This window comes from Narcine bancroftii, chromosome 4, assembly GCF_036971445.1.
Source record: "Narcine bancroftii isolate sNarBan1 chromosome 4, sNarBan1.hap1, whole genome shotgun sequence".
NCBI lineage: Eukaryota > Metazoa > Chordata > Chondrichthyes > Torpediniformes > Narcinidae > Narcine > Narcine bancroftii.
Genome location: NC_091472.1, coordinates 78,566,101 through 78,687,996, shown reverse-complemented (window position 1 = coordinate 78,687,996; position 121,896 = coordinate 78,566,101). Strand labels below are relative to the sequence as shown.

The window sequence follows — 121,896 nt, the reverse complement described above, 5'->3', positions numbered from 1 at the left end:
ATTCCAAAGCTGTTCAATTTCAATAATGGCACAGAGATATGCATGGGTTACATTTGACCCAGACTTCAATTACAGCTCCATCACACAGCAATCTGCCTGAAATCTCCAGCCTGCAGGGAATTGCTTAAGACACTAGGCACTAGAAATCCCTTAAAAATTTTATTTGTATTCTAGGAATGATTTGTGATTTAGAAACTCTTCCAAGGATGATGATAGCCCTTCTAAGCTGCGCCTTTCGATTACAGGTAGACCCCGACTTACGACGTTCCAACTTGCAATATTTCAAAGATATGATAATTAGAATCAGATACCTTCAGTTTCAAGTTATAATATGCAGCACAGCTTGGTAATGTTTTTTTTTCCCCAGTTTAATTTGTTATAATAAAAGATTTCAGCATTTAAATAAAATTTAAATTAAAACAAAACAGTTGTATGGCAGTAATTTTTTTCCAGTTTAAATTGTGTTGTAAAAAAGGTTTTCAGCATTTAAATTAAATGTTAAAAACGGTAGAGGGCGATATTGTTTCAACTTACGATAGTTTCAATTTACAATGCAAGTCCTGGGATGGAACTCTATTGTAAGAAGGGGTTTTACTGTATTGTGAGTTTCCTCATTCCATTTTGTTTTCACCCTGCTTCACTCCAGGCCTCGAAATGTGGAAGGATTCAGGAGAAACTGTTGGTAAGATGTGCACTGTTAAAAGGGTTGAGAGCATTTATTAGTGTCCCTAATAGCATAGAGCCATGCATGCACGGAGTCAAGGGGTGGTAGGCATTGCATTAACTTTTCCCTTGGTTGTTTGTGTGTGTATGCAGTTTATTCCAACATTCGTTATTAGTTGCTTGCATATGTTTAATCACTTACTGACTTTTTACCATGATCGCTAATAAACTGTACGCATTGACTATTCTTTTCCCACAGCTGCTGTAAATTGTGTGTGTGCATGTGTGTGTGGTGGTGGGGGGGGGGGGGGGGGGGAGTGTTATATCTGTTACCATTTCCTACACTTGCCTTCTGTAAATAAAATCCTTCCCTACCAAAACGGTGTCCAGAATCCTTGCCTTTGATACCTACCAAACCTGTTTCCTCACTCACACCACAGGTTCACTCTGTCCTACTACATTTCTCAATGCCCTAATATACATCCTTTCTTGGTTTGTCCTTCCAAAATACAACACCTGACACTTGTCTGCATTAAATTCCATTTGCAATTTTTCATCCCATTTTGTTTAGATGGTCCAAATCCCTCTGCAAGCTTTGAAAACCTTCTTCATTGTCCACAATGCCTTCAATCTTAATTTCAGCTTCAAACTTGCTGATCCAATTTACCACATTGTCATCCAGATCATTGATATAGACAACAAACAATAATGTTCCGAGCTTCAATTCCTGAGGCACACCAGTAGACACAGGCCTCCAGTCTAAGAAGCAATCATCCACCACTACTCTCTGGGTTCTCCTATCCTGCCATTGTTGAATCCAGTTCACTTCTTCACCATGCATACCTAGCGTCTGAACCTTCCTGACTAACCTCCCATGTGCAGGGGTGAATGTGATAGTACAGATTCTATCACCAATGTGTATATGTACAGATTGTAGTGTAGGATGACTGTGATTGGCTGAGAGTGTAGCCACGCCTACTGGCAGGTCTTAAAGGATTGATCCTAGCCAGACCAGGTCATTCTGGACTGGTTGACCTACAAGTGATATGCTCCAGTCTTTTAGTTAATAAAAGCCTTGGTTTGGATCAACAAGTCTTTGGTTCTTTCAACGCGCTCTACAGTAACCTCCTCAAAAAACTCTATAAGATTAGTTAAACATGACCTAGCACACACAAAGCCATGTTGACTATCCCTAATCAGTTCTTGGCTATCCAAATAATTGTATATCCAATCTCTTAGAACACTTTCCAATAATTTACCTACTACTGACATCAGGCATGCTGGCCTATAATTTCCAGGGTTACTTTTGGAGTCTTTTTTAAACAACAGAACAATGTGAGCTACCCTCCAATCCTCTGGCACCATATCTGTGACTAAGAACATTTTAAATATTTCTCTCAGAGCCCCTGCAATTTCTACACTAGCCTCCCTCAAGGTTCAAAGGAATATCTTGTCAGGTCCTGGGGATTTATCCACCATTATTTGCTTTAAGACAGCAAGCACTTCCTCCTCTTTAATCTGTACAAGTTCCATGATCTCACTGTTTGTTTTCCTTACTTCCCACAACTCTGTGCCTGTTTCCTGAGTGAATACTGATGAAAAAAAATTAAGATATCCCCATCTCTTTTGGTTCCATACAAAGCTGACCATTCTGATCTTCAAGAGTACCAATTTTGTCCCTTACTATCCTTTTCCTCTTAATATACCTGTAGAAACACTTCAGATTGTCTGCCAAAGCAACCTCATGTCATCTTTTAGTCTTCCTGATTTCTTGCATTTGTTATACATCTCACATACCTCATTTGCTCCACATTGCCTATACCTGTTATACACCTCACTCTTCTTCAGAACCAAATCCCTAATGTCCCTTGAAGACCAAGGTTCCCTATGCCTGCTAACTTTGCCTTTAATCTTGACAGGAACATACAAGCTCTTGTACTCTCAAAATTTCACCTTTGAAGGACCTCCACTTATCTCGCACATCCTTGACAGAAAACAACTTATCCCAATCCACGCATTCTAGATCCTTTCTCATTTCCTCAAAATTGGCCTTTCTCCAATTTAGAACCTCAACCAGAGGCCCAATTAACTTGAAACAAATGGCATTATGACCACTGGACCCAAAATGTTCCCCGAGACATACTTCTGTCACATATCCTGCTCATTTCATAATAGGAGATCCAGTGTTGCACTCCCTTTAGTTGGTACCTCTATATATTGATTTAGAAAATGTTCCTGAACATGTTTGACAAACTCCAAGCCATCTAGTCCTTTTAATGGGAGTCTCAATTAATATGAGGAAAGTTAAGATTTCCTATGATCACAACCTTGCTTCTTGCAGCTGTCTCTACAGATTTGCTCCTCCAATTTTTGTTGACTATTGGGCAGTCTACAATACAGCCCCATGAGAGTGGTCATACTTTTCCCATTCCTCAGCATCTCAATTGACGAACCATCTGGTCCAACCGTGAGGAGCAATGCCACTCCTCCCCTTTTCATTACCCACCTGTTCTATCATGTCTTGAGGTGTATGGTAAGATGGGCCAAAGTCAGCATGGCTAGTATAAGGGAAAAATCTTGCCTCACAAACCTACTTTTTTTAGAGGAAACCACAAGCAGGCTAGACAAAGGAAAGGCAGTAGATCTTTTTATTTGGACTTTCAAAATGCCCGACAAGGTACACATGAGGCTGCTTCACAAAATGAGAGCCCATGGACCTGTAGGAAAGATACTTGCATGGATAGAGCATTGGCTGATCAGCCAGAAACAGAGTGAAAATAAAGGGATCCTATTCTGGTTGGCTACTGGTTGCCAGTGGTGTTCCGCAGGGCTCAGAGATGGTGCTACTTTTTACGTTGTATGTCAATTATTTGGATTGGGGAATAAGTGGCTTTGTAGCTAAATTTGCAGATGATACAAAGATGGATAAGGGGTGGGTAGTGACGAGGAAACAGATGTTGCAAGAAGGCTTTGGTCAGGAAAATGGGCAACGAAGTGGCAAATGAAATACAATGTTGAAAGTGTACAGTCATACACTTTTGGTAGCAGACTATTACAGTATTTGGATATGGAGAAAATACAAAATTTTGAGGTGCAAAAGGGACTTGGGAGTCCTCATACAGGATACCCTTAAGGTTAACCTCCAAGTTTGGTCAGCGGTGAAGTCGACAAATGCAATGTTGGAATTCATATCTATAGGAATATGATGTTAAGGCTTTACAAGATTCTTGTGAGGTCTCATTTGAAGGACGGGGTACAGTTTTGGCCTCCTTATTTAAGGAAGAATGTGCTGGCATTGGGGACAGTTCAGAGATTTACAAGAATGATTCCAGGATCAGCATATTAGGAACCTATGATGGCTCTTGAACTGTACTCCTTGGAGTTCAGAAAAGTGAGGGGGGACTTCATAGGAATATTTTGAATGCTGAAAGGCCTGAACAGAGTCGATTTGGCAAAGCTGTTTCTTGTGATCGAAGAGTCAAGGACAAGAGAGCACAAATACAGCATTGAAGGGCGCCCTTTAAAACAGAGATGTAGAGGAATTTCTTGAGCCAGAAAGTGGTGAAAGTGTAGGTTAATAGCTCCTTGAGGGAATTGTATTTGCCTTGCTCCAAGGCTGCTGTAGAAGGTCGACGACCCTTGCTGCTGACTCCTGGTCGAGTGAGCTCACCACGTAGTAATAACGTGTCATCAGCATTGATCTGCCGAAGGTGGAACTACATTCCAGAAGAGTCTCTTCTGCTCTGGGCAGAGGAGAGAAACAAAGAGAGTATGTTATTCAAGCAAAATTCAGGTATCAAGTGACACAAGGACAAGTGACCAACAGACTTGCCACATGGTTGAAAAAAAACATGGAAACAAGTTCAGGGATTCCAGAGCTTACACCCAAGGTGAAGTCACAGCCATGAGTGTCAGACAAATGAGAATCAAAAAGGCCCAAGTGGGCAATAAACAAAGAACAGCAGATATCCAAGAGTTTGTAGGTCCAGAGGAAACTAGAGGGTCAAGCAGGGGTTTGATAATGATGCATAGGCAAAGATCAATCAACTATGGAGCAATTTAGAAGAAATTTCTAATCTATATGAATACACCAAAACTTTTAGAATCTCAACCAGACCTATCCTTCTCCATAATTAACCTGAAACTAATGGCATTATTATCACTGGACAAAAACTGTTCCCCTACACATACTTCTGTCATCTGCCGTCTCATTCCCTAACAGGAGATCCAGTATTGCATTCTCTGTGTTACATCTATATATTGATTTAGAAAACTTTCCTGAACACATTTTATAAACTCCAAGCCATCCAGTCCTCTTACAGTATGGGAATTCCAGTCAATTTGTGGAAAATAGATTTTTTTTGTTTGTGGTAACATGTAAGAGCAGAATTAATTCATTACATTTAGTAATGTTACAACTTAGTCCTCTCATTATGCAGGAGTAACAAATTTTGCTTCTTTGATTAATACTTTCCCAAAAGCTACATTATTTCAATCCATCTTCAAGGACAAATAGTGAAACTGCCAGAACCAGCGCAAACCAGTTAAAATAATTCAAAAGCAGCTATTCTGGCTTTGCACACACGTATCTCTGATAAGATATATTCACATACAATGACAAATGATTGCATCTTTCAAAGGCCTTTGACGAGGTCATAAACGTTAAAAATGCAAGGGATACAAGTCAAGTTAGCAAATTGGATCTGAAAGTGGCTTGGCAATGGGGCCAGGGTGTGACCCTTTCTGTTGTGCACGTTCTGGGTGTAAATGTATGGGAAGTAATGAGTAAATTTGTAGAAGATTTGGAATGAAAATTTTTTTTAAAAAAATTTTTAAGTGTTTATTTCCACACTCAAAATATGCAAATTGTGTACATATTTCCACTTTAAGACTTTTGAAGGAAAAAAAAGTACAATCATGTTGTAACTATTCAAATGTTTGAGCAACTGTTTTTTTTTTATTTTTTATTTTTCACACCATAAACCACATTAACCATGATACACACTTTTTCCTTTTCAAACATATACAGTGCCATTTTCTCCCCCCCCCCCTCCTCTCATCCCACCCTCCCTACCTCCCCCCTCCCGTCCATTTAAAGTACAAAATCTAGGATACATTAAACCAGTCAAACAATGTTGTCATTCAATAAAAATACACAAGAAATTCCACTGAGTCAATTCTTTTCATTTCCCTCTCCTTCTGTTAATTTAGGTAGTGAATGTCCCCGGTAGGTTTTCGCTATTGTGTTTCATGTAAGGCTCCCATATTTGTTCAAATATTTCAATATTATTTCTTAAACTATATGTTATTTTTTCTAATGGAATACATTTATTCATTTCTATATACCATTGTTGTATTTTCAAATTATCTTCCAATTTCCAGGTTGACATAATACATTTTTTTGCTACGGCTAGAGCTATCTTAACAAATCTTTTTTGTGCATCCTCCAAATCAATTCCAAATTCTTTGTTTTTTATGTTACTTAGGAGGAAGATCTCTGGATTCTTTGGTATATTGTTTTCTGTAATTTTATTTAATATCTGATTGAGATCTTCCCAAAATTTTTCTACTTTCTCACATGTCCAGATTCCATGAATTGTTGTTCCCCTTTCTTTTTTACATCGAAAACATCTATCAGATACTGTTGGGTCCCATTTATTTAACTTTTGAGGTGTAATGTATAGCCTGTGTATCCAGTTATATTGTATCATACGTAACCTCGTATTTATTGTATTTCTCATCGTTCCAGAACATAACTTCTCCCATGTTCCCATTTTTGTTTAGTTTTACCATTTGTTTCCTCATTCTCCTTTTCTTGCAGTTTAATATACATATTTGTTATAAATCTTTTGATTATCATTGTATCTGTAATCACATATTCAAAGTTACTTCCCTCTGGCAAACTCAGACTGCTTCCTAATTTGCCCTTCAAGTAGGATCTCAATTGGTAATATGCCAGCGCTGTATCTTGAGTTATATTGTATTTATCTTTCATTTGTTCAAAGGATAATAATCTATTTCCTGAAAAACAATTTTCTATTCTTTTAATCCCTTTTTTCTCCCATTCTCTAAAGGAAAGGTTATCTATTGTAAAAGGGAGTAACTTGTTTTGTGTCAATATTAGTTTTGGTAGAAGATTTGGAATGAAAATTGATGGTTTTGTTGAAAGTGAAGCGAGTAGTCTTCCAATACACAAAGATTGGGTTGGTAAGATTGGAGAGTAATGTCACTTGGAATTTAATTCTGAAAATAATAAGGCTAGGATATGCTTAATAAATGGTTGGGTCCCCAAAGAAGTGCAGGGGAAAAGTGGGACATAAAATATCATTGACCATAAGATGGAGGAACAGAATGATGCTATTCAGCCCATTGAGTTCACAAGAACATTAGAAATAGGAACAGAAGGCTCCTCCATCATTCAATAAGATAATGGATGATCTGTTGATAGGCTCATCTCCACCTACCTGCCTTCCCCCCATATCCCTTAATTCCTACAATGTAAAAAATCTATCCAACCTTGTGTTAAGTATATTTACTGAGGTCACCCCCACTGCTTCAATAGGCAGAGAATTCCACAGATTCACTACCCACTGGGAAATGCATTTCCTCTTCATCTGTCCTAAATCTACTACCATGAATCTTAATGTTATATCCCCTAGTTCTAGTCTCAACTACCAGTGGAAACATCTTATCTACCTTTATTTTATTGATGCCTTTAATAATTTTGTTTCTATAAGAGCCCCTCTCATTCTTCTGAATTCCAGTGAGTCCAGTTCCAGATGACACAATCTCTCTTCCTAGGCTACCCCCCCCCCCCCCATCTCTGCAATGAACCTGGTGAACCTCCTCTGCATCGCCTCCAAAGCCAATATATCCCTCCTCAAGTAAGGAGCCCAGAACTGCATGCAATACTCTAGATGCAGCCTCTTCACCAATACCCTGTACAGTTGGAGCATAACCTCCCTGCTCCTAAATACAATCCCTCTAGCAATGAAGGCTAACATTCCATTTGCCTTCTTGATAGCCTGCTGCACCTGCAAACCAACCTTTTGCAATTCATGCACATCACTCCCAAGTTCTTCAGCACGGCAGCAAACTGCAATTGTTTTGCATTTAAGTAATAATCTGATCTTGCATTTTTCCTTCCAAAGTAGATAAACTCACATTTACCAACATTATACTCCATCTTCCAGACCCTTGCCCACTCACTTAACCTACCTATATCTCTCTGCAGACTCTTTGATTCCTTTGCACGATTTTCTTTTCCACTCAATTTAGTGTCATCAGCAAACTTAGATACACTATATTCTGTCCCCTCTTCCAGACTGTTAATATATATCATGAACAGTTACAGGTCTAGCATCATCCCCTGTGGCACACAGATCAGAACTGATTGCCATCAGAAAAACACCCATTATTCCAACTCTCTGCTTTCTATTGGTTAACCAATCGTCCATCCATGCTGATACATCATCCCCATCTCTATGCATCCTTATCTTCTATACAAGTCTTTTTGGGCACCTTATTCAATGCCTTCTGGAAATCCAAGTAAACAACGTCCATCTGTACCCATTTATCTACTGCGCTTGTTATTTCCTCAAAGAACACCAGTAAGTTTATAAAACAAGACTTGCCTTCACAAAATCCATGCTGCATCTGCCTGATAAATCCACTTTGCTTCAGATGCTTTGCTATTTCTTCTTTAATGATAGCTTCAAGCATTTTACCAAGTACAGATGTTAAACTAACTGGCCTATAGGTCCCTGCATTTTGCCTAAATCCTTTTTTGAATAGTGACATGACATTCATCATCTACCAATCCACCGGGATCTGTCCAGAGTCCAGAGATTTTTGGTAACCAAAAGCCTCTACTATAACTTCTGCCATTTCTTTCAGTACCCTGGGATGCATTCCATCAGGACCAGGGCACAGCCATCTTTAGCCTCACTGGTTTGCTCAGTACTACCTCTTCAGTAAAAGCTATTGTATCCAGATCCTCATCTCCCATTGTCTGTGCCACTGTGCCTATAGGCAACACCCACCAGTGATTTTTTTTTTCCCATTACTATTCCTAATATCTACCCAGATGGATTCAACATTTTGCTCCTTAGATCATCTCTCACTATTGCCCTGTCCTTGACTAAGAGCTCTACCCCACCTCCCTTACCTTCCTGCTTGTCCTTCCTAATTACCTGATATTCTTGGATATTTAACTCCCAATCATCTCTACCCTGCACATTTCTGTAATTGCCACTAAATCATACCACTTTGAACTGAGTTCAAAGTTCACTGACCTTGTTTTGAATACTACGGGCATTCAGATAAAGTGCCCTTATAATCATTATGCTTTTAAAATCTGGTCATCTTTGCTTCCTTTGCATTCAACTTTTATACGCTCTACTCTTACTTTTCTCTTTTTTTAACTTTTTCTTTTACTTTATTCATACTCTTCTCTTCTTCTTGGTTCATCCTTCTCCAATCTATTGAATCCACCCCCATACTATTTAGATTAAAACCCTATCCACAGTCCCAAGATCCAGATCTCATCACTGTTTAGATGGAGCCTATCCACTTTGAACAGTGCTTCGTTCCCCAATACTGGTACCAGTTTCCCATGAATTGAAACCCACTTCTCCCACACCAATCCTTGAGCCACACATTTAACATGTGCCAATTTGCACATGGCTAAGATAGTAATCCAGAGATTTCTAACTTTTTGGTTCTGCTTTTTAATTTAGTCCCTCGTTCCTCAAATTCTCTCAGCAGAACCTCTTTCTTGGTTCTACCTACATTGTTGGTACCCATATGGACCACGACAACCAGATCTTTCTCCTCCCACTGAAATTTCCTCTGTAGGTCAGATAAGATGTCCCAATCCCAAACACCAGGCAGGCAACACTGCCTTCGGCATGCTCTATCCCTGCGACAGAACCTTGTCTATTTCTTTAAGTATGCTATACATGATTACCACCCTGGGAGTAAGAATCTTGGACCTGTCAGATAAGATCAAGGACTGAAGCTCCTCTGGCACTGTCTCTTGCATCTCACTACCTGCCTCACTCGCAGTCACACCTGATTGTCCCTGACCACAGACTGAATTTGAAGCAGCTCTTCCAATGGGTGTGACTACTTCCTGAAACAAAGTGTCCAGGTAATTCTTCCCCTCCTTGGTGTGTCACAGTGTTTGAAACTCAGATTCCAGGTCATTTATTTTGAGCCCGAGTACTTCGAGCAACCAACACTTGCTGCAGATGTGGTCACAAGGAACCACAATAGGGTCCACCAGCTGCCACATCATGCAGCTACAACACATCAACTGATCCTGCATGCCTACTTTATTTAATTAGCTGTGTGTGAGATGATGCATTTGGAAGGTCCAACTTGAAGGCAGAGTACGTGGCTAATTTAGGATACTTCATAGTGTGGAAGAACAGAGGGACCCTGGGGTCCAAATCTATAGCTCTCTCAAGGATGCCACATATGTTGTTGGGATAGTTAAGAAGTCCAATGGTATGCTGAGTTTCATCAGTCAGGGGATCCCGTTCAGAAGACATGAGGTGATATTGCAGCTCTATAAAACCCTGGTTAGACCACGCTTAGAAAATTGTGTTCAGTTCTGGTCACCTCACTATAGGAAAGTTGTGGAAGTTATGGAAAGAGTGCAGAGGAGATTTACCTGGATGCTGCCTAGATTGGAAAATATGTCATGAGGCAAGGTTAGCAGAGCTAGGGCTTCCACCTCTCATCCTCTTCGGAACAAAGAAGGATGAGAGGTGACTTAATAGAGGACTTCAAGATTATGAGAGGCAAAGATAAGGTAGACAGCCAGTGCTCTTTTCCCAGGGCGGGAGTAGCAAATATCAAAAGGACATTTGTACAGAGTGAAGGGAGGAAGGTGTAGGGGAGACATCAGGGGTAAGTTTGTATTTTTAAAAAATAAACAAAGAGAGTTATAGGTGCCTGGAATGCATTGTCAGAGTGGTGGTTGAGGCTGGAATAGGGACATTTAAGAGAATCTTTAAGAGTCATCCAGCCAGACTCCTCTGACCTTCTCATTAGCTCACTGCCACATGGGTGATCCTGACACTCTCTCTTTCCCCATAACATAACATAACATAACATAACAATTACAGCACGGAAACAGGCCATTAGGCCCTTCTAGTCCGCACCGAACTAAACACCCCTTTCTAGTCCCACCTCCCTGCACAATGCCCATAACCCTTCATCTTCTTCTCATCCATATACCTGTCCAACCTTTTCTTAAATAATACAATTGACTCTGCCGCCACTATTTCTCCCGGAAGATCATTCCACACGGCTACCACTCTCTGAGTAAAGAAGTTCCCCCTCATGTTACCTCTAAACCTCTGCCCCTTAATTCTTAACTCATGTCCTCTTGTTTTAATCTTTCCACCTCTTAACGGAAATAGTCTATCCACATTCACTCTGTCTATCCCTTTCATAATCTTAAATACTTCTATCAAATCCCCTCTCAACCTTCTACGCTCCAAAGAATAAAGACCTAATCTGTCCAATCTCTCCCTATACTCTAGATGCTTAAACCCAGGTAACATTCTGGTAAACCTTCTCCACTCTGTTTATATCCTTCCTATAATTAGGCGACCAGAACTGCACACAGAACTCCAAATTAGGCCGCACCAACGTCTTATACAATCTCAACATCACCTCCCAACTCCTATATTCCATGCAATGATTGATAAAGGCCAGCATACTAAAAGCCTTCTTCACCACCCTATTCACGTGAGTTTCTACCTTCAGGGAACGATGTACCGTTACTCCTAAATCTTTCTGCTCTTTTGTATTCCTCAATGCTCTCCCATTTACCACGTATGTCCTATTCTGATTCTTCTTACCAAAATGAAGCACCTCACACTTATCAGCATTAAATTCCATCTGCCATTTTTCAGCCCACTTTTCTAAGCAGCCCAAATCCCTCTGCAATCCTTGAAAACCTTCTTCATTATCCACTATTCCACCTATCTTAGTATCGTCTGCATATTTACTAATCCAATTCACCACCCCATCATTTAGATCATTAATGTATATAACGAACAACAATGGGCCCAATACAGATCCTTGAGGCACACCACTGGTCACCGGCCTCCAACCTGACAGACAATTATCCACTACCACTCTCTGGCCTCTCCCTTTCAGCCAATGTTCAATCCATTTGACTATCTTAAAATTTATACCTAAAGACTGCATCTTCCTACCTAACCTTCCATGTGGTACCTTATCGAAGGCCTAACTGAAGTCCATATAGACAACATCCTCTGCGCTACCCTCATCCACATTCCTAGTCACCTCTTCAAAAAATTCAATCAGATTGTTCAAACATGACCTTCCTCCCACAAATCCATGTTGAGTGCGCCTGATCAGACCCTGTCTATCCAGATGTTTATAAGTACTATCTCTAAGAATTTTCTCCATTAATTTACCTACCACAGACGTCAAACTTACAGGCCGATAGTTGCCAGGCTTCCTCCTTGAACCCTTTTTAAATAACGGAACCACATGTGCAATGCGCCAATCCTCCGGCACTATCCCCATATCTAATGACATTTGGAAAATTACCGCCAGAGCCTCTGCTATTTCCTCCCTCACTTCTCTCAATGTCCTGGGGAAGATCCCGTCTGGTCCCGGAGACTTATCCACCTTTATATTCTTCAAAAGCCTTAAAACTACACCTTTTGTAATCTCTATATTCCCCATATTTACCCAATTTGCTTTTTTTATCTCACATCTCCCAATATCCTTCTCCTTAGAGAATACCGAAGAAAAGAAATTGTTCAATATCTCCCCCATTTCTCTAGGCTCCACACACAGTTTTCCGCTCTGATTTTCTAAGGGACCAATTTTGTCTCTAGCTTTCCTCTTACCATTAACATATTTCTAGAACTCTTTTGGATTAGTTTTCACCCTGCTTGCCATAGTTTTCCCGTACCTTCTTTTAGCTTTCCTAATTCCTCTCTTAAGATTCCTCTTACATTCAATGTATCTTTCAAACATCTCCTTAACTCCATGCTTCTTATATCTAATGTACGCCTCCCTTTTTCTTCGAACCAAGTTTCCAATATTCCTTGAAAACCACGGCTGTCTCAAACCTTTTGCCCCTCCTTTTAACCTAACAGGAACATAAAGCTTTTGCATTCTCAAAATCTGATCTTTAAAAGACTTCCATCTCTCTACTACATCCTGCCCATAAAACAAATTGTCCCAATGCACACCCTGCAAGTCCTTTCGCATCTCCTCAAATCTAGCTTTTCCCCAATCAAAAACCTCAATCCTTGGCCCTGATTTCTCTCTTTCCATAATGACATTGAAGCTGATGGCATTATGATCACTGGACCCGAAGTGCTCGCCAACACTAACCTCCGTCACTTGACCCATCCCATTTGCCAACAGTAGATCTAACACTGCTCCTTCTCTGGTTGGCACCTCTACATATTGTTGTAAAAAACTATCTTGCACACATTTCACAAACTCTAACCCATCCAGTCCTTTCACAGAATGTGTTTCCCAATCTATATGTGGAAAATTAAAATCTCCCATAATTACAACCCTGTGCTTATCACAAATATCTACTATCTCCCTACAGATTTGCTCCTCTAGGTCTCGGTCCCCTCCAGGTGGTCTATAATACACCCCTACAAGTGTAACCTCTCCTTTCCTACTCCTCAGTTCCACCCAAATAGCCTCCGTGGATGTGCCCTCTAATCTATCCTTCCTAGGCACCACTGTAATATTCTCCCTGACAAGCAATGCAACCCCACCTCCTCTTGCCCCTCCGACTTTATCACACCTAAAACAACGAAACCCAGGGATATTCAGTTGCCAATCACATCCCTCCTGCAACCATGTCTCACTAATCGCTACCACATCATACTTCCAAGTATCAATCCACACCTTCAGCTCATCCACCTTTTTTACAATACTCCTGGCATTAAAATATATGAATTTCAGAGATTTCCCAATTTTTAATCCCTGTTTTCCCTCATCTTTAATAACAACATTATTTACTTTTCCTGCCAATTGCCCTTCATCTTCTTCCAGAGCATTTCCCTTCTCTATCACCTGCCCATCCATATTCAAATACTTACTACAAACTTTCTTTGTTTGCATTCTAACCTTCTCCTGACTGCTCTGTACTATTTTGTTCCCTCCCCCCAACCATTCTAGTTTAAAGGATCCTGAGTAGCCCTAGCAAATACCTCTGCCAGGATTCTGGTCCCCCTGGGATTTAAGTGTAACCCGTCCTTACTGTACAGGTCACATCTCCCCCAAAAAAGGTCCCAGTTATCCAGAAACTTAAAACCCTGCCCCTTACTCCACCCCTTCAGCCACGTGTTAATCCTCCACCTCATCCTATTTCTATTCACACTGTCACGTGGCACAGGGAGTAATCCAGAGATTACCCCCTTTGCGGTCCTTCTTTTTAACTCCCTACCTAACTGCCTGTACTCACTTTGAGATCTATCACCCGGATACTGACTCTTAACACACCTGTGCCTGTGTACTATTACTCCCTCATGTCACTTGCATCTTCAGCGGCAACCAGCACCACTCCCGACTAAGGTAATATGTGACCATGACAGATGTAGGGAGGAAATAATTACAACATTTAAAAGACATTTGGACAGGCACATGGATATGGAAAGTTTAAAGCAAGAAATGGAATTAGCTCAGATTCTCAAAGTTGACATTGGGAAGAAGGGCCAGTTTCTGTGCTGTAACACTATCTAACTCTTATAACTCTATAATATGGAATATATCTGTCTGAGGGGTGACAGAGGAAGCTACTAAGACGATGTTCAAGAACTATTTACTTCTTTCTTTGGCTTGGCATCGCGGACGAAGATTTATGGAGGGGAAATGTCAGCTGCAGCCTCGTTTGTGGCTGAGAAGTCCGATGTGGGACAGGCAGACACGGTTGCAGCAGTTGCAGGGGAAAATTGGTTGGTTGGGGTTGGGTGTTGGGTTTTTCCTCCTTTGTCTTTTGTCAGTGAGGTGGGCTCTGCGGTCTTCTTCAAAGGAGGTTGCTGCCCGCCAAACTGTGAGGTGCCAAGATGCACGGTTTGAGGCAATATCAGCCCACTGGCGGTGGTCAATGTGGCAGGCACCAAGAGCTTTCTTTAGGCAGTCCTTGTACCTCTTCTTTGGTGCACCTCTGTCTCGGTGGCCAGTGGCGAGCTCACCATATAACACGATCTTGGGAAGGCAATGGTCCTCCATTCTGGAGATGTGACCTACCCAGCGCAGTTTGATCTTCAGCAGTGTGGATTCGATGCTGTCGACCTCTGCCATTTCGAGTACTTCGATGTTGGAGATGAAGTCACTCCAATGAATGTTGAGGATGGAGCGGAGACAACACTGGTGGAAGCATTCTAGGAGCCGTAGGTGATGCCGGTAAAAGACCCATGATTCGGAGCCGAACAGGAGTGTGGGTATGACAACGGCTCTGTATACGCTAATCTTTGTGAGGTTTTTCAGTTGGTTGTTTTTCCAGACTCTTTTGTGAAGTCTTCCAAAGGCGCTATTTGCCTTGGCGAGTCTGTTGTCTATCTCGTTGTCGATCCTTGCATCCGATGAAATGGTGCAGCCGAGATAGGTAAACTGGTTGACCGTTTTGAGTTTTGTGTGCCCGTTGGAGATGTGGGGGGGGGGGGCTGGTAGTCATGGTGGGGAGCTGGCTGATGGAGGACCTCAGTTTTCTTCAGGCTGACTTCCAGGCCAAACATTTTGGTAGTTTCCGCAAAACAGGACGTCAACGCTGAAGAGCTGGCTCTGAATGGGCAACTAAAGCGGCATCGTCTGCAAAGAGTAGTTCACGGACAAGTTGCTCTTGTGTCTTGGTGTGAGCTTGCAGGCGCCTCAGATTGAAGAGACTGCCATCCGTGTGGTACCGGATGTAAACAGCGTCTTCATTGTTGAGGTCTTTCATGGCTTGGTTCAGCATCATGCTGAAGAAGATTGAAAAGAGGGTTGATGCGAGAACACAGCCTTGCTTCACGCCATTGTTAATGGAGAAGGGTTCAGAGAGCTCATTGCTGTATCTGACCCGACCTTGTTGGTTTTCGTGCAGTTGGATAACCATGTTGAGGAACTTATATGAGCACTTAAAATGCCATGGCTGTAATGATAGGGTGCCAGTGATAATCATGACCACTAGATGGAGTAGGAGATTAGTTGTTGCAACTAGGGGTAGATTCAAAATGAATGCCAATTCACCAGGATTGAGAATCAGTTGATAGCAGTAGAAAATATGGAGAGTGTAAAGGATCCTGAGACTGTAAATTTGACTGGAAATGTCAACCATGAATGGAGGTTGTTCAAACAACAATTTATGCTGTACCTGCAAGTCATTGGACTCAATGGCAAACCTGATGCATGAAGGTTGCACTGCTACTTACAGTGGCAGGACCTCAAGCACTAGAGGTTTTCTTTCTTTTTAAAACATTTTTATTGAGTTTAATATACAAGTTTGCATACAAAATTCAATATGATATATGAGATACTGGTTAGTCAAGAATAATATTACAGTGTTAGCCAATTGCCTATTCATATGAAAAACAAAGTTATTAACATATTCTTAGTGTACATAATTAAACACATTTACCAAATAATTTGGGTAAAAAAAAAGAAAAAAAGAAAACCCATAAAACTAAAACTAATCTACCCCCTCCTTCTAATCAAGATTACTGTTAGTTATACAAAAGGAATAGCGATCTCCAGGCATCATAGAGTGAACTCTCGGACTCTTTAGAGTTCTTAATTCTTCCAATCATAATAGTAGTCCAAGAATGGGCTCCACATCTTTACAAAATGAAATTTTCCATCTTTAATATTGTGTCTAATTTTCTCCATGCTTAGGTAAGACAGTGCAGCATGTAACCACTGTGCATGGGTAGATGAAGAATCATCCTTCCATTTCGGTAAAATTTCTCATCTGGCCATCAGGGTATTAAAAGGTAAAACTTTTTTCTGAGTTGCAGATAGAGCTATATCTGGCTCACACAAAAAATCAAGCAGAGCAATTAAAAGACAAGTCTCTATTTTGATTTTAAAAATCATGGATAAAGTTTGGAAAATGTCTTTCCAAAAATTCTCAAAGTTTGGGCAGTCCCAAAACATGTGGATGAGTGAAGCTTCATAAATTTTGCATTTCACATATTTTGAATCAATATCTACAATAAAAACAAGATCATTTAAGTTCAGACGTACCTCTGTTCTTTCACACTGTTAAGTATTCAACCATTAACCAAATCATCAAGAAGCTTAGGGCCACTGAGACAACATGACACAGTGACGCTCCAAGATTCCAACACTTGGAACTAAAAGGCTACTGTTCTAGAGGAAGTAAATCCAAGATCCTACACTGTCAGAACAGAGGATGGTCAAATACTGAGAAGGAATCAAAAGAGCCTGCTGAAAACATAAGAGACACTGCAGGAACAGATAAATGCAGAGGATTCAGCCTGCACAGCAACAGATGAAACACTACCAGTGCTAGACAGTAGTGGACTCAGCAGAGCCGACACAAGTACCCGTGTAAGAAGATCCACAATGCACCTGACAGACTGAATCTCTAAAAGAAAGAGAAATGCACACATAAAAATTTGTATTGCTGATGTTTATGTTTACATTTGTGTTGAACTTTAAATTGAAATGAATACTGTACCAGTGTGTCATGTTGTTAAACATCTCAAGGAAAGGGGATGTAAATGATAGAGTATTAGTGATAATCCTGACCACTAGTAGCCTTCTCAACTCTCCTATCAACCTATGTGATGTATGGATTTGAAACCCAAGGTTCCCCTGTTCTTTTACACTGTTAATTATCCAACCATTAACCTGTACTCAGCATTCCAAAAATCATAACTTCACACTTATCCAGATTGAATTCCATATTCCACTTTTCTGCCCAACTTTGCATTCTGCCTATATCCTTCTGTAACCTATGATAACATTCAATACAATCCACAACTCCTCCAAATTTCATATCATTTGCAAACTTACCAACCCATCCTTCCATTTCTTATAAAAATCACAAAGGGCAGAAGTCCCAGAACAGATCTCAGCAGAACTCCACCAGTCACAGACATCCAGGCAGAATACTTTCCATCCACTATACTCTGTGATTTCTACAGGCAAGCAAATTCTGAATCTGTACAGCCAAGGTTCCATGGATCCCATGCCTTAGGACTCCCATGGGGACTTTATCAAATATCTTACTAAAATCCACCCTACCATTGTCAATTTCTGTTGTTATCGCCTCAAAAAACTCAATGAGGTTCGTGAGGCATGACCTTCCCCTCATAAAGCCATGCTGAGAAGATTTCTCCAAATGCTCATAAATTCTGTCCTTAAGAATTCTCTCCAATAGTTTGCAAACCACTGATGTAAGACTCACGGCTCCATAAATTGCAGGATTCTCCTTGTGACATTTTTCTTAAAATAGGGGGACCACATTTTCCATTCTCTAAACCTCCAGCATCTACCCTGTGGCCAAGGAGGATGTAAATATCATTGCCAATGCCCTCACTATCTCTTTCCTTCATTCCAACAGCAACCTGGAGTACATCTCGTCTGGCCCTGTGGACTCAATCTTAATGTTTTTTCAGAAGATCGAGTACTTCATCTTTCCTAATCTCAACATGGTCCAGCACACAAGTTAGTTCTATTCTGTCCTCCCTTTGACCAAGGTCCTTCTCTTTGGTGAAATAATGAAACAAAGTATTCATTTAGGGCCTCCCCTACCTCCTTCGCCTCCAAGCACTTGGTGTCTTTATCCTTAAGCGCCCCTTCCTTCACTCTCAGTATCCTTGCATAGAATGCCTTGGATTTCCCATTAATCCTATTGGCTAAGGCTTTCTCAAGCCCCCTTTGAGCTCTAAGTCCTTTCTTAAGATCCTTCCTGGCTCCTATACAATTTTCATGAGCCCTTCCTGTTTTTTGCTTCCTAAATCTATAATATATGCTTCCTTCTTTCTCTTAACTTGTTGTCTCGCCTGTTTTCTTTCAACCATGGTTCCCTTTTCTTACCATTTTTTTCCTGTCTCAGTGGGACAAACCTATCCCTAAATATCCTCCACATTTGGTTTTCCCAGAGAACATCTGTTCCCAATTTACTCACGCTAGTTCCTGCTTCATCCCATCATAATTAGACATTCCCCAATTAAAACTCCCATTTGCCTGCTTTTATCCCTGTCCATAGCCAAGTTAAAGCTCAGGGAGTTGTGGTCATGATCAATATAATGTTCCACCACTGAGAGATCCATCATCTGACCAAGTTCTTTACTCAGTACTAGATCCAGTATGGCTTCTCCTCTAGCCCAGCTGGTCCACATTACTATGTCAGGAATCCTTCTTGGTCACATCTGACAAATTCTGCCCCATTTATCCCTCTTGCCATCAGGAGGTGCCAGTTAATATTTAGGAAGTTGAAGTCTCCCTTAACAACAATCCTGTCATTTCTGCTCCATTCCAAAATCTGCCTACTTATCAGTATCCCGAGGGGTATTTAGGAGCCTATGGACTACTCCCACTACAGTGATTACTCCCTTCCTATTTCTGTCACCCTCACTGATTCAGTGGACACTCCTTCCACAGTGTCCTTTCTTTCTACAGCCGATTCTATTCCAGACCAATAATGCTTCTCCTCACCCCCTTTTACCTCCCATCCTATCCCTTTTAAAACACCTGAACCCCAGTACCTGCATCAGCCAAGACCCTGTAACAGCCACATCACAATTCCATGTACTGATCAATGCTCTAGGTTCACCTTCTTTATTCCTAATACACCTTGCATTGGAATAGACACATTTCAAACCCTTCAACTGACTACATTTATGTTTTGTCCCCTGTCTGCCCTTCCTCACAAATTCAGAGCACATACCATCATCCTTTTCCCCTTCAATCAGGAACATCCCTGACCCTGGAACCTGGGAGGCAACATACTATCCAGGAGCCTCGATCTCGATCACAGAACTTCCTATGTTTGTCTAACTATTGAATCCCCAATTACCATCGCTCTCCTTTCCTTCTGCTTTCCCTTCTTACTGAGGGCCAAGCTCTGTGCCAGAGACCTAACCATTACAACTTGTCCCCAGTCGATCGTCCCCCAACATTACCAAAAACTCCATTAATGACCTATTCCACTTCCCTCACCCAACAGTCACCCAGCTACCTAAATTTTAAATTTAAATTTATACATACAGCACGGTGAGAGGCCATTTTGCACCCCCTCCCCACCTGCACCCCGAGCCTGAGCTGCCCAATTTACACCCAATTAACCTACACCCCTGGTATGTTTCAAAAGGCAGGAGGAAATCAAAGCCCCTGGAGAAAATCCACGCAGGCACAAAGAGAACAAACAAACTTTTTACAGACATCGTGGGATTTGAACCCCTGTCCCGCTGTAAAGGAGTTGAGCTAACCGCTATGTCAACTGTGCCGCAACCTCTTGTATCTTGGGTGTGACTATCTCCCTATAACTTCTGTCTATCACAAATGATCCGGACATTTTGACATTATAGTTACTAAAAAGAGTTATATCTCTTTAACTGCTTTCCACACATGTATAGCGCCAGATATTTGGCCACTCACTTTCTCACATTCCCTATGAAAAATGCACAATTTAAATTGGGAGTGATTTGAGATGTTCTCTGGTCTGTCATGCACAGTAGACGTTGATACAGCAGAGGGTGGCACAGTTAGTTTAGCAGTTAGCAAATCGCTATTAGAGCGTCATCGACCCGGGTAAGAATCTGCCCCTGTACGTTCTCCACGTGTCTGTGTGGGCGTCCTCCCACCCTTATAAACGTATAGGGGTTGCAGGTTAATTGGTGTATTTTGAAGGGTACGGGCTCTTGGGCCGGAAAGGTCTGTTACCATGTTGTGTGTCTATATTTAGAGATTTAACTTTAAATTTAAAATAGGCACCAGTATTCAGACTTTTGTTGCTGCATTTCCATCAAGTTAGGAGAGATGGCGCCAGAGGTTTCCTGCAGCTGAATGTTTCTGTCAGAGACCAATTTCCCTGATCATGTTGTATTTTGCACAGAAACGTAAATAAGTACATTTTGAGAAGTTCACGAGTGACCACACCAAGAATCCTTGCTCAATTTGGGCCATCCCTGATACTCCTCATAGCCTATCTCATCAAGATCGAAGTAAGTGGGATAGCGTATTCCAAGAATGATGGAAGAAATATAGAAATGTATAGGTCAGCGAGCCAGGACTGCAAATTTTCATAATTCTATATTTACGGACTTCTTGATCAATCAACAATATTCATTATGTAGGGGAAAGTGGAAATCGTTACATAAGAGCGTCCACTGGTGCGAAGTAGGTGACACTCGCATTGAATGTGATGGAACGTATTTTTTTTGAATGGGGTAGGAGAGCAGTGTATGAAGGGGGCTTGGGGTGAACAGGGGAGGGCTGCTGAATGAGGTGGAGGGGAAACAGAGCAGAGTGTGAATAGGATGGCCTGTGAATGGAGAAATGCTTGTGATATGACTAAGGGTGTGCATAGGGCTTGCAGTGAAGTGTGTAAATTTCGGCCCATGAGCCCATGCTGGCCAATTACACTGAATTAACTTAGAACCCCCAGTACATTTTGAACTGTGGGAGGAAGCCAGATCATCCATGGAAACCCCACGCAGACACGGGTAGAACATACAGACTCCTTATGGACAGTACAAGATTCAAACCCCAGTCCCGACAGCTGGCGCAGTAAAGGCGTTGTGCTAACCGCAACATTGACTGTGCCACTAACACTCTAGAAAGTAAGTGGGGCACATGTGAAAATGGCCAGGGGTGAATAGGGCAATTTATGAATATGTTTGATTTTTAGCCCCTTGAGAACTGCATGGTTCCTATTCTGATTAATAAAAAAATCTTTCTCCAGTTTTAAAATATTCCAGCTTCAGCCTCCACAGCTTCCTTGTTCAAGAAATTCAGACTCGCAAATAACTATATAACCATATAACCACTTACAGCACAGAACAGGCCAGTTCGGCCCTACTAGTCCATGCCGTAACAAATTCCCATCCTCCTAGTCCCACTGAGCAGCACCCGGTCCATACCCCTCCAGTCCTCTCCTCTCCATGTAACTATCCAGTCTATCCTTAAATGTAACCAATGATCCCGCCTCGACCACGTCTGCTGGAAGCTCATTCCACATCCCCACCACCCTTTGCGTAAAGAAATTTCCCCTCATGTTCCCCTTATAATTTTCCCCCTTCAATCTTAAACCATGCCCTCTAGTTTGAATCTCCCCCACTCTTAATTGAAAAAGCCTATCCACATTTACTCTGTCTGTCCCTTTTAAAATCTTAAACACCTCTATCAAATCCCCCCTCAATCTTCTACGATCCAGAGAAACAAAGCCCTAGTCTGCACAAACTTTCCCTGTAACTCAAACCTTGAAATCCTGTCAACATTCTTGTGAACCTTCTCTGCACTCTCTCTATTTTGTTTATATCTTTCCTATAATTTGGTGACCAAAACTGTACGCAGTACTCCAAATTTGGCCTCACCAATGCCTTGTACAATTTCATCATAACCTCCCTACTCTTGAATTCAATACTCCGATTTATGAAGGCCTACATTCCAAACGCCTTCTTCACCACACCATCTACCTGAGTATCAGCCTTGAGGGTACTATTTACCATCAGTCCTAAATCCCTTTGTTGCTCTGCACATCTCAATAGCCTACCATTTAATGAATATGACCTATTTAGATTTGCCTTTCCAAAATTTAACACCTCACATTTATCTGTATTAAATTCCATCAGCCATTTCTCGGCCCACACCTCCAGCCTTCCTAAATCACCTTTTAATCTATGGTAATCTTCCTCACTGTCCACAACACCACCAATCTTTGTATCATCTGCAAACTTGCTTATCCAATTCTTCACCCCTACTTCCAGATCATTAATATATATAACAAACAATAGTGGACCCAGGACCGATCCCTGTGGAACTCCACTAGTCATCGGCCTCCAATTGGACAAACAATTTTCTACCACTACTCTCTGACACCTCCCATCCAACCATTGCTGAATCCATTTCACTACCTCCTTATTTATACCTAATGCCTCCACTTTTTTTCCTAACCTCCTGTGGGGAACTTTGTCAAAAGCTTTACTAAAGTCTAAATAGACAACATCCACAGCTTTCCCTTCATCAACCTTTTTTGTAACCCCCTCGAAAAACTCAATCAGGTTTGTCAAGCATGATCTACCCCTGACAAAACCATGCTGATTACTCCCTATCAATCCCTGTACCTCCAAATATTTGTAAATACCATCCCTCAGAACACTTTCCATCAACTTACCCACCACAGACGTCAGACTCACGGGCCTATAATTCCCAGGTTTACATTTGGACCCTTTCTTAAACAGCGGAACCACATGTACCACCCTCCAATCCTTTGGCACTACCCCCATGACCAGTGACATCCTAAATATCTCTGTTAATGGCCCCACTATCTGTCCGCAAGCCTCCCTGAGTGTCCTTGGGAATATTTTGTCCGGTCCTGGAGATTTATCTACCTTTATCTTTTTCAACACAGCCATCACTACCTCCTGGGTTATCCTTATATGCTTCATGACCTCCCCACTATTTTTCTTTACTTCAACTGGTTCAATATTTTTTTCCTAGTGAATACCGAGGCAAAGAAATCATTCAAAATTTCCCCTATTTCCTCTGACTTCTCACTCAGCCTACCTTCGCTATCTACAAGGGGTCCAATTTTATCCCTCACTAATCTTTTACTTTTAATGTACCTATAGAAACCTTTTGGATTTATTTTTACTCTGTCTGCCAAAGCCTCTTCGTGCTTTTTTTTGGCCTTTCTAATTTCTTTCTTAAGATTCCTTCTACACTCCTTGTAGTCCTCCTTCAAACTCTCAGCTCCCTCTCTTTATACCTCTTGTACACCTCCCTTTTTCTCCTAACCAAATTTCCAATATTCCTCGAAAACCAAGCCTCCCTATGACTTCCAGACTTTCCTTTGATCCTCACTGGGACATATCTACTCTGTACCCGCAAAATTACTTTTTTGAATATCCTCCATTTTTCATTTACATCCTTACCTGAAAATATCCTGTCCCACTCAATACTCCCCAAATCCCTTCTTATTCCTTCGAAATTTGCTCTTCTCCAATCCAGAACCTCAACTTTAGGCCCCTCCTTGCTCTTCCCTAAAACTACTGGAAAACTAACAGAGTTATGATCACTAGACCCAATTTGTTCTCCAACATTTTTTTTTTTTTTCCTGTTTCAAATTTGTTTATTGTCACGTATCAAGGCACGTGAGAGTGTTTCTTTTGCAAGCAGTACAGCTGGTCAAACCATACATATTTTTTCTGCCTCTCCATCCCATAGGACAATGATGGTTCCTTTCAGTCAGTTTGTGGGTTTTTTTGTTGTTTTTTTTTTGATATTCACTTTTTCATTTTCACACATATACAGTGACTTTTTCTCCCCCCCCCTCCCTCCTCCCAAGCCACCCCCCCACCCCCCCCCTCTCATCCATTTTAGGTATACAATCTAGGTTGCATTAAGTCAGTCAGACAATGTTGTCATTCAACAAAAATACACCAGAAATTCTACTGAATCCATTCTTTTCTTTTCTTCTCCTTCCATCAACTTAGGTAATGTTTGTTCCCGGTAGGTTTTCGCTATTGTATTTAATGTAAGGCTCCCATACTTGTTCGAATATTTCAATATTATTTCTTAAACTATATGTTATTTTTTCTAATGGAATACATTTATTCATTTCTATATACCATTGTTGTATTTTCAAATTATGTTCCAATTTCCAGGTTGACATAATACATTTTTTTGCTACGGCTAGGGCTATCTTAACAAATCTTTTTTGTGCATCTTCCAAGTCAATTCCAAATTCTTTATTTTTTATGTTACTTAGGAGAAAGATCTCTGGATTCTTTGGTATATTGTTTTCTGTTATTTTATTTAATATCTGATTGAGATCATCCCAAAATTTTTCTACTCTCTCACATGTCCAGATTGCATGAATTGTTGTTCCCCTTTCTTTTTTACATCGAAAACATCTATCAGATACTGTTGGGTCCCATTTATTTAACTTTTGCGGTGTAATGTATAGTCTGTGTAACCAATTATATTGTATCAAACGCAGCCTCGTATTTATTGTATTTCTCATCGTTCCAGAACATAATTTCTCCCATGTTTCCTTTTTTATCTTTATATTTAAATCTTGTTCCCATTTTTGTTTAGTTTTACCATTTGTTTTCTCATTCTCCTTTTCTTGCAGTTTAATATACATATTTGTTATAAATCTTTTGATTAACATTGTATCTGTAATCACATATTCAAGGTTACTTCCCTCTGGTAAACTCAAATTGCTTCCTAATTTATCTTTCAAGTAGGATCTCAGTTGGTAATATGCCAGCGCTGTATCTCCAGTTATATTGTACTTATCTCTCATTTGTTCAAAGGATAAGAATCTACTTCCTGAAAAACAATTTTCTATTCTTTTAATCCCTTTTTTTTCCCATTTTCTAAAGGAAAGGTTGTCTATTGTAAAAGGGAGTAGCTTATTTTGCGTCAATATTAGTTTTGGTAATTGATAATTTGTTTTATTTCTTTCTACATGAATCTTCTTCCATATATTGAGGAGATGGTGTAATACTGGAGAAGTTCTATGTTGTACCAATTTTTCGTCCCATTTATATAATATGTGTTCAGGTATCTTTTCCCCTATTTTATCTAATTCTAATCTCGTCCAGTCTGGTTTTTCCCTTGTTTGATAAAAATCTGATAGGTACCTTAATTGTGCGGCTCTATAATAATTTTTGAAGTTTGGCAATTGTAAGCCTCCTTGTTTATACCATTCTGTTAATTTATCTAGTGCTATCCTCGGTTTCCCCCCTCTCCATAAAAATTTCCTTATTATTTTCTTTAACTCTTTGAAGAATTTTTCTGTCAGTTGTATTGGCAATGCCTGAAATAAGTATAGTATCCTTGGAAAAATGTTCATTTTAATACAGTTTATCCTTCCTATCAGTGTTAGTGGTAGCTCTTTCCAATGCTCTAAATCGTCCTGTAATTTTTTCATTAGTGGATTGTAATTGAGTTTATATAATTGGCCTAGATTTTTGTTTATTTGTACACCTAGGTATCTTATTGCCTGCATTTGCCATCTGAATGGGGATTCCTTCTTAAATTTTGAGAAATCGGCGTTATTCATAGGCATTGCTTCACTTTTATTTACGTTTATCTTGTATCCCGACACTTCTCCATATTCCTTCAATTTCTTATATAGTTCTTTTATTGATAGTTCTGGTTCTGTTAAGTACACTATCACATCATCCGCAAATAGACTGATTTTATATTCCCTGTCTTTTATTTTTATTCCTTTTATATTATTATCTATTCTTATTGATTCTGCTAGTGGTTCTATAGCTAGCGCAAACAATAATGGTGATAGTGGGCATCCCTGCCGCGTTGACCTGCTTAAGTTAAATTGCTTTGATACATGTCCATTTACTGTCACTTTCGCTGACGGTCCCTTATATAATGCTTTAATCCAATTAATATACTTCTCCGGTAAACTGAATTTTTGCAATACTTTGAACAAGTAATTCCATTCTACTCTGTCGAAGGCCTTCTCTGTGTCTAAAGCAACTGCTACTGCAGGTGCTTTATTTCCTTCTACTGCATGAATTAAGTTAATAAATTTACAAATATTGTCTGTTGTGCGTCTTTTTTTGATAAATCCAGTTTGGTCTAGATTTACCATTTTCGGTACCTGTTCTGCTAATCTGTTTGCTAATAGTTTAGCTATTATCTTATAATCTGTGTTTAGCAGAGATATTGGTCTAAATGACGCTGGTGAGAGTGGATCTTTCCCTTGTTTTAGTATCACTGTAATTATTGCTGTTTTACATGAATCTGGTAAGTTTTGTGTCTCATCAATCTGGTTGATTACATCCAGGAGGGGCGGTATTAATAAGTCTTTAAATGTTTTGTAGAATTCTATTGGGAGTCCATCCTCTCCTGGTGTCTTATTATTTGGTAATTTTTTTTATTATCTCTTGTATTTCTACTGTTCCAAATGGTTCTGTTAATTTATTTTGTTCCTCTATTTGTAGTTTTGGTAGTTCAATTTTAGTCAAAAATTCATCTATTTTCCCTTCTTTCCCTTCGTTTTCAGTTCGGTATAATTGTTCATAGAATTCTCTGAAGTTTTCCTTAATTTCTTTTGGATTATATGTAATTTGTTTGTCTTTTTTCCTTGTTGCCAATACCATTTTCTTAGTTTGCTCTGTCTTAAGCTGCCATGCTAAGATTTTGTGTGTTTTTTCACCTAGTTCATAATATTTCTGTTTTGTCTTCATTATATTCTTCTCCACCTTATATGTTTGTAATGTTTCATATTTTATTTTTTTATCCGCCAATTCTCTTCTTTTGGTTGTATCTTCCTTTATTGCTAATTTTTTTTCTATGTTTACTATTTCCCTTTCCAACTGCTCTGTTTCCTGATTATAGTCCTTCTTCATCTTGGTTGCATAACTTATTATTTGTCCTCTAATGAATGCTTTCATTGCGTCCCATAGTATAAACTTATCTTCCACTGATTCCGTATTTACTTCAAAGTACATTTTTAATTGTTTTTCAATAAATTCTCTAAAATCCTGTCTTTTAAGTAGCATGGGGTTTAATCTCCATCTATACATTCTTGGAGGGATGTCCTCTAGCTTTACTGTCAGTATTAAGGATGAATGGTCCGATAGCATTCTCGCTTTATATTCTGTTTTTCTTACTCTATCCTGCATACTAGCTGATAACAAAAATAGGTCTATTCTTGAGTATGTTTTATGTCTAGTCGAGTAGTATGAGTATTCCTTTTCTTTTTGGTTTTGTTTCCTCCATATGTCCACAAGTTTCATTTCTTGCATTGATTTAATTATAAATTTGGTTACTTTGTTCTTCCTGTTAATTTTTTTCCCCGTTTTATCCATATTTGGATCCAAATTCAGATTGAAATCCCCTCCTATTAGTATGTTCCCTTGCGTATTAGCTACCTTCAAAAAGATATCTTGCATAAACTTTTGATCTTCTTCGTTAGGTGAATATATATTAAGTAGATTCCAAAGCTCCGAATATATCTGACATTTTATCATAACATATCTCCCTGCTGGATCTATTATTTCCTCTTCTATTTTAAATGGCACATTTTTGCTAATTAATATAGCCACTCCTCTTGCTTTTGAATTATACGATGCTGCTGTTACATGTCCTACCCAATCTCTCTTTAATTTCTTGTGCTCCAATTCAGTTAAGTGTGTTTCTTGGACAAATGCTATATCTATTTTTTCCTTTTTCAGTAAATTTAGTAGTTTCTTCCTTTTAATTTGGTTATGTATTCCATTAATATTTAAAGTCATATAGTTCAGCGTAGCCATTTTATATTTTGTTTATCTTCTCTTTCCGTTTTTCCATCATTACCTTTCCTCCTTTTCCATTTCTGTTTTCTTATTTTCAACTCTTTACCAGACAACATTCCTACAACATCCAACATTTTCCTTATTCTCCTATTTCTATCTTCTTTATCCCCAATCTCCCCTTCCCCTCCTGAGTTGTCCTTTATCCCTTGTCGGACAACCACATCTCCCCTCTCCATTTGGATTTGCGAATTCACTCGCAAGCGTCAACTGACTTTGCAGTGACCGCTCTTTTCCCCCACCCAGCCCCCCCCAGAAAAGATTTCACTTTTCATATGTCACAAAGATCACTCTTTTAATTCCCTCCTTATTCTCTCTATTCCATTACCTTCCCTTATTAATTCTTGTCTATACTATCTATGTTTTCCTCTAATTACAGATACTTTCACGTATGCCCATTGTCTCTATTCACTCTTATACCTCTTTACCCGCATACATATCAATCGTTGTCATTTTTACCCTCATTACCCGTCTTCATCCCTCAGTCTATTTTTGTCTTTACCCACATGCATATCAATCGTGATCATTTTTACTCTCATTACCCGTCTTCATCCCTCAGTCTATTTTTGTAATTGTTCTGCAAATTTTCGTGCTTCTTCTGGATCCGAGAACAGTCTGTTTTGTTGTCCTGGAATAAATATTTTCAATACCGCAGGATGCTTCAGTGTAAATTTATACCTTTTCTTCCATAAAATCGCCTTTGCTGTATTGAACTCTTTTCTCTTCTTTAGGAGTTCAAAACTTATATCTGGATAAATGAAGATTTTTTGCCCTTTATACTCCAGTGGTTTGTTGCCCTCTCTTACTTTTTCCATTGTCTTCTCCAGTACCTTTTCTCTTGTAGTATATCTTAGGAATTTTACTACAATAGATCTTGGTTTTTGTTGTGGTTGTGGTTTAGAGGCCAATGCTCTATGTGCCCTTTCTATTTCCATTTCTTGCTGTAGTTCTGGACATCCTAGGGTCTTAGGGATCCACTCTTTTATAAACTCCCTCATATTCTTGCCTTCTTCATCTTCCTTAAGGCCCACTATCTTTATGTTATTTCTTCTGTTATAATTTTCCATTATATCTATTTTTTGAGCTAGTAGTTCTTGTGTCTCTTTAGTTTTTTTATTAGATTCCTCCAATTTCTTTTTTAAGTCTTCTACCCCCATTTCTGCTGCTACTGCCCGTTCTTCCATCTTGTCCATTTTTTTCCCCATTTCTGTTAAGGTCATATCTATTTTATTCACTTTCTCTTCTGTGTTGTTTATTCTTCTTCTTAAATCATTGAATTCCTGTGTTTGCCATTCTTTAAATGACTCCATGTATCCTCTAACAAGAGCAAGTATATCCTTTACCTTGCCTTTCCCTTTATCTATTTCACTGTATTCTTCCTCTTCTTCTTCCTCTGGGTTGGCCATCTGTTGTTTCTTTGGTGCCCTTTCCTCCTCTTCTTTCTTGTTTCTATTGTCTTCTGTGGTCTCTTCTTGCTGCAGGTGTTCTGCAGCTGTCGTTGTCGGCTGTGGAGATCGACTCCCCAGCTGGTCCCCCCTCCCGTCGTTGTGTTTTTTTTCATGCGCATCACGCATGCGCGAGGAGTCGCACATGCGCGGTTGCGCACTTTGTTCTCCAACATTAATGTCCGATACCTGACCTAGCTCATTCCCTAACAGGAGATCTAGTATTACACCGTCCCGAGTTGGTTCTTCTACTAATTGATTTAGAAAACAATCTTGAACACATTTAACGAACTCTAGCCCATCCAGCCCTCTAACTGTATGGGTATCCCAATTAATGTGAGGGAAGTTAAAATCTCCCATGATCACTACCTTATGATTCTCACACATATACATTATCTCCCTACAAATTTGTTCCTCTAATTTTCTTGGCCCATTTGGTGGTCTGTAATACACCCCTATTAGCACCCTCATGCCTCCTTCACCTCTCAATTCCACCCAAACAGCCTCACTGGACGATCCCTCCAGACCATCCTGCCACCTAACGGCAATAATGTCCTCCTTAACAAGCAGAGCAACTCCTCCCCCTTTTTTTACCCCCTGCTCTATGACATCTAAAACAAATGTATCCTGGAATATTAAGTTGCAGTCCTGCCCCTCCTGTAGCCAGGTCTCACTAATTGCCACAATATCATGACCCCAAGTATCTGTCCATGCTCTAAGCTCATCTACCTTGTTCACTATGCTTCTTGCATTGAAATATATGCATTTCAGAGAATGACCCTCACCTATATTCTCTTTTACCCTAATCTTCATCCTACCTTTGTTATCGTTATTATTCTTATCTAGGTGGCCATGCTCCCTTGACACTGCACTCACACTCTGTTCCCCACCCCCCTGCCAAACTAGTTTAAACCTTCCCGCACAGCTCTAGCAAATCTGCTTGCCAGCACATTGGTCCCCCTCCAGTTCAAGTGGAGTCCGTCCCTTTTGTACAGGTCCGACCTTCCCCAGAAGAGATCCCAATGATCCAGAAATCTTATCCCTTGCCCCCTGCACCATCTCTTTAGCCACGCATTCATCCTCCACATCCTCCTATTTCTACCCTCACTAGCGCGTGGCACGGGCAGCAATCCAGAGATTACTACCTTGGAGGTCCTATTTTTTAACTTTCTACCTAATTCCCCATAATCCTGTTTCAGGACCTCATCCCCACTTCTAACTAAGTCATTGGTCCCCACATGGACCACGACTTCTGGCTGTTCTCCTTCCCCTTGCAGAATGCTATGAACTCGATCAGAGATATCCCTGACCCTGGCACCAGGGAGGCAACAGACCAACCTGGATCCCCGATCTCGTCCCACAAACCTTCTATCTGTCCCTCTGACTAATGAGTCTCCCACTACAGGTATCCTGTTCTTATCCCTCCTTCTCTTCTGAACCTCAGAGGCAGCCCCTGTGCCAGAGACCTGACCCCCACGACTCATCCCCGATAGTCTATTCCCCCCAGCAGTATCCAATGCAGAATACATGTTGCTGAGTGGCACTTCCACAGGGGTACTCTGCACAGGCACTCTCCCTCCTTTCCTCACAGTCACCCAATTCCCTGACTCCTGCCTTCTAGGGGTGACTGTCTCCCTGTAACTCTTCTCTATCACTGCCTCTGCTTCCCTATGATCCTCAGTTCATCCAATTGCAGCTCAAGCTCCCTAACGCGGTCACTCATTATATGCAATTGGATGCACCTTTTGCAGGTGTAGTCATCAGAAACAGCTGTGGTGTCTCTGATTTCCCACATCCCCCAACTGGAGCACTTAACTACCCCAACTGACTCCATTTCCTCCTTTCTTACTATAAATATGTTATTTCAAAGATACCTTTCCACACAAGAAGCTCCTTCTTAGCCCCTGCTCACCGAAGTCCCTCGAGCCAAAGTCCCAAGTCCCCACTCCTTCACTTGGCCAATCACTCACTGCACCAATCCTCGCTGGCCACTCCCTCCCTTTCTACACCTTTTATTAGCCCTTACCAATTAACCCCAATTAACTCCTCTCACACGACACCAGACGCTGACTCACTGCCTCCTCCGACCCCGAATCCGACCTTTCTAAGACCGAGCCCCGGTAAGTCCAGCTATTTATGCTACTCGCCTCTCTGATGCTGTCTCCTGGCTCCTCCTCCTCTCACACGACACCAGACGCTGACTCACTGCTTCCTCCGACCCCGAGTCCGACCTGTCTAATCTCAGTTCTAAATCTCCCGTACAGGGAAACATCTTCCCATATTTACCCTGACAAAACCCTCAGAATTATTTTATATTCCAACAGTATCATCTCTCACTCTTCTGAATACAACTGACTAAAGATCCAACCTGTAAGGGATACTGGATAAGGGATACTGGAATGTGAGGAGTCAAGCAAGTGGTAATTAAGGATGAAGTATTATGGGTTAACTTAAGGATAAGTGATACTGGAATGTGAGGAGTCAAGCAAGTGCTCATTAGAAATGAAGTATTATGGGTTAAATCAGGGTGAAGGGATGCTGGAATGGGAGGAAGGGTTAGGAAGGGTTATAAAAGTATAATAAGATAAGGATCTTCAAAACAGGATAGCAAGTAAATAGCTTTAGCAAGTCTTGGGGATTGATTAATGAGTAAAGAACAAAGACATGATATTTCCTGGCTAACAGGTTTGCAGGAAGGCACATGAACTGATAAGTTAGAATCCACGTGGGCGGAATTACCTAATGCTAAACCAATCCAGGAGGCAGAAGAATGTTGGGGGGAAGGTATCTCTGTACTGAAATGAAATGTATAAAAGTTGGGTCAGCCCCAGTATCTGTGTGTATTCCCAGGGTAAGGGGAAGCACCCAACTTTGCATTGTTGTAATAGTATAATAAAGTTCTTTGTTCTCAATTTTTGTCTCAAGCAAATTCTGTGAAGGCACCTCTGTTTCTCACAAACCTACTCAACCTTTTCCCAGTCAGTCCCCCAGTTTCCAGGATCATCACAGCAAACCTTCTCCAAACTGCCTCTAATGACCGTTTATCATCAAAATGAACAGATTTCTGGATGAAAATAGAGAAAAAAATTTTGCAGCTGTTCAAAACCTCTGCTAGTGTAGCACATTTAGCACAATGTTAGTGCACCACCAGTGACACGGGTTCAAATCCCGCGCTGTCTGTAAGGAGTTTGGACGTTCTCCCTGTGATTGCGTGGGGTTCCTCCAGGTGCCCCGGTTTCCTTCCACATTCCAAAGACACTCAGGGTTAGGTTAATTGGCCACATTGGTATATTTGGGCAGTGAGAGCTCATTGGCCAGAAGGGCCTGTTACCATGCTGTTTCTCTAAGGTTAAACATTTTAAAATTTGAAACAAGAACTGAAATTGATGGAAACACTAATCAGATTAGGCAGCCCCTCTGCAAAGAGAAATAATGTCTCAAGCCAGTACTGGGAAAGAGATAAACAAGTAGCATTCATTAACAGAGAAGTTGGGGTAGGGAGGACAGATAGAATAAAGGAATATTTCTGATAGAGAGTACACAGTCCGTACATGGTTATATGGTTATAGGGTTTAATGGCCACAGTTACAAACACATTATGCTTTTTTCGTCTGTGCATTATATTGCTAATAGCGAAGTCTGCCTATAAGGACAGCATAAAAAAACCAAGCCAAACTGATGACAAAAATAGACCTTTCAATCATTTTCATCAATTAAAATAACAATAGAGTTGCATCAAAATCTAACATGCAAATTTATGTGGTGCTTTTAATATCGTAAAACAGGCTTCAGTGAAAGCTGCTAGTGACTACCTGTAAAGGGGGCTTTGACAGAAGGCTGAGCTTGCAGATACGACACTGTGTGGTGGCAGATCCATTTGCAATGTACTCTGGTCACATGGGCAGCCAGTACAAGGGCTGCCTTTCAACCAGCTGGAGGGAACCTTGACATTCATTGAAAAGGTACTTCCAAATATCCCTGACATCCTGATTAAATAAAATTATATCACCCATAAACATTTAAAATTCAGAAACATTAAATCACACACAACTAATTAAAAGGTGCCCAATTTACCTCACCCTTCCTGTTTGGGTGGTTCATTAGATGATAAACCTCACAAAGATAAGCGTATACAGAGCCGTTGTCATACCCACACTCCTGTTCGGCTCCGAATCATGGGTCCTCTACCGGCACCACCTACGGCTCCTAGAACGATCCACCAGCGTTGTCTCCGCTCCATCCTCAACATCCATTGGAGCGCTTACATCCCTAACGTCGAAGTACTCGAGATGGCAGAGGTCGACAGCATCGAGTCCACGCTGCTGAAGATCCAGCTACGCTGGATGGGTCACGTCTCCAGAATGGAGGACCATCGCCTTCCCAAGATCGTGTTATATGGCGAGCTCTCCACTGGCCACCGTGACAGAGGTGCACCAAAGAAAAGGTACAAGGACTGCCTAAAGAAATCTCTTGGTGCCTGCCACATTGACCACCGCCAGTGGGCTGATAACGCCTCAAACCGTGCATCTTGGCGCCTCACAGTTTGGCGGGCAGCAACCTCCTTTGAAGAAGACCGCAGAGCCCACCTCACTGACAAAAGGCAAAGGAGGAAAAACCCAACACCCAACCCCAACCAACCAATTTTCCCCTGCAACCGCTGCAATCGTGTCTGCCTGTCCCGCATCGGACTTGTCAGCCACAAACGAGCCTGCAGCTGACGTGGACTTTTTACCCCCTCCATAAATCTTCGTCCGCGAAGCCACCAATTTTCCCCTGCAACCGCTGCAATCGTGTCTGCCTGTCCCGCATCGGACTTGTCAGCCACAAACGAGCCTGCAGCTGACGTGGACTTTTTACCCCCTCCATAAATCTTCGTCCGCGAAGCCAAGCCAAAGAATGAACTTGAACTTTTGTACCATCTCCTTTACACAGTAAGGCACAGGCTCTGCAGGCGCAAATCCTGGGGAATCCCACCGAATAACCAGTGGCGCAGCAAAACTGGGCTGTTGGTGGAAGAGGTCAGATGGCAAGCTTGCACGGGAGGCCAGAACTCACTGGCACTTGCAAACAGGCAATAGCTTGGACTTTGGAGCATTTCAAGCACATTCAAACCCTACAAACCCAGAAAGGAATTTGGGAAAATCCCCCTTTTGCAGAGAGTGCTGAGAATGTGAAGCTTTCTGCAACATGAAGATGATTCATGTGAATACTTTTAAAAGGATTGATGGGGTGAGAAGAAGCATTTGTTGGGTATAAACATATGGTTCAGGTCATGATTGCAACCATGCTGCAAGCCCTTCTCTCTAACCAACAAATGAGCTGCATGCCTGATACATTGGTTCTTTGAAGTCAGTGTGTTATCAAGGCCATGAGCCTTGGTCAGAAATACATTAATCCCATGTAATTTTGCATTTTATCCATGAGTGAAGTTATGTATTCAAGGAGGAGTTAAATTCACCAAATTCTAATGTTTTGATCCATTTGGGAGCCAATTAGTTTCTATACAGATATTTACAATTAATATGAAGTGGCAAGGGAATCATTCGACTAGTCGTCCATGATTAAAGGCAGAATGATACATGGAATGAGCTCTCTCATTCAAAACAGAGGCATCTCAGTCACACCTAAAGTTAATATTCAAGGAGGATAAACCAGCATTAGTTGCTTGAACATGTGGTTTTAGTACAATACCTTGTTTGTAGACAAACAATCAACCTAAGATCGGTTTTGATGAACAGTTCTTGCTCGTAAGGACAACCATTCTTTTCCTCCTACTGATGCGACTCGACCCATCGAGTTCCTCCAGCAGAATGTGTTTAGCTTCAGACTCCTACATCTGCAATTCCCTGTATGTCTCCAGCCCCTTTTTACACTGAAAAGCCACATTATTCCCATATACTCAACCCATCTCTGAAAGCAGCTTGCTTGTTCACACAGAAGGAATGCTGGATTGGTGAGTATTTTACACATAGAGCCAGTTTCCCAGAGCAAAGAGGCAGGGCGTGTAGCTCAGCAGCGTCTGCATCTAGTGTGATGTAAAGGATAAGCACTGGGCAGTGACTTTGCTCAGTACACAATAATGGCGCATTTTGTTTTAATGGAACACTCGAGTTACTTTGAAGCATAATAGGAGAATAGAGTTGTCCACAATGCTGAACATCCTGGGGTTCTGAAACTTCTAATTAAACTATAGGTATATGGTAAATTCTCGATGCTGGATGTTACTGAAACGAGGACTAGTGGTAGCCGGCTGTCCACTTACATATGAATATGTGAGATATTCAGATATTGGTGAGATATTACAGCTCCCTTGTACAGTTCAATGTGTTTTTATTAATATAGCTTTTCATTCTTAAAACCTTTACTCAAAAGCATTTATACTGAGAAAAAGCATTACTGCAAAGAACATGCTTGAAAGCAGACTGGGCTTGAAGAATGAAGCACAGAACCAAAATTAGTCGCTGGGTGCTGAGGATGATGGAGATGCTAAAGGGACAGCCTGGACGGGTGGTGTGACAGAGTATATAGATATGTTTTTGAGAGATAAATTGGGGCAGGTTTGTTAGAGTAGGTCACATACAAACACTTTAAAACATCTTATTTAAAATACTGGAGCTCTGCCCCATGGTAGATGATGTTTACAAAAAAAGGCAACAGATGAAAGAGCATGACGGAGCCACTATGCCTGGAAGAGAACTTGCTGTTCTGAGAGGGTCATGTAGTTTTGCAAACAGAGAGAGTCAAACAGGTTTTCTCTCAGAGAGGGAGAGGGAGACAGACAGACACAGAGATCACTTGTACAGTGTTACAGTTGGCAAAAGGTGCTGGGTCTGGAACAGGACAAGCTGGCACACCCGTTTGGAAGATGACCTGGTCAAAGCCCTTGTGGTTCATGCAAGAGTAGAGGACTGGCTGTCTAATGTTTCACTTGGAATAAGGGAAACAAAAAGGAGCTCTGTGATGACCTGAAAGAAAGAGGTTGTCATCTGGAAAACCCTGAGGGGGAAAATTTCATCAGCAAGACACTGGATTGGCTGATGCAAATACATCAGTTGTGGATGTCTTTGAACAACACATCTCTCTCTCTGAAAACTGACAAGAACCTTCCATTTATGAGTACCAAAGCCTGGTGAACTTTATAAATGTTAAATTCTGTGCACAGTATAAGAATTGCTAGCAACCAGTGAACTTGGAGGAATGAGAAGTGAGATTGGACTGTGAACCAAATAACTTTTCTGAACTTACATGTGCGCTTAGAATTAGAAGGGGGTTAAGGTAGATTAAGTAAGTTAATAGAGATAAGTTAAAGTTTGATTGTGCTTTCATGTTTAAAGATAATTAAAAGCAGCTTCTGTTTAAGTAACCATTTGTCTTGGTGAATATCTATTGCTGCTGGATTTATGGATCCTCTGGGCTCGTAACAGTGGCCAGCTGGGGTGTTGGACCTCAGAAAGGAAGGCAGTCGGAGTGTCAAGAGCTCGTCACTGCCCATACAGTCGATACCAATACTGAAACCCTTTTGGTCCATGAACACCTGCTCTAGTCTCTCTTCAACCTCTCCTACCTGAACTTCTGCTGTCTGGGCTTCGTGGCCACATCTATCTGGTCAAAGTGAGTGCGGGGAGCCTGGGGATGGAGGTGGGGTGGGGGGGGGGGGCGCAATGTGGTGGTAATAGAAGAGGGACCCAATGGTATCCTTGGGAATATATTCATTTTAATGCAATTTACCCTTCCTATCAGTGTTAGTTGTAAATCTTTCCAATGTTCTAACTCATCTTGTAATTTCTTCATTAATGGCTGATAATAATCTAGGCCATCTATACAAAATAAATTATCTAGTCTAATACCTAGGTACCGGATTGCTTGTGTTTGCCATTTAAATGGTGATTCTTTCTTAAACTTTGTGAAATCCGCATTCTTCATTGGCATCGCTTCACTTTTTTTGTATTGATCTTGTACCCTGATACTTCTCCATATTCCTTCAATTTCTTATAATTCTTTTATTGATAGTTCTGTTAAGCATACTATGACATCATCTGTAAATAGACTGATTTTATATTCCTTTTATTTTTGTTGCTTTTATTTTCTATTCTTATCAGTTCTGCCAAGGGTTCTATAGCTAAAGCAAACAGTGAGGGAGATAGTGGACATCCCTGCCAAGTTGACCTTGGTTCGATTATATATCCATTTACTGTCACCTTCACCAATGGTCCCTTATATAATGCTTTAATCCAATTAATTTATTTTTCTGGTAGGTTGAACCGCTGTAGTACTTTAAATAATTCCATTCTACCCTATCAACGGCTTTCTCTGCGTCAAAAGCAACCGCCACTGTTGGAGTCTTCTTTCCTTGTACTGCATGGATTAAGTTAATGAACTTAGAGACATTGTCCATTGTTTGTCTTTTCTTAATAAATCCAGTTTCGTCAAGTTTTACTATTTTTGGTACACAGACAGCCAATCTGTTTGCTCATAGTTTTGCTATTATCTGATTCCACTTGCATTGAATTCGCCCATCGTTATTGAATGAAGATCTACTGGGACCAATGCCTGAAGAGGGCTCACAAAATCAGTGAACCGGTGTGGACTCGAAAGGCCAACATGGCTTGTTTCCGCTCTGTAAATGGTTATATGGAAGTGAATGGAAATGGGAAACTGGGGTGGGATGGAAGCGAAGTGGGGCAGGAGATGGGTTGGATAGAAGGTGAGTTGGGTCGGGGGGTGGATGGGGGAGTTGAGGATAGTGGTGTAAGGGTGAGCTGGGGTGGGGGTGGAAAGGGGAGTAGGGGATACATAGATTGAGTTTTTGCATTTTCTATGCCTGGGACTATGGATTTATGTCGCACACACAATACGTCATCTTTCCTTCCAATTCTAGACTTTGCCTCTGACTCTACCTAATTTGGCGGATAAAAGCCAGATCAGTTCAGACCCCCCAATTCACCTTCGACGTGTTCATACAGAGTAGGCAAAGCATTTGAAAGGAGGATAATGCCCAGGTTGATTCCTTTTACACTGACATTGAAAGACAGTAGTTAACCGCCTTTTAACTGCTTCACTTACCTGTGTGAACACAACAAACGCGGGATGGGGGTTCATATTCATCCCGGTATTTACCCAGCAAGTTAGGTAGTATCACAGCCGAATGTGTTTAACATCAGCTTCTGACCCGGCTTTTCTTGGTTCAGTGTGAACGACCCGACCTGGTAAGGTTATTCTTACACCAATTAAGTGGGATCTCGGTGTAAAAGGGGTATGTGAAAAAATGGGTAACAGAAACACTTTCTCCTCACTCACTATTAAAAATCTTTATAATTTTCAATGAGTATCAAATCTCCTCTTTGCCTTCCGTACTTGAGGGAGAACCACCTCTTTTTCACCTAAATGAATCCATCCCCTTGGTAATGATCTAGTTAATTTCCCCAGCATATTTTTGAAGGGATTGTCACTTTTCATTAACAAAGAAAATATTGGCATCTATATGGCAGACTTCAATTCTAAGGACACCTCCCTCTAATTAAGTATCTCTTAAATGTAGTTACTAGGCCTTTTTACTGCAAAGCTGCAGTATCTCTGTAGTCATGACATTTTGGGAAGTCAGCTGGCGTGTTCACACTGAGCACAAAAAAGCTTGCTCTGTGAGATATTTCACACTGCAAGCCGGCTTCCCAAATCAAGGGAGACGGGGCGTTAATCACATCAATGTTGGCATCAACGCGCCCGGAAGTGTCACTGCTGTGCACTCAAAATGAATTTGAATTTCCCGCATTTTTGGCGCGGGCTGAAGACATCGTCATGACATTGTCAGTCCTTCCCATTTCAACCCAGCAAGATGAATGTACCATTTTAGATTGGTCACGGAGTGCTTCGCTCCACCACTATCAGTACCCCCCACCATGATTTTTTTTTACATACATTGATCTCAAAGGTGGGAGAAAATCCAGCTTTCGAGCTCTTCGTAAATGGGTCTAGTTTTGTCGTTAAAAAGGGTAGCAGTAGAGATAGGAACCTCCTGGATCCCATTCTGACTGGTGAAATTATCAAAGAAATTACATTTATTTTGTTTTCACTCATTCTGTTATTAGAAATCACACACAAAGGTGCAGACCTTTGGAGGATGTTAGATGGAAAATTGCACAACAGAGCTTATTGACATATTGATGTTTATTCACTGCAGAGAACAGCATAATTACACAATTAATACAAAGTAGTAAATCCAGTGCTTTAAATTCATAGCTGTAGTCCACAATACAAATTATGCTATTAGATAACAAACTGTTGGAGATAAATTCAATCTCAAAAAAAATTAAACATATTTTAACAAGCAATCCGTCATCTACAGTAACCAAGTGAATTAATGTAAACTGTTTTCCTGTCCTTTGTTGAACAATACTGTTACATGTATTTATATTATTGATAACAAAGATAAGTTTAACTAATTACTAAATAAACATTTTTAAAGTGATTATTTAATCATGTGACCTTTCTCCTCCTGCACAATATGGTTGCCAAGCAAAAATCTGGACGACTCCTCCCCCCCCCCCCACCCTTCATTCAGCCACTCTCTGAGTTTACGTTAGAGGAAAGGCCTCGTACACGTGGTGAAATACTGGACGAGTGTGTGTCGGAACCAAGAAGGGCACTATCAGTGTGTTTCCCAACTTGCATCTTGTTTGAACTACATCTCACTTGATGCAAGTCAACAATTTAGATACAAATCTTACTGGATTACCATATTCCAAATGAATTAAGGAACCAATCAACAGATGAAACCATAGCAGCTGGAGTAACACAACTATGATAGCAACTTGTATTTTATATAGCATCTTTAAGCAGAAGTGGCCTGTTACTGTGCTCTATGTCTAAATTTAACACAACAAAAGATCAGGGCTTCTTGTAGGAACACAGAGAAACATAATCTAACACTACAAGTCAAAGAAGCAATTTTTAAGGATCATCCACATCTCAGTGTTCAATTATTTCCTTTCCCAGCCCACTGCACACCCTGATTTCCTTCACTATTCCTTCACTAGATCAATGTTGGCCATGCTCTTCAGATACCTCTGCTACCAAGTTCTGGAATCACCTCCTTAAATCTCACAGTGTCTCTCTCAGATAACAAGAGGTTTACTGAGAGAATTCCAGAGCTCAGGACACAAGCATCGGAAGGAGCAGCCAGCAGTGGTACAACAAAGGATGCCAGGGATTTGTAACAGGTAGAAAATGAAATCATAGAAGTTTACAAAGCTGGAGGCGATGGGGAGGAGCGAGGCTACAGGGAATTCAGAACAAAGTCAATACACAAAAGTGTTGGAGAAACTCATCAAGTTCTACAGTGTCTATTGGAGGCAAAGATATATAACCATTGTTTTGGGCCTGAGCCCTTTGTCAAGGCATGATCAAAAAGCAGGCAGGAACCTAAATATAAAATGCAGAGGGAAGCAGGGGAAGGGGGAGGAGAACAGGCCAACTGTCAAGAGGTCATAGGAGGACATGGATAGGAGGGCAGGAGAGAAAGGCTGAGAAATGATTGGGGGAGGAGGGTAGCTCTGTGAATGCAGAGCTGAAGGAAAGCAGACATAGGGATAGGGGAAGAAGAGAAAGACAGAACTAGAAGGAGACATAGGGATAAGGAAAGGGAGAGACAGGGGGTATGGACTAACAAAAACCAGAGAAGTTGAAGCTAAAGACATATGTCTGGAGGGTCCTCAGATGGAATATGAGGTGCTGTTCCTCCAGTTTGTGTGAGGTCTCAGTTCGACAGTGCATGAGACCATGGACAGACATGTCGTGATGGGAACGAGGCATAGAATTGAAATGGTTGGCCACTGGGAGATTCCCACTATTGCAGCAGACAGAGCAATGGTCCTCAATGAAGCAATCTACCAGTCTGCATCCAGTTCCTGTAGAGAAGACCACCGCAGGAACACTGGATGCAGTAGATGATCACTGAAGATTCACATGTTGCTTCACTTGGATGGACTGTTTGGGGCCCTGAACGGTGGTGTTGATGCAAATGTGGTATTTTCTGCGGTCGCTGGGGTACCAAGGGGGAAATTGGTGGGAAGGGAGGAGTGGAGGGAGTGGTCCCTGCAGAAGGCAAAGATGGGAGGAAAGGGAATGATGTATCTGATAGTGGGATCATGGTCTAAGTGGATTCAGAAGTTGGTCCGGTAGAAGGTGAGAACAAGGGGAATCCTCAGGCCCAAAATGTTGGTTACATATCTTTGCCACCTATGGGCGCTGTGTGATCTGCTGAGTTTCTCCAGCACATTTGTGTATTATCTAAAATCACAGTATCTGCAGACTTTCCTGTTTCATTCTATGAACTTTCAGAACAGGTTTCCATTTGTCCAGTTGAAGCATAAGATTGTATCAAAGAACTCATACAATGAATGGAAATACTGTCAGTAAAAAAGTAAAATCAGAAGGTGCTCATAACGGATATCAATTCATCACAAGGAAAGATTTCCATAATACACGTTCTCTTTGTTTTTGATACCCAGTTAAATTTGAAGTAATGTAATTTGACCCATTATGGTCTGCACTCACAATGAAACGTTTGCAGCCAAAGCAGTATTCTACTGAAGAGCACATTATAAGGACTTCACCACAAAACAGAAAAAACACTCCTGGCAATGGTCTCAGGCTAAAAAAAACCCATCGTGTCAGAAAAAAAAGACATACTTAAAAACTCTTCTAAATAGACGCGTCTTTTTGTCTCTGCATTACATCTTTGAAGTAGCTTTTATTTTTAATAAAAGGAGTAAAATTGTGAGCAAGCTACAGATAGTTGGAGAGAGAAACTTATTGCACCGGGATTGATTTCTGTTTAGTTTTGAAGCCCAGGGAAAAAAAATGACAACACTCTAAAACCTGAACAGGAATTAAGAAGCATGGAGAGGGGTTAAGCCCTCAGATATTGAAAAGCTAAGAAGTAAAACATGAAAGTCTGCAGACACCATGGTTTAAGTTAAAAAAAAAACAATGCTGAAGAAACTCAGCAGGTCATTGATGAAGGGCTCAAGCTGGAAATGTCGGTTATGTATTTTTTATCTTTGTTATATAAAGGACACTGTTTGACCAGATAGTAAAAGCATGGAGCTGGAGAAACCTTTCATTAAAAAGCTACGATTGGATTGCTTCTACAAAACTTCACTCCCCATTTTTTGAGAACCTCCTTGGCTGACTTATATCCAGTAATTTTAGCTTTGTTTCTGAGCTTTTCATTGTGCATGAGTTTTTACAAAAAGAATCCGTGTTAATTATAGTCAGAAAAAAAATATTTGAAAGAGTAAATCTTCATTAATTCAGGCCTAAAACGGTTCATTAAAAAAGCCACAAATAAATCCGAGGCTTTTGCCTTACCTTCTTTACATGCACAGCTTCTAGCACTTGATTGTTCCACATCCCCTCAAAAAGGCTGTCGCATCTGTCTCTGTGCTTCTCAGGCCTCAGGAGATACAAAGAGAGACCAAGCTGAGGAGACTTATCCTATTCAAAGTGTTACTAGGGGATACCAAAAGCACGTAACAGCAACTCGACATTGCTGCATATTAAATCATTTCCAAGACAAGAAAGGATTCTTTGCTTTTGTTAACCATTTTCATTTGGTAGAATTCTATTTGGGTTGTGGGATTTCTCATTTCCATTTTTCTTCTTGGAAGCAGAATCAAGATTAAGGCAGTCAAGTCAGGACTAGTTTGAAGAGAAGCCAGAATAGGGAAAGTACACTTTAAGGCACAAGACGTATTAACAGGGTAAAGCAATACTCCATACATTGGAAACATTTTTTTCATCTGTAAAAATGCTTTTGGCAGCAACAGTTGGCACACTCATACATAATGCTCCACAAATATCAATGTACTACTTCATGCCTGTGAAAGCACAATACTTGGCAAGAAGAACATTTTGAGCCCCCACTTGTAACAGGAAAAGGTTCAATGCCTTAGTACCTTTAAGAAGAGAAATATTTTAAAAGCTAACAGTTTGATTATCACAAGCAACTGCTAAACCTAAATGAAGTTCTTAAACATTTAAAATTGGTTGAGAAAACTGATGACTGATCTCCAATCCTGTCAGCCATTTGTTCTGTCGTGCCATCGATGTGTTGGTCAGGGAAATATTCACTGGGGCCTGTTTTGGCATGATTGATATTTAACTTTTATCTGGTATGTTATGAAGTAGCTAATGCAGGGATTGATGATGAAATGATACTGATCTTGGGGTAAACTTGCATATTAAATAAAATTAGAAATAAACAAACACAGCAGACTTTTCTCATATAAACATGATTTTAAAAAAAAGATTCGTACACTGCAAAGGTTTGCATTCAATATTTTGTGCCCTCACAGTTGGGATTCTTTTGCTTCTGGATCGGCGTGACTGAAGGGAGAAGGGGTCTTTTCAGTGTAGGAGACTAGTGGGCATGCTTCATTCTCTGAACTGGGGTTAGCCACAGCTTCCACCTTCAATTCCATTGGATCTGTTTTCTCTGTGTCCAGTTCCTTTAGGCTGGTGTAGTGAAGGATTCCTGCTCCTAGAGCATCTCCTTCAACGTTAACCACAGTACAGGTCCGGTCCCTGATTGAAAAGCAAAATAATTCAGTATTCAGTAAAATATTTCTGCCTACTCCTCCATTTACCCCCTTCCCTGTCTCTGTGATTTGGTGGAGTGCCTACTCTCTGATATGATGTTTCAACTTGCTCTTCACAGAAGGCTTGATAGATTCACACGAGTCAAACACCAACGAGAGTCTATGTATGCAGAACTTCCAGCTGTGATCATGCAGGAGCAGAATGAGGCTATTCAGCCCATTGAGTCTACTCTGCCATTCAAATCATGGCTGATGTATTTTTCCATTCAACCTCATTCTCTTGCCTTCTCCCTGTAACATTTAGCACCTTTACTAATCAAGAATCTATCAAACTCCACCAAAAAAACCCAATGACATGGCCTCGACAGCTGTCAGTAGCAATAAATTCCACAGATTCACCACACTCTGTCTGAAGAAATTTCTCCTAATAGAAGGACATCCTTTTATTCTGAAGCTGTGCCCTATGCACCTAGACTCTCCCACAAATGGAAAGATCTTCTCTAGTTTCACTCTATCTTGCCATTTCAATACTTTAATTAATTTATTTAAATTTAGACATTCGACACAATAACAGACCCTTGCAACCCCTGAGCTGTGCCTCCCAAATACACCAATTAACCCACAAACCCTACAAGTTTTTGAAGGTTGAAAGGAAAGCAAAGCACCTGGAGGAAACCTACAGAGACACAGGGAGAACATACAAACTTCTTAGACAGGCCAGATTCAAAATTAGGACACTAGCTCTGTAATAGGTCAGGTTATTCGTCTGAGTGGTACTGGTACCATGTAACCCAGAACTACCTGTCGCATTGTCAGGTGGTCAGTGACTAAACCGGCTCCCCCGCCAGGCTTGCTTGGTGCAGAGGGTGGCACCCCGTAGGATAAAAAACACAAGACCTGTCAAAGGGCAGACAAACCCTCTTGTAGGGTCAACGGCCATCGAGCAAACACGTGCCATGGGGCGTGGAAAGGGCATATCTTGCTTCGAAGCTTGGTCTGGCCATTCACCGCAACAGCTTCCCCCAGCTGTCTTGGACCTCACCATGACGCTGGATCTGGGAGGGGATGTCTAGAGGATGGATCTGGACCTGTGGAACACCTACTCCCCTAAATCCATTCACCACAAGCTGTTCCTTTCTGAGGAGTGGGGTATCTTCATATCAAGCCTCACAAACTGACTGAAAGGAATGATCATCAGGAGGGGCGTGGCCATGCTAATGAGCTGAGCAAGTGTTTTGAAAGAGCTCTCCACAAAAAGAATTAAAAAGACAGTTTAAAAGCTGAAAAAACAGAATTTTATCATCAAAAATGGATAAAGCAAGTACTCAATGACTGAGGCAACCGAAAACAAAAACTGAAGTGACAGTTCAGCCAGGAATATCAAGTGGAAGCCTGATGAGGAGTGACTCAGCAGGGGCCTTGGGACTGACTGAAGCCAGCAGAGCTGGGGAGTCAGCCCAAGATGTAGCCTCCATCCTGAACATAATGGAAACTTTATGCAGTTGTTTAACGAGTATGGAATGAGAGATGTATCAGAGAAGTCATGGAAATTAAAGAAGTTGTGGAAGGCTCAAATGAACTTGACTAATTCAGAGGCTGAACTGGTCAGAACAAGTGGGAAGATTTGTTATACAATATTTGAGTGAAAACGGTGTAGATAAAACATTAACATTTATTAATCTTAATATTAATGAGTTAAACAGAATGGTGAAGAGGAAGAGGATCTTGGCATACTGAAATAAATTAAAAGTGGATATAATCTTTTTGCAGGAAACACATCTTACCAAATTGGAACATGATAAATTAAAAAGCGAATTGATAGGAAAAATAATATTGGCTTCCTTTGGTTCAAAGTCAAGAGGGGTGGCTTTTCTAATTAATAAAAATACACCAGTATTAATAGAAGATGCATTGATTGTCCAAGCTAGAAGATATATAATGACACGCTGTAAAATTTATGGAGAAGCATGGACATTTATGCCCTGAATTAAGACGATGAAGCCTTTATGAAGGATATCTTCTTAAAAACAGCAAAGGGAAGACAAAATATATTAATTGGAGGAGACTTTAATTTCTGCTTGGACCCAATACTAGATAAATCAGCAAGAACAACAACAAGGTCGAAAGCAGCAAAAACCACAATTTCATACATGAAAGATCCAAATCTTATTGATGTATGGATGCATGCAATTAAATCCCAGAGAGAGAGAGACTATTCTTTTTACTCAAAGGTGCATGACTCACATACAAGGAACGATTTTTAATGTCTGCCCAATTAAAAAATAGAGTGATAATAACAGACTATCTAGCAAGCTTTCTCCATTAATATTAACTATAGTAACAATGCAAAAGCAAGTGAATGTATACAGATGGTGTCTCAATACTACATTGCTTAAAAGAACAGACTTCTGTGAATTTATGAAGAGACAGATAGAAACAAATCTGCTCTCTACTTATAATAGTTTTCTCATAAGGGACAAATTATATCCTATGTGAAGAATCTTAAGAGAAAACATATGGCAGAAGTAAACAGTTTGGAGAAGGATATTAAAAAATTAGAAAAAAATCAAAGAGGAATACAGATTATTGGAGAATAAAAAGCTAAGATATAATACAATGCAAACATATAGGACAGAAAAGGCTATATTAAAAACGAAACAACAATACCATGAGTGGGGTGAATAGCACACAAAGTCTTAGCTTGGCAGATTAAAATAAAATGATAAATGCTATAAAAACAGAAACTGACACTCTAGTATATAAGCAAAAATAAATTAACAACACTTTTAGACAATATTACTTGAAAATATACAAATCAGAATTACGAGGATGAAATGGAAGAATTTTATTGCTGAATGTCAAACTTCCAAGGCTGGAAGAGAGAGAAATCATAAAATTAGATATTCCATTCACAAGGGAAGAAAAGAAACTGAAAAAGCCCTGGGCATCCTAAAGGCTCATAAATCACTGGAAGAGGATGGATTTCCACCTGAGTTTATAGACAATTCAAAGAATTATTAATGTCCCTTTCAATGAATATCCTGGACCAAGCTGTGGAAACACAGACCTTTCCGGAGTCATTCTCAACCACGATTATTACAGTTTAACCAAAAAAGAATAGGGACCCACAAAAAACCTCATCAAATAGACCAATATCCCTGTTAAATGCTGATTATAAGATACTAGCAAAAACATTGGCTAATAGGTTTGCACAATACTTACCAAAACTGATACATATGGACAAAGCAGGATTTGTTAAAGGAAGGCATTCCTCAAATAGTCTAGGAATATTATTTAATATAAGACACATGGCTAAATCTGAACAAAATCCAAGTATTACAGTTACTTTAGATGCAAAAAAACATTCGCCTATTTGGAATGGCTCTTTTTATTTAAAACACTGTAAAAATTTGGCATAGGCAGAACATTTATAAATTGGATAAAAACTTTATACCATAAACCACAAGCTAAAATAATAACAAACAATCAGATGTCAGTGGTGTTCCCTTTGAGCAGATTGAGTAGGCAAGGATGCCCCCTGTCCCCAGAGCTTTTTATTTCAGTGATTGAAACACTGATGGAGATAATAAGAGGGGATCGGATATAAGGGGCTTCAAAGCTGGGAAAGAAGAACATAAGATCAGTCTATTTGCCAATGATGTGCTATTATACCTACCAGAACCGGCTAAATCTTTGAAAAAATTACAAGGAACACTAGAAAAATATGCAAGAATGTCAGGCTACAAAATAAATATAAATAAAAGTGAGATAATACCATTAATAATTTTTGAATATGAAAGATACCAAAAAGGAAGTAAATTTAAATGGAAGGTGGATGGAAAAAAAATCTGACAATAACTTGCAAAATCTGTAGAAACAAAATCATGTTTCTCTTCTTGGGATAAGATAGAAGGAGACCTACAGAAATGGAGAGACTTACCAATTACTTTTGTGGGATGGGTTAATTGCATCAAAATGAAAGCGATGCCGAGACTGCAATACCTTTTTCAATCACTGCCTATTCCATTACCTAAAAACTATTTAAAGCTGCTAAACAACCATATTAGACAGTTCCTATGGATAATAAGATACCAAGAATTGCATTGAAAAATCTGACATGGAACTATGGGCTGGGAGGACTTCGACTTCCAGATTTCAAAAAAATATTACCTAGCTGCACAAGCTAGATTTCTTGCATGTACTCAATGAAGGAGGGGGAAGCAAAGGATTATATCTATAAATGGAATGGTCAAATTGTTTAAGAAAATGATAGATGACCCCATTCTAATACATATAATTAGAACGTGGCAATAATGTATAGGAATGCATAGGAAAAAAAGTAGGGATATCAATAAAAGCCCCATTGTGTAAAAATGTGTTATTGATTATGAACATGGGCAACAGAATATTAGATTCATGGTATAACAAAGGTACAAGATATATTAAGAACTGTTACACAGAAGGAACTATTGTGTCCTTTGAACAATTAAAACACAAATATGGAGTGGCCAATGGGACCTTCTGTTTTCTCCAGCTTAGATCATTCTTAAGAGGAAGATGGATATCAATGCTGACCCCACCTGAAATTAGTGAAATTGAACGAACAATCTGGATCCAAATTTATAACAAAAATGTACTATGCTCTCCAGAGTGGAAGTGCAAAACCAGGGTTGCAGATGTCAAGGGAAAGATGGGAGTCGGACTTGGGTGTGATGATTTCAGAAAGAAGCTGGTGTAAGGACAGCATGGCATCAATTATAAATGCAAGATATGGACTGGTTCAGGATAATTTTTTTTTTTACACCAATTATATCTTACTCCACAAAAGTTACACAGATCAAAAGCAAACCTTTCAGAGATGTGTTTCAGATGTGGGACTAAGACAGGTACTTTTTTACATGCCACATGGTCGTGTGTGAAAGTGACGCCATTTTGGCAAGAAATCGCAGAAAAATTAACCAGGATAACAGGAGTGGCCTTCATGGGCAACCAGGATCTGTATCTATTAGGTAATTCCATGGAAATAAGCAACAAATTGACCAAATATCAAAAATAGCCCTGGCAATAGTGAAAAAATGTATCGTGATCACTTTAAAGTCCAACTCCCCTCTAGGATGGACTGTGGAAATGAACAGCTGTGTATCTATGGAAAAAAAATTACTTACAACTTAAAGAATAAATATGACCCTTTTGTAAAGGTCTGGGAGCCATACCTGGACCACATAGGGGTTCAGATACAGTAATAAAAATGAACAAAAAGGGTATAAAAGTAACTACTTTATATGTATAGTTTCCTCAATTGTACTCTATATACTTAAAATATATGCAAGTTCTAATGGTGAATGGATCTGTATGTATGGGAGGAGGGAGGGAGGGTTTTTTTTGTTGTGTTTGTAAGAAAAAGTTTAATATTGTATAACTAAAATGTCACTATGTATAATTTTTGAAAAATAAATACAAATATTCAAAGTAAAGGAATGATCCTCATCCAATGGGATGGATAGCCAGAAGAATAGCACTGCATTAACTACTAATGTTCAATGAGATCCTCCCTCATCCTTCTAAATGCCAGCGAGTACAAGCCCAGAGCTATCAAATACTCCTCATACACTTACCCTTACATTTGCGGGATCATTCTCATAAATCTCCACAGGACCCTCTCCTACATCATCACATCCTTCCTCTGATATGGGGCCCAAAACTGATCACAATATTCCAAATGTGGTCTGTCCAATGTCTTGAATTGTAGAGCCTCTGCATTACAGATGGGCTTTTATATTACAGAAGGATGTTTTGGGACCACTTGTGGGGGTTCTAGATAGGTTTGTTCCAAGAGAACCATGGTTGACAAAACAGGTGAGGCAGCTAGTTAAGAGGAAGAAGGAAGCACACATTAGGCATAGGAAGCAAAAAGCTGGAAGGCTGATGGGAATTTATATGATTAAAAAAAGTTAAAACACACAATGCGTGGGAGACACTCAGCAGGTCAAGCAGAGCCCATTATATAGCAAAGATGAAAATACATTTTGGGCTTGAGCTCTTCATCAAGGTACATGATGTGGTAGCCAGGAAGGAACTTAAGAAAGAACTTAGGAGAGCTTGAAGGTGGCATGAGAAGGCCTTGGCAAGTAAGAGTAAGAAAATCTCCAAGGCATTCTATGGATGTGAAGAACAGAAGAATCTTGAGAGTGAAGGTGGGGCTGCTTTGGAATAAAAGAGACAGCATGTGCCTGGAAGTGGATGAGGTCCTAAGTAAATAGAAAACGACCTTGGTGAAGGTGATGTCAGAATAGAACAAGCTTATGCGCTGGACCATGCTGAGAGTAAGAGGAAGTGCGGGATCTTAAAAACATTAGAATTTATAAATCCCCAGGACCAGATGAGATATATAACAAGATCAGAGCTTCTGGCACTGAGAGTAAAAGATTAGCATGGGAAGAAGTTTGTCAACAGTCAGAAAGCTAACATTTTGGATAAACAAATGGGTCATTTTGAATGAACAAGATTGAACAAAAGGAATTCCACGGGAAATCATGTTGGGGTCTCAATTTTTTTTCCATCTTGCTTCAATGGTTTAGACAGAGAGCAAATGCAAATAATTTATACAAAGAGAGTGGGAAGGTAAGCGCAAAGAGAACACCACGTCTTCAAAGGGAGAGAGAAAGGAGAAAGAGGTGGGTAAAAAGATTGGTCAATGGAGTGTAGCACAGAGAGATAGCTAATAATTTGGAACAGATAATTAATAAAGCACAATGATTAACTTGAGACTATTAAATATTAGTGTCCCAAGAGATCTGGATGTGCTTATATATGATTTTAACAATATTTTCTTTGCATTTGTTTAATTTATATATTTTTTCCCTTTTTTTAATTAGGGTACAGGAGGGAGGGGAGAGAGGCAGGGGATAAAATAGGTTCTGTATGATACAACTTACTGTTGGGAAAAATTTGCATTTATATGAGTCTTTGGAAATGAAAAATAAAATATTAAAAAGAAACATGATTTCTCTTTCATGAAATTACCCTATATAACATGAAAGTGAGGACCTAGGAAAACAAAATCTTGTAACACTATCCACAATGAGCACAATGTACTTTCACACATTGTAATCACCATCTTGTTCTCAAACCATTAATTCCACTCCATTCAATCCTTCTCAAGCTCTTCCCTTCCTGTTGTGTTTGATGGAAGGAACAATGTCTGTTGTGGTGAAAGGCTTTTCTTTTCCTCCTCATACATCATGTAGTGCAGGATTGGCACAAACTAAACTGTCCTCACAATATGGTTCCAGTATCTCAATGGTACTGGTGGCTTTAGTCACTCTTGCCAATTACTTACGTCAAGGTAACAACCTACAATGAACAACTTCTCACTCAGATGTTGGAATCATCACTGCTATTCAGACCAGTTCTGCCTGTTTTTTGCAGACATTCATCCCTTTTGCCTTCCTTTTCCTGGTTTTTCCTTTGCCAACACTGGCTCCCAAGAGCTTCGGCAGATCCTGGAGACCCTGTCACTGAATGTATGTGGTCCTTCTGGCATCCTCTCCTCCACTTTCCCAGTCACCCAACCCTTTAGACTGCTGCAACCAGCCCAATATTCCCCATTTTATGTTAGATAGAGGATTTCTGCTCTGTTTAGTCCCCACCGTAACGTCTGCTCCATAATCTTTCACCCTGACAAATGTCTGGAAGACATAGATTTAAAAAATGGGTGAAAAATGCCTGTTACCGATATCAACCATATTCCAATTGCAGGCACAGAAAACAAGAAAGATATTCTTCCAATTATTACCAAAGATGGTGTACTGGTCAATCTTGATGAACAGGTCCTCCGTGAGTTTTGAACTCCTGACGCATGGACAGTTTGTACATATGAATAAGCATTCGGAAGACTAGTGGGATGGATTTGTTGGTGGCTGTGGGGCTGCCAGTAACTTCTGATGGTGGGAATGGGGCGTTTCTCTGTGCTTTCTCTCTCCACAACACACCGAGCTGCAACACTCACGAGTTAGTGAAGCCAACTGGCAGCTGTTCTGCCCAAGCCTGCTTACTCCCCCGCCACAGCTGTTTCTGTGATCCTCTCCTATATACCATCTTTGGTCGTTTCAACTTATGAACAGTTCTCAGAAATGGAACCCGTTATACCCTGGGGACTTGTCACGTTTCACACACTTCCTCCTCACTCTGCTTGAGAATAGGCAGCAGATTAGCCCTCATTTACACTTTATTAATTCCCTGATCACCACAGTCACTTATGGTTTTTTACTGCAGGCACGTAACAGCACAATCAAGGAATTTTGCCGCTACACGGGCAGTTTAAAAAGAATGTCAATTACTGCACTGCATTTTATCCTGCAGGACCCCTACCACTTTTTGGAGGAAGCCTGCGGTGTAAATCATACCAGGAAAATTCGCTGACGGTCATCTACTCTACTGCACATCCAACCACTGGGACTGTTGCACTCAGGTACTTACAGTCTAAAAGAGGTGCCCAGTGTGAATGACCAGACGGGCAGTAGTTATGTTAATTTTTTCAGCTATTTTCCTGACATTGTAGTCTAAAAACAAACAGTTCACAAATTACATCAAATGGTCATTTACCTACCAATAGATTTGTAATGAACTAATTCATTCTACCCTCATTTTCATGAATTAAATAGTTTGTCATTAATGAAAACTTAATTTAATGATAAAATGCTGAAGGACAGTAAAACCTTACATTCTGCCTGATTTGAAATTCCTTTGAAGACCATGGAAATGAAAATTGATGTGGTTCACTGTCTTTAGTCCAGAGACACAAGTACAAAAAGTATCCATGCTGACATTTGAGGGAGTCCCACGTTGTTGGAAGATCCCTCTTCCTGATGAGCCATTGTTGTGAAACACCAATCAGCATTCAGGATCCTGGAAACAATCCCTCAACACTCTAGAAGGCTTGGCACTGTATCTAGACTATCTAAAACTAGTCTAAATATCTATCTAAAAGTCTCGATAAAGAGTCCCCACCCAAAATGTTGATTGAGCATATCTCTGCATGGATGCCCCCTGACCTGCAAGTTCCTCCAGCTTCTAAGTGGTTGAAATAAAAAAATACGTTAATCATCTCCTGAATCCTGTTCATTCATCATCCGTTGCTCAATAGCCAGCAGTTTCAAAATTCCGATTCCCAATTCCCTCAATGTTCTTGCCATCCATCCATTCTCATAGTTTCTCCCTTCAGCCTTTAGAGTCTTGGATCCTCCACTTCCAGCTCTTGTACTTTGCCATTTTTCAACAATGGCCAACATTTATCCCATAATTAAACAATCCGATTATTATCATGTTGCTGGAAACATTCTGTGAGTGATTTGGTTCTTGCTTTTTCTATTTTGGAACACTTTGCAGTGTGGAGGGCTTTCCTGAACCACTTCAGCTTTTAAGCATGCTGTAGGAATACAAGTCCCTTTCTTTAAAGAGCAGCAAGTTGAAGATCCGTGAATACCAGGTGTGAAGGAAACCTCAGGGGTGTCATTGCAACTTAAATTTGGAGTCTTCCCAAGCTGCTTTAAATCATTTCCAGCCTCCCCCACAGCCCCCATTAGTCACAAAGGAATGGCTGGGATGCCTCTTAGCCAATGCTCCCAAGGAAGGAAATACATTTTGACCAAAGCACCTTAGTTTTGAACGATTGTCATTGTACTCTGCAGCATTTTGTTAATCTTTTATAAATATATAATCTACTCTTGATGATATTACATTATTAACCTTAATATATTAACTCATTACTATTCAGACCATGTGAACAGGAACAAATCATTTGGCCCTTTGAATCTGTTCCGCCATTCAAGATTCATCCCCTGACCTAACAATATAATTTCAAGAGACGTCACCAGTCTAGCTCCACTAATTTAGCACTTCCCGTCCAGCACCACTATCGAGATGAAAAAGAAATGGAAGAGAGAGTCCCGTCAGAGAGATCGAGTGTCAATGGATCCCACCATCTCTTCTGATTCTGCTGCCTCCTGCACTCCCATAACCTCCACAGCCATGCAGCATCCTGTTTGTTCCAGCAGCAAACCCAAGCTCAGGCATCTGTCACCCTGCAGAGTCCCTGCACCTGTGGTAGGAATGCCACCTCATCTAGCATAAGCCAAGGCCAGAAATGTAGAAGCACAAACACTTCAGAGATCGATGGAGATTACAGAGATCGACAGGGGCCCCATACCAATTAGGAATACAAAAACAATAACAAATATGTTTTAAAACCAAGGAACTCTGACCTGAGAGCCAACGAGGGCTGACAAACTGTGTGACAGGGTGAAGTGGAGAGTCTCCACCTGTCTGTTGATTGGGTAACACATATTTGGTGTTGCTCGTACTGATTTCAACTTTCTTCCATAATAACTAACTGTTGAAACTTGCAAAGGTTGCTCTGTTGAAGGGAAACTTTTAACAAAGGATGGTAGAAGAGGGAAAAGTGCTAAAGAAACAAAAGAAGCTGCTAGGTTCTCAGAAGAAACTCAAGATATTATGAAGATACTAGACCCGGTCAGTGTTAGCTGCAATATCTAAGCTCGAGAAGAAAGTAGATCAAAATGCACAAAAGGTTTAAACCTCTCAAGGCTATGAATGATCAAATCTCTGGCTTTACAGCAAGATTTGAAAATATTATCAGAATATCTCAGTTGGAAAATACTGTTAATGCTCAAAATTATAAAATTTGTTCTTTGGAGAGGTTTATTGATGATATTTGGAGATGGAAAAATACAAAAGAGTGACCGATTTAGATAAGAGGTTGAAGGAATAACTTGGGTATTGTTGGTCCTGTTGAAGATGCTGAACCAACTGATACTCTGGACTTGTTTCCCCCCAACCATGATTATGGACTTATTTCTAAAAAAACTCTGCATATTTCCACATTTGGAGAGAGCCCATCAAACAAAAGAAATTATTATTCATCAAGCTCGCAAGCAAGGTAGGATGACCTATAAAGGCCCAGACACCCATTTTTTTTGGAAGATTATAGTCCAGAAACTCAGGCACAATGTGCAGAGTTCAGAGAGGTTATGTCAGAATGCTACAAAAAAAAAAGACCCACATCCTTCTCTGCGCTTCCCAGCTCGGCTGAAAATTTCATCGAAGGACAGCATTCCTAAATGGTTCTTTTCCTGAGGCTGCTTGGAAAAATCTTCATGGACAAAGTGTTTAAACATGATGACTGTTAACCTTTAAAATCAATTCAAAATGGTATCCTAATTGAACTGAACTTAGTATGATTTACTGAATGTTTTATAGTTATGTGATGTCATAATTGCTTAATCCAAAAGTGATTTATGCTAGTTGAAGAATATTTTACTGTTGAACCTACCATTGCTATGAAGATTAGACATTTTAACCTGGCTGTGAGACATCACAGTTGAAGATCAGCAGAACTGAATTTAAATGTAACTGTTTCATTACTGGTTTCCCATTTTTTGATTCTGAAGTGCTTTTTTAATGTCTTATTTTTAATCCCTTATTCATACTTTATGATCTATTACATTGAATCTACCTATTTTGAGTCTTCATTCTTCCTCTGATTAATAGTTTAATCATTTTACAGTAACATAATATAGTGTTCCTTTTTCACTTAATAATGAGTTTAAGATGGGAGTTGTTCTTCTTAGTTAGACTTGTTGCTACTTGTTTATAATTCTTAAATTGCTTTGCTGAATTTATTATGATGGCCTGATATGGTTGCTAATGTTACTTTATATCCCAAGAGCTCTATCAGTTGGAGACAGGGGTTTTGAATTGCTGTAGATTTAGCATGTTGCCCAATCTCTGGGCAGCTATTGGTTTTTGGGTTTTTTTTTTCTTTGTTGTATACTGAGCAGCCTCAAGGAATACCTTATTATTTCATGGCTTCCATCCACTCTGCATCTATTCCTCTATGTAGTTTATCCATAAGCCAAATTCTCCAGTTTGAACTGTTAACATTACATATGGGTGTTAAACTTTATAATTTCATTTCTTTTAATGTCAATGGGTGGAACCATCCTCTCAGAAGCAAAAAAATGTTCAAAATGTTTAGAAGGTTCCATTCTGATATTATTTTTGCTCAGGGGACTCACGTCCTTAAAGAGGATTAACGTCGTTTTTTTTTTAAAGTTCTGGAAAAGTTTTCAATTCCATTCTCTGTCTCAAACTAAAACTGGCGGGGTGGGGGGGGTGGGGTGGTGGGAGAGAATTGTTTTCATTAATTCAAAAGTTCCTTTTATACATTTTAATACAATTGCAGATTCATTGAGTGGACACTTAATAGTTTTGGGCTCTTAATGTAATAATTTGCTGAATGTTTGCAGGACTGGAGAAGAGAGAGGAGGAGAAGTGACAAGAAGGATGACCGGCAAGAAAATATACAAGTGAACCAGTGCGGACTCGAAAGGCCAACATGGCCTGTTTCCACTCCGTAAATGGTTATATGGTTATAAAACATTTTTTTAAAAAGCGTGTTTGATTCTTTACCAAATTTACATGATTTCATGCTAATTATGGGTGGAGATTTTAACTGCTGTTTGAATCCATTGATGGACAGGTATTTAACCAATCAGAAGCTTCCAAACAAATCTGCTACATATATTAACTTTTTTTTAAATTGGATTTTGGATTGGTTGATATTTGGATGTTTTTACACCCAAAGGATAAGGATTTTCATTTTTTTCCACGTTTATCAGAAATACTCGTGGATTCACTTTTTTTATTGATACACATCTGGTTCCTTCTGTTAAACACTGTGAATATGATGCAAATGCTTCTTCTGATCATGCGTTCATGAAGCTCTCTGTGGAGCTTTCTCATGTCACTTCTGGCTGGCAGCCATTGTGATTTAATTCTACCTTATTACAAGACCTAAATTTTACAGATTTCGTAAAAATCAAATCAGAATTTTTTTCAGTTTGATTCAATGGATGGAATGTCTTGCTTAATTATTTAGGATATATTTAAAGCTTATCTTTGTGGACAAATGATCTCCTATAGACCTAACTATCCAATTGGATTAAAGATAATGATACACTATATTCAACAACTCCTACTATAGATTTATACAAGGAAAGAATGGATCTACAAACACAATATAACTTACTTTTAACCTACCCTATTGAAGTTCATCTTATAAAATCTAAAAGTGAATTTTATGTGCATGGAGATAAGTCAGGTAAACTCCTGGCTGGTCAGTTGAAAGCTTTCTCAGCTAGGAGATAAATTATTAAAATCCATAAAAATGATGGTAATGTTACTCTAGATCATACAGAGATTAAAAGGGTATTTCAGGAATTTTATTCAGATTTATATCAATCCCAATATTCAGCTGATTTCAATTTTATGAATTTTTTTTACAGCAATTGAATATTCCTAAGATTTCCTAGGATGCTCCAATTTCAGAGGTGGAATTTTTAAAAGCTGTTTCTTCTTTTCAATCTGGTGAAACACCAGGTTTGGATGGTTATACAATTGAGTTCTATAAGTTTATTGATAGTTTACTTACTCCTCATTGTGAAAAAAAACACAAATGCTGGAGAAACTCAGCTAGTCAAGCAGTGTCTTTATGTAGCGAAATTAAAAATATATTACCAATGTTTCGGGCTGGAGTCCTTCATCTCATATTTGTGAAGTGTTTAGAGTTTCTAATCACCAAAGAACTCTACCACAGTAATTTTATGAAGCATTAATCTCTCTAATTTGTTAAAAAGATAAAAGATCCATCTGAATGTGCCTCTTATAGACCTATATCACTTTTGAATGTTGACTCTAAAATCCTTTCCAAAGCTTTTAGCAATTAGAAAATATTCTTCCTCAGATCATCTCAAAAGATCAAACTGGATTCATTAAACAGCGATACATTTTAATGTTCAAAGACTAATGAATATCATCTAAGATTTCAGAATATGCAGTAATATTAGATGCAGAGAAAGCTTCTGATAGAATTGAATGGAGATACTTGTTTGAAATTTTAGGAAAGTTCAATTTTGGTTTTGGATTTAATTCCTGGATTAAGTTACTTTATTTTAAATCAACTGCAGTAGTTATTAGTAATAATCAAAAATCTTCCCCACTCAAGTTATTTCGAGGTACTTGACAAGGCTGTCCCCTCAGCCCCTTACTTTTTAATGTGGCATTAGAACACCTTGTAATTAAAATGAAATTCAAGGTATTAGTAAAGGAGATGAATTACATAAAGTCTCTCTCTATGTGCAGATCATCTTTAAGTCTATATTCCAGATCCTGCTAATTCTATCCCTGCAATGGTCTCTTTACTATTGGATTTTAGGAAGTTTTCTGGATATAAACTAAATTTTCATAAAAGTGAATTATTCGCAATAAACTCACATGATCCTATTTATGATAATATGCCATTTAAGATTGTTAAAGAGGAGGAGTCACGCGATGGAGTAGTGGCCGGACGGTGAACTCCAGCCCTCTCCAGAAAAGTCGGGAAAAACAAGAGAAAACACAAAGGCACAGAAATAAAAGTTACAGAAAAGTGAGTATAAAGGTTGAAAGAAGATGGCGACAAAAAAAGAAAAGTCGAAAGCAACGGTAAGAAGAGAGGAAGAGAAGACAAAGGAGGAAAAAGGTGAAGGCCTTACCTGTCCGAAGAGGCCCGCTGCGGAGAGAGAAACCCGCTCCCTCAGGTCGGTAAATAATGGACTACAAAAATGGCTCGCAGAGCCGAGTAAAAGTGCGCAACCGCGCATGCGCGAAGTTTCGCGCATGCGCGATGCGAATGAAAAAAAACACACCGACGGGAGGGGGGACCAGCTGGGGAGTCGATCTCCACAGCCGGCAACGACAGCTGCAGAACACCTGCAGCAAGAAGAGACCACAGAAGACAATAGAAACAAGAAAGAAGAGGAGGAAAGGGCAACAAAGAAACAACAGATGGTCAACCCAGAGGAAGAAGAAGAGGAAGAGTATGGTGAAATAGAAGAAGAAAAGAAAGGCAAGGTAAAGGATATACTTGCTCTTATTAGAGGATACATGGAGTCATTTAAAGAATGGCAAACACAGGAATTTAAGGATTTAAGAAAAAGAATAAACAACACAGAAGAGAAAATAAATAAAATGGAGATGACCTTAACAGAAATGGGAAAGAAAATGGACAAGATGGAAGAGCGGGCAGTAGCAGCAGAAATGGAGGTAGAAGACTTAAAAAAGAAATTGGAGAAATCTAATAAAAAAACTAAAGAGACACAAGAACTACTAGCTCAAAAAATAGATACAATGGAAAACCATAACAGAAGAAATAACATAAAGATAGTGGGCCTTAAGGAAGATGAAGAAGGCAAGAATATGAGGGAGTTTATAAAAGAGTGGATCCCTAAGACCCTAGGATGTCCAGAACTACAGCAAGAATTGGAAATAGAAAGGGCACATAGAGTATTGGCCTCTAAACCACAACCACAACAAAAACCAAGATCTATTGTAGTAAAATTCCTAAGATATACTACAAGAGAAAAGGTACTGGAGAAGACAATGGAAAAAGTAAGAGAGGGCAACAAACCACTGGAGTATAAAGGGCAAAAAATCTTCATTTATCCAGATATAAGTTTTGAACTCCTAAAGAAGAGAAAAGAGTTCAATACAGCAAAGGCGATTTTATGGAAGAAAGGGTATAAATTTATACTAAAGCATCCAGCGGTATTGAAAATATTTATTCCAGGACAGCAAAACAGACTATTCTCGGATCCAGAAGAAGCACGAAAATTTGCAGAACAATTACAAAAATAGACTGAGGGATGAAGACGGGTAATGAGAGTTAAAATGATCATGATTGATATGTATGTGGGTAAAGACAAAAATAGACTGAGGGATGAAGACGGGTAATGAGAGTAAAAATGATCACGATTGATATGTATGCGGGTAAAGAGGTATAAGAGTGAATAGAGACAAGGAGCATACGTGAATGTATCTGTACTTAGAGGAAAATATAGATAGTATAGACAAGAATTAATAACGGAAGGTAATGGAATAGAGAGAATAAGGAGGGAATTAAAAGAGTGACCTTTGTGACATATGAAAAGTGAAATCTTTTCTGGGGGAGGCGGGGTGGGGGGAAATAGCGGTCACTGCAAAATCAGTTGACGCTTGCGAGTGGATTCGCAAATCCAAATGGAGAGGGGAGATGTGGTTGTCCGACAAGGGATAAAGGACAACTCAGGAGGTGAATGGGAGATTGGGGATAAATAAGATAGAAATAGGAGAATAAGGAAAATGTTGGATGTTGTAGGAATGTTGTCTTATAAAGAGTTGAAAATAAGAAAACAGAAATGGAAAAGGAGGAAAGGTAATGATGGAAAAACGGAAAGAGAAGATAAACAAAATATAAAAGGGCTACGCTGAACTATATGTCTTTAAATATTAATGGAATACATAACCAAATTAAAAGGAATAAACTACCAAATTTAAATGAATAAATGTATTCCATTAGAAAAAATAACATACTGGTTAAGAAATAATATTGAAATATTCGAACAAGTATAGGAGCCTTACATTAAATACAATAGCGAAAACCTACCGGGGACAAACATTACCTAAGTTGATGGAAGGAGAAGGAAAGAAAAGAATGGACTCAGTAGAATTTCTGGTGTAATTTTGTTGAATGACAACATTGTCTGACTGGATTAATGCAACCTAGATTGTATACCTAAAATGGATGAGAGGGGGGGGTGGGGGGGTGGTTTGGGAGGAAAGGGGGGGGGGAGAAAAAGTCACTGTATATGTGTGAAAAAGAAATTGTGTATATCATGGCTAATGTGATTTATGGTGTGAAAAAAAAAAAAATTTTTAAAAAAAAGAAAAAAAAAAAAAAAAAAAAAAAAAAAAAAAAAAAAAAAAAAAAAGATTGTTAAAGAGTATTTTATTTATTTCGGTGTTAAAATCACTAGAAAATTTAAAGATTTGTTGAAATTAAATTTTTCTCCTTTATTAGATGGTCCCCATTGACTTTGTCTTTGGTTGGTCGTATTAATGATGTTAAGATGATAATATGATCTAAATTTTTATACCTATTTCAAGCTGTCCCAATTTTTCATCCAAAATCTTACTTTGATAATATTAATTCTAAGATTTCATCTTATATTTGGAATGGTAAGGGGGCCAGATTGAATAAACTTCACTTACAGAAATCTAAGAAGGATGGTAGAATGGCTTTACCGAATTTGAGATTTTGTTATTGGATAGTTAATATTCGCTATATGATTCTTTTGGATTTTTATTACTTTGATAAATTTGATCGTCTACTCTGGGCAGATTTGGAATTTAAATCTGTCCAGAATTCTTCCTTAGCTCCTTTTTTTTGGGACCAGCATTACCTTTTAGACTACCCAGATCAATAAGCATATTTCCAATACAATTATTAAATATTCATTATGTATTTGATTTTAATTTCAATGTTTTTTTGGACTAAAACTCTTTTGTAGATTTACTCACTGATGGTGGTTTGATGTCTTTTGAACAACTTTCTACCAAATATAATTTATCATACAAGCAATTATTTTAAGATATCTACAGATTAGAAATTTTCTGAATACAGTAATGTCTAATTAGCTAACATTACAAAAACCAGATTTACTTGACTCTTTTGTTCCGGTTAAACCCCTTTCAGAAGGGTTTAATTGGTATTATTTATACTCTTGCATTAAATTTGAGATCAGTCCCCATGGAAAAGATTTGACAAACGTGGGAATCAGAACTTCAACTAACATTATTTCCTGAAACATGGCAAAGAATTACTAGACTAGTTAATATTTCTCCACTTTGTGCACGTCATTCTTTAAAATAGTTCATAGAGCTTATATATCTAAATATAAACTAACTCGCATCTTTCCTAATACGAGCTCACTTGTGATAGATGCAATACTGAAATGGCTTCATTGACTTGTATATTTTGGTCATGTCCTGCGTTAGAAAATTTTTAAAGATTTTTAAAAACTCTATCAATGATATTGGTTATTCAATTACAATCTAACCCCTTAACTGCTCATTTTGGAATTACAGATGTAAGATGATTACGTTGTTATAGCTTTTTCTACACTATTAGCTAGAAGAGCCATTTTACTTAAATGGAAAGACTCTGATTCTCCTATGTTATTTCAATGGCTTTTGCATATTACATCTTTCTTAAATCTAGAAAAAAAATCAGAAGTCGTACTTTAGATACAACTACTAAATTTGAAAAAAAATTGGAAACCATTTATTGATTATTTTCATGGGATATAAATGGCATTATTCTATGAATTAACTCTTCCTTTCCAGACGTAATATAATTCTTGCCATTTTTGTTATCTGTAGTTGTGGACCGGAGCTATGTTTTAAACTATTTGACAGATCCTCAGGATAGACTGCTCAGTTGTTGTTTCTGTTTTTAAAAAATTTATTTTAGTTGATTAGTTGGATATTTTTACATATTATAATTATTTCTTTACCTCTGTTTCTTTGTTAGGAGAATTACTTATTATATGTCACATTTTCACTCTTTTGAATTTATATATGATACCTATACAATGTAGACTTGGACAAACCATCTTAATTGTGTTATTTCTATTCTCTTTATGTTGTGTATATGATGAAATGTTTATAAAAAGAATGAAAAGGAAAAAGGGGGTGAAGTGGATTAGTGTGGGCATCAATCTTTTGTGAGCAATTACCTTCCAAGGCAGCAAGGTTTTCCTTTTCCCCAGGTGGGGATTAAAATGAGGCCTATCTGTAGAAACCCACTGCTGTAATACTGAAGTGGAGCAGAGAATTGGGTTTGATCTGCTTCACTTCATTCAATTTCAATCAGTTAGTGTAGCGGTCAGCGCAATGTTATTACAGCACCAACGACTCAGGTTCAAATCCAGCACTTCTGTTAGGAATTGGTATGTTCTCCCATGACTGCGGGGGTTTCCTCCCACCCTTCAAAAAAATCATCATACAGGGTTTGCAGGATAATTGTGTATTTGGGCAGCAAGGGCTCGTGGCCAGAAGGGCCTGTAACCGTGCTAATAAAATAGTTCATCTGAAGCTTTCAGCTATTCCAGAATAAAAAATAAAAAGCAAAGAAATACAGTGAGAGAAATTAATATCTATTATGTATTGTAAATGGGGACTATATTGAGATCAGAGATACTTACACAATCCAATCTACTGCTAGGATGAGAGAGAGGTCATTGGTGGGAAGTCCAATGGCTTCCAGAATAATTGCTATTGTGAGTACCCCTCCAGCTGGGATTCCTGCTGCTCCAACACTGGATGCTGTGGCAGTCACTCTGTAAAGGAGAATAGCAATGCTCACTCACTGTCCATCAACTTGCACCAACCTACAGAAGGGAAATAAGCGATTCAGCCTGACTGATCCACACTAGCCACCTCCTTTTTGCCTCAATTTTCCAACTCTTCCCTTTTTCCTCATTGTGTGTCCTCAACTTCCCTTTAAATCTGTCAGTGTTATTCCCCTCACCTGCTCCATGTTCCAGCCTTTCTCTTTCTAAAGAGGCTCCATCAAGCTCCTGCTCAAATTAATTAATGGTAATTGCAGCTTCATTGGCTGTGAGGTTTTAGCTCCCTTCCGATAAAAATGTTCTCTGTCTGGAATCTGGAATATACTCCAAAATTCTCAATAATTACGAAGACTCACACTTATATTAAGGCTTTAAAGCAGAAAGACTTTCCAAGGCAGTTCACGAGTATGGTTGGAAAGACTATTTTGACACAGCTATTCCAGGTATTAGCACATAACACAAGGCTTTGCTGAAGAAGGAGATTTTAGTATCATAACAGATGAGAAAGACACGAAAGGCAGGGTTAGGGAGGGAAAGTCGATCAGAGGATTCAGGCAGCTGATGTACGATCTCCAATTATTGGAGAACAAAGAAAACCAAAATTGTACAGGAGATCAAACTCCAGGAGTTGAACTGATGGCTGATAACAGTGGCAGATGAAGGGAAAGCATCTCGCTGAAGGTTCACCACCAACCAAGATCGCTCTCTGCAAGTGTTTGAAAGCCTCCAGTCTTTGGTTTAACTAAATAAAATAGTCAGTTACCAATCTACTTAGGGAAAGCTTCTTGTTTATGGAGAGCTTATCCTAAAACAGGTGCAAAATTCCGTTTTTTAGTTCCGTATGAATTGCCAGCTAATATTATCTTGATTGGGTGTCTAAAAAAAAACCCAGAGAATCTAAGTCCTTATCTTAACTGAAAATAGGTCAGGGCAAATATTCAGCAAGGTCTGGTAATAGATTTTATTTGCTTTGAGTTAAACTGTAGCAGTGATACCCTGGAAACAAATGGATTAAAGCCAATCCTTACTTTCACAAGAGATTATCTGAATTAGGCTTCACCTCTGAGTTTCATTCATAACCAGATTGCAGGTAGAGGGGATCACTGAACAAAAACACAGATGGCCTTTCAAACAAATGAGGCAAAATTTGTTTCAGGTTGTTCTCTTATACCATTCTGCCCCGAGAATCAATAGCAGGGTAGCTTTGTTCCATGTCAGATTTTTTCCATTAGCTGATCTCGGCAAAATAACCAAAGTCCATCACAAACACTGTCTAATTCCTAATGCCTCCACCCTGCTGCCAAGCCCACTCACTCCTGCTTTTGCTGCCTCTTGCTTTTCGCGCTCACTGTCTCACTGCCTGTTGCACCACACAAATATTATTCAGCTTTATTTCACGTTAATACATTTGGAAACTTTTGATTCATCTGGTGCAGAAGAAAAACTGAAAACAGTAAGTGCTGACTTTCAACAAAAGTAGATGCTCATAATAGGTGCTGGACAAAGTGGAGACTCTCTGTCTGCTTTGCAATAGGCAAAAGTTAAAGAATTTCATGTATGTTACATTCTAAATGTAGTATTACACAACAATACTGGAACCTTAAAAATAAGCAGAATTTATTATTTTTAACAAAGCAATTCTTAACACATAACATCTACTCAATGGTCTAAAGGGACATTTTCACCTCCCTGAACTGACCCCAAGAAGTGCACAACAATCCCTGAACCTTGAATAGTTCTCCTTCTCAGAGATATTTTTGAACGGTGGTACAACATCTGTGGTCATTCCAATTATAAGAATCCTTCCTGTTATTGATGAAACCCACATAACTCATCTTAACAATTACAAATGCTCGTGGTGGTCATGAAAGGCAATTTTTAAAATGTGGAATGTGAATTTTTTTTAAAAAAAGGTCGCCCACCTCAGTGTTACTACACTCCAAAACACTGGTGATATTTGTGTAGTGCATACAGGAGGGCACCTCACTGACAAAAGGCAAAGGAGGAAAAACCCAACACCCAACCCCAACCAACCAATTTTCCCTTGCAACCGCTGCAATCGTGTCTGCCTGTCCCGCATCGGACTGGTCAGCCACAAACGAGCCTGCAGCTGACGTGGACTTTTTACCCCCTCCATAAATCTTCGTCCGCGAAGCCAAGCCAAAGAAAAAAAAAAAAATACAGGAGGGAGATTGAAAATTTGGCCAAGTGCTGCACCAACAACCTTGCTCTCTATGTCACCAGAACTGATTGTTGACTTCAGGAAGGGAAACCAGGATGTGTACAATCCAGTGATCATTGGGAGAATCAGAGGTGGAGATGGTGAGAAAATTTAAGTTCTTGGGAGTCACTATCTCGGAGGATCTTTCCTGGACCCAACTAACTAATGGCAACATGAAGAAAGCATGAGTGCCTCTACCTCCCCAGGAGTTTGCAGAGGTTTAGTATGACATCAGAAACCGTGGCAAACTTCTACAGATGTGGTGTTGAAAGAGTACTGTGTGGCTGCATCACAGTCTGGAATGGAAACACCAATACCCCCAAGTGTAAAGCCCTGCAAAAGGTAGTGGACATCACAGGCAAAACCATCCCCACTATCGAAAACATCTACAGGGAACGCTGCCATCAGAGAGCAGCAGCAATCATCAAAGACCCACACCAACCATCACCCGCTCTATTCTCGCTGCTGTCATCAGGAAAGAGGTCTAGGTGCCACAAGACTCGCACCACCAGGTTTGGGAACAGCTGCTACCCCTCCACCATCAGACTCCTCAACAACAGACTCAATCAAGGACTCATTTAAGGACTCTTACTTGTGTACATTATTGTGTTTTTTCCTCCTCTCGGTATTGCACAGTTGGTTGTTTACATTTGTTTATTTGTTTACTGTGTACAGTTTTTTTTTGACTACCGATAAGTGGTAATTCTGCCTGGCTCACAGGAATAAGAATCTCAGCGTTGTATGTGACATCATATATGTACTCTGACAATAAATCTGAATATTTAATGTACAAGTATCATTTTCTGGTACTTTTGAAATTCAGTTATGTTTTATGACCGAGTTCATTATGAAAACAAATCTCTCGCTATGACTTCCTTCTCATCTTTCTCCTCTTGATATGTTCCACACCAGAAGCAGACTCCTAACTGCATTATTTGACACTACTTGGCTAGGTGAGCAAGTGATTGACCCATCACAGTGATGCCTAATTTGATGTATTCCCTGAGCCTAGGCAGGCAATTCAGCTGTCCGGTGCTCCCAGGGATGTGTACAAGGTACTTCATTTAGAAACTTGCAGGCAAAACAGCACGAGTATTCCTTAAAGCCATTAACAAGCCAGGAGCTTCATAGAGAGACTTTGATCTAAAGAGTTCCAGACACAGGAGTCAGGTGCCCAAATGAAGATCAAAGAGGCAAGCTTTCAGAAGCATCTAGAGGAAGAGGACAACATATTAAATGTTTGGTGGTGGGATCCAAAGAACTGCACTTCAATCTCACCTTTTACATTCCTTTCAAAACATCTCATTGTGCTTTAAGCCAATGAAGGAACAATTTAGTTTGAACCAGCCTTGAATGAAAAATGAGAGAACTTCCACCATTGTGTGGGAGACTATTTTAAGAAGGAATCCTTCAGATTTACCACAGAGCCTTGTAGATACAGCCTGTCAATTAAACAGACTGACAAATTTAAAGTCATTGGTGAGCTTAGCAGATGTGAAATGATTTGTGTGTTTTACACAGTGAGCTGTCCTGATGAGGAGGGTGCTGCTTTTAAGGACAGTGGAAGTTGGATGAATAGGGACCTTTGAAAAGGAGCTGGTCACATTTGCAGAGCAATGGGTAAAGCACAAAAAGGCCGAGACATAGAGCACTGTCCTTCCTTCTTTGGCTTGGCTTCGCGGACGAAGATTTATGGAGGGAGAGATAGTAAATGCACAATGGGCCAAAAGGTCTTCTGCTCTCCATTGTTCAAAATAATCTTTGATCCTAATGAAATCCATGGCATTATAAATTGGGAGAATGCACACTCGTTCAGCAAACCATGGAGTTCAGGGGAGTGGTAAGGCCAAGGGAAAACATTTCAAAAATAGCCTCCTCATACTCAGCCCTCTGTAACCTGGTGACCTGATACTCACATGATAGTAAAGATCTGCCCAGGATCCAAGGTGACATCATTTAAGTGTGCAATGAACACTGCAGCCACACTCTGAAATATGGCAGCTCCATCCATGTTGACAGTTGCTCCAATGGGAAGGACAAATCTGGAAATCCTTTTATCGATTCCATTGTTTTCCTCAACACACTTGATCATTGACGGTAGGGTGGCAGAGCTGCAGATTAGTGTTGTGAGAGAACATGATGCATATATAGAGCCATCAAATCTTTACACAATAACAAATGCACAAAATCAGACACCAGCTTATAAATACTCCCTAAACACTGGAGTTATCTTCCGACTTACATGGTAACTTTGAGAGATTAAAACATCCCAGACAGGTCATAGGACTAATTATCAAATAAAATTTCATGAAGAACTAGACAATCCTCAGAGGTAGAGTCAAGGAGCACCTTTAATTTGCTTTATGCAAATTTTATTGAATGTTACTGCTGTAAATTGCCTGATATTTTATTCAGTGATGGGAACTGTATGGTGTTTTAATGATCATTCAGAGGCTATATACTGTGACAGAGTATTTTGAGTTGGTTTGGGAGAAATTGCTAGAGCAGCTTGCACACACACATATTAAAACACGGAATTTTTGCAGGACTTTTGCAGAATGCTTTTTGCAAATGAACAACAAAGTATCAGCATACAGCTTGCCTGGGAGAGCATGTGAATTTTGCAGACAGGGACAGAAGAGTTTTGCTCTCAGAGAGGGAGGGTGTGAAAACAGAGAGAGAGAGGAGAGACAGAAATCACTTCCTGAAGGACAAAGCTGGCAAACCTGGAAGACTGTCTGGTCAAAGGAGAAGGCTGGCTGCCTGAAAGGTGACCTGAAAGAAAAAGGATCATCTGGAGAACCCTGAAGGGGGCAAGTTTCATCAGCAAGACTGATTGAGAAGGAATCTGTTGCGGATGTCTTGGAAGAGGAATCTTCCTCTAAAAACCAGCAAGAACCCTCCTGAGTGGTAACCATTTGCCTGTTAAGCACCAAAGACTGGTGAACTTTGTTAATGCTAACTTCTGTGCACAGTACAAGAATTGCCTGCAAGCCGTGAGATTGGACTGTGATACAAAGAGCTTTTCTAATCTTAAATATACATCACACACACCTGCGCTTAGTATTAGAGGGGAGATTAAGTAGGTTAGGTAGGTTAAGTAATAAGTTAAAGTTTAATTCTATTTTCTTGTTCAATAATTAAAAACTACTTTTGTTTAAGTAACCCTGTGTTGAAGTGCATATCTATTGGTGCTGGTTTTTGGAGTCCTCTGGACTCCGTAACAATACACATGTACTGCCAGACAGTGAGAACCAACACAAAATTAAATCCAATGAGAACATCAATAGGAGCAATGCATCAAGGACCCACACACACTGTTCTCACTGCTGCCATCAGGAAAGAGGAATAGGTGCCACAAGACTCACACCACCAGGTTCAGGACCAGCTGCTCCCCTTCCACCATCAGATTCCTCAACAACAAACTCAATCAGGGACTCATTTAAGGACTCTTACTTTTGCACTTTATTTTTTTCTCTCTGTGTGGAACAGTCAGTTTTTTTTACATTTCTTTATTTGTTTTCAAGTGTACGTTGAGTACAGTTTTTTTGCACAACCAATAAGTGGTAATTCTACCTCGCTTGTAGGAAAAAGAATCTCAGGGTTGTAAATGATATCGTGTATGTACTCTGACAGTAGATCTGAATTCTAATCCCCTCCTTGCCCAGCTAAAACCCCTGTCCATGTCAAACAAGCGATGTTTCATCATCTCTCAGAATTTACCAAAAAGGGGAAGAGCTGCAGATGCTGAAATAAAAACAGAAAATACCAGAGATTCTCATCAGCTCATGAAGCACCAAAGGAGTGAGAAATACCCAAAACATTTCCAGCATTTTCTAATTTTATTCCAGCTCCAGGAAAAATTAGAAGGCAAAATCCTGGCTGACTTTTTTTCAATCACAAAACATGGCGAGTTCAAAATGTGGATGTCCAACTGTCACCTAAATTAGGGGCAGCATAGACCTGGATTCCAGGCTGGACAAATTGGACGAACTGGCAGTGCACTTATACAATGAATCACTCGGTATGTGTAATCCCACACATCCCTGGGAGTATAGTGCAGTCACCAAAGAACAGGAAAATCGAGAGAAGCCTCTTTACCCAACCAGCGATGAATGGATGGAGCATGTTATGACATCGTGCATTGTCATTGAGATGAACAAATATACTTAGGTGGTAGCCAGATCATTTCCTTACATGTTGATGAGGTGGGAGCCACAAGAGCAAAGGAATAGAAAAACATGTTGAAGATGTTGGGTGTCAGGTAGAATTGCTTCCTAAGCCAATACAGAGGGATTTAAGAGTCAAACATTGATGGAATGACACATTGGCACACACCAGGTAAGGACCCAGGTTTCCTGTCCTTAAGGATATGAGTGAACAAGTAAGATTTTAATTACAAGTCACCATAAAGATATGAATTGAAAACTATTTTTTTCTGAACTGTATTCAACATCTTGAACTCTAATCATGGAAAGTGAATTAAATTCTCCTGAATTACTGACCTGTGTCATTAGATTATGAAGCGAGTTACATAATTGTTATATTGCAACTTTCACCTCTATCTCAGACGCTTCTTGCTCTCTCCATTGATCTCCTATCTGATCATTTCACTTCCTCATCTACTTCCTTCTCCCTCTTGTTCTCTGCTCCTATCCTTATGCCTCTGAGCCAGGCCTTGACTCCCCATGTAGAATGCAATTGGCGATTGCCAGCTTGTTCCACAAAACCACCACCCTTGTGTGGAAAGGTTTTCCCTCAAAGGCTTTCCCCTCCCTGCTTCAATCTAATTTTAGATGCCCTTATCTGAAGGGAAAGACTGTAACAATGAGAGACTTATCTATGCCCCTCATGATTTTATATAACGATGGCACGGTTAACGCAATGCTGTTACAGTGCCAGCAACCAGGGGTCAAATCCAGAACTGTCTGCGTGGGTTTCCTCCGGGCACTCCAGTTTCCTCTCACCCTTCAAAATGTACAGGGGTTGTAGGTTAATTTGGTGCAATTGGGTGGCATGGGCTTGTGGGCTGGAGGACCTGTTACCATGCTTTTTGTCTAAATAAAATAACTCTGTAAGGTCACAGCTCAGCCCTCCGAAGCTCCAGGGAAAATAGTCCCAACCAATCGATTACTCGATAGCTCAAGCCCTCCAGACCTGTTAACACACCTGTGAATCCTTTCTGCAATCTTTTCACTTCAATGACATCCTTCCGATGGCTAGTTGAGCAGAATGGCTCATAATAGATAGAGGCAGGTAACATTACGTTTAAAAGACATTTAGACAGGTCCATGGATAGGAAAGATTTAGAGCAGTGGTTCTCAACCTTTTCCTTTCTATTTACATGCCACTTTAAGTAACCCCTATGCCATCAGTGCTCTATGATTAGTAAGGGATTGCTTAAAGTGGTATGTGAGTGGGAAGGAAAGGCAGAGAATCACTGCTCTAGACCCAATTGTTACTGAAATATTTTGCTTGAGAAAAATTGTCAATGCTCCATTTCTTCTGGAGTTATGAAACTGTGCACATAACGTGTCAATTAGGTACATTAAAACAGGTTTTCAAACTTTTTCCTTCCATCCACATACCACCTTAAGCAATCCCTTACTAATCATAGAGCATCTATGGCATAGGGATTACTTAAGGTGGTATGTGAGTGGAAAGAAAAAGGTTGAGAACCACAGATTTAGAGGGATATGGGCCAAATGTAGGCAAATGGGACTAGCTTAGATAAACACCTTGGTCAGCATGTATGAGTTGGCTGAAGGAACTCTACAATCCTGTGACTGATTCATATCACAGTCTCTCACTCTCTCCCTGGTTGAATAAAATGCAGACTATGCTTTTGTTTAATTTATGTAAACAAATATTTTTTGAATCTTTAGAAAGTGAGTCAGCAAATGGTCCATAAGTAGTGTCCATTAATACATCAATTTTATGGCCCAGTTCTTTAATGGGAATGACAAACTACTAAATAATAACAATTCAACCTTCACACGTCTGTTAAAAGCAACTGTTAAAAGTCATTGCCCATGCAGTCTGTCACTGTTAATATGTAACATGCTGACATAGGAGAGAATTTGAAGATATATTTAAATCATGATAGCATCTTGTGAGCTGGTCAGAGTTTTAGATTTAGTCTCATTACTGGAGACATTTTCTTCTCTCTCTCCTTTGCCTAGACAGTTTGCGTGTCTCCCACAGAAAGTTATGTGCAAGTTCATGATTTGAAAAATACTGTTGTTTCTGAGAACAAAACCCATCACTGTTGAATCACTATTTAAAAATTTATCAGGCTCTTCCAGCCCATGAGCCCGTGATGCCCAAATATTCTAATTAACCTACACCCTATGTACATTTTGAAAAGTGGGAAAACCAGAGCACCCAGAGGAAACCGTGCAGACACAAGGAGAGCGCCTAAACTCCTTATAGCGCTTGATTTGAACCCAGGTCGCTGACGCTGTAACTGAATTGTGATAACCACTACATTAACCATGCTGTCCTATCTTTGTGTCTTGAAGAGTTGCCATCTATTTCATCTCCACAATCTTCCCTTGCCTAGATCTCTTTACCATCTTTACTAGCTTCAAAAGTACAGCCCTTTTCAGAGCTCGCAGAATCTCCCTATGCAGAAGGGAACATCTTCAACACAGCCAAAATCAGGCGAATATCCAAATAAGGTAACAGGGGGAGGGGAAGAGGAGGAGCACAGGCTAGCAGGTAATAGTTAAATAAAGGTGGGAGAGGGAAGAAAAGAATAGAGCTGAGAGGTAATGGGGAGGAGGCAGAGGGCTAAGGTAGATTCTTCTGATAGGAGAAACAAAGGGAAGGGATGGGGAGCTGGAGGATGGAAGGCGTGGGTGGCGAACAGGGGAAGAGGGGAGGAAATGAGTCAGAGGATGAAGGAAAGTGACAGAAGAGGTGGAGGAGATGAGCAGAAATTGGAAAAGTTGAAATTGATGCCATCTGGTTGGAGACTGCCAAGAAAGAATACAAGGTGTTGTTCCCCCAATTTACATTCCGCTGCAAATGCAAGGATCTCCCAGTGAACAGTCACTTCAATCCCACATGCCACCACCACACTGACATGTCTGTCTATGGCTTCTTTTCATTGTAATCCTATTCTCTGTAATTGTAGCTATATGAATGTTGGAGAGAACCAGTCAGTCCATTCACTGGAGAGAAGCTTTTTCAGTGTTTAAGGTGTTTTGTGACAAATAAACAAACTTAAAACTTAAACCTTATCTCCACTAAGATCCACATACTTACCATCGCCATGCTCATTGACCTCCAATAACTTCAGTTCAGCAATATTAAATTATCTTTTTCTCAGCTGTGTGTAGCCACTCTACCTCTGCAATATCCTTCTGCCTCATGAACCTCTGAGGACTGTGCGCCTCTCGATTCTGTCCTCTCACACCTTCTTCATTCCCATCTACTGTCATGCCTCCAGAAGTGCATTGGTATCAGATTTTGTTTGGTAACAGCTCCCTTGAACTGCTTTGAGATATTTTGCTTTGTTATCCAGATGGACAAAAAGAATCACAACTTTCCATTCAACCAGGAGCTGTACGATATTTTCAGCCCTTCCTAGTCTCAATCGCTGTAACTGGTAATTGTAAAAAAACTGAAAGGCCCAAATGAAACACAAACCTGGAGCATGTTCCGAACGCCGTTGTTAATGGTGTGATGATGCCCAACAGGAACACATATGGATTTCTGTGGGTAAGCATTAAATAGACCAAAGGTAGAATAATTGCTCCATGTATAAAATGTCCTAGTATTGATGCAAGAATATATTTTCCCAAGCCCGTTACCAGGGCAACAACATCGTCCATCTCCACTATTTTGCTGGCAACGAGGAACAGGATTCCAATTGGAGCATACCTATTCAAGACGAAAGAGTTGTTAGTGAAACGTGCCATGCAGGGTACAATACACAATAGGATATTAACTCCTATAATATCAATACAGCATCTTTATTAGTAAAATTTGCTAAAATACTTTGCGTGAGTGATCACCCAAACAGATTAACTCACCACATAATCCAGGAGACCAAAATCATTGTTGCATCATTGAAAGTACTGAAAAATTTAATCAACTGTTCTCCATCAGGGCCTAGTTTTCTGAGAGCAATGCCAAAAATAATTGCAAAGAGGATCAGTCCCAGTATGTTCATACCTTCAACTTCAGTTGCAATAGGAATCTGTAATCATTTAGACAAAAACAGTGGAAATGTGGAGGTCAGCATTGCATTTTATTTTTACACAAGTACAGATCATTGCAGTCTTTTGAATAAGATTTAATAATTTCCAGTAACAAAAAACTTCCTCCTCTCTATCTAGGTTCCTGTTTTCATCATTCTCCCTGCAATATAACACTGAAAATTCATGAGAAATTGCTGCTAAACATGTGCACAGTTGAAGACATGTTGAAGGAAGACAGTGATAAAATGGCTCCCTCAGATCACTCTCTTTCTACTTCACACCTCCTCATTTCCTCAAACCCTTTTCCCTTCAAAGTTCAAGTTTATCATCAGAGAATATACATGATCTCACATATATCTTGCAGGCCAGGCTTAGCAAATCAATACCAGCAACTATAAACCTCTGTGTTGTGATGAAACATCTCTCACCACAGATGCTGCCTGGCCTGCATTTTCCGGTTTATTTCAGATTTCCAGCACGTGGAGGACTGCACTTTCGATGAACTCTGCAATGATTAGCCTGGCTCCTCGTTCAGTGATCTTTGTTCCGATTCATTCTTGGACCGACTGGTGATGAACACTAACATTTCAGTGCAATCTTCCGTGACAGGAGCAAAGGCCGAGGCAAGAGGACAAAATGGACTGCAGCCACTCATTTTTTTTTAGACCTTAAATATTTCATGGCACTTTCTTTCTTTGGATTTTGTGCCTCAATCACAGATCATTTCTCTTTTATTTTGTACTTCTAGCACCATGCTGAAAGGAAAACTAGTTTGGTTAAAAGGCATATTGTGATTGCAATTCAGACGTAAATCGCTCAATCTAGCTGTAAAACATACAAACAGATTTTATCCACAGTTCAATATTCATTCCCACAAATCGTTAGTCTCTACTTTTATGAGATTTTCTTGCACTCTGATCCATTAAAAAAATCTCAGGACATCTCTGTCTGGTTTGTTGTTCAGCTAGCATCTGAAATCTAACATTAAAGATGGTCATGGGAGCATTTCTCATGTGACATGAATGATTTCTTCAGTTCATTCTCTCCTCTTGAGCAATCCTGAATTTGCTCACTTCATGATTTGCCAATGCTCTCAGTCCTCAAATTCTCTCCCTTAAAGCTCTCCAATTCCCTCCCTCTCTTCAAACCCTCTTGTGTCCTGTTATCTCCAGTATGATTTGGTGTAAAGGTAGATTGGGATGATGTCAAATGTTAAAGATGTGATAGATCATAACACCATAAGATATAGGAGCAGAAGTAGATTTTCAGTCCATTGAGCTTCCATCATTCAATTATTTCCATTCAACCCTAGTACCTGGCCTTCGACCCATAATCTTTGATTCTCTGGCTAATCAAGAACCTATCAATCTGTCTTAAATAAACCCAATACCCGAGTTCTGCTCAATGTTTTGTGTCCTCATACCTTTTCATATGTTGCGTTTCCAGATGTTACATTCTTATCAGGAGTTGTTGACACCCATTTGTAATCTGTAGCATACTGAAAAACAAAGAATTGTTTCAGTGAGTTTTTTTGCTCACCATTCAAGTCATACAGGGCATGGAGGAAATAGAGATGAGGTAGATAGAACAGGAAAAGACATGTATGGAGTACAAACTGACTAGTTTGTCGAAAGTTTGAATCTGTGATTTAGACTTGATACAAAGAAATAAATTACACAGAGAAATGAGAGCTAAAGACTTGTTTTGTAGGCTACTGTCATTTTTTAAAAATTTGTTTTCAGTGTTCACATGCATCCAGGACATGGTACAAAGATAAAATCCAAAGTTAAGAAAATGCTTGCATTCTTTTATTTACCTTAGAACCACAGAACATTGCAGCACAGAAAACAAGCCCTTCTAGTCTGTGTCAAACTATTATTCTACTTTGTCCCACTGACCTGCACCCAGTCCTTATCCCTCCATACCCACCCATCCATGTACCTGCTCAAATTTTTCTTAAATGTTAAAATTGAGCCCACACTCACTTCAACTGGCACCTCATCACACCCATTACTCTCTGTGTGAAGGAGATCTCCCTAATGTTCCCCCTAAACATTTCCTCTTTCACACTTAACCCATAGCCTCTGGCTTGTATCTCACCTACTCTCCGTGGAAAAAGCCTAGTTTAGTTTACTCTAATAATTTTAAAAACCTCTATCAAATCTCCGCTCATTCTTCTACCCTCTTCAGAATAACATCCTTACATGTTCAAACTTTCCCTATAACTCAGTTCATGAAGTCCAGGCAACATCCTAGTAAATCTTCTCTGCACACTTTCTATCTTATTGATATATTTCCTGTAGTTAGGTGACCAAAACTGCACACAATACTCCAAATTTGGCCTCACCGATGTCTTACACAACTTGAGCATAACATGCCAACTCCTACACTCAATACTTTGATTTATGTAGACTAGTGGTTTTCAAACTTTTTCTTTCCACTCACACATCACCTTAAGTAATTCCTATGCCATCGGTGCTCTGTGATTAGTAAGGGATTGCTTAAGGTGATATGTGAGTGGGAAGGTTAAGAAACACTGCTCTAGACACAATTGTTACTGAAATATTTTGCTTAAAAAATTGCCAAGGAGATGTAGCAATCAATGGGATATTCAGTGAGGGAGAGCTTTTGGATAAGCCTTACACTGGTAAAACTCCATTTCAAACAGACAACTCACCCATTCCCCATTCACCTCCATGCTCATCATTGACCTGGCCAGCTGATGGGGTAGGTCCTGATCGAGTTGGATGGAGGCCAAAGTTAGCTCCACAGTGGATTCGCTGCCGCTGTAGTTGTTGTTTTGAGTAGAAGGTGGCCGCCCTTGGGATCTTAAAGATGGCCTCTGCCTTGGCTCACACATGTGTTAGCTGAAGAGAAGCCAGAGATGAATCTCCGAAATACAGTCATAAGATGGCCCTGCCCTGCTGTTGCATGAGGGTCTGATCGGAAATGGAGCCGAAAGTGACTCTCGCCTTCTTCCTGGAAGTGGGGCCCTTAGGCATGGCTGCTCCCACCCCAGTTTGCACGTGGCACAGTGGAAATCATTTTTGGAGCAGTGTAGTGCGCTTTCTTTCTCCAATTTGAGCAGACTGCGCCCCGGGCTGGTGGGGATGCTTCCCCTGGCCACAGTAGCCACAGTAGCGGACTTAGGTTGTACAGCAGTAGCTACAGTTTGGGAGTCGCTCCATGGTGCCACACATTCATCACGTCAGGTAGCAGCAGTAGGGGGCATGGGCATCCGTGCTCTTCTGTGCCGATGCGAGTACCCGCGCCAGCTTCAGGGTTTCCGTGAGGGTCAATTCCCCAGCCTCCAGGATTCACTCCCGGATGTGACTAGACCAAAGTCCAGCGCGCATCCCATCTCTCTGGAGCTCATCCTGGTACACCGCGGCCATTACCGGTCTACACCCAGTCTCTTACCAGGTCCCGCATTGCTTTGGCATAATTGTCAGTGGACTCATCGGGCTCCTGTTTCCTGGTCATCAGGAGGTAGGCTGTTCAGTGTGGTCAGGTACTGGTCTTCCAGCGTCTTTAGCATGTAGTCCAGCAGGTCGCACTGTCATCTTTTAAATCGGAGGGAGGCCTTGGGGTCCTTCAGGTCTAAGTCCAACTTCTCCACCCTGATTGCTTGTTGCATTGCAGCAGCGACCAAAAATAAACTAATACAACTGTTGGGCAATCAAGTGACTCTACGAGGCAGTTGATTGGAGTCAATTAGCTTAGCCATTAGCTGGGGCTCATGAGAGCATCTGGCCTGAATCCAAGCAGGAAATGATCTGGGGTCAAGGTCTTAGCTTGGGACCTTTATTAGGGAATCTCCTGGGAGGGGTCAGAGGGAAGGAAGGGATGGTCCAATACAGTTATTACAGTGGTGTAATACCTCATACCACCACAAAAAAGGTCAGTGTAAGGTTAAGGAGTAAATCATTTAGGACCAAGATGAGAAGAAATCTCTTCACTCAAAGGGTGTTTCTGTTGACTTGTGGAACTCCCTGCCACAAAAATTTGTTATGACCAGTTCATTCGATATATTTAAAATAAAGTTGGATGCAGCCTTATAGGTACAAGAATCACGGGGTATGGATTGAAGGCAGTGGTCCAGTGCTGAAGTCACCTGCTCAGCCATGATCGTATTGAATGGTGGTGCAGACTTGAGGGGCTGAATGGCCTTCTCCTGCACCTATATTCTATGAAGTACAGAAGGATCTTGGGATGCCAGTCCATAGCTCCCTGAAAGTGGCTCACAGTGGATAGAGTGGTAATGAAGGTGTGATCCCTGGCTTCATCAATCAGGGCATGAAGTATAAATGTTTGGAAGACATGTCACTTTGGTTCGGCATGTTTGGAGGATTGTGGTTCTAGTCATCACACTAAAGGAAGAACATGGAAATTATGGAGAGGATGCAAAAGAGGTTCAACAGGGCATTGGCTGGATTGGAGAGTATTAGTTCTAAGGCGATGTCAGAAAAACAGATTGTGTTCTCCGAAGAATCAGAAACTGTGAGGAGACTTGATTGAAGTATATTAAAATTATTAGAGGGTAATGGGGGAAATAGGCGCCGCCATCTTGGGATGCAGGATTCCACGTCACTGCCGCCGCCATTGAGCGCCAGAAGTGCTACTTCTGTGGGAATGGGAAGTACCCCCATAAAAGCTGCCCAGCCCTAAGTGCCACATGCTCTGCTTGCGGGAAGAAAGGGCACTATGCGAAAGTATGTAGGTCCCAACCTTCCCCCAGCAGCGCCACGTGTGACCAACAGCTGCCACCATCTTGGACCGCCCCATTTCCATCTTCACTCCAGACATTACTTCCGGTGGCCGAGACGGATTGATGGAGCTCTGGGGACAAGCCAGGATGGCACCACTTCCGGCTCCACTTCCAGCGACACAGGACAGCCCCACATGTGCAACATGGGGACGGTCATCTTGGCGAGAACCCCCGAACCAATACAGTAGCGACTCAGACAGCAACCAGACACTCGCCTCCATCATCCTCGTCCAAGACAGCCTGTACCAACTGGCCAAAGCAATGATGACCGTCGAGGTAAACGGCTAGCCTACGAACTGTTTATTTGATACCGGAAGCACAGAGAGCTTCATCCACCTGGGTCCTGTACAGAAGTACTCCCTCGTTGTAACCCCGAGGCAATGCAAGGTCTCTTTGGCCTTCCAATCCCATTCAGCCAAGATCAGTGGCTGCAGCACCGTGATGCTGACTGCGCGGGGTCAGCAAGTACAGGAATTTTCAACTCCTGATCATGCTTCAGAGGTGTGCGCCAGACACATTGGAACTAGTCTTCCAGTGCCAGCTGCAGAGCATCTGTATGCAGTTCAACAGCTCTCACCCGCCCCTCATGGTCTGCAACACCAAACTCCTGAACCAGCTGACACCCCTCTCATCGAACATGACCTGTGGCCTCTACTCTCCAGGTCCCACCACCGCCCCTGTTCGAGAACTTCATGCCCGACTGCAAGCCGATAGCCACTAAGAGCAGACAGTACAGCCTCGGGGACAGAGCCTTCATTAAAGCGGGGGGTCAAACAGCTCCTAGCAGAAGGAGTCATAGAAATCAGCACCAGCCCATGGAGAGCCCAAGTAGTGGTGGTAAAGAGAAGAGAGAAACAACGTATGATCATTGACTACAGTCAGACCATAAACCACTTCACCCTGCTGGACAACTACCCACTCTACCGCATTGCTGATGTGGTCAACGAGATTGGCCAGTTCTAGGTTAAGTTGGCTTACCACCAGCTACCAATCTGGCTGGAGGACAGCCCATACCCTGCCTTCGAGGCAGACGGCCACCTGTACCACTTCCTCCGTGTCCCTTTAGGAGTCACTAACGGGGTCTCTGTCTTCCAGAGGGAGATGGACCACATAGTCAGCGACAATGAACTCAAGGTCACATTCCCTACTCAGGCCTTCATTCAGAGTTGGGTCATTGGTGGAGTCGAAGGTCTAGCGAGTGCCTTCTGTGTGTTGGGAGTAAAAAGGGCGCTCAGAGGGTAAAGGGTTAAATAGAGTTGTTTTGCAGAATTCTTTAATTGGCTAATTGAGTAAATTAACAAGGGCCATTAAAGGGAGAAGTAGGAATGGCACAGAGGAGTGGAGCACTGAGGCTTCAGCGTAGCAGAGGCTGAGGACTAGCCTGTTGTCGGAGTGATAAGGTGGGTGAGCTTACTGAATAAATATTTGTTTTGCTTAATTTTAAGGGTGAGTACTGGAGGCAGACAGTTAGGGCCATCCAATGCTCTGGATGTGGGAGGTCGTGGACAATCGGTCTATCTCTGATGGCTACACCTGCAAAAGGTGCATCCAGCTGAAGCTCCTGAGAGACTGTGTTAGGGAATTAGAGCTGGATCTGGATGAACTATGGATCATTCGGGAGGTGGAGGCAATGATAGAGAGAGGAACTTCAAGGAGGCAGTCACCCCAAGACAGTAGGAATCTGATACCTGGGTGACTGTTCGAAGAGGAAGAGGCAGAGAGAGCAGGGCACCCCTGTGCCGGTCCCCATCAGCAACAGTATACTGTTTTAGATACTGTTGGTGCGGACGACCTACCAGGGCCAAGCTGCAGTGATCAAGTATCTGGCACCAAGACGAGACCCTCAGCTCAGAAAGGAAGGAGGGAAGAGAGGAGGGCAGTAGTGATAGGGGGATTCAATAGTTGGGGGACTGATAGGAGGTTTTATGGGAGAGATAAAGTATCTTGAATGGTTTGTTGCCTCCCTAGTGCCAGGGTCTGAGATATCTTGGATCGAATTCTCCCAATACTCAGATGGGAGGGTGAGCAGCCTGATGTGGTCCATGTGGGGACCAATGACATGGGCAGGAAGAGCGAGGTTCTAAAATGTGAGTTTAGGGAGTTAGGAGCTAAGTTAAAGGACAGCACTTCCAGGATAGCATTCTCAGGGTTGCTACCACACACAGGTGAGTTTAGGAGTAGTAAGATTGTGAGAATCAACATGTGATTGCAGGTGTGGTGCAGGGGTGAGGGTTTCAGATTTATTGACAATTGGGTAGTTTTCCAGGGAACGTGTGACCTGTTCTGACAGGATGGTTTGCATCTGAACTGGAGGGGCACAAATATTCTTGCAGATAGGTTTGCCAGAGAGGCACAGTTGCATTTAAACTAGATTAAAAATGGGGCGGGGAACAGGAGTGTAGGAAGAGATGTAGGGGAGAAGGAAGAAAAAGAAGATGGTAAGGTTGTTGATGCTATTAGTGATAAGCAGAAAGTTAGAGGTGGAGAAGATCTTAAATGTGTTTCTTTTAAAGCTGGGAGCTTAAAACATGGATTGATATTTGGAAATATGATGTTGTAGCTATTAGTGAGACGTGGTTGCAGGAGGGTGCAATTGGCAATTAAATATTCCTGGATTTTGTTGCTTCAGATGTGATAGAATTGGTGGGGGGGGGGGGGGAACAAGAGGTAGAGGTATTGCATTGCTTGTCAGAGAAAATATTATTGCGGTGCTTTGGCAGGATAGATTAGAGGGCTCGTCTGGGGAGGCTATTTGGGTGGAATTGAGGAATGGGAAAGGCAAAGTAATGCTTATAGGAGTATATTATAGAACATCTAATGGGGAGCGAGAATTGGAGGAGCAAATTTGTAAGGAGATTGCAGATACGTGCAGTAAACACAGGGTGGGAGATTTTAATTTTCCCAACATAGACTGGAAGACGCATATAGAGTTGGATGGTTTGGAGTTTATAAAACGTGTTCAAGAAAATGTTTTGCAGCAATACATAGAAGTACCAACTAGAGAAGAGGCCATGTTGGATCTTGTGTTAGGGAATGAGATAGGTCAGGTGACAGAGGAGTGTGTTCAGGAGAACTTCAGGAGCAGAGAAGGAATGGTCTGGACCCAGGGTTGAGATTTTTGATTGGAGAAAGGCTAACTTTGAGGCAATGAGAAAGGATTTAAAAGAAGTGGATTGGGGTGATTTGTTTTATGGGAAGGATGTAATGGAGAAATGGAGGTCATTTAAGGGTGAAATTTGAGGGAACAAAATCTTTATGCTCCTGTTAGGTTGAAAGGAAAGATTAAAAGATTGAGGGAGCCATTGGAAAATGGAAACTTGGTTTGGAAAAAGAGAGATGCCTGCAGTAAATATAGGCAGCATGGAGAAAATGAGGTGCTTGAGGAATACAAAGAATGTAAAAGGATCTGAAGAAAGAAATTAGAAAAGCTAAAAAGAAATACGAGGTTGCTTTGGCAAATCAGGTGGAAGTAAATCCAAATGTTTTCTACAGTTCTATTAACAGCAAGAGGATAGTGAGGGATAAAACTGGTCTCTTCAAGAATCAGAGTGGTCAGCTATGTGTGGAACCAAAAGACATGGGGAAGATTTTGAACTAGTTCTTCAATATTTATGAAGGAGAAAGATATTGAATTGTGTAAGGCAAGTTACATGTGGGGAAGTTTTGGAAACTGTGATGATTGAAGAGGAGGAGGTTCTAGAGCTTTTAAGAAATATAAAGATGGACAAGTCTCCGGGTCCTGACAGGATATTCCCTAGGACTTTGAGGGAAGTGAGTGTAGAAATAACAGGGGCTCTGTCATAAATATTTAAAATGTCATTAGCGACGGGGATGGTGCCAGAGGATTGGCAGATTACGCACATTTTTTCCACTAAGTTTGATGGCAGTGGTGGGCAAACTAATGGAAAATGTTCTTTAGAAATGGTGTATAGATAATTATCTGGATAGACATGATGTGATTAGGAACAGTCAACATGGATTTGTGCATGGAAGGTCATGTTTGACAAATCTTTTGAATTTTTTGAAGAGGATACCAGGAAAATTGACAAGGGTAAGGCAGTGAATGGTGTCTATATGGACTTTAGTAAGGCCTTTGACAAAGTACCACACCGTACTTCGTTAGGTGTGAATATGGAAGTAGTAAAATGGATTCAACAGTGGCTGGATGGGAGATGCCAGCGAGTAGTGGTGGATAACTGTTTGTTGGGTTGGAGGCTGGTGGCTAGTGGTGTGCCTCTAGGATCTGTACTGGGTCTATTGTTGTTTATATAGCATACATTAATGATCTAGATGATGGGGTGGTAAATTCGATTAGTAAGTATGCCCAATGATACTAAGATAGGTGGTGTTGTGGATAGTGAGGAAGGTTTTCAAATCTTACAGAGAGATTTGGGCAAGTTAGAAGAGTGGGCTGAAAGTTGGCAAATGGAGTTTAATGCTGACAAGTGTGAGGTGCTACATTTTGGTAGGACTAATCAATATGGGACATACAAGGTGAATGGTAGGGCATTAAAGAATGAAATTGAACAGAGAGATAAAGGAATATTGGTCAACAGTTCCCTAAAAATGGAATCTCAGGTGGATATGGTAGTGAAGAAGGCCTTTGGAATGCTAGCCTTTATAAATCAGAGCATAGAGTGTAGGAGTTGGGAGGTAATGTTAAATTGTACAAGGCATTGGTGAGGCCAAATTTGGAATATTGTGTTTAGTTCTGGTCACCAAATAATAGGAAGGATGTGAACAAAATAGAGAGAGAGTACAGAGAAGATTGACCAGAATGATACCTGGGTTTCAGCACCTAAATTATAGAGCAGTGGTTCTCAACCTTTTTCTTTCCAACCTCCAGGATCCCGAACTTCGGCACTCAGTCATCAAGAAGAAGCCCCAGGCAATAGTGGAAGCTGTGCGCCACTGGAGGCATTACCTGGCCGGAAAACCATTCGCCCTGCTGAATAACCAACGAGCAGTTCAATAACAAACAGTGGGGAAAAATTAACAACGACAAGATACTGAGGTGAAAAATTGAGCTATCCACCTACAAATGAGATCTTGTACCAGCCTGGGAAGCTCAAGGAACCTCCCTATGTCCTGTCTCGGGGAACATGCACCAACGCACAGTTGGATCGTCTCCAAGTCCTCCACAACAACCTCTGCCAACCCGGAGTCACCAAGCTCTACCATTTTGTTAGAGCCCACAACCTCCCCTACTCGGTCAAAGACATCAGGGAGTTGACACACAACTGCCCGGTCTGCACTGAGTACAAACCCCAGTTGAACCAGCCAGACAAAACCCTCCTTATCAAAGCCACCTGCCCCTTCGAGTGGCTGAGCATGGACTTTAAGGGACCTCTCCCGTCCACCAACAGGAATGTATATTTGCTTAACATAGTGTATAAATACTCCCACTTCTCCTTCACCATCCCCTGCCCGGATATAACCACAGTAATAAAAGCACTATGTAGCGTCTTTGCTCTGTTTGGATACCCCTGCTATATCCATAGCGACCGGGGTCCTCCTTTATGAGCGAGGAGCTGCGCCAGTCCCTGTTGGCCAAGGGCATAGCCACGGGCTATAACCCCTGGGGGAACGGGCAGGTAGAGAGGGAAAATGCCATTGTTTGGAGGGCAGTCTCTTAGCTCTTCAAGGAAAAGGACTACCCACCTCCTGGTGGCAAGACGCCACCAGGTCCCTTCTCTATATGGCCACGAATGCAGCACTGCATGAAAGGCTCTTTTCTTTCCCCAGGAAATCAGAGACCACACTACCGTCCTGGCTGACGAACCCTGGGCCTGAGATGCTGCAAAGGCACATCAGACACCACAAAACTGACCCTCTGGTCAAGAAGGTCCACCTCCTCCACATGGAGTATCAGGACGGTCGACAGGACCTGGCACATGCAGGAGGCCCCTCGAGCGACCGGCCAATCCCCTCCCCCGGTAACCCAAACCAACTGGCTCCACTATCGGCACCCGATTTCACACCCCAAACTCCATCTGACTTGAACAGCACCGGGGTACCAACCCCACCTCTGTCACAGGAGGTACCACCTGTTGCACAAGATGCCGCCTGGGAATCGACAGCTGTGTCACCCAGACCCTGTAAGGGACTTTGAAGTATCACGAAGCTGCAATGATCACTAAACCACACCATCCCGTAAGTATGTATGGGCTGGCCTGCCCCTTGAACCTGTGACTCCTCCCTCCCAGATATCTCCATTAAGGCTGTTATGCCCAAACCCCTCCCTCAGTACTTGCCTTGGAACCGGGTCAGCAACATGCGAGCTGTGCTGACACTTTAAGTGATTAAAGCCTACAAGTCATGATTCTCTGTCTGATTGTGACTGATTGGTAGCACACAGCCTTAAACACAGACCCCAGCCTTCGATGCGTCAGACAGACAGCTAAGTGGTCAAATGACAAATCTTTAACGGGAAATTACATGAACTCGCTTCAGCTTTTTGGATTTATTTGGGTAATTAGCAGGAAGTAACCAAGAAAGTGTAAAGGAAAGCACCATGAAGCCACTTTGACTCATCTTAATCAAATTATCACTTTTTCTTTTCTTTTTAAAATATTTTTATTGATTTTAATAAAGAATTTGTATAAACAAAATAGGTATAATTCAATAAGATAGTTTGGACAGTCACATAAACTAAATAAGATATTCTGTATAATCATTAACATACATAAATTGTAAATCATATCCATAATTCATCTTCTAAATAGTATATTACTTTTTGCATGTTCTTCTATTACTTTTTTAATACTTGAGTCTAACATTTTCTCAACAATAAACATTGGGTTAATAAGCCTAGAGTTACCTGTTTTTGCAATACACCGAAGTGCTGGAGAAACGCTGCGTCTAAGAAGGGAAATGGAACACTGGTTGCATCCTTTCTGTTTCCTCTCGACGCTGCATGACCTGCTGAGTTTCTCCAGCACTTTTGTGTATTAGTTGCCTGATTTTGCTTTCCGTTCTTTTTAACTAATCATATTGGCAGTTTTCCAACCCTCAGTAGTTCCCTGGAATTTAGAATTTTATTTTAGACCATTACAGCCTCTGCACCACTACCTCATCAGCCACCTTTCTTGGATGTTTAGATGCAAAGCAACAGGTCCCATTAGTTTTCCTACTACTAATTAACATATTTATGTGCTGAATTGCCTATTGCTTAATATGAAGTGAACAATGGAAACTGTTCTGCATGCTATCCAGGCAAGTTAACTCATGCTTAAATATAACAGGGCAATAATAGAAACAATACAGGGTGTAGTATTACAGCAAGTCAAAGAGTACAGAATATAGTTTCAAGACAAATTGCAGTGCATAGTGAAAGATACAGATGAACAATGCAAGGGATTCTTTTTACCAACAATAGGTCCATTAGGAGTCTGATACCAGCAGAAAAAAAACTACCCTTGAATCTGGTTTGCGTTTCTCCTATCCGATGGAAAGGGTAGAATAGATTGTGACTGAGATTGGATGGATCCTTTCATATATTGGCAGCTTTCTGAGACAGTGGGAGTTCTAGATGAAGTCAATGGAAGTGAAGTTCATAAATATTTAATTTCTGCTCATAATTTTTTTTTAGTGTTAAAGGGATGCGCATGGTATCTTCCACCAGAAAGACCATTGTAAAATATCTATTAAACTCCTCCATCCTTTTTTGTTCCCCAAACCTTTATCCCTCAACTTCTTTCTCGAAAGGGCCAGTGTTCATTTTGACCTCTCTCTTCTTTTTAATTGACTTAATAAAGCTTTCCTTGTCAGGATTATATATCTGAATGGTTTACTCTGTTTATTTTCTCCTTCTTGATTTTTAGTCCTTTTCCAAACTCAGTAATGTTTACTTGGCTTTTTATCAATTACTCTGTATAATTTCACGCACCTATCTACACAGCTCACAGCGCTGGCTATCATCATCAGACTTTAATAATCCCTCGTTCATCAATTAAGTATGTTTAGAAGAACAACAAATGCTTGCAGCCCCAAAGCAGATTCTTGTGGAATGCCACAAGTCTTGTCTTGCCTATTTAACCACCTGCTATTGTGGTGATGTGTAATTACACCATTAGGTCACCAGGGGTTATCCCGGTGACCTTGTATATAAAGCAGTACAGAGCTACAGTCTAGTTTTCCAGGTTCGTCTTGCAGAGAGACAAGACCTCTTAGTGTACATATTAGTTTATTAGAGCTGTCTTATACTCTCACTGCTGGTGTGGTTATTGTCAGTACAATTTAATAAACTAGTATCAAAACTACTAGGATGGAAGCTGCTTCTGCTCCACCGTGCACTCCCGACCACCTGGAGACTCTTCCGGAGGAATGGAATCCGGGGATGACCAGCACGCACGTGCATCTGAGGACAGAGACAGCAAGGGACCGCTGTACTGGAATCGTAGTGGAATGCGGGGAAGACCACAGAAGTATGATAGGGCAGTTAAGAAACGGCCAAGAGCCCTGCCTGCCTGTGGGTTTGCCGGTACATGTGCTGCCGACCCTAAACCCCCGTCCGATCAGAAAGGGGCCACTACAAGCACGGGTGGAAGGATCTCCGCAAGTCGTGCTCCCAATTGTCATGTATGTGCAGAATTCCCAAACATTCCAGAGCCGGGGAAAGCAGACACCACTACCGTCACTCCCCCAGCAGCAGTTTCCCCAGTACCACGGAGATCTGATGCTACTGGTGGGATCCCCCCTAAGCCTGCTGCAAACGTCCTAAAGCCAGAGACTCAGCCAATAGCCCCAAGCACCCAGGTTACTCCTCCAGCAGACACAGCCCCACAGGCACTACCAGCAGCTCCCAGTACCCCAGCGTCCACCCTTGCTACACCTAGACCCAGAGACCACGTGGAGACCTGGGAATGACCTCCGGGGTGTCCCCACATTACCTAAGGGACCAAAGACTGCAGCTTAGCCATGTGCTGCGACCAGACAGGCTGGAGCTCGACTCCAGAAATCCCGGAGCCGCCATACACTTCGGCCGCTGGTAGAGATGCTTTCTGAATTACGTGGAGGGTGCTGAGGCATCGGATAAAGAGCTATTAATGCTGCTGTTAGCGCAGCTGGGAGACCACCCTTACTCCCTTATACAGGATGCCAGGTCCTACCAAGAGGCATTGAGCACTTTACAGAAGCATTACAGTAAGGGGCATAGCGAACTCCATTCCTGGTACAGGCTCATGACCAGGTCACAACAAGTAGGGGAGTCTGTCAGAGACTCTGAAAGACCTGGTGAGAGGCTGCAACTTTAAAGCAGTATCAGCTCAGGAGTATGCGGAGGACCTTATTAGGGACAGAATTGTTGCGGGCATACGGTCCACTGAGACGAGACATCGATTGCTGGAGAAAGGAATGGTGGGCCTATGGGACTATTGCAGAAGCTTTAGGAAGCACCAGGAAAGAATTGGAGGAGTACTCACAGGACCCTGGGGCTGGGACAAACGTCACACTGCTGGAGTCTCTAGACCCACGAAAAGAAAAGTATGCTGCCTCAGAGGAATTCACAGCAGCAGCACACCTTGAGGGTCCCAAATGCTTTTTCTGTGATCAAAGAAAGCACCCCAGAGCCCTCTGTCCTGCCAGAGAAAATGTCTGTTCCAACTGTGGGAAAATGTGGGCATTATGCAAGGCCACAGCCAAGGCCCATTCTCATGCTAATGAGAGCAGGAAAGCTCTTCTTTCTCCACAGACAAACAGAAGAAGAAGAATGCCATGTGCAGCTGGCCATCTTGGACAAATGCTACATAGCAGAGGACACAGTCTTCAGGAGATGAATATGACGCCGAGTACTATCGGATGGAAGGACACACCAGACTTGCTTCCCTACGCATGAATCAGGCGAGTCCACACGATTTATCTGATGCCACTGTGTGCATCAAAATTAATGATGTGAGGGTAAATTGCTTAATAGATAGTGGAAGCACTGTAAGTTTTATTGACCAGGGGTTAGTCAACCGCCTTGCCCTCCCAACACACTGAGTGAGCACCGGATCCTGTTAGCAGCCAGCAGCCTTGCAGCTGAGGTAAAACAGTTTTGCAGGGATACTCTAGAAATCCAAGTCACAAAATACGAAGGGTTCAAATTACTAGTACTCCCTCACCTCTGTGCCCTGGAACTATTGGGGTTAGATTTTCAGTGCCAGTTAGAAAGCATTATAATAGTGAACAAAGGGCTTCACCCCCTCCCCCCCCCCCCCCCACCCTCTACGCCTTACTAAGAAACAACACTGCAACCTGTCTGTCCTGAACATAGATCCCCCTCTGCTGTTCACACATCTAACCCCAGAATGCACACCAATAGCCACAAAGAGCAGGAGGTACAGCCCGAGGGACAGAGCCTTCATTAGGACAGAGGTCCGCAGGCTACTACAGGAGGGCATCATAGAGCAGAGCACCAGCCCCCGGAGACCCCAGGTGGTTGTAGTAAACTCAGGAGAAAAACTGCACATGGTAGTGGATAACAGCCAATCAACAAATTTACACAACTAGATGCCTACCCCCTGTCACGCATAGCAGACATGGTCAACAACATTGCACAGTATAAGGTGTTCTCCACCATAGACCTGAAGGCAGCATACCACCAACTGCCCATTAGAAACAGCGATTGCATTTACACGACATTTGAGGAAGACCGCAGGCTGTATCAATTTCTGCGACTCCCCTTCGGTGTCACCAATGGAGTGCCCCTATTTCAGAGAGAAATGGACCGAATAATAGATGAGTTCCAACTTCGCCAGTAACACCATGGCGAAGTTTGCAGATGACACCACCCACGGTGGTGGGGTTGATCACAGGGGGAGATGAGTCTGCCTACAGGAATGAAATCCTGAATCTGACCGAGTGGTGCCGAGCTCATAGCCTGATCCTAAACACCACAAAAACAAAGGAAATCATTCTGGACTTCAGGAAGCACAGGTCTGACCCGCTCCCCCTCTACATAGATGGTGACTGTGTGAAGAGGGTCCACAGCTTCACCCTCCTGGGCATCAATATCTCAGACGACCTCTCCTGGACTGTAAACACTTCAGCAGTCATCAAAAAGGCCCAGAGGCGCCTGTACTTCCTGAGAATGCTCAAAAAGAGCAAGGTGGGTCAGAAGCTGCTCATTACCTTCTACAGTTCCACCAGACAGAGCATCCTGCTGTACTGCAGCACAATATGGTTCTCCCATTGCACTGAAGAAGAGCGGCAAAGACTTCAATGGGTGGTGAGGGCAGCAGAAAAGATAATTGGATGTCCCCTACCCTCCCTGAAGGATCTCAACACCTCTCGTTGCCTCAGTAGAGCACAAGCAATAATAAAGGATCCCACCCACCCTGCCCTGCATCTGTTTGACCTACTACCCTCTGGCAGACGCTACAGGTCAATCAAGACAAGAACAAACAGACTCAAAAACAGCTTTTTCCCCCAGGCTGTCACTACACTGAACACACATATCCACAAATTCCCCTCTCTGTCCTCCACATCTATTATACATACAGCCGACACCCCCCCCTCCTTTCACATAAAGGACATATACGGCACTGTAAATTAAACTTTTTATTTAACTTCTGTGGTGCTGCCTGTGGTTGCGTCGCTGCATTGGTAACCTTGTACTGCTGTCATAAATCTCGTTGTATAACTTGTACAATGACAATAAAAAGTTATTTGATTTGATTTGATTTGGTCCCCTACTTAGACAACATGACAATCTGTGGCCACACTCAGGAGGATCATGACACGAATTTAAAATGCTTCTTCCAGGCAGCCAAGGAAAGGAACCTAACATACAACAGGGACAAATGCATCTTTAGCGCCAGGAAGTTGCCAATCCTGGGCTATATAGTGCAGAACAGGGAAATCAGCCCAGACCCAGCCTGTTGCACCCTCTTCTAGACCCCCCAGTGCCACACACACTGAAAGCACTAAAAAGGTGTTTGGGACTATTCGCTTACTACACCCAATGGGTCCCCAACTACGCCGACAGGGCCTGCCCACTTATAAAAGCCTCAGTTTTCCCACTGTGCCCAGCAGCCACCAGAGCATTCAGGGACATTAGGGACCATATCACTAAAGCTACCATGCGGTCCATAGATGAGTCGATCCCGTTTCAAGTAGAAACGGATGCATCCGATGTTGCTCTGGCAGCCACCCTAAACCAAGACAGGCCTTTTTCTCGTGAAGTCTACAGGGGTCAGAGGTAAGACACTCAGCAGTAGAGAAGGAGGCCCTAGCCATTGTGGAAGCAGTAAGGCACTGGCAACATTATCTAGCATGCAAACACTTCACCCTCATGGCAGACCAATGGTCTGTGGCTTTTATGTTTGATAACCAGAACAGGGGGAGAATTAAGAACGACAAAATCCTGCACTGGCGGATAGAATTGTCTACATTTAGCTATGACATTCTACACCGCCCCGGGAGACTCAACGAGCCCCCAGATGTGCTGTCCAGAGGCACTTGTGCCATCCTTAACCACATGTCCCAGGTTGCAGAGCTTGCACAATGACCTGGGCCACCCAGGGGGTCGCTAGACTGTTTCACTTCATTAAAACCCAAAACCTCCCATTTTCGGTAGAGGAAGTGAGGTCAGTGAACAAGAGCTGCCCCATCTGTGCGGAATCCAAACCGCAATTTTACTGGCCAGACAGAGCCACCCTGATAAAAGCTACCAAATTTTTTGAGCACCTCAGCCTCGATTTAAAGGCCCACTCCCGTCCAATAATAGAAATGTCTATTTCTTAAACGTAATAGATGAATATTCCCATTTCCCCTTCACAATCCCGTGTTCTGATGTATCAGCAGCCACTGTTATAAAATGCCTCCAATCCATCTTCAGCATATTTGGGTACCTGAACTACATACACACACAGGGGTGCTGCATTCATGAGCGCAGAAGTACAGCAGTACCTGCACGAGAGAGGGATTGCTACCAGCCCCACTACAAGTTACAATCCCAGGGGGAATGGACAAGTCGAAAGGAAAAATACCACTATCTGGAAAACGGTCCTCTTGACCTTAAAAGCAAAAGACCTGCCTGTTACTTGATGGCAAGAAGTGTTACCAGAACCCCTACACTCTATATATTCTTTGTTGTGTACTGCCACTAACATGACCCCACATGACCGTATCTTTTCTTTCACAAGGAAAGCCACGACGGGCACAGTGCTGCCTAAATGGATGAGGACACCAGGATGTGTTCTCCTCCGGAAGCACTGCAGACCCCACAAAGCGGACACGCTGGGGGATCAAGTGGAGTTGAAGCACGCGAACCCTCAGTACGCCTTCGTCACATTCCCAGATGGAAGAGAAGACTCGGTGGCCACCAGGGATCTCGCGTCGGCCGGATGTGTGAACAACGCGGAGGAACACAGATGTCTACGAATCAACAAGGAGCGCAGCAGCAGTCACTAGAACAGTCGTCCATCGAGTCATCCCAGAGGACTAGACCACCCACCCCGGAAATCAGGACCCTGGGTACGCCCGCTCCACAAAATATCACCACCCTAGACTTGATGGCAGGACTTAACCCATACAAGAGGATCCCCAGCCCACACAGCCATCTAGTACTTCCCACTCCCACACCTCCACCAAGAAAGCCCGAAAGGCAGACCGCACTCCCCACCCCTATACCACTACCGAGGAGGTCGAGAAGGCAGCGGAAGCCATGAAAAATTTTGGACTTATGAACTTACAAACAAAGGAAGGAGGGGGTGGGGGGAATAACAATTTTTTAAGGGGGGGGGTGAATGTGGGATTATGTAATTACACCACTAGGTCACCAGGGGTCATCCCGGTGACCTTGTGTATAAAGCAATCCAGAGCTAGTCAAGTCTTCCAGGTTCATCTTGTAGAGAGACAAGACCTCTTAGTGTACATATTAGTTTATTAAAGCTGTCTTATACTCGCACTGCTGGTGTGGTTATTGTCAGTACAGTTATTATCTGTGCTCCTTACCTCCTAACATTCAATCATAGAGTCACAGAGCATAGAAACGAGCCCCTCTGCCCAATTTTCCCACATCAACCAGAGTGTCCAACACACACTTATAATGTGGATTGTGGTGGGAAAGTGGATTGCCGAGTCATGTGACTTCTCTGACTGGAGCCTAGTTGGAAGACACCTCAACTGCCAATCAAGGGTTAGATCTGCCCACAGGTGAGTCTGATGCATGATTGGTCTTCACAGGTCATGTGGACAGGCCTTGCATTGAAAAGGTTGACCATGTGCAGTCTCTGCTCTCTCTCTTTCTTTTTGTTCGTTGCTGCTGAATGGAGACCATCACTGAACTGCAGGCCATGGGCACCTCCAGAGGGCTGATTGCAATGGGCTCATCCTGGATCCCAAGCTTTAGGCAATGCTGGAGACCAGATTCATTTGATATACTTGTTAGTTGCAATTAATTTTCTGTTTTGCTGTGATTTCTAGAGATGGAGAGAGATGATGGTACTGTGTGTTTAACCCTCATGTTCCCAATCGGGAGTTGAGAATGTTTAGCAGTACTTGATGTATAGAGCGCATCGGATGTCCCCCAAAGTTCCTCAACATGATTATCCAACTGCACGAAAACCAACAAGGTCGGGTCAGATACAGCAATGAGCTCTCTGAACCCTTCTCCATTAACAATGGCGTGAAGCAAGGCTGTGTTCTCGCACCAACCCTCTTTTCAATCTTCTTCAGCATGATGCTGAACCAAGCCATGAAAGACCCCAACAATGAAGACGCTGTTTACATCCGGTACCGCACGGATGGCAGTCTCTTCAATCTGAGGCGCCTGCAAGCTCACACCAAGACACAAGAGAAACTTGTCCGTGAACTACTCTTTGCAGATGATGCCGCTTTAGTTGCCCATTCAGAGCCAGCTCTTCAGCGCTTGACGTCCTGCTTTGCGGAAACTGCCAAAATGTTTGGCCTGGAAGTCAGCCTGAAGAAAACTGAGGTCCTCCATCAGCCAGCTCCCCACCATGACTACCAGCCCCCCCACATCTCCATCGGGCACACAAAACTCAAAACGGTCAACCAGTTTACCTATCTCGGCTGCACCATTTCATCAGATGCAAGGATCGACAATGAGATAGACAACAGACTCGCCAAGGCAAATAGCGCCTTTGGAAGACTACACAAAAGAGTCTGGAAAAACAACCAACTGAAAAACCTCACAAAGATAAGCGTATACAGAGCCGTTGTCATACCCACACTCCTGTTCGGCTCCGAATCATGGGTCCTCTACCGGCACCACCTACGGCTCCTAGAACGCTTCCACCAGCGTTGTCTCCGCTCCATCCTCAACATCCATTGGAGCGCTCACACCCCTAACGTCGAGGTACTCGAGATGGCAGAGGTCGACAGCATCGAGTCCACGCTGCTGAAGATCCAGCTGCGCTGGATGGGTCACGTCTCCAGAATGGAGGACCATCGCCTTCCCAAGATCGTATTATATGGCGAGCTCTCCACTGGCCACCGTGACAGAGGTGCACCAAAGAAAAGGTACAAGGACTGCCTAAAGAAATCTCTTGGTGCCTGCCACATTGACCACCGCCAGTGGGCTGATAACGCCTCAAACCGTGCATCTTGGCGCCTCACAGTTTGGCGGGCAGCAGCCTCCTTTGAAGAAGACCGCAGAGCCCACCTCACTGACAAAAGGCAAAGGAGGAAAAACCCAACACCCAACCCCAACCAACCAATTTTCCCTTGCAACCGCTGCAATCGTGTCTGCCTGTCCCGCATCGGACTGGTCAGCCACAAACGAGCCTGCAGCTGACGTGGACTTTTTACCCCCTCCATAAATCTTCGTCCGCGAAGCCAAGCCAAAGTTCATTGCTGTGTATGTGTTCATTAGTTGTGACCATTGCTGAACTCCAGGCTGTGAGCCATGGGCAGCTCTGGAGGGTTGAGTTTATGGGCCCATCCCAGATCCCGAGCAGCGGCGACACTGGAGATCAGGTTCATGTGTATGCACTCATTAGTAACAAGGTAGACTATGCCTGTGGATGGTGGCTGTTGAGGAAGTTAAACCCTCGTTTCTGGGTATACCGTGCCTCTGTGTGAGTGTGTGCCCTTTTGTGAATTCCCATGTATAAATAAAGCCCACTGTTTGTTGATAATGTGTCCAGTCTTGATTCTCTTTAAACCCACTGAACCTATTCTTGATCACAACACCACCAGTCCCACCTGCCTGCATTTGACCCAAATCCATCCAAACCTATCCTACCCAAGTATCCATCCAAATATTTCTTAAACTTTGCATTAGTAGTACCTCAACCACCTCCTCCAGCACTGCGTTCCATGCACTCACCACCCTCTATGTAAAAAAAAAAGTTATCCCTCAGGTTCCCCCTCCACTCCCCTCACTTTGAACCTATGACCTTTGATTACCTCTTCCCCTACTCTGGGCAAAATCAATTTGCAAGCAAGATGATTCTCTCTCAGTTATTTTGAAAAGTTACTGTGATCATATTTAACCTTGCTGTACTTTTAACAATAGTTTCAATTTAAATTTTTTGAAAACTGCTGGTAAAATGAGGTTCATGATTACAAAAAAGGCAGAATGCAAAATGAAGGAGCTACGCTTGTTTCGGTTTGTGTTAATATTTCTGACAAACTGCCTCTGCTCACTTACCGAACGGAATGCAGCAGCAACAAGGTTTGAAGGAACAAGGTTTCTGCAACAAGAAAAAGAAATCACAATCAGTTTATTGGTAACTAACTAAACATTCAATGAGACAAAAGTTGGAAGTGGAATTCTTGACTTTAGCAAGAATACAAAATCTGCAACATTTCACTTGAACATTTGAACGCCTGACTTGATCCTATTGCATTTTTCACCCTCATTTGCATCTGTCCTAAGGGAACCAGAACTACAATTCCCATATCCACTGTATCCAGGCAACTCCCACAGTGTCCAGCTTAATGGAATTTTCTTTTCTACTTGATCGGAAGATTATTCCAAAGCCTCTGAAACCACTAACTTTTGTTAATATAAAAATTTCAAGGAACATTCAGAGTTGCCTACTACAGAGTGCAAGACCCAGAAAACTAAATGAAACATGTTCTATAGGTGAAACTGTTTTGATTACTTGCTCTGATGCCGCTTTGCCCCAGAACAAGGTAATGAGAGGTTACTGATAGGCATATCCACTAAACATACATATGTAATGTTATCAAGTTTATATATTCCATGTACAGCGCAAATACACCCTTCAAGCAGGGCTGTTACACTGGGCCAATATACCAACAGAAACCTCAATTGCAGTCCTTCACCACAATCTATCACACACTCCACACAAGCAGGACAAGGTTGCACCAATATACCAACAATGCAGTTCACCCAGATTTTTCAACTCATGAAATTTTAATCAATTAAACATTTTGCAGGTATCCAACCCTTTGCAAACTGAGGAAGTCCAGTGTAACCTGAAGGGTGAATTGTTCGTGAATGGCATTCCTGCTTTGTAGGTAAAATGTATTAACTTGATGCTACAAATGTATTGACACAATAAATGTATGGATTTGACAGGACTACCAATTTAAAGAAAGCAATACAAAAAAATGTTAGAGGAACTGAGGAAGTCAGACAGCATCCAGGGGTAGAAATAATCAATGTTTCAAGTCAGAATCAAGACAAAGATATAAAGTAGCATTTTAATGGGGGGGGGGGGAAGAAGCTGGGGAAAGGGCCCAGAGGTGATAGGACCAAAGGTGTGAGAGATAGAGACAGGTAGATGGGAAAACCATCATGAAGGGAGAACAAATAAAAGTTACAGAAAAAGACTGAGTAAGGAATAGATAGAAATGGAAACAGTGAAACTGGATGGGGGTGGGGGTGGGGGTGGGAAGGGTTACCTCAAATTAGAAAAATCATTGTCATTAGGTTTGAGGCTGTCCAGGAGGAATGTGATGTGTTATTCCTCAAGCTTAACCAAACTTTTTTTCTGTAAGAGTCTGTAACTTTTATTATTGCACTACCTGCTATACTCAAGGATAGGCTAATTTGCCTGTATAGCACACAAAACAAAGTAAACAAACTATTTCATTATGCTTGACAATAAACTATACAATTGATTTAATTCAGGCGGTTTCTATTTGTGGCAAATTAAGGATTGGGTTGGCAAATTGTAAGGATCGGGTAGTTAAGTTGATGTGCAGTGCCCCTCAAAATGTGCATCTGAAATCTTCAGTGGCAAACTGAAGCCTTAAGAAAGCCACTTGTGTTTTGCAACCAAAATTAGATCAGATCTAAGCACAGCTGAAAACGTGAACCATTCTACTCATTTCCACATCTTACTTCCATATTGCATTAGTAGCATTTGTTCTCCAAACTGCCCATGAAATGTTCTTGTTATAAATTGATCTCTGATAGCATTAACTGTTAAAATTCACACTGGAAATGTTGATCAGCTTGGTCAGTTAAGATATAGTTCAAATGAGTCATGCTTGATTAGAGTAGTCAGGTTTAATGGATTTCAAATTCACATTTCATTGGGCAGAATAATATGATCAGAGATGACCAAAAAAACATGCATCTTAAGTCAACAGCATGTAAAATATCCCAGAATATTTGGAAAGAGTATCAGCAAACAAAATTCAACAACTTGCATGTAACCAGGCTTTGGGGAGAGGGGGAGAGTAAAGGCAACAATTTGGGAGGAAATTCGATGTTCAATGTGGTTTTACAGTCATTTACATAAGTAAAATGTTGAGATGTGCCGCAGCCAAACAGGTATGTAAGATACACCGAACGCAAAGGCAAAAACGTAAATGACCACAAATGCCAAAGCAGAAGAAAAAAATAATAAATATCAAAGGTTAAATAAATGTTCACAATTCCAATTAGCGCAAGTTTAAAAAAAGACATTGCAGTCATGCACACAGATCTTTTGGTGGCACCGGGTCAGTTTATGGTGAGGGTTGGAGTAATACAAGAGAGGTTCAAGACCTGATAAATCTGCCCTTGAAGCCTGAGGTGCTGAACTTCAAGCTTTGGCTCCTTCTGCCTTAAGGGAGAATCAAGGAGAGATTGTGACTGGAAGGATGGGGATTTATAAAATGATATTGTCAGCCCTCAAGGCAATACCTCATACAAATGCTTTAAATGGATGAGAGGTTGGTGCCCATGATGGACATGGCCAAATCTGTCACTTTCTTCAGCCTCTTGCAGTCCTGGGCACTCGGGTTTCCAAACCAAGCCATGATGCAACTACAATAGAAGTTTGAAAATCTGGACAGTTTGGGGATTGAGTCAACCAGATTTTCCAATTTTCTGGATTCTCAGGCAGTACTTTTAAAATTCAAATTTATAGAGGAATAAAGAGATGAACAGGTAAATTTTGATAGTTTACATTGTAATGGGTTATAGCTCAAGGTATAGTGGGTTACAACTTGAGGTTGAAAGAAGACTCACACACCAAGGGTGTGTATACGACACTGCCTTTATTTGGCTGCAGCTCTGCCTTTTAAAGGCAGCTGGCCACCACCACCGGGGTGTGGCTTGAACGGGGCTGGCTGGTGATTGGGTGTCCCAGATGTGTGAGCCCAGATTGGACCCCTGTGATCTGCTGGCGGTGATTAGTTGTTTCGACCGCTTTTCCTGCGGCCTGTGGGAAGGGCGCCTCATCCTGCGTACTGTCTACCCAGTCGTCGTGTTCAACAGCCATTTGCTGCATCGGCCTGCTTCACGACCCCCACCCGAGAACTGGCAATTGGCACCCTGTCTTTTGGTGGCCAACCCCTGCGCCATGGGGTCAGGTGAGTGACTGGTTGGTTAACGTCTAAGTGGGCCGCTTTCAGCCGATCGAGCGTGAAGTTCTCTTCCCTGAAGCCAATGTCCAAGGTGCAGGTGGAGCTGTTGTGCCTGACGCTGTATAGCCCTTCATAAGGCCGTTGAAGAGGTGGTCGGTGGGCCCTGCGTCAGACGAATATCTAGTAACAGTCTGCACAGTTCTTTAGGATAAAGGTGCTGGCTTGCCCATGAGCTCTGGGCTTAACTGGATTCAGTGAACCCAGGTGCTAGTGCAGTCGAGACAATGTGGCCGCTGGAAGCTCCCCCAAATCCTCAGAAGCCACCACAAATTCACCCAGGATGACAAGGGGCACGCCGTAGACCAACTCAGCAGAGGATGCCTCAAGATCCTCTTTCAGGGTGGGGCAGTGCAGATGCCTAGCAGGACCCAAGGGAGTTTGTCTGCCCAGTTCAGTCCAGTGAGTCAGGCCATTAGAGCTCTCTTTAGGTACTTGTGGAACCTCTCCACCAGCCCATTGACCTGTAGGTGGTATGCTGTGGTGTGGTAGAGTTGAGTCTTCAGGGCATTTACTAAAGTGGTCCACAGGATAGAAGTGAATTTGGCCCCCCTCTCAGATGTTAAGTGGTCAGGGACCCAGAAATGTGCCTCCCAGGTGTTCAGTAATGCCCGTGCACACATCTCCGTAGAGATTTCGGTTACTAGCACCAATTTTAGTCATCCGCTTGACCATGGTCAGTAGATAACCTACACCTCTGGATAAAGGTAGGGGCCCCACAATGTGTATGTGCATGTGGCTGAAACGACAGTGTGCTGAATCAAAGGGGTGTGGTGGGGCTTTAATGTGGGTCTGGACCTTGGATATCTGGCACTGAGTAATGTTTTGGCCCACTGAGTGACCTCTTTACAGAGGCAATGCCAGACATACCTGTTGGCCACCATTCTAACTTTAGTCCTGATAGCAGGGTGAGCCAAATTGTGGATTGAATAGAAAACTCGCCTCCTCCATGTGACCGGGATGACGGGGCATGGTTTACCAGTCGAGGTGTCACAGAGCAGCGCGTGGTTACCTCGGGCGATCTGAATGTCCTTTAGTTGCAGGCCGGTGAGTGCTGTCCGGTACACCGGTATGTTAGGGTCTGCTTGCTGTGCATCCGCCAGGGTCACATAGTCGATACCCGGAGCAAGGTCATGCACTGCTAGGATAGCCGGACAGGATAGGGCTTCAGCCACCACTTTGGACTTGCTAGCGATATGTTCAATGTCTGCTGAAAACTCAGGTATGTAGGACAGGTGCTGCTGTTGCCTGCTGACCACTGGTCCGACACCTTGCTAAAAGCAAATGTAAGTGCTTTGTGGTCTGTGTAAATTTTGAACTTCCTGCCCTCCAGGAAGTAACAGAAATGCCAAATTGCCAGGTATAAAGTTAACAGCTTCCTATCAAAGGCACTGTCCTTGAGCTCTGGTGGCCCTGAGATGTTTACTGAAAAAGGCCAGTGGTTGCCATATCTGTTAACCAGTTGCTCAAGTACACCACTGTGCTGGAGGCATCTACTGTGAGGGCGGTTGTGGCGTCTGTCCTCTGACGCACAAGGAGGGTGGCATTGGCTAGGGTGTCTTTGGTTGCTTGGAAAGCATCGGTCACCTCCTGTGCCCATTGAATGTCTTTACTGGGCCCTGCCATGAGAGGAAACAGCGGAATCATGATGTGGGGCCGCTGCAGATATGAAGCGATGATAAAAAAAATTAACCATACCTCCGAACTCTTGCAGGCCCTTTCACTGTTGTTGGTCGAGGGAATGAACAAATAGCATCCACTTTGGTAGGTAACGGCCTGGCCCCACGTTGGTCAATGCGATGATCCAGGATATCAATTGTCTCTTAGCCAAACTGGCTCTTGGCTGTATTGATGGTTAAACTGGTCACTTAGCCTGGAGAACAATAGTCTTAAGTGAGCAGCATTCTCAGTGCGGGTTAATAGCTCCTTATTGGCCACATACTTCCCTTGCTCCGGGGGCTGCTGGAGGAAGTCGATGCAGTGTCGTGATCAAGGGCGCTGAGCACGTGGTAGTAGCTTGTGTTGTCTGTGGAGATCCTGCGAATGGTGAACTGTGCCTTGCCTTGCCCTGCTGGAACCACACCCATGGTTGCAATGTCCAAAAGCCTGTCAGCTTCAATGCTACGGGATTAATTGTAGGGTGTTCCTCCATTGTTGGGTCCAAAACGTCATTTGTACCAATCGGGGTCACTATGGTTATAGCCTGAGATATAATGGGTTATAGCCCGAGGTTGAAAGAAGACTCACACTCAAAGGGAGTATAATTGACACTGGCTTTATTGGGCTGCAGCTCTGCCTTTTATAGGCAGCCAACTGCATCACCATCAGGGCGTGGCTTGAGCGTGGCCAGCTGATGATTGGCTGTCCTGGATGCGCAGGCACGGATTGGACTTCCTGCAATCTGCTGGTAGTGATTGGTCGATTTGATCGCTATTCCTGTGGCCTATGGGAGTGGGCATCTCAGCTCACGTGCTGTCTACCCAATCGTCATGTTCGACAGCAGTGTGCTGTGTCAGCCTACACAGCAGGCTGCAGGTCACTACATCATGCTTCATTTATCAAAACGAGCAGTTTTACAGAAAAAATAAAAATGCATCTGTGGCACTCACGTGTGCACACACACAAACAAAAGCCCACTAAATTTTAAAAGTTTGAGAGTTTTTGAAAAGTCTGGATTCTCGGGTGGCCCGGATTTCTGGACTTCTACTGTAGTCAGTTGACTTTCCACAGTGCAACTGTACAAATTCAATAGAGTATCCAACAAGCCAAATTTCCTTGATGTGCTGGCTCCAGCAGATATCCACCAGTACGTGACACCCCAGGAACTGGAAGATACTAACACTCTTCACTGCTGACACGTCATTGAAGTTAGATGTGTGGTCCCTCAGCCTCCCCTTCCTGAAGTCCACAATAAGCTGCTTGGTCTTGCAGACGTTGAGGTCAAAATTATTATTCTGGCACCACACAAGCTATATTCTGACCTATTATTTCCTGTTGTTCGGTGAACATCTGCAAATCTATAGAGTGTATCCAGAGCTTATTACCTTGGTTGCAGAAGACAAGGTAGCCACAGGCGAATAGTAGTCAGTGCTACACATAAACCTTAGCAAGATATTTGACTGTGATGCTAGGCATAGATAGGCAACTGAATGAACCACTGCTAACCATAATCTAACTCCTCCTATGTTTGCAATTAAGATGAGTGGAAAGGCTTTGGCGTGTCGCTTCCTAACGGGAATATTCTGCATTTGCTTGAAGAAATGCAGACTCAACAGAAAATAAAAAGGTCCATTATAGAATAGGATGAATATTTTTAATCCCCATATGGGATTCGTAATTCTATCTTAGTATATCCTGTTAACATCAGAATCCGAGGTTTTGAGCAAGGTACTTTGCCTGATAATTATGGTTTATATTCTCTATCACAATTTCTATATATATTTTGTACATACTATGATTTGAATTGAATTATGTAATCAGTTAGAAATCATGTATAAAGGTTTTTTTTCTATTAGAATCAATAAAAAAAGATCTTAAAAAGAAAAAAAAATAACGGTCAACACCTGATCAAAGCAGCCAACTAGGTAGGCATCCTGTACACTATCCAAAACATTCACATCTACCACTGGTGTGTTACTATGGCTACAGTCCTCACACAATTACCTTGGCAGGTAGTCCAAGACTATTACAGCGCCAGCGACCTGGGTTCGAATCCAATGTAATCCCTAAGGAGTTTGTGCATTCTCTGCGTGACCAGGTGGGTTTCCTCCAGGTGCTCCCACATTCCAAAGTATAGGGTTAGTAGGTTAGTTGGTCACATGAGTGTATTTTGGACAGCGTGGGCTCGTGGACTGGAAGGACCTGTTACCGTGCTCCCTCTCTCAATTAAAGAATACACTGCAATTGTTTGCACAGGTTGATCCAAGAGTACTGCCAAAACATGTAAACTGGAGCAAGAGCAGCCGGAGCCTGGCAACACTGGTCCCCTTCAGCTCACACATCATCCAGACTTGAACAAAATCACCATTCCTTCAGCAGCACCGGCTACCTATTCTGAAAACCCAGCAGCACAAGGACAGCTTCTTCCTCCCTGCCATCAGACACTACCTCTTTTTTTTTTTCTTTTTCTTGCACTACTTTATTTATTTTGAAATGTGGTTTATAGAAATGTTTGTACGGTGATGATGGTGCAAAAGAAACAAATTTTGTGACATGTTCACGAATCTGGAACTCCCCTCCCTACAGCATTGAGGGAGGATCTTCACCAGAAATTCTGCAGGACTGGGGAATAGATCATGGGTCTTCACAGCAACACCCAGAGCTAGAAAACATTAACAAATACAAAATAAAAGGCACTGAGGATCCAGAGTTATGTTCTCCAGCCCACACATTTTTAATACTATTGTTGAAAGGAGTTTAATTTTGCTTAGTTTTTTTTTCATTTCAAAATGTTTCCTTTGGTGTTTTTCAATCCAAACAATGACAGATTACAGATCAGAAACATTTGCTTGGTTTTTCTCTCCACTGAAGCTTCCGGGGCCTGCTGAGTATTTCCATCATTTTTGGATTCTCAGCAACTCCAGTATGTTGGTTTTGCTTTAATACTGATATCCTGTAGGGTGCATTACCCCAATGTGGCACCTCTCTCCAGTGACCAGTATTTACGGACAAGCTTTGATAGTGAAAAATAATTAAACTGGCACCAACCCCCATAGGCACTATTGGAGAAGCAGGAACCTAACAAATCTTACTGTCCTGAACCATTTCCCATCCACCCACACCCTCTAGGTAACAGCTTGTCTGCTTGTATAATCAATGAACCCAATTTACAGACTAATATTGTCCTAGAAAAGTCACCTAGATGTCAGCACTAGTGTCCTCAGGAGATTAATTTCCTGCAGAAAATGTTCCATCCTGCCAATACAGCATGCATCTGTTGCACTACTTCTGTGAAGCTCCATTACTCCTGCCACGAATAGCTGAATTGAAAAACTTCTCATTAAACCAGCTCCCTTTCACTGGGGCCCAATTTCTTGTGCTCCCTTAAGACTTCCTTGGAGCACCACAACTTGCAGAATCTCTTCCAAGATCAGCTAGACTGCAGCTATTTCAAGAAGGCTCATTGCACCATGAGGGATGGGCAGTAGATGTTGCATTTGCTAGTGTTTTGTTCATAGCCCATCTGGTGTTGGGCTATAAAGCAAATAATACTGGTAGCACTACCGCAAATTATCTTTTGCTGAAGGCAACCAATGGTCAGTGACGCCCAGATCCCGAAAAACAAATAAATAAGAAATAGAGTTATTACCACACAAGCAGACTGCTGCAGTTTGTTCAGGTAGTCAATGTGAATATAATGAGAACAGCCATGTCCTTCAGCAAGTGTTGGTGAATAGGGAAATTAAATGTTGGGTTACTACTTCTTAAATTAAAATGTCATAACCCTACTGAAGAGCCTCCCTTTAATGGGGCAATTCCTCTCATCCATCCTTCCATAATCTATTGCAGAATAGTTATGGGGTACATCTCCGATATTTATACAATCACCTTTGAGATCCGAAAATGCTTACTCACTGAGTGGATTCAAGCTTGAGATGGTAGTTTTAAAAGGAATGTTGTAATCAGCTGGGAGCCCTGAACACAAATGCTTTGCTGGTGTTTTTCCAAAAGGTAGTAGATGCACCCCAGGATATCACAGGCAAAACCCTCCCCTCTATTGAGAGCATCTACAGAGAACGCTGATGTCAGAGAGCAGCAGCAATCAAGGATCCACACCACCCAACTCACTCAGTTCTCGCTGCTGCCATCAGGAAAGAGGTATAGGTGCACAGGACTTGCATCAGGAACAGCTACTACCCCTCCACCATCAGACTCCTTAACAACAAACTCAATCAGGGATTCATTTAAGGACTCTTACTTGTGCACTATTAAAATTTATTTGATTCTCTCTGTATTGCAGTTTGGTTACATTTGTTATCTGTTTACAGTTCTTTGTTTACATGTGTATGCTGTGTATAGATTTTACTTGCACTACCAATTCGTGGTAATTCTGCCTCACCTGCAAGAAAAAGAACCTCAGGGTTGTATGTGATGTCATGTATGTACTCTGACAATAAATCTGAATCTGCAAGTGGAGATAATTTAGAGGCTGTATTGAGATCTTTTCAAATGGTGGAACAGGATTGAGGGGCTGTATGATCTTCATCTAGTTCTAGTTCTTAATGATGGAGTTTTTTTTACCTAAACCAAAACAAATTTACAAAATTACTGCACAGTTCCAAAATGAAACTATTTTACATTTTAGCATATAGTAATAGGAAACATAATGTTAAGCAGGTGCTACCTATAATCCTATATCACATGTTACAGAGTTCTGTGTTGTGTATTGGCCTATGTGTTGTGTGGTTTTATGTTAAAAAGTGACAATTTGCCTTAGAGAACCAAGGTGAAGGTGGACTGATGAGAGAGTGGGAGACAGACTGGGCATGTGCACAAAATTATCTAAAGGTTTCTGGACTTGGTCGATAAACCACCACTGGGGGTGCTGTGGAGTGGAAGAAGGCCCATAGCATGAGTCATGTTCTGGAGGAGTTTAGAATGTTGGGATTTCAAAAAGGACATTCCATAGGAGCACGACTATCGTGCCTTGCCGTCCTACCTTCCCTGTCTATTTCTCAGTCGGTTGGGTGGGGAGACGGGGTCCATCCCATCCCAACGAGGAAAAGTCAAGAAAGCAGCCTGAGCTCTGACCGCTATGATGTGACAAACCCATAAACCCCCAATATATGCTTCACACCTTTGTTGTTAATCTTCAATGTTGTATGTAACTGTGGTTAGTTAAGTGTTAAATGCTGAGGGTGGGTTTGGGTTGGTGGGGGGGGTGAAAAGAGCTTGAACTCTGCAGAATACTTTGTATAGAACTGATATTGTTAACCTTGACACTGATCATGTTGATGATTTGAGTTTAAGTTTGGAAAATCATAAATATTACAAAAAAAGCATTCCCAGGAAAAACCCACACTGACATAGGGAGAACATACAAACTCCATACAGACAGCGCGGCATTCAAATCCATCCCAATCGCTGGTCCTGTAACCATGTTGCACTAACCGTGCTATCCAAACTGCCTACTCAGCAGCAGTGTGGGAGAATCTTCACTGCATGGATGATAGAGGTTCAATAGAGGGATCACCATCATCTTCTCAAGGGCTGTAAAGCAGACAAGATTGTTGGACTTGCCTATGATGCCCACACATTCCAAGAGAGATGCAAATAAAAGTGTCCTCTAGTTTCCTTGAATAAGGAAGGATTATGATTGACTGGTTCCATGGAGATCACTTGTGTGAACCAGAATTTTTTCCCTTGCATTTGAAAGATGTATGTGAGATGAATTTAAAATAAATTCAACTTGGACAACAGCTCTGGATGACGCAGGGGTTGCCGTGATGCTCAGCAGGTGAAAGGAATTACTTGGATATGATGACAAAAAATATCACTCCAATTTTTGTGAATTTTTCTGTGCTCTAGGTGTAAAGACCTATGATATGGGAGTACTCACATGATAGTAATTACGTGAAAGACGAATTAAGAGAATTACGTGAAAGATGCACACTTTATATAAAGCACATCCAATCACACACAAACATCACCAAGTAACCAGTTAGTGTTGAGTAATGAGATAAGTTTGTTCTTTCATCACAGAAGCTCACTGATAATACTCACCACAAGTCAAATGTCAAGGGACTATCATCAATAAGACACTGAAAACTTATTAATAACTGCACTGAGTGCAAAAATGGGGAAAATGAAGCAGCAACAGTAATTTTCTTTGTCTGTTTCATGAGAAAATTATACGTTTTAAACAAAACTTTGAAATAATTTCTCCAATATTGTCAAAGTGATCTCTAAACTAAAACTGCTGAAAAGCCAAGAATGAGAACTCGTGCTACAGTAGGTCAGAATTAAGCTTATAGTGTGTGTGTGTGTGTGTGTGTGTGTGTGTGTGTGTGTGTGTGTGTGTGTGTGTGTGTGAGAGTCAAAGTAGTGCATAGAGACTGGTCACTCAGTCTTGTTTTCCAGACTGCTGTATTTATTTTTTGTTGCTCTTACTTAATGGCCTGGAAATGTGCAGAGACTGCAAAAATGGGCGTGAAAGCTGCAGGTACCAGCAGCCCTAACGTTTGTTTTATCCCCTTTTCACCATTGGATCAATATCTTGGAGCACTTTCTCTCACTGGAGGGTGGGAGTCCCTTTACCCATTTAAGGCGATGGCTAACTGTCACTCTTCCAGGACAACTAGGGGAGATTGCCAATACATGCTGGTCTGACTAGAGACACCCAATCCTTGCAACAAAAAAAGTTCATAAAAATAATTAGATGTGGGAAGTTGGCTTTCCTGGGTGCAAAATCAATTAAGCATGTCAGAAATAGTTCACTAACAGTCTTGCAAAATTAAGTTTTGAGTCATGACCTGTCCTGATCTATGAACAAGGACAAGCCATTCTGAAACTAAGCCTAGCTTGCTTTTCAATATGATAGCGGCTGAACATTTGCCTGAACTCTACCACCATCCTAAATAACCTTTGATTCTTCCAGTCGAGGAATCTTCCATCTCTACAGATTAATAGGTTTAGATTAATGGTTGACATAAAAATAGACTGCATCTTAAAAAGGAGCCAACACTTTTATGCTGCATTTAGCAAGCAAGTGTTTTCTATGATTTTCTTGGCTGATAAAATGACATATTTCCCATAACTTTCTTTGGGAGAGGATATTCCCCTGATTTCACAAATCAAAATACTTAATTTTTAAAATTTAGACATACAGCAGGGTAATAAGCCCTTCCAGCCACGATCCTGAGCCACCCAAATACCCCAATTAACCTACAACCCTTGTACATTTTGAAAAGTAGGAAACTGGAGCACCTGGAGGAAACACACCCAGGCATGGGGAGAATGTACAAACTCCTTACAGTCAGTGAGGGATTCGAACCCTGGTCCTTGGCACTGTAGGATCAGTGGAGACTTCTGTTAAATGAGGAGCTGTACAACTGTCAATAATTAAAGCAAATACAGCAAGATGTTATTGGATAGTAGTGCAACAGACTTGTGCATGACCTGTAACATGTACCAGAACCTTATTGAATGACGAAGTAGAAAATGAGGGATGGCACCCTAGCCTTGCTTCTATTTCTTATGTCCACAGCTCTTTAGAGGAAGTAATTTCAGACAAAATCTAACACTTCAAAACAAAAAGAGATATTAGGATTCATCACTAAAAGGGCAATTAATCAGAAGTGGCTTTGGAGGAGAGGCAGACAGACAGGGAATTTAAGAACCAAATTCCAGACAGCACCTCTGGTACAGTCATCAAAGACAGAGCATTTATGATCTGAACTGCAGCAGTCATTTTGAACACTAGAGAGGTTAACGAAATGACTGGGAGGGGGTTTGCAACAGCCAAATCTGAAAACAAGGATGCAAATTTTAAAATTGAATCCTTAATGGACCAGGAGCCATTATAATATGGGGACTCTATGTATTTTAAAATCTTTAAAACACTACAGTCATAGGCCATTGTACCACTTGGAGCAACACAATTTCAACTAAGAAAAAACTGCTGCATTATAATTCACAATTAGTTTTGTGCAGTATCACTAAAGACAATTTATTATTTGATCCAGGCACTCACAGGCCATCCTCAGTCTGTGTTATTGAATTCTTAGTGTGGATCAATCCACGAGGATGAAAAGAATGATAAGCAGCTAAGTGCAACGAATCAATGGACAAGCTTGGCAGTGTACAGATCAGTACAATACAGGCAGAGCTCATTACTAATCTTTGATTATAATTTCTAGTTTTGGGATTGGCAGAACAGAGATAATGTTAATGGATTTATAATTGAGAGACCAGCACTAATGATTCAGAGACACATTTCAATTCCTTTCAGTTAATTAATTTGTAATAAAAAGAAATCGACATCAATATGTTGTCCTTCAAGCTAACAGACTATTATAAAAAAATGTTTCACTGATTTGCTTCTAGGAAGATCTGTACTCCTTAACCAGCTGGACTCCACATCAATAGTAATGTGCCCGATTCCGAACAGCGCTCTGAAATGGCCTAGCATGCCAGTAAGTTCAAGAACAATTAGAAACAGACAGCAATGTTCTTCTTCCTGGTAATGCTTACATCGTGTGGAATGAATAAAAAATAGTATTGTTAGGATATGGAGATTTGTCATCATTAGTTTAGTGTCAGATTACCATGAAATAAAAAATAATACAGTATGTTTATTGCAGATCTTAAAAAACTGAAATGAAAACAGAAGTTAGAAAAACTCAACAGATCTGGCAGTATCTGTGGAGAGAGAAGATCCTTCATCAGTACTGGTTGTAATGGAGGATTAAAACCATGTACCCAGATGCTTTTTGCTTATGTGGAACTGACGACACTGGGTCCACACGCAGGTCACCTTACTTTCAGAACTAGCAGATGTAATTAAACTCAGCCATGGGGACTTATCTGAAGATACACTTTGAAATGGAATTCCACTGTGAGGCCCAGGGAAAGCAGTTGTCAAATGCAACACTCTGAAATTGACGAATTGGTCACAACCTGTCTTGCTCGAGAAGTTTTAATAAGTCTTTGTATCTACGAGATAAACCAGGAAATTATAACATCCTGGTTCCATAATAATTAATCTTCTAAATTGTAGAATGTAATATTCAGTTTTGATTTTGACTGACAAATATTAGAAGGAGTAGGCGCATGATTAATTGTTTTTGGGGTATATAAGCCTGTGGTCCTGCTGCTGAAGTTTAGACTCTCCGAGGGGTGGGAACACCCCTTGTCAAGAAGGAAGAACAGCCAGAGTCCGAGCAACGTCCCGGTCGGGGGAGGTGGAGAAGCTGCTACCAGCGCCCTGACAACCTACTACAAGTGTGCAGTTGTTGCCTCGCTTCGGCAGTTGGGACCAGTCCAAGCGTTGATAAGTATAGTTGGGAAGGGCTTGCATATTGTAGTGTGAAATCAGCTTTTGAATTAGTAATAAACATTTGTATAAACTGAACTGCTCTCGGTGTGTGTGTCTATTTTCTTTCGGTAGCTAAAACACTGTGACCAATCTAAAATGAACAAAATGAGAGGTATAAGTTTACCCAAGACAATTGGCGCTGCGAGCAGGATTGGTCTCAAGATGTTTCGCCGAAAGAAAGAGGTGAGCCCTGAGCAGTTCTTGATTCCTGGATGGACTTCCAAAGACGATGGGTTTGGCATGTTGGCCAATACCCTGTCTTTGTTGGGACCACCCATTAGTTGGGATGAGAAGTTAGACTCATCAAGTGCACCTCTGGGAGAGCGGGTTGCCACTCTCCTTCGAGAAAGTAAATTTCCTGATAAAAAGGGAATGCTGACGAATGGTTTTTGGTTGCTGGCCACAGCATTACGCCACTCCGTTCAGCGTGAAGCAGAATTAATTCAAAGAGAAGTAGAATCTCAGTGCAAAAGAAAGCAATTAGAGGAGGAGCTAGAAGTCCTGCGACAATGCTGTTCCATGATGAGCGAGATTGTTCGCACCAGTCAGGACAGAGCCAAAGAATGGGAAGATAAGCATGTCCAAATGATTTGCCGTAATATTAAACTCCGGCAGCAGCTCTGTGCAGATAAGGAAAGGCATGGAGTAGAACCCGATCCATATCGTATTCATGCCATGATAAGGAATGGTAACGATCCTGATGTAATTGAGGATTGGGATGGGAATATCTGGAATGACAATGGTAATAATGCAGATACTCCTCAGCATGTGTCTAACATACTACCCTCTCCATCTGCTGTTCACGCCCGCCCTATAAGGCAGCAGATTTCCCAAACAGACAGAAGGGGGGATGATGTAAGGGTAGAGATGGAAGGGATAGATACCCCGGTTTCCCATGTGGACCCAGGGGAAAATACCCAAACCCCTGCTTATGCTCTATGGCCTACTCCCTCTGTTGGATGGCCTCCACCTCCTCCCCTAGACTGGGTGGAGGACCCTGTGAGTCAAAGTGGGAACAGGGGTCAGAAGGAGTCAATGATCCGTGATTTCTCTGTAAAAGAGCTGGCTGCCATTGGAGATCGATTTAGGCAAAAAGCAGGGGAACATCATCCCCAGCTGCTGAGTCCTCCTGGCCCAGCTGTGCTTTCTGCTCCCACTGCTGCTTCTATCGAGCTGGCTTCTCCTGCTCCAGTTACTCATGATGAGGTAAAACAATGGGTTAAACAGGCTCTTAAAGATAACAATAGCATGTGGTCCTGGAAGCCCCCGAACCCTTCTGAAGCCTCAAGGTGTGGGCAGGATTCCCGTGTCTACTCCATCGAGACACGGCGCACACACGGGGATCCGCGGCCCTACATACCGTTAACAATCCACTGGGGTGGGGGTAATGATCGCCAATACTTGGCTTTGGTCGACACCGGTGCAGAGCACTCGGTGATTCCTGGTAATCCCGACCTCTGGACTAGACCGGCCTTTCAAATAGAGGGGTTGGGAGGAGCGGTCACCCTGGCAAAGGAAATAAAAGTCTGTGCCATGGTGGGTGATAGCCCTTCCCCTGTCTGGTTACATGCCCTGGTGGCTGCTACTGACGAGTGTATCCTGGGTATTAATATGTTGGCCGGTATGGCCCTTAATACTAGCCAAGGGGGATTTGAATTTGGAATTCGAACTATTACAAAAAAACTAGTAGTGGGTCAGGTTAAGTGGGATCCTGTGATGGTGCCAGCCCCCATGAAACCAGTGTGCATTCCACAATATCGTCTCCCTGGGGGGCAGGAAGAGATTACTGCCACCATCGATGCTCTGCCAGAAGAAGGGGTAGTGAGGCCCGCAACGTCGCCCTTTAATAGCCCTGTTTGGCCGGTCCAGAAGCCAGATGGCTCCTGGAGAATGACAGTTGATTATCGTTTTTTGAACAAACATGCCCCACCACTTGCTTCAGCAGTTCCGGACATTGTCACCCTTATTGAAAACATTGCTACTGGGAACTCAGGAACATGGTATGCTGTCATTGATCTCTCTAACGCCTTCTTCAGTATTCTTATAGCTGAGGATTCACAGGATCAGTTCGCCTTTACCTGGAAGGGGCGCCAGTATACCTTCATCCACCTTCCAGTATCGCCTTCCCTCTCAATTCACCATTATATTGATGATGTGGCCTCCTGGAGCCTCTGGCAGAAACAAGAGGGTCGCCGAGTCCCACTGGGATTCTGGTCACGTACCATGCCCGAGGCTGCCACTCGTTATTCTGTTTTTGAACAACAGTTACTAGCCTGTTACTGGGCCCTGCTAGAGACTGAAAGAATGACAGGTGATGCAGATGTTCAATTGCGACCTGCACTTCCTATAATGAATTGGGTCCTGGCTAATGATGCTAATCTAAAGATCGGGCGGGCTCAGCAGTCTTCTATTGTTAAATGGAAGTGGTATATTCAGAGTCATGCGACCAGAGGGCCTGAAGGGGTGGGCCACGTACACGAACAAGTGGCTTACCATCCCAGGTCAGGAACTCACTTATCGGAGGAGGGGGATGGTGGCTCCAGTCAGTATGCTGAGTTGAAGGCAGTCACTTTACCACTAGATCCCCATGATCACCCTCTTCGCCTGTTTACTGATTCCTGGGCTTTGGCTAATGGACTTGTGGTATGGATGCCTGATTTGCAAAAGAACAACTGGATGATACATGACCGCCCAGTATGGGGCAAAGAGTTGTGGCAGCTGTTGTGGGATGCTTCCCACCATCGTGAGATAACCGTTTATCACGTTGATGCCCATACCAATATGGCGACTAACATGGCTCAACATAATGCAGTAGCAGATCAGCTTGCCACTATCAGCTGTGCTGATACCGTCCCCCTGGCTCGATGGGCACATGAACAGAGTGGTCATTTGGGGGAGAAGGGATCAGCTATGTGGTCCCGTACACATGCTTTATCCGTCCATCAGGATGATGTCCGCATGGTCGTACGTACATGCCCAGAATGTCAGCTTGTGAAGTTCCATACCATTCCACCTGGTCCACATGGCCGAATAAAATGGGGTGCTCACTCAGCTGCGGTCTGGCAAATTGATTACATAGGCCCCATGCTAGACTGTATGGGTAAATATTATATCCTAGTAATGGTTGACACCTTTTCGGGCCTGGTTTTTACTTTTCCCACCAAGACGGCTGACCAAGCTAGCACTATCCAAGGACTAAACCATTTGATTTATCGTTATGATGTTCCAGAGGAGATTCACTCTGATAATGGCTCGCACTTCTCCAGGAAAGCAATCTGTGATTGGGCAAATGACAACGGTATTTTATGGATCCACCATATTCCTTATTACCCGCAGGCTGCCGGGTTAGTTGAACAAATGAACGGCTTACTGAAGGAACAAATTCGTTTGGAAACATCACTGGGGACCCAGAAGGGATGGTGCCATGTGCTGCAGCAGGCAGTCGACAATTTGAATCATCGCCCTTTAAAAGGAGGTACACCTTTCCACCGACTTCTTCACGCTTCTGAACTACAGCCTATTCCAGAGGAAAAACAGTCATTGCCCCCCATCCCCGAACTAGAGAATGTTGGACAAAAGGTATGGGTGGCACCACCAGGTAGTGGCCCTCCTGTAAAAGGGGAAATAGTGACACCTGCCCAGGGTAACACTCGGTGGGTAGCTATTGAGGGACAGGATGATTTAGTCTGTTTAAACACTGAACGCTTATGGTATCATGAGTGACATGTGTCAGGCTTCTTTGTTCCAGGTTCTCCATTTTACACTCCTGGTGATCTGGCTTAACAGCTGCTTTGATGCCAGCAATTGGATTTGTAATGTCGAGGACGTTCCAAGGGAGTTACCCGTGGGAAACACGGTCCGATGCATTACACCAAGGAAGTCCTCGGTCACCAGCCTCAAGTGCAGCTTATATAAATATGTTATTGTTCAGCATGTTTCAAAATCTGTTCGTGAGCTCCAGTACCTGGGTATTGTGGCCAACAAGGATAATTTGAGCCTTGGTTGGAATCCTTTCTCATGGCTAACTGCTACATTTGGGGGGGTGGGCCACACTATCCTCCGTTGGTTGCTCGCGTCATTGCTTATCTTTGTAATTGTTGTTTTGATTTCTCTTTTTTCGCTCCCTCTGTACTCAAATACTGGTTAGGCCTCGCAAATGACAGATTGTGACCAAGGGGTGGGATGTAATGGAGGATTAAAACCATGTACCCAGATGCTTTTTGCTTATGTGGAACTGACGACACTGGGTCCACACGCAGGTCACCTTACTTTCAGAACTAGCAGATGTAATTAAACTCAGCCATGGGGACTTATCTGAAGATACACTTTGAAATGGAATTCCACTGTGAGGCCCAGGGAAAGCAGTTGTCAAATGCAACACTCTGAAATTGACGAATTGGTCACAACCTGTCTTGCTCGAGAAGTTTTAATAAGTCTTTGTATCTACGAGATAAACCAGGAAATTATAACATCCTGGTTCCATAATAATTAATCTTCTAAATTGTAGAATGTAATGTTCAGTTTTGATTTTGACTGACAAATATTAGAAGGAGTAGGCGCATGATTAATTGTTTTTGGGGTATATAAGCCTGTGGTCCTGCTGCTGAAGTTTAGACTCTCCGAGGGGTGGGAACACCCCTTGTCAAGAAGGAAGAACAGCCAGAGTCCGAGCAACGTCCCGGTCGGGGGAGGTGGAGAAGCTGCTACCAGCGCCCTGACAACCTACTACAAGTGTGCAGTTGTTGCCTCGCTTCGGCAGTTGGGACCAGTCCAAGCGTTGATAAGTATAGTTGGGAAGGGCTTGCATATTGTAGTGTGAAATCAGCTTCTGAATTAGTAATAAACATTTGTATAAACTGAACTGCTCTCGGTGTGTGTGTCTATTTTCTTTCGGTAGCTAAAACACTGTGACCAATCTAAAATGAACAAAATGAGAGGTATAAGTTTACCCAAGACACTGGTGAAGACTGTAAACAAATTAGTTTTAATTGGAGAGGAGATGGGCTTGGGATGGATAAAACAAAGGGAATATCTCTGAAAGGGATCACCTTATTAGAGATATCCCCTTTGTTGTTTCTATTCTTTTGTAATTCTCTCTGCAACTTAAACTTCTTTTCTCACTTTCCGAGTTCTGATGAGAGCAATCAAACTGAAAGGTTTACCCTGAAAATCAAAATAATCCTGCAGATACTGGAAACCTAAAACAAAAATAAGAAATGCTGGAAGTACTCAGTTTAGGCTAGATCTGTAGGAAGGAAAACACAGCCTTCCTACAACTTCTGTTGTCTCCTTCTCAGTTCTAATTAAGGCCCTCCAAACTGTTTCTCTTCCCAAAGATGCAGCATGGTCTGTTGAACGGTTTCCAGCATTGTCTGTCTTGGTCTCTCCACAGAAACTACCTAATCAATGAACTCCAATGCACTAGACAGCTTTCAAAAAAAATCTGATCATATCACAGAACTCCTCACAGCTAATAACATATTGAATTAACCTTCAGTCAGACGATTTTAGGAACGTTGAGTAAGTTTGAACATTAAGCCACTCAGTTTAATATCCTGAATGTTTGTGTTATTAAAAGTACATGAATCTTGATGTTATGTGATTCCTATCTCTATTACATGGGTCGATGGATTCACACTGACGTAGTAAGAAAACAGACCAGCAATAAACTATTCAAAATATACGCCCTACATTCAATTGTACTTTCTAAAAATTATTCTGAAGATGGTTGTAAAATTAAAATGAATTGTAATCTTATTGAACACCTTGTTGGTCATGTTCTTATCAGCTTTCTGCTCCCTGGTGATAACTCTCCAAACACATTTGAGTCTCTCCACTTGTGGGTGGAGACCAGCTTTATCTTTGCCAGTTATTACACTAAATACCACAAGTGTCTGCTGCAGGAGGCAGTGTAAAACTTAATGGCATTAAAAAGATTTCCCGAGGGAAAGGACCATGTGTACAATTCCCATAGTCAACGATCCAAGTGATCCATGCACAAGTAATATTGCAATTAATTTCAATGAAGAGAAATGTGAACCAGGGCATTTTGGTAAAAAGGATAAAGGAAGATAAGAGCACAAGAAATAGAAGCAGGAGTCGACCACCTTACCCCTCGAGCCTGATCCACCATTCCTTAAGATCATGGCTGATCTGGCCGTAGACTCAACTCCATCGATTTCCCTTTACTCCTCAACCCTTAATTCCCCTACAATGCAAAAACACAACTCTTGTCTTAAATATATTTAATGAGGGAGCCTCTACTGATTCCTTGGACAAAGAATTCCACAGATTCACTACTCTCTGAGAAAAGCAGTTCATCCTCAACTCTGACCCAAGGAAGAATAAGAAAGAATATTTACTATTTGCATAAAAATGGTGGAAAACCTAAGAGATCTTTGTTACACAACTTGTTAAAAGTAACAAAATACGTTAATAAAAGCAATTTAAAAAGGCTAACCAAGCCCAGAGACGAATTTAAAAAACACAGGAGGGTTGTCCATAAATGCTGCACTGGTGGTAAATTTAATTGGCAGTAACAGCATACTAACAAGCTTTTTCGGCCCATGAGCCTGATTTGCTCAAATATATCCATGTGCCATTAATCCCATATGTCTTTGGAATGTGGGAGGAAACCAGAGCATCCGGAGGAAACCATAAAGCCATGAGAAGAATGAACAAACACCTTGCAGACAGTGCTGGATTCAAACCCAGGTCACTTTGACTGTACTCGAGTTGCGCTAACCGCTTCGCTACCCATGCCTCCCTGTTAATGAACAAAAACCTTCTGAAAGGACCCATCTCCTCTACAACTTTCAAAAATCACAATACAATGTCAAGAATAATAGGCACATTGAAGGAGATTCATCACAGTTCCTGTCTCCATTAAAATGGAAATTAAAGACATTGCAGAAAGTACAAACAAGATTCACAGGGATGATTTTGGGCTCAGAAACAAGGATGTTTCTTTGCTCCTGAAAAGAAGGGGCAAAGGAGGTTTTCAAGAAAATATTTGCTTTCCAGATTTACTGGGTAATTGAGCTATGGTCCACTGCTTTTACTGAGAGAAAGGTCCATACTTCTACCATCCTTAAGGGAAGACTAATTTACTAATGGCTTGACTCTGAATTTCTAAAATTCCCATGCCCTATGCTGCCTTCACTCATTTCTGTTCCCCTATTCCCAACTCCCAAAGATAATGTTTCTCCCACTATGTTCCTTCCAAAATCCAAAAAAAAATCAATTAAATCAGTGCAAACCTTCTCCATATCAGGGAGTACAAGACCAGTTTATGCAACTTCTCCCCATAATTTTACCCTGAAAGTAATTCGAACGGGGAACCTGCAAGTAGCGATTGAGCACATTTTTCAGGGGGTGGACATTCGGGAGAAAGGAATGGAAGATGTAGTGACAGGACGAAGGAAGATTCAGGAGTACTGAACCCTAGAATGAAGAAGTGAACCGAAGTGAGGCAGACAGAAATCAGGACTAGTTTGAGACCATGATCAAAACTGAGACTGAGAAGCAAAGACAGTAACTGAGACAAGAGAGCGACTGCACTCCAAAGCTCACTTTATCTTGAAGAAAAGATATCTTCATTTAGTGCCTCTCATGTCCCAGTTCAGTTCAGCACTTCCAAATCATACACGTTGCTGTGATGTTGGAAATGCAGCAACCAGTTCACGCACAGCATGCTCCAGTAAACAAATATACAATCACGGGGTTCATGTGATTTTCTGATATTGAGTGTAAGATATTGGGAAAACTTCCCAGATCTTTGAAATGTTATCACCAGATCTCTTATGGATCAACTGAGGCAGCAAAGTGTTTGTTCAAACGGGCAGTGCAGCTCCCAATCTGCATACCACAGAAAACATTGGGTCTCTTGAACTGAACTGAAACCCATGTGTTCTAACTCAGAAATGAGTGTGTTCTGCACTGGTTTTAAATAGCAACAGAGAATGTGGTTGGATTCATCACGATATCCAATGCTCAACGTGAGCTTACTGTCATAGACCCATGTATAATGTACAGATGAACCAAGTACAAATGCTGATGTGTACATTGTACATACAGGTATGTCGATAAACTGACAAGGCACATTGCATATTATGATCAACCTAATGGCACAGAAGGCCATTCAGCCCTTCTTTAACACAGGTGTCCAATTAACTATATTCTGTTCTTTTCCCACCGACCTGCAAGGGACTTTTCAAGTATTCATGCATTTTTTTTTAAACCTCTCTACAATCTATCTGGAAAGTTCATTAAAGAGCACAGCACCCACTGCATTAAATGAACCTCCCCTGCACCGGAACTTTGCAAACCCCTTCCTAGTACATAGGGCTGTTCCCGCTGTGGAATAACTTCCAGCCATCTACCTGAGGTTTTCCCCACTGCCGCGTCCCACCAAGTGCCCACGTGGTTACCTGAAGAGATCCAAGAAGGAATCAGCTGCTTCTTTGGAGGGCAGTTGGGTGACCGGGGCTGGGCTGCCGGCGCCCACAACCTGGCCGTGCCGGCCCGGCCGGATGAGGAGCCCCAGGGTGACACCGAGGGCTGACGCGACCAGGGTGGTGATGGCGAAGAACGCGATGGCTTTCCCCCCCAGCTTCCCCAGGGCTCTGGTGTCCAAGCTGGCGGCTCCCGACACCAGGCTGCAGAAGACCACGGGCAGGATGACCATCTTCAGCAGCCGCAGCAACACCTCTCCCGGGAAGGCGAAATAAACCAGGCGAGACTGCGAGAGGTGCAGCCTCCTCACCCCAAGCCCCACCGCTACTCCCACCAGCACCCCGGACACCGTGAAGATCACCAGGCAGTTCCTCCGCAGGAAGCCCCACACCCTGCCCCGGGCTGTGGACACCTGTCCGGAGCCTGGCGCCTCCCCAGAGCGCCACCTCGCCAAGCCGCTCAGGGTACACGGCGGGCGCCCCTGCTCTCCCAAGTGCCCGTTGGCGAGCGGCTCTTTCCCGTTCTGCATGTTGACGGTTCCCCGGTCTGGGTCTGTGCGGCTGCAATGGCGGCGCACCAGGTTCTGCGGCGAGCATCCAGTGAGTGACTGGCCCCAGGAGAAGGTGGGCAGGGCTCAGCGGAATGATGCAACCGCCGGTCCGGGTTACAGATTCAGCGAGTGCTTGGTGTGAGGGTAACCGTCCTGAGCCATCGCCAAACCACCCCCTCGCACGAAGACCCATAAAAAAAAATTGCTTCCTAAAACTTCAGATTTATGAGCTCTCTTTCTGTCTTGGTACATTTTGAAGATTTGATTTATAACACTTTAGAGTAGGTCATGTATCTCTTTGGCTGATGCAAGGGAGAATCGTATTGTATGGGGAAAGAACTGGAGGTGGGGGTAGTGCTGTTTAATGCTCTCGGCTTCACAATGGTCCAAAAACAGGATGGTGAATTCATGCCACCTTCTATTGTTACTTTGTTGGAGCAAGAACTGTTTCCTCACAATTATCATTACCTAGTTCGGGAATGTTGAACAGTTGAAACTGATTGCATCCCAGAAATAGTTGCATTTGAGCCATTAATGTAAATAAATCTCGTCCTGCCTTCGTGGACTGCTAATTCACACAGCAAAGACCTTGCTCGTGATGTTCTCACAAGCCCACTGAATTCCCATTGATTTCTTTTTGCCATTTATCTGCACTAGGAGTAATTTGTCTTCACTCACTTTGGCTTGGCTTCGCGGACGAAGATTTATGGAGGGGGTAAATGTCCACGTCTGCTGCAGGCTCGTTGGTGACTGACAAGTCCGATGCGGGACAGGCAGGCACGGTTGCAAGGGAAAATTGGTGAGTTGGGGTTGGGTTTTTCCTCCTTTGGAGAAACCTACAGGCAGGACATGTAAACTGCACAATAGATAGAACTTGGGTCATGGGAGCCAAGAGGTTTATTTTAAAACAAAATACTGAGTGTTATTTCCACGGGTACATCGGTCTACACTGTTGCTCAGTCACTTTTTTTTAAGCTCCAGGTAGGATATTCGTAGGACTCTAGTTTCTTTTTCATTCTATTGTAGTTGGTTTTTAGTTGCTTTTGGAAGTTGTAAGAATTTTGGTGGAGTTTCTGTTTTGGACGACAAACAGGAAATTGTTGAAAAGAGCACTGATTATTAAACTCTTTTAAAATTCAAGTTCCTTGTGCAAAATATTGCAGAATCACAAATAAAAAATCTTCCAAGATCTAATGTAATTAGATGGGATATTTTGCAGTTTTTTTCTATTTTAAAAATTCTTAAACTATTATGAATAGCAATTTGGTGATTAATAGATTATATTTTTACCATCTTTGTCCACTATCAATTAATTCTTTCATTTGATTCATAGATTAATTTGGTGATTAATACTTTATCCACCTTTAAATTTCAAGTTTAAATTTAGACATACAGGCTCTTTCGGCCCACGAGTCCGTGCCACTCAATTACACCCAATTGACCTACAACTCCCGATACATTTTGAACAGTGGGAAGAAACCCCAGGGAAAACCCAAGCAGACACAGGGAGGACATACAAACTCTTTACGGTGCAGGATTTGAACCCCAATCCCTGCCACCGGTGCTGTAACAGAGTTGCGTTAACCGCTACACTAACAATACCAGACAAATAATTGAAAATGATATAAAAACTTTTAAAAGATTAAATTGCTCCTTAGCTTCATATATGCTATTTGTCTGCCAATCTTGTATCTATCCTCCATAGATCTAATTTTTACACCAGGCTAGAATGTAGTCTGTAATTCTTGCACTCATTCCTGAAATATTAGCCATTGCTTCTCTCCTGTCCTGCCTTTTAATTGTGCTATACAATCTATCAAGGCCAATTTACACTGCATGTTGTCATACACTCAAAATTCAAATTTATTTTCAGAGTACATACATCAGATAAAACCTGAGCTTTTTCTGCCAGGCTTAGCAATTTTTATACCAGTGACTGTAAATGAATTATGCAAATGAAGATGTAAATATAAATATTAGTAATAAATAATGAGTATATGAGTCTCTAAATGAGTATAGTTATCCCTTATTGTTCGAGACTCTGATAGTTAAGGAGTAGTAACTATTCCTGAACCTGATGGTACGAGTCCTCTGGAATCTGTACTTCCTTCCTGATGGCAGCAGCGATAACAGAGGATGTCCTGTGTTGTGTGGATCTTTGATCATTGATGCTGCTCTCCGATTGCAACATTGCACTTAAGTATGGTCAATGGTCAGTAGAGTTTTGCCTGTGATGAACTGGGTTGAGTCCATTATCTTTTGCAGGATTTTTCACTCAGATGTATTGGTGGAATGTACAGGCCCATTTCATGCCATTATACAGCCAGTCAGCATTCTTCCCACCACACATCTATTAAAGTTTATCAAGGTTTCTAATGGCAAACAAAACCTCCACAGATTCCGGAGGCTATACATGCCGGGTTGAAACATTGACCCATGAAAGTCTTTTATCCATCAGAAAGATCAGTTTGAAATGGTGAAACAACATCAATGTCTGGGTGAGATAGAGTGAGGTAGTTCACAATTAGATTTGACAATATTGCATCCTAAGAATAGGGGGCAGGTTATGAATGACTGTTGTAGGCAAGATTCTACACCAGTGGTTCTCAGCCTTTTTATTTCCACTTTAAGTATTCACTATGTCATAAGGGATTGGTTAAGGTGGTGAGTGGGTGGAAAGAAAAAGTTTGAAAACCACTGTTTTAATCATACCTAATTGATTCATTATGTGCACAGTTTCATAACTCCAAAGGAAAATATTTCAGTAACAATTGGGTCTAGAACGCATAGGGATTACTTGAAGTGGTCTGTGAGTGGAAAGAAAAAGGTTGAGAACAATTGGTTCTTATAGCCTTCATCAATTTCATTTTGGATGATGCAATTTCTTCCTGTGGCCTATTGATTATCTCCCTATTTACAGGCATGCATGTGATAGGATACTCTCCGCATGCCTGCATAAGTTCTTTAAAACAACATTCAAGAAATGTCACATCATCTGGATTAAAACTGCCCACCTACCCACTCCGTTATCACAGCACTGTGGTAGCTGAGGGTATGGTGCAGTCACCTACAAGGCTTTTTCTGCAGCACCTCTACAGCCAAGGAGAACAAGTGGAACAGAAACACAGTTTGGAAATGCATCACTTTCCTTCATCAATGTTGACTGTAAATCCTGAAACCCCAATAGCACTGAGGGAAGAAAGTGGCTCACCACCACTTTGCAAGAGCAATCAGCAATATTATACAAGTGTTCACCTTGCCTGGATCCCTGTATGTTGTAAAAGAATATGAATAAATGTCTGTCCACCCACTATTTCAGGTCATCTTTTCAGTCAACCATTGTTACTGTGGACAGAAAATGCAGCAGTCCTAATTA

At 41.7% G+C, this 121,896-nt stretch overlaps 1 protein-coding gene and 1 long non-coding RNA gene across 3 annotated transcripts; one reads left to right on the top strand and one right to left on the bottom strand.

The window, feature by feature from the left end:
- Positions 1-625: 625 nt before the first annotated feature.
- Positions 626-56,685, top strand: LOC138760729 (uncharacterized). Its single transcript, XR_011355832.1, has 3 exons — positions 626-682; positions 52,585-52,693; positions 56,550-56,685. It is a non-coding gene; the product is annotated as an uncharacterized lncRNA (long non-coding RNA).
- slc1a4 (solute carrier family 1 member 4) lies at positions 39,773-118,593 on the bottom strand. Of its 2 annotated transcripts, XM_069931742.1 has the most exons (8): positions 117,946-118,593; positions 95,306-95,348; positions 75,361-75,435; positions 73,770-73,936; positions 73,384-73,617; positions 67,647-67,841; positions 63,363-63,497; positions 39,773-44,209 (listed from the first exon to the last, which is right to left on the bottom strand). In XM_069931742.1, exons 1-8 carry the CDS (start codon positions 118,497-118,499, stop codon positions 43,975-43,977), a joined length of 1,638 nt encoding a protein of 545 aa, XP_069787843.1. In that variant the 5' UTR covers positions 118,500-118,593; the 3' UTR covers positions 39,773-43,974. The 2 variants fall into 2 exon arrangements, with proteins under 2 accessions (XP_069787843.1, XP_069787844.1); XM_069931743.1 differs by lacking the exons at positions 95,306-95,348; positions 117,946-118,593 and adding an exon at positions 83,504-83,639.
- Positions 118,594-121,896: the final 3,303 nt, after the last annotated feature.

Excerpts from the sequence above, each read along its gene's own strand:
- slc1a4 (XM_069931742.1), bottom strand. The coding sequence starts at position 118,499 with ATGCAGAACGGGAAAGAGCCGCTCGCCAACGGGCACTTGGGAGAGCAG. Across the intron at positions 67,842-73,383 it reads GCGTTCGGAACATGCTCCAG|CTCTGCCACCCTACCGTCAA; the intron begins GTTTGTGTTTCA and ends ACTAATCTGCAG. Across the intron at positions 44,210-63,362 it reads CTAGCAGTAGATTGGATTGT|GGACCGGACCTGTACTGTGG; the intron begins GTAAGTATCTCT and ends CTTTTCAATCAG.